Source organism: Pezoporus occidentalis, unplaced genomic scaffold, assembly GCF_034315485.1.
Source record: "Pezoporus occidentalis ecotype Australia unplaced genomic scaffold, CSIRO_AGI_Poc_V1 ctg212, whole genome shotgun sequence".
Classification (NCBI taxonomy): domain Eukaryota; kingdom Metazoa; phylum Chordata; class Aves; order Psittaciformes; family Psittacidae; genus Pezoporus; species Pezoporus occidentalis.
Window position 1 is genome coordinate 105,692 of NW_026913987.1, and position 134,858 is coordinate 240,549.

At 42.7% G+C, this 134,858-nt stretch overlaps 1 protein-coding gene across 3 annotated transcripts; it reads left to right on the forward strand.

Annotated features, from left to right (window-relative positions):
• Window positions 1–24,701: 24,701 nt before the first annotated feature.
• BICD2 (BICD cargo adaptor 2) lies at window positions 24,702–117,503 on the forward strand. Of its 3 annotated transcripts, XM_062619580.1 has the most exons (8): window positions 24,702–25,194; window positions 73,426–73,638; window positions 93,357–93,509; window positions 96,344–96,796; window positions 97,833–98,852; window positions 99,931–100,082; window positions 111,936–112,143; window positions 115,354–117,503. In XM_062619580.1, the coding sequence occupies exons 1-8, from the start codon at window positions 24,955–24,957 to the stop codon at window positions 115,357–115,359; spliced, it is 2,445 nt and encodes an 814-aa protein (XP_062475564.1). In that variant the 5' UTR covers window positions 24,702–24,954; the 3' UTR covers window positions 115,360–117,503. The 3 variants fall into 3 exon arrangements, with proteins under 3 accessions (XP_062475564.1, XP_062475563.1, XP_062475565.1); XM_062619579.1 differs by having other exon boundaries at window positions 111,936–117,503; XM_062619581.1 differs by lacking the exon at window positions 73,426–73,638.
• Window positions 117,504–134,858: the final 17,355 nt, after the last annotated feature.

The following is a 134,858-nucleotide window of genomic DNA, read 5'->3' on the forward strand; positions in this document are numbered from 1 at the left end:
CTTCAGGAGGTAATTCCTGAGGCTTGCTAATTCTTTTATTTTTTGAACACTCATTTGTCCAGTGTCCTTGCCCTTTGCAAATGGCACATTGATTGATTCCTTGGGATCTTATCATATTTCCACATGCTATTCCGCCGCCTCTTCTTCCTCTCCCCTAGGAAATCCTTTACCTCAAGCTGACACATGGGCTTGGGCAAATGCAGCTGCCAAGATTGCAGCTTTTTGTTTTCTGTTTTTTAACTTCTCTTTTTCTATCACCTTTTTCTCTTCTTTTTCTCAATTGTTAAAAATTTTATTTTCAATGTCAGTCAATTGTGGTATGGTGACAAGTATCTCCTCCTGGGACAGGGTTTTGTTGCTCTCAGGTTCCCCCTACTGTATAGGACTAAAATTATGGCTCACTCTGTCTTTCCCATTATGACTATTCCCAGTGTGTGGAGCTACTAACATTTGTACACCTTCATCACTCAATTTTAAACACCTTTTTTCAGTGCTACATGCTGAACAACAGCACGAATCTGTATCCCTATCATCACCTTCATCATTACATTAGAAACAGACCTTCACATTTTCTTCGAGTTTCACAATCATTTTTTACAGCAAAGAACAAATCAGCATAGGCTACTTCATCCTGTTTGTCTTGATGTTGACAAAACAACATTAATTGCAAAATACAGTTATACCTTAATGACCCTTTCTCAGGCCATTTTTTCCCCCATTTTCCAACTTGTATGTAAATAATGGCCACCATTTACTACAATATTAACAATTGCATTAACAAGCTGTTCCCTTGTTAATGCATCTCTTCCAAATTTTCCCCAGTGTTTCACAATACACCCAAGAGGAGAACAAGAATTCATTTTAGATGGCTGAGTTCCCATATTTTTACCCTCAAACAACATTTTGATACACAACTCCAGCTGTCACTGTCAAACGCACATGAATTTTATGTACTTTATCAACTGTTGTCCAAAAAGCAGATTTGTACCTGGTGTGCAGTAACCCTATTCCACATGCTCAGGAGATGCTGTGTTTATTCAGGCCTGGGTGATCAGTGGTCTGTTCACAAATCAAGCACACCAATAGGAAGTTTAGTCCTCTTTTATAGTCAAAACTCACACCCGCTACCTACAGGAGACAATTGAGCTTTGCTCTCCCTTTCTGCCTTTTCTCCAGCACAGGCACTGCTTGCAGGTGCTCCCAGGTTTCAGGACATGCCTCCCACATAGGGATCACGGCAAGACTGCTTGGCACATGGATTTGGTGGGAAAAAAAAAAAAAAAGGAAAAAATCCTGTATCACAGAATCATAGAATGATCCTGTATCACAGAATCATAGAATGGTTACAGTTGGAAAGGACCTTAAAGATCATCTACTGTCAATCCGCTCCCCCACTGTGTCACGTTGGGGTGTATCACCAGTTTTGGGATGGTGATTGTTCATGTAAAGGTTTGATAGGGTTTTTTAATGCTGTATTGACAGCCCTGCAGAGAAGAGAAATGACCAACCTGACGTGGAGAAAACTAGTAACTGTTTGCCCCGCCCTACCTTGTCTTCATGTTTGCACTGATTCTGTAACAAGACAGGAGGGATTTTAAGAAAACTGCAGTGAAAACAGAGGTGGAAGTGCTAATTTCACCCAAGAAATTGACATTCTAGAGTTGGCAAAATACCTGTTGTTTTGTTTTATGCATGGGAGGATTTATTTCTGGATTTAAAAACTCCAAAATGACATCTGAACAGTTTGTTTCTCTTTCCATATTTCTAAATAAATGGAAGTTTAGAATGAGCCACTGACTGAAAATAAAAACAAGCCTCTTATCTTTCTGTATCCTTAAATAGAAGGTGGGATGGACTGCATTAATCAAGCCTTGTTTGGAAGTCCTATGTAGTTTGGGTGTACTGGATAGGGAGACCTGATAAAGCTCTCCCTTCTTGAAAAATTTTCTGTTCCTCAGGAGTTCTTCAGCAAGAAACAGAAACTTTTGATAAAAAAACTGTCACAGGGAATTTCTTTGCTGGGCTCTTACTTTCTTTGTGCACATGAATCAAATTGTGATTTGCCAAGGCTTCCTCGAGACAGTTCCTAACCCCGTGGGTTCTTAGTGCACTGTAGTAAACAACAAAGTATTATGGCCCCTAAATATTTTCTGCCTTTGTCTGTATTTCACCATGAATGTGCTCTGATCTTGTATCTAAATTTTGTCCCATTAGAGTTAGACTTTTATTTTTTGGTCTTATTGGTCATGGCCTGCTGTCAACAGCTGCTAGATTTCACAGAAATTACAAAGGAGCAAAGAGGTTGCCAGAGCGTACATCATCTGCCCCACAACCTGCAAAGCACTGCACTTGTATACCATCTGCCAATTCAGCTCAGGGGTCCTGCTGTAAGGATTTTCCTGTACCATGGTTTATCACAGCAAGACTTCTAATTATTTGAGGAAACCAAGTATGAGCCCTGGTCATCTGTTGTTTTTTCTCCCTCTTCCCTCAATGCTGTGCCACTATAAACCACAGACGCAAGGCATCAAGAGTATACTAGCTTTGGGGAGAATCCTTCCTCAGTTCCTATGACTCTTCTTCCATATGGTTATATGTAGCAGATGTTCAGGCACTTGGAACCATTCAGCTGCATGCAGCAGCTTCTCTGTCATCAAGTATCCAAAACCATGCTGCTGAGATCAGTCTACTAAAACTGCCAAGAGATGCTCAGAAGTATGGTTTTCAAAAAATGCTTCCTGTGCTTGGCTTTACCAGCTGTCAGACTCACCTCATGCCTGGGAAGGCACATGAAGGACAGGGAGGTGATTTTAGACAGCCAGCATGACTTCACCAAGTCTCGCCTGACCAGCCTAGTGGCATTCTATGATGGAGTTACAACATCCGTGGACAAGGGAAAAGCTACAGATGTCATCTATCTGAACTTCTGTTAGGCTTCTCATATGGTCTCCCACAATATCACTCTCTCTAAATTGGAGAGATACGAATTGGATGGCTGGACTGTTCAGTGGATGAGGAATTGGTTGGATGGTCACATCTAGAGGGTAGTGGTCAACAGCTTAATATCCAGATGGAGAATGATGTCCCTCAGAGGTCCATACTAGGACCAGAACTGTTGAGTATCTTCATCAATGACATGCTGGGGTGAAGTGCACCCTCACCAAATCTGCAGATGACACCAAGCTGAGTGGTGCGTTTTACACACCTGAGGGATGGGACACCATCCAGATGGACCTGGACAAGCTTGAGAAGTTGGCCCATGTAATTCCCATGAGGTTCAATAAGGCTAAGTGCAAGGTCCTGCATTTGGGTTGGGGAAACACAAACAATATCAATGTATCAATATCAATCAAAACCTGATGCACCAATACAGGCTGAGGGATGAAGGGATTGAGAGCAGTCCTAAGGAGGGGGACTTGAGGGTCCTGGTGGATGAAAAGCTGGACGTGAGCTGTCAATGTGCACTCACATCCCAGAAAGCCAACTACATCCTGGGCTCTACCAAAGGAGCATGGCCAGCAGGTTGGAGGAGGTGATCCTGCTTCTTCTTAAAGAAGATAATGTTGAAAATAATGGTTTATTTGGTTTAACAAATTTGTAATTGATAACACAACAATGCTATCTGTGTTCAGCAGCCTCACAGAGAAATAAAGCATAAACATGTAGGGTTTTAGGACATACACTACACATTAAAAGAGACAATACTTAAATGTCCCTATGAACATACGCCAAACACTTGTTATCTAATAAAAAAACTTGTAACCAGCGTTTTGCTCCCCACCCCCCAAGCACAGCTTGATCACACATCAGTTTATCAGACACTGGGAATTACTGTGCAGAAGACAGCTGTGTTCAGCAATATTGTCAGTAGCCAGAATACTGAAAGGTCCTGGGTTTTAAACACAAAGTGATTTATTTTTGCTAAGTATTCAGAAAATAAGTTTTCAATGTCTAGAAAAATGCACTGGTGAAAACGGAAGAGGCAGAGTGAATAATGATGGGATAGGATGCTATCTGAAGGCACTGCTTGGGCTTAATGCCATACTTATCTGTACCTAGAGGCTGAAGCCAAATAATAGACAAATTCCATATTTGCTAAAATCTGGAGCTATCTAAAACTCAATTGATTATTTCTGCTGGGGAAAAAAAACAGGCTTAGGGGGTTTGCTTTTGATGTGAGCCACTATCAAACTTAAACTGCTAGTGCTTCTCATCAGGGAATGGGCTGTAAATGTTTCACACCACCCAGCTGCTTATAACTTGAGCAAAATTAAATTAAAACTTTTGGGGAGCATTATTATTCACCTTGCTCAGCCATATTTTATTCACTGGTATGGAAAGTGGGTTTATTCAACCTACACATGCAATGCTTGGCACGCACTAGCAGACAGGAGTTAATGGGGTTTAGCTGCTGACAACCCTCTTGGCAGCCGTCAAGTTTCTTACTCCTAGGTCAGGTATTCTTACTCCGAGTTCAGGCTTTCTTACTGGTTCAGGATTCTGCTGTGAAGTATGGAGGGCAATGTTCAATAGCAGGGCAACGTGAAACACTTCCAAAATAAAATTCGGAATAATAAAATTAATTAAGATTAATTAAGATAAAGGGCAAAGGAATATTATACATATTATATAGATATTATATGTCATATATATCATACATATCATATATATCATATATTAGTATTTTTATATATGCATAGGTTTGTGTATATATATATAAAAAAATCTGATTATCAAAATAATTTGGAAAATTGCCTGACTGGAACCAACTGAGGGACATAAAGTAGTCAAGTAAAAAGCAATTCCAGGTAATCTCTGGATGAATCAATTCAGTGTCTCAGCTAATGCAGCAGGCCATGAATGGAGGCAGCTGGAAAGCCAAAGCATATTGATTTCAGCTAATTCTATTATAAAAAAGGGAACAAGAGGCCTTAATCTCCAGCAGGACAGAACAGGCAGCTGTGGGAACTGATTTGCCCCCATAAGTGCCTCCAGAAGATTTTTGGGGCACCCTAATGAAGCAAAGGAGCTCAGAACCAGTGTCAGCATCTTTGTACCATGTGTCTGTATGTCAGAGCAGAGGTCCTCTCACACAAGTCAGTCAGGAGCTGAGGATGATATAAAACTGAGATTAGTTAAGAACGGAAAAGGTACGGAGCTATGTTAACCAAGCAGCTAGTGGCAGATGATTTCCATTTGGTGAACAGTTCTTAGTGTAGGTTGGAGTACTGACATGCATGCTATGAGTTTCTATGCCAAGAGGCACATAGTAAAAGACCTCAGCTTACACAGACCCATGAAACCTCTTGCTTCTTATTACCAGATGTATAGAAGACCTCCAGAGATGGAGAGGCACAATGATTTAAAGGTAAGTTTAGAAACACATGCATCAGAGAAAGAGGTAATATCAACTTCAGACAGGAAGTGGTGGAATGTTGTTTTCCTTAATTCAGATTTCAAGATAAGGCAAGGAATCAGAAGGATGATTTGTAATTGTCATGCCTATTTGAAAACACAGAGCCATGCTGCATCATCTGTCTTGGGAAGACATAGAGACATGATAACACAGTCTAACCATTTTACAAAGTACAGAATGATCAGACCTCTGTGGACTTCACTGTCATCATGTCATTTCCCTCTTCCGCTCTCTTTCTGTATGTGCATATATAGAAAAAATATGCATATAAAAATACTGAAAATATCAATCTTCCAATTTCATACCAAAGCAAGGAGATCTCCTGCTTTGGGTGGGATATCCTGCAATTTCAATATTTTTCTTTTTTTTTTTTTTTGTGAAATATCTTGTGCTGGCAGGCACGGCAGGCAGAACTCTTGAGAGACCATGGTACTGGCATGTTTGCACCAACAAAATAGAAGCTTATGAGCTCAAGGGAAAAACCTTTTTTGTAAAACAAATTAATCAGTGGATATTACAAACTGAAAAGATTCAAATGTACCAGGTCTGTGAACCCTTTACCCCTCATTCAGACAATAAGTCTCTGAATGCTTTTAAAACCTTCTCACCACTATCAGTGTATCAGCAGCTGGCTGCAAACCACAAGCTGCAGAGCCAGGCACAAACCCCATGGGAGTTGGAAGATCAAAGAATATTCAAAGAATAGGCATTTGGACTCTGATCCAGCCATGTCCTACAATCATACTAGTGACCTTGAGAAAGGACAAGCCCCAAACACTAATAATTAAGGTTTCCTAAGCCATCAGTTTCTCCCAGATGGTCATTAGTCCTCAGAAAAAGTGTGCTGTGCCTCAGCTGTTAATGCCTAATTAGCCCCATAATGGCAACACCTCTGCCACAGCTACAGGTTTGCTGTACCTCCTTAAATGTATAGAAGACCCTGATTCTTCTCTGTCAAGGCATATGCTTCCCAAGAGGTACAGCAGACTGTAGCCTATCAGCCACACTACTGGTAAAAAAAGATCCTTGTGGAATACAGATAGGTCAGATGAAACTTTTACAGCTTTAGGAAATGCATTAGCAGTAAAAACTTGCTGATCCTAAGACTGTAGAAGCATTCCAGATCCCTGTATGCAATGCTCCCTTGAAAGTTATAATACAGAGGAGGACTGCCAGCTTTAGTGACTTTTCTTGCAAAATATGCTTTCCCAGAACTTCCTTCAGCTGTTGCACATGATGTGGCTTTCCAGGATTCCTGAAAATGGTGCCTATCACTGAACTGATCACAGCAGCAACAAGCAACCATGACTAAGTAGTTAATAATGTATTTTCGCTTCACTAGCAGTGGGTGACCCAAGTCTTACCTCCTGCATCCATGATAACCGTTGATCCTTCTAGCTGTGACACACAGTAAAGGCACTGATAATTCACAACAGGGAGGGGATATTTTGACCCCCATTTTAGAGAGAAGGAGCTAAAGCAAAGAAGGAGCCCCCTCTCAGTTCATCCATGCTGGACAAATTTCTTTATTGCCTTCTCTATTTCATTATTTTCTGGTGCTCTAGAAACCTCTCTGAGAGAGATGCTGAGCTGATGCTCTGTGCTTGCATGGGTTGCCTGCAGCACAGTCCAGGAGCTGAAGTGCTGGGAAAGGTTGCAGGAGCTGTTTCAATCATGCTTTAAAATTACTTGTTCCAGATTTTTGCTTCTGTAAACAGCCTTAGAATTTTAATAACCAACTCCAAATTTGACAAGAGATATTTTTTCTCTAAAAGATAGAGATAAGCTAAATACACACTGTTCCTATTTCTCCCACCATTACAGAAATCATGATCAAAACACCTAGCAAGTTACTCCAGCAGGCTTGATCCCTAATTGTTCTCTCACGCTTTCCTGACTTACTTTGAAGGTAGAATTAGAAGGTCTTAAACTCTGTGCTCAAGGACACAGCACCTTTCAGAATAATCTTGATACATACCACGGAAAGAAGGGTCAGGAATCCACCTGGCACCTATTAATCCTTTGCCATTGCTATCTACCTCAGTTTAGCCCTTTTTTTGTTTTAATCCCTAGATGATTCCAGCCCACCATTCTGAAGCATCGGTATGTTTATTTTAGCTTGTAGCAATCTGGCAGCTGGAATCACTCAGCCCCATGCACCACATCACCTTCCAACAGCTCAGACCCATAAACATGACCTGTACAGCTTGCTTGGGATGTTTCCCTGTTTACATCTTATTTCAGCTTCACCTTTGCTACCTACTCACAACTGGCCTTAATTAGCATTGCAGTGTGGGTGTGCCTGCTATTTAAAAGGTATGGTCCCCCAGGCCTAAAGGCAGCATTGTGTGGACCACATGGGATGGTACTGTACAGGCAGAGTGATGGAGGGCAGCAGCTATGCTGTGGAAGCCTAGGATCAAGGTCTCTTCACTGTGGGTGGCAGCTTGACACCTGGAAGTTGCCTTATGTTGCCATAGCACTTTCTGGCTTTCAGAGTGCCAGAAAGAGCCATGATGTCTGCAAAAGAAAAAGCAGCATTTAAAGTGGCAGTAGTCAAAATGAAAGGGGGTTACAGCTCGAGCAACCATAATTTTGGGAGCTGCACAGATGGATTTGAGTAACAAAGTAAAGGTGAAATCTGAAGATCTGTCTTCCTTCTCTTTCTTCATCCCATCCTTCCTCTCCTAACTCCCCCAAGCCAGAGCAATCTGAGCATTTGTGCTAATTCATAAGCTGAATTTTCCTTGCAGATGACAGAGTTCACCTTAAGTCAACTATCAGATTCACTTCGATAAAAGGCTGTTTGGAAACGGAATGGAGGCATTACCACTTTTCAGGGTCTGGCATCTGGGTATTTGGTTTCCTTCGTGGACTGGGACATGTCTATTTACTTTTTCTTTTCTTTTTTTGGCTGTTTTTATTTCTTTAAAAGTTCTGTGTGTAAGGCCTGAAACATAAAAGGACTTCAGAAATATATACAGTAACAGCAATAATAGCAATAGCATGTTAAATTTTAATCCTCGCAGCTGTGATAAACAGAGAAAGAGCACCCAACTCGTTCTTTCAATTTGCATTAAGTGTATTGATGCTGACAGACTGTGTCTCTGGGTTGACTGTTTCTCTGTGGTTGTTGTGTAGAAAAGATGGCAGAAACTTCTCTTCTTCTGAAACCTCCTTTGCCTATTTTCAAAGCAATCAGGCAGTTTCTTTTTTCCCCAGAATGAGTTTTAACACTTTGAGAAAGAGTGGGTTTGGGTTGTTTTTTTTTTTCTCTGACATAGGCTTAATATACTGGATTTTAAAGAACATTTTAAGTTCATTTTTACCTAGCCTGTAGGGCATGATTTTTTTTTGGTCTACTTGTTCATCTAAACTTTTCATTAGCTTCAATGGAACTGGAATTAGGTTTGGAAATTATCTGTCTTACATTTAAAACCTATTCAAGCCTACCAACTTTACCCTAAACCCCACCTTCGCATTCCTTGGAGCAAACAGTCGAATCCCAAGACATCACATTCACAGCCACCTATGCTATCAAATGGAACTTTCTGAATTTGGACACCCAGGTAGAAACCTGGGAGCTTTTCACAGTATCACAGTATATTAGAGATTGGAAGGGACCTCAAAAGATCATCTAGTCCAATCCCCCTGCTGGAGCAGGAACACCTAGATAATGTTACACAGGAATGCGTCCAGGCGGGTTTTGAATGTCTCCAGGGAAGGAGACTCCACAACCTCCCTGGGCAGCCTGTTCCAGTGCTCTGTCACCCTCACTGAGAAGAAGTTTCTTCTCAAGTTTAAGTGGAACCTCTTGTGTTCCAGTTTGTACCCATTACCCCTTGTCCTATCATTGTTTGCCACTGAGTAGAGCCTGGCTCCATCCTCGTGACACTCCCCCTTTATATATTTATATACACTAATAAGGTCATCCCTCAGTCTCCTCTTCTCTAGAGACCCAGCTCCCTCAGTCTTTCCTCATAAGGGAGATGCTCCACTCCCTTAATCATCTTAGTTGCCCTGCGCTGGACTCTCTCCAGCAGGTCCCTGTCCTTCTTGAACTGAGGGGTCCAGAACTGGACACAATATTCCAGGTGCGGTCTCACCAGGGCAGAGTAGAGGGGAAGGAGGACCTCTCTCGACCTACTAACCACCCCCCTTCTAATACACCCTAGGATGCCATTGGCCTTCTTGGCCACAAGGGCACAGTGTTGGCTCATGGTCATCCTGTCCACTAGGACTCCCAGGTCCCTCTCCCCTACACTGCTCTCTAACAGGTCGTTCTCCAACCTATACTGGAACCTGGGGTTGTTCCTGCCCAGATGCAGGACTCTACACTTTCCCTTGTTATATTTCATCAAGTTATTCTCCAGCCTGCCCAGGTCTCGCTGGATGGCAGCACAGCCTTCTGGCGTGTCAGCCACTCCTCCCAGCTTAGTGTCATCAGCAAACTTGCTGATAGTACACTCAATTCCCTCATCTAAATCATTGATGAATATATTAAATAATACTGGTCCCAGTACTGACCCTTGAGGCACTCCACTGGTTACAGGCCTCCAACTAGACTCTGCCCCATAGACTACAACTCTCTGGCTTCTCTCCTTCAGCCAGTTCACAGTCCACCTCACTACCTGATCATCCAGACCACACTTCCTCAATTTAGCTGCAAGGATGCTGTGGGAGACTGTGTCAAATGCTTTGCTGAAGTCAAGGTAGACCACATCCACCGCTCTGCCATCATCCATCCACCGTGTTATATCTTCATAAAAGGCTAAGAGATTGGTCAAGCATGATTTCCCCTTGGAGAAGCCATGTTGACTGCCCCTCGTAACCCTCTTATCCTTGATATGCCTTAAGATGGCACCAAGGATAAGGTGCTCCATCACTTTCCCAGGGATGGAGGTGAGGCTGACCGGTCTATAGTTACCCGGGTCCTCCTTCTTGCCCTTTTTGAAGACTGGAGTGACATTTGCTTTCCTCCAGTCCTCAGGCACCTCTCCCGTTTCCCAAGACTTGGTAAAGATGATGGATAGTGGTCTAGCAATGACTTCCGCCAGTTCCCTCAGCATCCGTGGGTGCATCCCATCTGGACCCATGGATTTATGGATGTCCAGATTGCTCAACTGGTCTCTAACCCATTCCTCATCGACTAAGGCAAACAGCTCCGTTGACCTGACTTCATCTAAGGTCTCAGGGGTACAGGGCTCTTCAGGACTGCCTGCAGCAGAGTAGACAGAGACAAAGAAGGCATTCAGTAACTCTGCCATCTCTGTATCTTCTGTCCCCAGGGCACCCATCCTGTTCACCAGTGGGCCTACATTGCCTCTGGTGTTAGTTTTGTCTGCCATGTATTTGAAAAAGCTCTTTTTGCTGTCCTTGACCCTTCTCGCCAGGTTTAATTCTAAGGAGGCCTTAGTCATCCTAGCTGCCTTCCTACATCCTCTAGCAGCAGCCTTATATTCCTCCCAAGTGGCCAGCCCCTCCTTCCATGACCTGCAAACTGTCCTCTTCCACTTGAGCATACCCAGCAATTCCCTATTTAGCCACGCAGGTCTCCTGGCCCTCTTCCTTGACTTCCTACGTGTCGGGATGCTCCGATCTTGAGCTCGGAAAAAGCAATCCTTGAATGCCAACCAACTATCTTGGGCCCCTTTACCTTCAAACAGCCTTGCCCATGGGATTTCCCCTAGCAATCGCTTGAAAAGGCCAAAGTCTGCCCTGCTAAAGTCCAGGGTTGCAATTCTACTAGCTATTATACTAGTCCTACCACACAAGATCCTGAATTCCACCATCTCGTGATCGCTGCAACGAAGGCAGCCCTCAACCTTTACTGCTTCGACCAGACCCTCCTTGTTAGTGAGGATGAGATCCAGCAGCGCTCCTCTCCTGGTTGGCTCATCCACCATTTGCAGGAGGAAGTTATCATACATACACTGGAGGAACCTCCTGGACTGTGGCTGGGTTGCCGAGTGGTCCTTCCAGCAAACATCAGGGAAGTTAAAATCCCCCACGACGACCACAGCCTATGACTGTGAGGCCGCTCTCAGCTGCCTGTAGAAGGCCTCGTCAACTTCCTCACCCTGATCTGGTGGTCTGTAACAGACACCCACAACAGTATCGTCCCTGCCAGCCTGCCCCTTAATTCTCACCCACAGACTCTCAACTCGCTTGTCATCTGTCCCTGGACAGAACTCGGTGCATTGTAGTTGCTCCAGCACATATAGAGCAACCCCACCACCCCTCCTGGCTGGCCTGTCTTTCCTGAAAAGGACATAGCCCTCCATGACTATATTCCAGTCATGTGAGCTGTCCCACCACGTCTCTGTAATTGCCACCAGATCATAGTCTCCTGACTTAACATAGGTTTCCAACTCCTCCTGCTTATTTCCCATGCTGCGCGCATTGGTGTACAGACATTCCAGGGAGCGAGCTGAGCACACCGATTTCACCCTAGGATTATAGGAGGCCTCCCAGTCTTCATCAGTTCTGGAGTGCTGCCCCACTGGGGCAAGCCCAGCTACAACCCCATCCCCCTTCGAATCTAGTTTAAAGCTCTCCAAATGAGCCCTGCTAATTCATGCCCCAGCATCCTTTTGCCTCTGTGAGATAAACCTTTCCCACTTGTCATTGTCCAGGCTGGTGCCCTATAAAACCAGCTGTTATCGAAGAATCCAAAGCCCTGCCTGTAGCACCAGTCTCGAAGCCAATTGTTTATGAACTGAATCTTCCCATTCCTTCCCACATCATCAGTGGAAGACGGAAGGAGTGAGGAGAAGATCACTTGAGCCCCAGACTCTTTCACCATCCGCCCCAAGGCCCTGTAGTCTTTCTTCATCCCCCTCAGACTGCAGGAAGCAGCTTCCCCCTCACCTGTCTGGAAGATCAACAGCGGGTAGTAGTCTGTCGGGTGCACCAGGTTGGGGAGCGCCCTAGTGATATCCCTGATCCGGGCTCCAGGCAGACTACACACTTCCCTATGATGAGGGTCAACTCTGCATATCGGGCCCTCTGTTCCTCTCAGAAGGGAATCACCTACTACAATGACCCTTCTTTCTTTCTTATCAGAGGCAGTCTTGAGGTGCAAAGTCGACCCCCTTTTCCTATGTGGCCTTGTAGGCTGGCCTTGCCCCACATCCTCACCTACCTCTCCTTCAAGATCCAGGGCCTCGAACCTATTACAGAGGGACACCTGGGGAAGCAGGGCAGGAAGGGGGGGAGGGTTTCTCACGACACCAAACCGGAACTCTCTTCCAACCCTTGTTGTCTTTTTGGTCCCCTACCTCTGCGCAACAGCTACAGGGCAGGGGCTGTCTCGGGCCATCCCCCTCTGTGTGAGAAGGCAGGGGGTCCTTCCCCTTTCGGGGGGTATCTCCCTGGAACCGTTCCGACTGGCACGCCAGGGAGTTACTCCACCAGTCGATCTCCCTTTCACATTCCCTGATGGTCCTCAGCGTCTCAACCTCCTCCTTAAGTCTTGCCACCAGGCTAAGCAGATCTTCTACCTGCTCACACCTCCCGCAGGTGGAATGCTGTCCTCCCTCCCCCGGCAGCAGCAGGCTCCGGCACTCCCTGCACCCAGAGACCTGAACAGCCACGGTTTGGGACGGGGTCTCTGTCTGAGTTGCTGCAGTCATCTTACTGCAAGCTCTCTTTCTGGAGGCGACCATATTGGTCCCCAGTCGGACACCAGCAACAGGGTCAGCAACAGGGTCAGCAACAGGGTCAGCAACAGGGTCAGCAACAGGGTCAGCAACAGGGTCAGCAACAGGGTCAGCAACAGGGTCAGCAACAGGGTCAGCAACAGGGTCAGCAACAGGGTCAGCAACAGGGTCAGCAACACGACCTGCTCGTTCCTCCCTGCGCCGGCTGGGCAGCGACGTCGCCGCCCTCTCTGAGGCTTTTTCAAGGCAAGCGGCAGGGGCGTGGTCACCGTCACCGTGGGAACGCCCCCGCCACGTCAGCCTCTTTCTCGCAAGGGCTGCTGGGGCTTCGGGGATCGGGACATGTCGGGACTGGCGATGTCTCTGCGCTGTCCCCTCTGGTTTTCCTCATCTCCGTTGACCCTCGCGGTCGCTGAAGCGTGCCGGCTGTGGCTCTAGCTAGGCTAGCTCCGATCCGCTTTTCTCCGAGGTGAGCTGATCCCCACCACACTGATACAGAAGAATTGGATACCACCATTTCAAGGAACTCTTTATAAAAGGGTGAGAAGTCAAAGACAGCCTGTGGCCCAGACCTTAGGACAAAACAGCACAGATCTGCCAGACTGTCCACTAGATGGAAATGTTATACGGTCCCTGCGGAGGGGATGTACAGGATTGCCCCTTGGAAGACTTGAGAGGCCACAAAAATCCATCTCGAAGTCCCTTACTGTCCCATTTCCCCTGCCACCAGTTCCCTCAGCTTGAGCAGAGTGCAGCGAGGGGCACTTGCACTGCACTGAAGGCACTCACATGCCCACAGCTGGCACACTGCTGGACTGTCTATCCTGGTATGTTCCAGTGCCTGCACAGAGACTCAGGTACTGCTGCAGTGACAACAGTCAGTGAAAATGAAACAGAAGACTATATAATTTTTTTTTCAGCTTTTCCTGCTACAGTCATCACCTGAAATCCTAGACACAGCTTGTTCCCCTTATCTGTTTTGCCCATCCTCCTCCTGTTATTTCTTTATTCCTGGCCTCTTTTTTTTTTTTTTTTTCTTCTTGTCTTTCAAAAGATCAGGTACTGCATAAACATTGTCTTCATTATTACAGCCACCTCTGGGTCCTGCACAGTTGCTCCTTCTGCCAGAAATGCCCTGTGCTCTCCTGGCATGTTCTGTGTTCTATACTTCAATTATTTTTCGTTTTTGATAATCCTTCCAGAAAAACTTGGCTCTTTGAGAGACTGCTCTTACCTTTGTCTCCTTGTTACTAATCTCCACGCCCTCCTTTTCCTGCACTCTTGAGTCAGGTCTGGTCATGCTTACCTTCAATTGGAAACACCCTGAGGCTAGGGAGTATGTGTAATTATCAAAAGGATGATTAAATCTCATTTCTCTGAAGAAATTACAGTTAACAATGTTCTCAAGAAGCCAAGCAAATGTGTGATGCTATAGGGAGAAGGAAGAATTACTATATAACATTTTTGCCTTTTCAAAAAACAGTCTCAAAACTTATTTTTGTCCAGAATCTGGATAAACCCATTATAATCTTATGCTGTCTTTACTACTAAAAAAAAAAAAATCTGATTCCTGCTTGTGGCAAGGTGTCGCATCAGATTCTTTACATCAGAAGAACACTATGTGCTGCTAAAACTGTGCTTAAAACAATAGTGTCATATAAACAAATAAAACAAATAAGTGTCATATAACTGGAAAAAACATAGGATCAACAGCCATACCCATGTGCAATTGCAGCCATCATTGATCTAATGCTGTCTTCTTGTTATAGATACTATTTCCTTAGTTATTGGCAGGACAAATGCAACTGTCTGAGAGAGAAGCATTAAGCAATAGGTCGCAATGTTTAGACTCTGAAGCCTCACTGTGTACTAGTAAAAAGGCTTGTCCTCATCACAGTTAATGAGGACTAACTTCAGTGACTTTGCTCTGAAGTACCTTGCACCCACAAGCTTCTTTCCCTTGGGTTTGTTTTGTTTTTTAATAACTAAATATTTGGAGGAATCATTTGGCACTTGCATATATGATTAAACCCATTTATAGTGATGCAAGACCTACTGCCTTTCAACAAAGTAGGTGTGCAATCTTCTCTGTCACTCACTGATCAGGTCCTCCCATGTTGCCCTGCTGAACCCTGGCTTTTCACCTGTGTTCCCTCTGTGATGACAGGTCCTCCAGGCAGCTGCAGCTTCCCTTTCGTGGTGTGCAACAAGGTTTGTCCTCTCTGATGTTGGCTTTCCCACCTTCCAGTACTTTTGATTGCCTGACAGCTTCAGGGAGACCTGTCCTGGCAGCTGGGGCTGCAGGGAAGCGTGCCAGGGCAGGTGAGCTGCTTGCCCAGCTGCTCCTGCTGGTCCAGTGACAGGGAGACAGAACAAGTGTGCCCTGAGATATTTATTTAGCCTGAATATGTTCAAAAGCAAGGGTCATCCACTGAAGTGTTTGAAGTGGGAATACAAGGAATGTAAACATGCAGGAGAAAGAATTACGGCAGGAGCTGAGCTAAGGGCTTTGATGACATAGCTCTAGTAAAGGAGACTGTGGTCTGCTCCAGCTGCAATCTAAAGGTGGGGTTGAGCCTTTTAAAGGTTACTGGAAGGCAAATGGCATGAGGGAATGGCAGCAAAAAACCTGAATAAAACAGAAATTGAACCCTGCAAGTAAAGTTGTATGGGATCATTCTTAACAGAGACGTCATCTGTCTGCCAGGAGAAAAAGGAAAGGGCAACCTCAGCATCTATTTCTCAAAACACTCTGGTTCCACCCATTCTCAGTTCATGTAGAATGTAAACAGTTTAGTAGAATACAGACCCTTGAGGTAGGGGAATGATGAGGACATGGAATAAAATCTTCTTGAGATGACCCCAAGGGTATCTCACCAATCTCAGTTTTCTAAATAACTTTCTTAATTCTCACTCTCACCTCAGATCTCCTCACTGGGAAAGTACATTGCAACCAGAGCCTGAATAGCCATAATGACAGAAAATACAGTGAAATGACAAACATGTGGAGCATCTTTTCAAGTGTGACAGATCTGGGATGCATAAGGGATATCTGCATGGAAAGTATGCTGAAACGGAAACAGGAGAATGCTGGTTATGTCTTGGCATAGATGTAGGTTTTCATTTATGGTAGCACTTTTTCAGTGGACCTTTTTATTGTAATGATGGAGTATAATTACCATATAATTTTCACTCATTACTGACTATAAGAATTGCAAGTATTCCAGTCAAGAATAGGACCTTTAGCATTTCTTTATTTGTGCTACATGTTGAGTGATGTTACCTGTCTAATAGCATGAATTTCTTCATGACAGGATGATAGATGGTTGCGGTTCTTTGGACATGGTTTCACATCAGGCTACCTCTGGCTTCCAGTTCTCCCCCTCCAACTACAGGTCTTTTTCCAGATATGGTGATGAAAGGAGTAGCTTATACTTTGGCCAGCCTATAGTCTTCCCTGGAAGAAGAAGAAACAAAAATCTAATTCTATTTTTGTTCATATTTCTATTTTTGTTTGTATTTTTGCCATCAGTTTTCTTTTTTTTTTTTTTTTAATGTGTTACTGACAGTCCAACATCATATAGCAAGCCTTAGTCAGCTACCAGACAGGCAGGTGCTAAGAAGAATCATAGAATAGTTAGCGTTAGAAAGGACCTTAAGAGCAAGTTCCAACCCCTCTGCCATGGGCAGGGGCACCTCACCCTAGACCATATCACCCAAGGCTCTGTGCAGCCTGGCCTTGAACACTGCCAGGGATAGAGCATTTACGTCTTCTTTGGGTAACCTGTACCAGGGCCTCACCACCCTCACAGTAAAGAACTTCTTCCTTATATCTAACCTGAACTTCCCCTGTTTCAGTTTGAACCCGTCACCTCTTGTCCTATCACTACAGTCCCTGATGAAGAGTCCCTCTCCAGCATCCTTGTAGGCCCCTCTCAGATATTGGAAGCTGCCCGGAGGTCTCCACACAGCTTCTCTTCTCTAGGCAATTAAGTGCACCTATTCCCTTGCAAGGACCTAGTGGCCAGTCTGGTGGGTTGACAGTATGGATGCAGGCATCTAATCCCACAGGTAATGCTTATAAAAAGCTGTGACATGTCTGCTTTTATCTTTCTATGGAATGTAATGTTTATAGCAGCAAAGAATTTGACTGCTGGGTATAAGCATGTGCTTCTGAAGTACTGCACTTCTGGGTTTTTTTTTATCAGTGTAAATGTAGGCTCATCCTGAAATTTAACAAGGTGTGATTAACATGGAGGCTGTTCCTTCGTTTTCCTGAATCGACCAGTGAGGGCTCTGAACTGAGCAGTGAGGCATTTTATTGTATTTTAATTGTGGATTTTACCACATCCAGTGAAAACGCTACCCATATCAACAAGTTAGTTATCCCTTTTCATACATCTGTTATTTTTATAGTTGCCTGGGTTGCTTTCTTTTCGATTTGGGGTTTTGGCTGTTTGTTTTGTTGTTGTTGTTTGTTTTATAGCAAGTGTTTTTAATCAGTTCTGGAAAGGCAACATTATCTGAAAGCCAGAGCAGAGATCAATATCAAAGGACAAAGACTAAAGTATAAGTTTATTTATTCCTAACCAGATGTATAAAGCAGGATATGGTCTCAGTTACCAGCTGCTGACATTGACCGCAAGGATACATTTTGCTTTTATCAAACATTTTAACTAGGAATAATACGAATTTAATATGAATCCAAGTTATTAGTAATTAATACAGGAATTACGGCAGATGTCAGTAAGATCTGTGAATTCCCAAATGAGTAAATAGAATTAACATTCTTCCCAAAACAATACCTTTCTGTCCCATAACTCATTAGTTCAGTGCTAAAAGCACAGACCAATTCAGCTGGCTTCTGGGTCACACCCTGTCTCTTCTATGATACTGCTACCAGTGAGCTGGCTGCTTGACAGCTTCGTCCCCCTGTGCTGTGACCTCTCTGTGCTTCTTGCTTCTTGACCAGCCTACACAGCTACAACAGCCTTCTGAGTTTTCTTTTATAAACTTGATGCTCGTCATTGAGTGCCCTTACATATCTTGTCATTGAGTGTCTTTAATATAGCAGAAGAAAATAACAGTGAGCTCAGACCTACTGTGAATTCTTCAGTTGATTAGCTTTTAAATCGATGAAATTAATTCCACAGTTACTTTGGGGGATTTTTTAAGCTTTTCCTTAATCGAAAAAACTAGAAAACGCCTAAATCCCTAGGAAATGGGAATACTGTGTTCAAAACAGGGCTAAAAGAGTGGAAGACTAACAGCTATTTCTCACCTCGTTGAGGTACTTAACAGTGCAATGGACATGTGAACCGATCATCAAGAAATGTAATTTACAATAGGGCTTCCTTGATGTGGGGAAAATGCTCTATTTTTAATTTATGGGTCATCTGTTGAGTGACATTAAGTCATCCAAAATAGATCAAATTCTGTCCCAGATACGAGGTGCCACAGAAGTGTGCTTCCTTGGAAATAGACAGAAACTTTTGGAAGTGACTTTTACATGAGCCTTGTCTTAAATCAAAAGCAGATCTGATGCACTTCCCAGAGGCTTGCTTTGTATTAGGAAAACTGGCACTGTCAGGAAGTTGTTCTAGTGAGGAAATCATCTGACTGAGAAATGCTGCCTCATTTTTTCTTCAAAATTATTTCTTAAGCAAAAATGACAGAGAAGGAGATGCCAGCAGCATCCTGGGATTCTGGCAAGTTGCAGGGGGTTGCAGAGACACTCTTCAAAGACACCAAATCTGTTGTGTCCCATTGGTGTTATAAAAGCATCCTCTCTGGCACCAAAACTGACCCACTGACTTTACCCATGTCAGTCAACTGACTTCAGTAAAAATACCTGCTGGGTGTAAGGGTGCAGCCAAAAGCAGGTCAACCACTTGGGATGACCAGGCCCTTTCTGCAGACACACAGGAGAGGCTTCCTCTGGTGAATGACACCAAGGAAGAAAAATGCTGAAAAGCAGGGCACAGCATGGTCTAGAGAAGCTGTAGGTAGCTCTGAGGGAGGTGCTGGGCTTGCTGTGCAGGGGAGAGGAGGAGAAAGCAGGGAGAGGTCTGGGGTAGGTGTGGGAAAATACTCCCTTCCTCTCTGGCTTGTTTCCCCCCAGGGCAGAGCAAGGAAGTATCCTGAGCATCTGCCCTGTGCTGTGCCCAGCAGATGGTGTGCCAGACATACTGCTGCTTGGACCTTCCAGACATTCCTACTTTGTGGCTCCTGGCAGTGGGCCAAGTGCTTATCAGGTTGGATATCCAACTGCTCAGGTCAAGGAGAAATCCCTGCTCCCAAATCCAGCCCAGGCATTTCATCAAATGGCCAAAGCTAAGTTGCCTCTTTCTCCTGATGCTTAGACATCTGAAGACTTTGGTTTCATGACAAACACCTCGTAATTTCTCTGCTCTTTTCTGGCAGGCAAGTGCTCTCTCCAGCAGCTTTTTGCCAGGAACTTGACAGGCTCTTGAAAATCAGTATTTTCAAGCCACCTGGGCCTTTCAAGTTCTTATTTTGAAGCATGTTTTAAGAACAGTCATTTCCATACCTTATGCAAACATCTAGCCAGTCCTGAAGTGTCTTTACCCCTGAAGTTTGTTTTTCTTTTTTTTCTTAAATAGAAAATGAGAGCAGGATTTGGAGACTGCTTGCCAGGGTTTCTTACAGCTGTGTCAGGCCAGTTTAAAGATCTTTTCTTATTCTGATTTTGCTATAGCTGACCTGTACACAAATGCAGTGGATAAAAGAAGAATGAAGAAATGATGCTCTACCACCTTATTTTGGTACACTTGAACTGATCCAAATTAAGATACAAAAAGAAAGGCATTTTTAAGGATTCTCATGTCTGCACAGTTAAGGTTGGCCTTCCACATTCATTCAGCAGGGATTATCAGAAAATTCAGCTTGTTTGAAGCTGATCGTGCCTGCAGATACCTGAACATTTTGCAGCATTGGACTAAAGCACCTACCTGCTTGGGGTTTGGACTCAGGTTAAATAAAACTAGCATTGCAGGGCTTTGTCTTTGCTGTGATTTTTCCACTGGGGAAACATTTTTCTGAGGGTTAACTACCACAAGAAGAAAGACTATCCAGCTTTATTTTAGTATTCAAGATGGTTCTTGTGTAATTCTAGCACCTTGTGCTCAGTGGTTAGCCTTAAAATCACAATAGAAAGACTGACTGTCTGCCTTCTCTACCTATTGTGTAAGGTTTATAGCACCACTGTGATGCCTTGAATCAATGGGTAACAGCTAAACCTTTGCATTAATGGAGTCTGGGGATAGTGAACTGCACCAAAATGGGCAGTGGCCTCTGATTGTGCCCATGAAGAGGTGATGGCCACCAGCCAGGCTGCGCTAGTGCAGTCATCACAAACTTTTATTATGCTGCATCATTACGTTGAACAATTATGGGAAACTTAGCTTTGACAAGCCACTTCACTTTTCTAAAACTGCAGAAATGCTTTTGAAACAGTTATTACAATATTTATAATTGCTGGTGGATATTTGCCTTTGCATCTTGGGCAATTTATCAAAACAGCAAAGTGTTAGCAACACCATCTTAGTTTTAAGAATGACCTTGAAAACAAACCATTACACAGTGAAGACACTTGTGCTATGATGAGCTGACCAACTCATCTTTATTAATCCTCAAAGCTGGTCAGGTCTTACAATTTACTTGTAAACACAGCAATATTCAGGTTGTGAACTGAAGCTCCATGTCCTGAGAGCATGTCATTACGTGCAGATTTCAAGACTTCAGTTTCAGAAAGGGAGGAGCACAGAAGGGTAGCTGATTTGTTTGAGTCTGGAGTTGCAAAGAAAAACCTTAGCACAATTAAGGCTCAGAAAGTATGAGGTACAAGAGAACAAGGTAGTATTTATTATGTAAAAAAATCTTATTGATTAAACAGTTGTGCTACGTAGCAGGGGCAAACAAAAGAAAACATAAACAGCAAAAGATTTGAGAAGAAATCCTAATACTTCAGAACATAGTGGGGCAGAGAATCTGAGAGGCAATGTTTCTGTTTTTCTCACTTGGGTTTAAAAAAGAATCAGGATGTTTAAACCCCCTAGATACATTCTAGGTTGTACAGTGACCTGATGGCTGTGGGGGTACAGCAGCATAAATCCAGTATAAGAGAGTAAAGATACCTTTACGTAAGAATCTGGCTTTATGGAAATAACATTGAACTTTAATTTTCACATTAATTTCATCTGGAAATGGTGGGTTGCAGCTACTCCTATTTTAATATGGGCATTTCTTGATAAATGCACAAAGGAGGCAGTGTTGAAAACCACCAGAGCTTGAGCAGACCAGGAGCAGGAGATGGCATTGCCAGTTCAGCTGAGTGTGGCTGAGGCAGGATTTTAGGGGATGAGGTCGAGTGAAGGTCCCCTGTCAGGCCTGGATCTCTGCCTCCATGTCACTCTTCCCCTGGTGGGTTTCAAAATATTCAGAGCTGGTGCAAGATTCCCACCACAGAGCTGTAGTATGGTTTGAGTTGGAAGAAGAGAACTTTGTTTATTTATACATCCTTTATGATATATTTTTCTGCCTTCCTAGCGTGTTGGCTACTCCCAGGGACAGCTGAGTTAAGGGATTAAAAGGAACTCTGAGGAAATATTACTGATTTTAAATGACCCTCAGTCATTTTAAATGACCCTCTATCTCCACTCTGTTCTTCATGAGATGTACCTTCTCTCACTGAGGATACCTGTCAGAAGCGCTTCTCAATACCCAAATCCCAAACTGCACAATTCGTGATGAAGTAACTACCTCTCTTTGGGGTGTAATACTAGAATTTGCCCATGCAGCACATTCCCTGGGGAAAAAAAAAACAACAACCAACAACAAAACAACAAAACCCAAAACCAACCAACCAAAAAAACCTCAACCAAATAGTAAATAGTTGAAGTCTCAAGTTTCAGGTAGAAGTTAGAAATGAGAAAAGAAAGCTGTTGCAGCAATGTGAGGCAGGGTGCTCTCCTCCATGTCCTTAGCTGCTGTCAGCCTACCAGTTCTCATATGGAGTAATGGAGCAAAAGTGTATTTCAATAGTTTCACATGAATATGGGGTTGCCTGGAGGTTTTACAGTCCTGCTGCCTTATGGTCTGAATCTACTGAGGGCAATGTTATGTTCTGCACCAATCACAGGCAGCCCAGGTAGTGACTAAAAGTAACAGATAAAGATTTTAAGTGGGCTTCAACACATGCAGCTGACATGGCTTCAGAGGAACATAAAGACCTGACACTGTACCAATGCCGACATATTGATCACAGAGGGGGTGCATGACTTTTTTCTGGCTTAAGCCAACCGATATTTATTTGCTATTAACAAAAAACTTCCCTGAGGACTTCTGAAAATATAAAGCTAAAAGAATTTGACATACGTAACATAGGCTGAGAACATTGACTTGCTAGTTCTTCAATCCAGGTGACTGAGTGTTGCATTGGTGCTCATGAGACAAATACATCCCTGCATGTGAAGCACAGAGAGCTTCAGGCAGTTTCAGGGCCCTGAAGAAGAAAAATCGGCTGAGGCAGTTTCACAAATAAGAGGCAGTATCCAGCCATTACACAGTTTATGAAAGGCATAAGGGTTTATATGTACCAGGACAGAGGGTGAGGAACACAGAAGCTGAAAGTAGTTCAAAAAAACCCTGCGGCTGCAGACAAGTTGCTTTATGTTCTAGACCTTGTGGAGTGCTTGAACATGTAATTGCTTTTATTATTTTTGTCATGTGCTTACCAGTTTAGTGATGAGGGGGGTGGTGGTGTGTGTGAAGCAGTTCTCTCCCCCGCCTGGAAGTAAAGCAGAGGCACATTCACATGGCCTCTATAGAGCTGCTTATAAATTGCAATGGTCCAACTAAGAGAGGTGTTGGGCTCTGTTCAGCCTTCATTATGGTTTAGAAATTAATGTTACCTGTGGTGGAGAACTGAATATCCCACTTGCTGTTTGCTGCCATACTTGCCCAATAGTGTACCCTGTAGCAACAGCTGATCACATTGTCCTACTAGACTGGCAATTCTTTTTTCAAGAGTGTAATAAAGTTGCCCAGGTATTAGTCTCACAACTATTTATGCCAGTTGAACTTCTTGTGCCATTTCCCTCCTTCTATTGAGCAGTCCTGCAGTATGCAAGGATCTTGGCCCGTGGATGTGCTTCTCCTCAGGATGACACTGGGGAAGACAGTTTTTGTTCCCTGTTGGTGGATGGAGAACTACTTGAAGCAGGAACGGCACTGAATATATGAAACATGGGAATCAGGATGCTGACAGTCTTGCATCTGGAACTGGGGCTGACACCAGTACTTCTCATGTTAATTAACCTTTTATGCTTTTCACACTGGTATGGCCTACGATACCCTCTATTCTGGCAAATGGGAACCATCCCACCATAGCCATGATTTTATCCTCATGTGGGACTTGCTGTTGTATCTCCCTTGCACAGTATTCACCTTTTTACACTCAGCTGCTTCCAATACCTCCTGACTTTCAACCGTCATAGAATCATAGAATCCTAGACTGGTTTGGGTTGGAAAGGATCTTAAAGCTCGCCCAGTTCCAGCCCCCTGCCACAGACAGGGACCCCTTCCACTAGAGCAGCTTGCTCCAAGCCCCTGTGTCCAACCTGGCCTTGAACACTGCCAGGGATGGGGCAGCCACAGCTTCTCTGGGCACCCTGTGCCAGCGCCTCAGCACCCTCACAGGTGCTCTTCTGCCTAAGATCCCATCTCAGTCTCCCCTCGGGCAGGTTAAAGCCATTCCCCTTGGCCTGTCCCTACAGGCCCTTGTCCCAAGCCCCTCTCCAGGTTTCCTGTAGCCCCTTTAGGCACTGGAGCTGCTCTAAGGTCTCCCCTTCAGGAGCCTTCTCTTCTCCAGGCTGACCCAGCCCAGCTCTCTCAGCCTGGCTCCAGAGCAGAGCTGCTCCAGCCCTCGCAGCATCTCCATGGCCTCCTCTGGCCTCTCTCCAACAGCTCCACGTCCCTCTGGTGCTGCTGCCCCAGAGCTGGATCAGGGCTGCAGGGGGTTCTCCCCAGAGCACAGCAGAGGGGCAGGATCCCCTCCCTGAGCTGCTGCTCACTCTCTGGGGGTGCAGCCCAGCACACGGGGGGATTCTGGGCTCAAGCTCACACTGAAGCCGGGTCACGGGGAGCTTCTTGTCAATCAACACCCCGAAGTCCTTCTCAGGGCGGCTTTCTGCCCATTCTCGTCCATCCTGTGTTTGTGCTCGGGATGCCCGGCCCAGCCGCAGGCCCTCACATTGTACCATCCTGCAAGCAGTCGTTAGCGAGGAGCCCGCGCTGGGGATGTGTGCGGCGGGTACATTTTCTGCTGCACACTCTCCCTTGGGCTGCTTTAGGGTTTATTTTCGATGCCGTGGCTGACGGGTGAGCTCGTTCAGGACGATACGTCCTCCTCCCGGTACGACTTCTCCGGCCCCACTCAGCGTGCACAGCCGCCGACGCCCAGCAGGGGGCGCGCTCCTTCCCCGTTACCACCACCACCGCCCCTCGTCGTGCACGCTGGGAGTTGTAGTTCGTGCATACCGACTTCCCGCTGGACGCGCCGGCCGCCGGACTACAACTCCCAGCGTGCTGCGGGGCGCCGGGCCGGCCGTTCCTTTTGAATGATTTCACTGCGGTCGGCGCTTAGGGCGAGCATCGCAGCAGCGGCGCTCGGGGAGCGGCGGCTCAGAGGGCGTTTCGCCCGCGGATGGCAGCCCGAGGGGGCCGCGTCATGGCTGTGCGTGGGCTGCGGTGCTGCTAGGAGCCGCACACGGGCTGCGTGTTCGCCCCCTCGCTCGCTCGCTCGCCCGCCCGCCCGCCGGCCGAGCCGGCTGGGAGCCGGCGGGTGCTCCCGTCGACATGTCGTTGGCCATGGAGGAAGAAGAATACTCCAAGCTGCTGATGGAATCAGAGCCCGAGTGGCTGCGGAGCGAGATCAAACGGCTGTTCCAGGAACTGGGCGAGACCACCCGGGAGAAGATCCAAGCGGCGGAGTACGGGCTGGCCGTACTGGAGGAGAAGCAGCAGCTGAAGCAGCAGTACGAGGAGCTGGAGCTGGAGTACGAGACCATCCGCACCGAGATGGAGCAGCTAAAGGAGGTGAGGCGGCGCCGGGGGAAGGCGCCTTTTGGGAGGCGAAGGCGGCTAGGGGAAGGTGGGAGCGGGGCAGGTCACCGTCAGGGGAGCCCGGGGCGATGGGGCTGTGGTGGGGCACGCGGGGAGTCCGGGCTGCCGGAAGAATTCGGAGGCGGGCGAGCAGGCCTCAGTGTTGCTGCCTGCGGCGCGGTCAAACCGTTCTCCAAGATGACAGCTCTTAGAGACAATTGATTTTCAGACCAGGAAAGTGGAAAAATAAAGGGGGGGGGGGGGGGAGGGCGTGTATCTGCCTCTAACCCCCTGTGTTGTGCCGGGGGAATGTGCGAGGGAAGCGTGTAAATGCTTTTGTGTCTCTTCCCGTCCCCTCTTGTCTCAGGCTTTGGTGGCAGGTCGGCCTTGGGGCTGCAGCCAGGAAAAGAAGGCTGCTCTCGGCCGCCCCCAGCGAAGCGGTGTAGCGCTTCCCCGGCGGGGGCTGTCGGCCCCGACCGCTCCTCCGAGCGGGCGGGGCCAGGTTCGGGAGCATCTGGAGGCTTTTGTGTGGAGGGAGGAATCCTGCGTTGGTGTCAGTAACTTCCTTACCGCGGACCACCACAGAAATAACATAGCACAGAAAAAGGCTTGAAGACAACTTATTTTTGTTCTTATAGGGCAGCAACACTTAAGAAGATTGTAAAAGTTATTAAAAAAAAAGGGGGGGGGGGTAAGAAAATGGCAGGATCTGCAATGATTCACTCCTTTTTGCTTTTAATGTTTTGAAGGTTTTGCTTTGTGTATGCATGTCTTGTTGTAATTAAGTCGAAACCTGGGAGGCAAACAATTCTGGCAACAGCTTGGAGACCCTCCTAGGTAGCCTACACAGGGAAAAAGCATTGCTCCTCTAGTTTTTCTTGTGATGCTGTAGAAGAATCTGGTCTGCATTAGATCTTTTAAACCTTTAGCAGATGCATGAAGCGTGCTGTCAGAGGAGGAGTTTGTCTTCTTTGCTGCTTATTCAACTTCTTGCTTTTCCCAGGCACAGCTAGAGGAGTGTTGCATACAAGACTTGCCACATGTCAAGCTCCAACCTAAAGGGACTCCACCTTGGGTTACCTGAGGTTGTTCTTGGGGAGGCAGGGGATTAATGGGTAGCACGTCAGACTAGAACAGGAATGCTTTCCTTCTCTTGCTTCTTAACTGTGACTTCATGCAGGCTTTTAAAATGCAGCAGTTCTAGTCTCTATAGATTTATTCTTTTCTACTGTATCTGGAGCCCTCAATAGCACAAGGCCATGTTATGCCAAATGTTATGAAGGCATACAGAGAAGTTTCCTGCACTGCTTGGGTGTTGTAGGTTTGGTTAAACTTTAATGTTATAAAGCACCCCATATCATGGCACTGTTCATACTGTAGGCAAATGGGCTCCCAGTTTAGGAAATTTGTAATATAATTTGCAGAAAGTGCAGGCTGTTCTGCTACAGTCATCAGATCTTTCATAGCTTTCTGGTCAGGTTCTCCTACCTGTCTCCCATCCCTAACTTTGGCAGAATGTCATAACCTTAACCTCCACAGTTTTATCTCTTTGGTAAGTGCAGATGGCATCCTCAGAGCTGTACCCCATTTTATAAAGATGGCTGTGTGTATTTCCAGTGTTTGCAATTCAAGTCCTCCTGGTGAAGCTGGGGAGCTGTTCTGTCTTGCACTGAGGGTCCATACCAACCTCTCTTTAGTCATGGTCCTTGATAAATTGTCAGCTCTCCTCAGTTCGTCCCTTTATCTGCTTTGTGTGCATACTTGATCTCAGATCTTTTATGGTAATTTGTGCTGCATTTCTTCTATCGATTTGAGAGAACTAAATTTAAATACAAACTGTCTTCCTAAGTAAACTTATTATCTTGAGTCTCACCTTTGCTTTTGTAAAAGGGAACTGATTTCAAACTTTTATTAAACATTATACATGTGTTCCCTAACTCAAAGGAATAAGATACTGGCTTTCTTGGAGTGACATCGTCACACTGTATGCGTATAATTTTTACTGCTGTTTTTTTTCCGCTTCTAGGAGATGTAATAACGAAGAGTTGTTTCTGTAGGCTGTGTTCAACTAGTAAGTCATTTGGGAGCCTTTGTCTGCAGTCGTGCTGATCGTGTAAATTACAGGGCTTCTAACATGTCTGAGCTGTCAAAGACAGGTAGGGCCAGCTCTCTGCATGCTCCAGCCTACAAAATTGATTGACTGGGGGTTCTGTTATTTGTGTTCTTGATGATTTGTAGGGGAGGATGGCATAGAATGTTAACTTAAATAGGGTAGTGCTTCACTCAGTACTTTTGAGTTGCTTTTGAGATGTCAGTTAGATTGATAACTATGAGCTCAGTTATAAAACTGGCTGCTGTCCAAAGCTCCTTTCTGATTAGGTAGTTATGTTGCATTGGTGGTTATAGACTTGCATTTAAATCCTTTGGAAAACATGAGTGTTATGAATTACTTAGTTCTGTAATATAAAAGTATGCAAATAGACTGTGGCTGTCCTAAGAGTCTAAAAGCATGTGTCAGTGCATCACAGTTAATGTGATGTATATAGTTTATATATGGGGGGTAGGGGGATGCTTATAAGGAGGGCTGGTAGTGATCTGGAGGGTGACCTTATATCTGCTGGCTTTTATTTTATTTTTTTTTTTTTTTTTGCTTTTAAGGATTGTGTATTGACTTTATACCATGATTTGTATTGTCTAAAGGATTCCTGGTAGACTTGGAAGCTGTCTTTGACAGAAAACATTCAAATAACACATTCCTGCTTCGTTTCTGACTAGGCTAAAGTGGGGTGTCTTATGCAGCTGAGGTAACATGTTCCGGGCTGTAATATTTGTGCTGTTTATTTAAATGTGCTGCTCAGGTGGAGTGTACAGTATCTGTGATCACTGACAGAAGTTTTGATTTGCTTAATTCATTTAAATATGTAACAGTTACTTGGTTATGTGATACATCATCCAGATTGGTTTAGTGTTTTTACTGTGCACCTTCAAAAGTAGCGGTGATTTTTCCTTACTGTGTTAATCTAATTTCAAAACATTTTACCAATTGTACTACTGTATTGCTGTGCTCATCTTGTGTGTAGGAACATAAGGGCAAAGAAGGTAAAAATGGCTGGGCTAGAGTCACATAACAAGCCAGTGGCAGACTGGGATTAAATCCTCTGTGCTCATAGTTCGGTGCTGGATTGACTGTTTTTTCCATTCTGTCATAGTAAATAATGATGTTCAGTAGCTCTATGGCCTCAGGTACACCTCTGCAGCCTCCTTCTAATAAACATTCAGGTGTGATATTGATTCCTGCTGAAAGGGAAGGACCTTAATGACATTTGAGATTACCCCTAACCTTCCAGTGCTGTTAAAACAAAGGAAATGTGTTTGGTGGTGGTTTTTTTTTGTTGTTGTTGTTGTGTTTGTTTTTTTTTTGTGGTTTTCTTTCTTTTTGTGTATGTGGGTTGTTGTTTTTTTTTGTTGTTTGTTTGTTTGTTCTTTTTAATAGAATTTAATTCTGCTTATACACATGTAAATCTAGAATAAGTACAACTACAAATTGATATTGGGGAACTGATATAACTATTTTCCATTAGTATGTGAAAACTCATACTTCTGTGAACCTATTTTGTGGATTTAATGGCAATTTTTACTTGGACCCTAGCACCTGCAACAGCTCAAATGTTAAGAATAGAACAGAATTGCTGTGTCTAGTGTAGAAACAGACTGGAAACTGGTTGAGGTAAGTAAAATGCTCCCATGTAAACTAAGTTTCTTATATTTTGGTAAGTCATAATTGATGTACATTAAGAATACCTGTAATTAATCTGATGCCTGCAGTGGTAAAGACCCTTAGTACTGTATTTTGGAAAAGCTACTTTTCTTACATATCCGTATTTTGGGAAAAAGAAAATCTGGGAAATTAAACATTCCAGTTTTTCCTGCTGTACTAGAAATAGTAATCTGTCAGGCTTCATGTTGCTAACTTCATTCTCTTTGCCGCTGCTGCTTGAACTGCCTTTCTTAAAAATCTGCTTAATTATATTCTTAAAGTGATGATTTCAAATTATGTTCTTGTGAAATTGCTGAATTTTATTATTGGCCTTTTTCTGATAGAATTTCCTACACCTGAGGTAATATAACATCCATAGATATTTGGGTGACTTAAGTTGTTAGAAACACCCATGTTTCCAGAGTAGCGTTTTTCTCTAAGCTGCTGTAGTCTCAGTTGAGAGCTGGGTCTTGGTGAAACATCATGTTTTACTTCTGTTTTGTGATGCTTTTCTGTGCCTCAGCCCTCAATGAGGCTGTCCCTGACCCTCCAGCAAGTATTAGATAATGTGTTTCTAATTTTCTACATTAGATTAAACCCAAGGTTCAGGAAACAAAAGCTTGTGTTTGCTGTCCTGGTGGAGGGGATAAATGAACTGTGCTCTTTTTTTACTGTGGTTGTTTTTTTTGTTTGGTTTTTTTTTTTTGTTTCTTTGTGTTTTGTTTGTTTGTTTTTTGTTTGGTTTGGTTTGGTTTTGGTAGCAGATTTCTTCTTGCTTTTGAGTTACTTCAGTTCCCAGATTTGGGTTTCAGGTGTGTGCAGCTACCGCGTCTCAATGAACCTGTTGCAGTAGCAGCAAAGAGTTAATGAGAGGAGTATTTCAAGCTAGCCTTGCTGCTGAGCTTGACCATTAAACTGCTGCCTGAATAGTCCAAACCCCACAGCCTGTGCAGTGTGCGTGGGTCCATCTCATCGGGCTGCTGGGAATTAGCAGTCCTGGTGTGCTGCTGTGGCAGCAGCATTATTGTCAGGCTGGCAGTTATGGTAGTGGTCCCTACTGGGATGTAGTCTCTCTTGCAACGCTTTCTGTCTTTACCCAGATAAACTGTTCCTGTTAGAGACTTGCATTTGGCATCATTCAGTGCACAGTCCCAGATGGGGACAGCTGAGAGTTGAGGCTCTGCTTGTGGGCTGGAGGGCTGCTGTGGTGTTGAGAGACAAGGTGACAGGGTCAGCCCCAGGGGACAGACAGTCTAGGCAGAAGAAATACTGGATTAACTGCTTGAGGGATGGAACACCTCTCCTGTGACGAAAGGCTGAGATACTTGGGGTTGTTCAACCTGGTGAAAACTCTGTGGAGATGTTATTGCAGCCTTTCAGTAATTAAAATGAGAAAGATGGGGAAAGACTTTTTATCAGGGCCTGTTGTGATAGCATGAGAGGTGACTATTTTAAACTAAAATAGATTTAGGCTGGATGTGAGGAAAAAATTGTTTACAATGAGGGTGGTAAAATCCTGTCACAGGTTGCCCAGAGAAGTGGTGGATGCACCATCCCTGGGCACATTCAGGGCCAGGCTGGATGTGGTTCTGGGCAACCTGATCTAGTTGAAGCTGTCCCTGCTTCACTGCAGGGGGGTTGGACTGCATGAGCTTTGAGTGTCCCTTCCACTCTTAACTATTCTGTGGTTCTTCACACTGGCAGTCCCTCTCCACAGGTGCCACAGGGTAAGATTATTTCAAAGCGATATTCCTAAGGGCTTGTGTGAACCTAGAGGGGTTCTGACAGGCGCAGTTCTGCACGTGGCAACTGTGTGTTCGTACATCCCTGGAGTGGAAGTTTGTGCAGCCCTGATGTGCTAGACATGCTGCCTGGAAACTGAAAGTCTCAAACCTACAGTCATCTGTGTTTTGTCACGTGGGGTTTTTGTGTAGCTCTGCTGTGGTGATACCCACAGTTAAATCACAGTTCTTACTTGTCATTTCAACATCTGCTGGAACGCGCTTGCTAGTTTCTGGGCTGTTAATGCAGAATTTGTACTTTGAATTTCGGACCATTTTTCTTAGAATCTGAAAGAAAATTCTAGTTATTTGGAAAATTACCTGGTTTCCCTAGGAGGAGGGCGAGTGGGTAGGAATAGTAGTTTTGGTCTGTTTCCTGTCTGTCACTGTTGAACAGAACTGGTCCTGTAGTTCAGCTCTGGTTCCAAGGCAGAGAACTGTATTGACCTAATGCATGAATAAACTTATTTCTTCTTTCCTGTGTGCTACCCCAGAATTAACGGATTCACCATTTCCTCTTTTGCTCTACTGTGTGTGAGGTTGTGACTAATCTGTAGGAGCGTGGGGCCATAACATGATTTCCAGAGGGTGGTGCTTCCTTCAGGCATTAGTTTGCTTTCTTTCTCTCTTTTGGCAGGCTGCAGAGAATTGTTTGTTCAGTTCTGGTAACCCAGCAACAGAGGAATATAAGTGGGTTGGAAATATGATCTACAAAACCTTAGCAGGGGCAAGTGACATAAATAAACTGCAATCCAAATGAATGCAGTATCCTCCATTTTGGTGAACAGCTGAAGTTTTAAGTGTAGTAGCTGCAGAAATGTGACTTTCTCCATATTTTTCCCTTCTTCCACCTCCTGCTTTCCTTCCCCTTCTCTCTTCCCGTCACTGCTATGGCTGAAGTGGAGTCTGCTTCCACAAGCCAACATCCGTCTGCTTGCCTGCAGACAGGCATCACTTTGGAGTGGGTAGACGGGACCTATCTGAAGAGTCTGCTAAGTGCTGTGGTCTGTCTTGCCCATAAAACGGGATGGTTTGCCCCTGGGGCTGTAGGGAAGCAGGGATCCACACAGAAAACATCTTGGCTGTGGGATCTTGTGTGTGTGGACATGGGCCTAATTGGGAATGTTTGGCCCAAACTGAAGTGCAGTGTGGGGATGGTCTTGGTTTCTCTGCACTGCTGTGGCTGTGTTTGGCACTTGGGCTGGGGAGCAACTGTGCAGCACTGGGACCCATGCAGTTCTCAGTAAAACAAATGGTGTGCCTCGTGGTGTACTGCTCTCTGCTGTGGCATATGCCACACTGTTTTGTTTCTTTAAATCTTTTGTTTTCACCCCTTAATTGCTTCTAACATGCAGCCTGGATATTGGATATAGGCAGTGAAGCAGTATTATGATAAATTCATTATAATAGACTTCATTAGGAAGTCTCTCTGCATGTCCTGTCATTGTTGAACAGAACTGGTCCTGTAGTTCAGCTCTGATTCCAAGGCAGAGAACTGTATTGATCTAATGGATGAATAAACTTATTTCTTCAGTATTGCTACAAACTAAAAGGACACTTGAACTGCCATCTAACCTGCTGAAATCAAGCAAGTTTCACTGCTTCCTGTGTACAGAGATTTTGTTACATCCTATTTTAGTCTCTTTCCATGTTCAGAATCCTTTTGTTTTGAAATGATTGATGGATGATGTTTGTTTGGCACTCGTTCTGTTGCATGAACAGATGACTCTAAAGTTGAAGAAATTTTCTTGTACTCCCTGCCCACAAGGCTGGGTATGTTTTCTGGGAGGGATTTGGTTGGGATATCCATTGTGGCTAAATATTGTGACATGCATGCAACCCAGCCTGGCCCACTAGTTCTTGCTAGAGCTTGGCAGCGGGTGCACTGCCAGTAGCTGTGAATGAAAGCTTATAACAGTACGATGCTAGGAAGGAAACAGAGAATGCATTTTCAAGCATTTGGTATAGAATTATTTTGTGGGTTTCTCTGATCAGGTAATCATGTTTCACATAAATAATTTCTTGTGAAGTGAGGAACAGGGATTAAGCTATTAATTTCCAGTTCAAATTTTCATTTGTCCCTTTCAAATTTTATATAAATGTACATAATTTAACAGCTATAATGTGAGACTTGACCTATAACAAAAGTTGCCATTTTGCCCTTCATCAAATACCTATTCTTTCACACAATTTTTTTTTTCCTTCTCAAACTTTTGTGGCTTCAATCTCATATGTTTCTCATTGCAAAATCCAATTTACATGTTTGGCAATGGCTTTTATTCTGTCACTCAGCAGTACTGGGATGATGTTCATCATCTTACGACTGTGGTGGTACGCAGAGGGTTTTAAAGAAGAATCTGCATTGTGATGAAACATACAAGAAAATGCAAACCTTTGTGCACCCTCTGAAGTATTTGTACCCTTAAGAAGGCTTTGTCCCGGCCTTGTTCTCTAGAATAATATGCAGATTTTCTTTTATCCGAATTATAATTGAGTGCTAAGCTTTGTGATCTTAAATAAATCTGACTGCTGTAGCTTTTGTCTGCCAGCTTTGTCGTCTTTCATAACAATACAGATGGTTGTTTTTAAATTTGAATGGCTGGTTGGTTTTCGAGATGAATTAGATCCTGTCATGTAAAAATCTGCCTTGTGTGTACATAAGAAGTAGGCCCAATTTGAAAGTAGGATCTTTAGCATACTGTAGAGCTACAGAAAAATCTGCATTTAAATAGTGTAAATAAGTTAACTTCAAGTGCATGAAAACCAGAACATTTTGTTAAGTTGGAAAATCCCCTTACCATGGCAGGTTTATTAGGCCTTATCTGTGTGTTTGTGGAGGCTTTTTTTCCCCAATGGCAAGGAGAAATTTGCAATTTCAGGTATTACACTGGGCTTATTTTTAGTCTTGTTTTGCAATTTCTTTCCTTGTCTATCTTTAATAAGAATTTTACTTTAAATCCAAACTTCTATAATTTTCATGTCATTGGTTTTGGCAAACGGCTCTGATTTTCTCAGTCTGCTTGTGTTAGGATATAATGGTCTTTTCCTGCTGGTATTCTTGTGATCAAAACCATTTCGGGCAGGCAGGAAGGCACTACCTCTCTCATGTCAACTGCAGAGGTTACAGAGAGCTGACGAGCAGAGTAGTCACTTTCCCTCATTTCTAAGATTTCTCTAACAGCTAATGATTCAGTTGTGATGAGGTCCTCTGGGACTTCAGTGGGGACAGAGACCAGCCTCATATCACTTTGTTTCATATGTGAGTTGTGACAGGCTTGCCAGAAGAACTAATTGAAGTGAGAGGAACTTAGGAAAACATTAAATCCTCTTTTCTTCTGTGTGCTGGGCTCACACAGGATGTGGTGACATACGTGCCCTGGTGCAGCAGACCTGTTCAGGGGAGACAGATGTGAGAAAGCTGCCCCTCTAGCCTCAAATACAGCTTTTTGTAGACAAAATCTTGGCTTTGTGCATTGCCTTTTTATTGGCAGTGTTGCCAGTCTTGAATGCCAAGAATTGAGCCTTAAAAAAGAAAAATCATGCCTGTAGTTCTTTGAAGTAAGGCCTGAGGAAGGAGGAATTGAGAATTGGGTGACTTGTTTCTTTTGTGCACCCACAGAAGCTAGAAAGCACTTGAACTGCCCCTGTGTTTCCCCTCCTCCTCTCCTGAAGAGGACTGCAGTAGTTGTATTTTAAGTGCCAGATCATTTAAGACCTCTGATACTCGTGTATGTATGCACATACACATCTGAGATGTTAACTCAGTGTCTGACCTTGTACAGATGTTTGTACTCCTAATCCCCAATGTAAACAAAGGCATGCATAAAACCATACCCAGAACTCTGTAGCTGCTGTGAATTTAACGTGGGTTAGGGCTCATGTGTTCAAAGAACCTTAGTTGCAACTTTTCTAAAACCAGCACAAAAATGTATTCTGTTGTGCTCTAATTACTTACAAATGGGATGTGGACAGACCCTGAAACCTAAAGACCAGGACTGCTTCCCTAACAGGAAAATGATGTGCTAGCATTGCTTTGGAGAGCAGGCGCTGCAGTGGGGAAGTTCAGTGAGACAACCTTCATGAATACTTGGATTCAGTTCTGCAGTTGCAAGCACCAGACTTTTGTCTTGTTTTTCTCCCTCCTTTATTTTAAATGGGTTAGGAATGTTTTATGGGCAGGAAATGGGAATGGCTGTTTTGTGAGCACAGCTGTTTTAAATAAACTAGTGGAAGAAACCCTCCCCTTTTGGAAATGGCCAAAATTCCCTTGGAATTAGAGTAGCTATTTTCTTTTTGAAACAGCAGACTTAGCTTTTAAACAGTCCTTTTGTATCCTTGGTTTAAAGCATCCCAAGTTTCCTTACTGAGGCTACTAAGGATGTTTCCCTCATTAAAATCTGTGATAAACTGAAGGAAAGGGATTTTAGATTTTACTACTGAAGCTTAATCTAACATTCACTCTTCTTTAATTCTGAATTTTTAATCTTGTTACCCGTGTTGAGAAAGGAGCTACATCCTGAAATTCCACAAATGTGTTTTCAAGTAAAACTTAATGTACTTAAACAATTATTGATAAAATTACCTTATGTACAGTCCATGAGCTTAGCACTTCCTCATATGTGATACAGTACAATTAAACACTGAATGGATGGACTTGGCTAATTTAATGTGACCTTGGTGAACTGCTTTTAGAAATCTCTTTGAACATATCAAACCTAATTGTAAACAGAAATTTCCCCATGACACACAGCTAATACAATGCAGGTTTCTGTATTACATTGGAAGTTAATGAAGCCTAGATGTGTATCGAGTATCTTGCAGCAGGAGGCAGCTACTTCTATTTTTATTCCTTACTTTCTGTGTATACACATGCATGTCTGGCAATTTCCAGCATTATGAGAAGACTGAAAGAGCTGTTGTTTTTTTGCGTACAGTAGCTAAATACAAGAACGAAATATCTTCAACCTGCAGCTCTTTGTAAGAATGTATTTTGAAAAATGCTTATGATCATTCACTTACATATACATATAATGAAAGGGTGTGTAAATCATTGTCTTAAGTAGATCTTGGCAGCTGCTGTGGGGAAAGGGGTAAGGAGTACAAGTGTGCTATGAGCTAGGACTGAGCTTGCAACTTTCAATCTTTGTTTACATGCCTCAGGCTTGTCCAAGCACAGCGCTCCACAGAAACCTTCCTAGAGCTGTGGCTGTGGAGAATGTTGCAGCTTTGTCCCATACCTCGCAGTCCCCGTCCCCCGTCCCTCCCCCACCCGTGGGCACTGTGTTTGCTTTCCAAATAAACTTTCCTGGAGACTTTCATTGGATCTGTGACAGGATTTTTGAAGGCATCTTTCCCAACGGTGAGTTGTGAAGTTGTGGAGGTGCTTCTCCCATGTTCTGGCTCCTAGAAGCATTCCGTCTGTGAAGGTTTGTCCCTTTTGTTCAGATCCCTTCTGATGACAGTTGCTGAACTCAGTCTCCTAATTCAGTACGCATCAATTTGGTCTTAAAGTTTCTTCAGAAAGATCAAAAAAAACCCTGTCTTTTCATTTTAAATTCTTTTCCCAAAAGAGCTGTTTCTCACACCCTCCTGCCTGTCTTGTGCGCTCAAGAGTCACAGTCTTGATGGACTTGAAAGGGAGTCTCTGAGGCTGGGGGTAATGTGAACTGGGCAGGCTGGACAACTGGGAGGGTGGCAAGTGGGTCTGAGCTCCCCACAGGAGCCAGGAGAAACTGCAGTTGCTCGGTTCAATAGACCACAAGCTCCAGCCTCCTGCCTGTCTTGGGGCTGTATGTTTCTCTGTAGACCCACAGGGCTTTGGTTTTGTTGTGTCTCTGTTGCTGATTGTGAAAATCAGTGCAGTTGGGGAGCAGAGTACTTTACATAATCTTCATAAAATTTCTCCTTTTTCTGTTCAGGAAGGATTTCTACCAAAAGGTTGTCAAAAGTGGAGTCTCAGATAACATAAAAAATACTAGTTTTATTTGAAATTTAACATTACTAATCTGTTACAAGCCTGTAATTTTTCTCAAAATGTTAGCAATTACTGTATGTAACTTTTGCTTTCAGTTGTGCACATACGTCACATTTTGTCTTGCATGGTTTATATATGTAGGTAAACATTACATGGTAATTTCTGTATTCACTATGTAATATTCTAGCAATGGCAGGTGTACAAGTATTTGCACCATTGGCTTAAAAAGAAAATGGTAAGTCTTGGCCTTTGACTGAAGCATAGTTAAGCAGTGAAGGAATGTTATTTTGCCTTGGGACAAGTAATGTCCAGACAAACTGTCTCCCTCACTTGTGAAAATCCAAATACCAGCCAACTTCAAATGAAAGCTTATCTTTGCAAGACTGATAAAGTTTGTCAGTGGTGGAGAGCTGATCATGATCTTGCAGAAGACTTGCATGTTAATAGCTTGATGCTCATGTGTCTTTTCTTGATCAAGTGGTGGTTTATCTGGAGTGAGCATGCTGGGTGCTGTGATGATGAGCACTGCAAGAGAGAATAGTGCTCTGGGAGGCTGCCACACATAGTAGCCTGTAGCTGACTTACAAACTGCATTGAGAGACTACTTTCTGCATGAGAACAAGTGAGTTTGGCCTTGAAATAGTTTCAGGCTGGGATGCTGATTAGGAATTGTAGGAATGTGTGAGTGTGCACTAGATTCTTCCAGCTCTTAGGTGGAGTTTGATGGTTTGAACATAACATCTGCTAGCTTCCACCTTCAGCTATGTCAGTGGCTTCACTGTAGCCACATTTGACTGAGAAACAATAGGCAAAATATAAGGCAGCTATTTTTGTAAGTTTCTTCTTTTAGAATTACAGAATCCCAGACTGGTTTGTGTTGGAGTAGACCTTAAAGCTCACCCAGTCCCAGTCCCTGCCACGGGCAGGGACCCCTTCCACTAGAGCAGCTTGCTCCAAGCCCCTGTGTCCAACCTGGCCTTGAACACTGCCAGGGATGGGGCAGCCACAGCTTCTCTGGGCACCCTGTGCCAGCACCTCAGCACCCTCACAGGGAAGAGCTTCTGCCTAAGAGCTCATCTCAGTCTCCCCTCTGGCAGGTTAAAGCCATTCCCTGTGGCCTGTCCGTACAGGCCCTTGTCCCAAGCCCCTCTCCAGGTTTCCTGCAGCCCCTTTAAGCACTGGAGCTGCTCTCAGGTCTCCCCTTCAGGAGCCTTCTCTTCTCCAGGCTGACCCAGCCCAGCTCTCTCAGCCTGGCTCCAGAGCAGAGCTGCTCCAGCCCTCGCAGCATCTCCATGGCCTCCTCTGGCCTCTCTCCCAACAGCTCCACGACCCTCTTGTGGTGCTGCCCCAGAGCTGGACCAGGGCTGCAGGGGGGGTCTCCCCAGAGCACAGCAGAGGGGCAGGATCCCCTCCCTGAGCTGCTGCTCACTCTCTGGGGGTGCAGCCCAGCACACGGGGGGGTTCTGGGCTCAAGTGCACACTGAAGCTGGGTCACAGGGAGCTTCTTGTCAATCAACAGCCCCAAGTCCTTATTTGGGAGTAAGAAGTATGTTTTTTTCTTGCATGAGTGCAGGCTGTGATCTCTACTGTGAGTCCAATTCAGGAAGCTGTTTAAAGGTGGACTGAAGCCCAATCATCCAAAATAATCCCTGGGAAGTGAAGCACCTTGCACTTAACTGGCTAAATTAGAGCAGTGTTTGGGGAGTAGTGATGTTTTAAAACATTCTGCCCCTCCCCCACTGGTGACACTGAAGTCTTGTTCAAGATCTTTCAGTAATCATAGACAGTAAGAGCATGTTTGAGTTGCTTGGAACAAATCCAGATGTGGAGTTTTGTAGCTCCTGCGTCTAGTGTATTTGTGTTGCTTTGGAACAGTCCATAAAAACTAGAGAGTGAACCGTAGCACATACATAGGTAACCACCAGCACAATGTGCCATGTTAATTTATTTTCTCATTTTCTCTTCTTTGCTGACAGGTTATGGGGCCTCCATCTTTGGAGGCATTCAAAACCCAACTGGACAGTGTCCTGAACAACCTGCTGTAGGCAGCTGTGCTTTAAGCAGAAAAGTTGGACTAGGTGATCATCAGAGATCCCTTCCAGTCTCAACTGGAAGCAGATGCTATCTGCTGCTTACATGTGTGCTTTATAATATTCCTTGTAATTTGGGATACAGTTAGGGATACAGTTTGAACTCGGTTTTATGATTCCCCTCTTCCAGCTATGTTTAGGCAGTGAATTCTTGCTGAAAGACTGAGTAGCTGAATCTAGATTTTAGCAAGAGGAGTATGTGAGATATGTTAGCTGTTTGACTGGATTTCAGGAGGGCTGAAGGAAAATTGACTGCTGTAACACTTGCAGCATTACCTCTTGTGAAAGGAATGCTGAGATGGGTTGTCTTCTGTCACCATAGGCCTTTTGCAGGCTTTATAGTTTTATGCCCACACTTAGGTTTTTGCAGTGATCCTACTGAACACTCTCATGTTCAGTTTTGAAGCCCTCCTCTCACCCCTCCGTGTATTCTACATCAGTCTACCTCCTCTCCTTATGAACTGCTATTTAACTCCTAGAATGGTGTGCATGAATTATGGTCACCTTTAACTTCTCTAGGGTTCTGGGATGGGAAAAAATCCTGTATTTCAGGATTAGGTTTGACATGAGTGAGCCATTATACTTTTCCATCCTCTTGGATCCCCAGTGGAGATAAGTGTCATGGTGAATTAGAATCACAGAATAGTTAGGGTTGGAAAGGACCTTAAGATCATCTAGTTCCAACCCCCCTGCCATGGGCAGGGACACCTCACACTAAACCGTATCACCCAAGGCCTCGTCCAGCCTGGTCTTGAACACTGCCAGGGATGGAGCATTCACAACCTCCCTGGGCAACCCATTCCAGTGCCTCACCACTCTAACAAGAAAGAATTTCCTCCTTATATCCAATCTGAACTTCCCCTGTTTAAGTTTTAACCTGTTACCCCCTGTCCTGTCACTACAGTCCCTAATGAAGAGTCCCTCCCCAGCATCCCTATAGGCCCTCTTCCCCTAGGAGTTGGAGGGATACTGTACTTGGGACTGTCCATGGCCAGTAGGATGAGGCTTGACATATGTATCTTAGCCTGCTGTTAGCTCCTCTGTTGGGAGGTTTTTAGGAAGATGAGAGATCTTCTTAGTGTGTAGGGTTAGTGTCAGGGCTGCTGGCACAGCGGACTTGAACAGCATCTGGTCTGTAAATTTGGAGGAAAATTTTCCCATCAAAACGTTCTATATTTCAGCCTCTCATGCATATGTCTAGGGCAGGGAGAGCATAGCTTTCACAGCAGTTTTGTGTTTAAGACAAGCTTCATCCAAGGACTTACTTGCAAATCAGCTTGTTTTTATCCTCTCTGCGGAAGGAGACGAGAAATGTCTCAGTAGGTTCCTTGCTGCCTACTCACTGAATTTGGAAGCCAAACAACAGCAGTGCAGTAAGAAATATGTTGACAGGGAGCTGCTGATACCTGCAGGTACATCTGCATAAAACGGAAGCTGTGTGGATTTACATTAGCTACTGTAATGGTTTGTAGCTGTCTGTTCTAATCTAGCCTGTATAGGCAGGCACTTTAAAATACAAATGAGTTCTTGGGACTGAAGCAAATAGACCCTTTTAATGTGACACAAAGCCTGTTAACATCAAAATTGGTCTGATGTTCCTCTGACACCCCCATTGTTAAGGTTTGTGGGGAGTATAGTAGGGTATTCATTCCTTTCATGTTCCTCGGCCTGTGAGACTGCAGCTGGGAACCTCTCTTGGAATTTGGCTCATCCGGGGCTGGTGAAGCTCCTGCAAGGCATCTGTTCACTTCTAAGGTCTTGGCTCTGACAGTTGTGAGAACTGGTCTCAAAGACTATGGACCCCGTGGTTTACCAAGCTTCTACTTGATCAGTGTGGGGTTTGTTGCCTCACAACAGTCCTGTCCTGTACTTACAATAAGCCTGAAATAGCGTTAAAGTTAACACTGTATTTTTATGTGTGCTTCACAAGGAGTGTATTTTGTCATCTTACTATCATTGTTCTCTGTGGCAGGGTCATCTCCATAGAAAGTGATTAATTTGAAAATATTTCTCTTGCCCTGGGCTCCCCTTTTGCTGCCTGTGTTTGTCATGTGTTAGCTTTGTCTTACTGCACATAATACTAGGCTTTGTATGTAGAACGTGGCCTTAATCTTCAGTGGGCTCTGCTATACAAGGCAATGGAGCTTCCACAAGATGTGGAGTTTATGCAGATCTGAGTTTTGTTCCATTGCCTCTTGGTTTTATGAGGCTCTAAAGGTTTTACTTGTAAAAGATTGCCAGAGCTAACAAGAACAGCCCAGCACTTGGTTTTTTCATGCATATGAATGCTCTACATTACACAGGCTTGGATTTTTAACCTTCCTCTTGAGTTTTAAGATCGGTGTTAATGCTGCCTTTGGTACCGGTGTTGCAGCAGAGCCTAGTTAACAGTGTTTTCTGATTGGGCTTAGTGATCTAGTGTCTTGAAATTTCAGGACTGTAGATAATGTTTGTATTTCTGTTTCTCTTTCTTGGAGTGCAGAAAACTGCTGTAGTAATGGAAAAAGTTATGTTTGAGTAATTTGAATAACATCTGCGAGGACAGATCAGTTCCTTTTACTCCACTTCTTCAGTTTTTCTTCTTTGAGGCCTTTGTATGCCTGAAAACAGTGTCTATTTATGATGCAACAGACCACCTTGCCTAAATTCCATCTCTGGATGTAAAATGAGCTCTTGGAGAGACAGGGAATTCTTCCTTGTAGTCTTAAAATATAAAACCAATCTGCTTTAGTATGTCACCAAGTGCAAGATGGGGATCTCTGCTTCTCCTAGTTTTGTGTTGACATCATAGTCTGGTTTTGAATTAATCATGCTGTACAGGTTAGTCCATAGATGTTTCTTTGAGAATGAACAGCAAGAGTAGCAGTGGCAGTGAATGTAAAGTTATCCAGGGAAATGGTGGAATGGGTGCTTGCTGTTAAGTGTGCCTTTAAGAGCTGTGTGTCTGATTCAGGAAGGCTGGAGAATGTAGCCTTAAAACTTCCTTCAGTCCTGACTTTACTCTTTACTGCAGTCTCTTACTTACTGTTCTAAATCTGAGAAAATGTACTTTTAATGAATTACCTTCCTGTGACCAGAGTAGGGCAAACGTGAATGGAGAGGTGATACAGCAACTCATGAAGCTAAACACAGAGGTGTAGCTTAAGGCACTCTGTGGCACTGTACGCATCTCTGCACATCTGCTGTGTCCCTGCTGTGTGGCTGCATTAAATACATATTGCATATTTGGGGTCTGATTTCCTTCCAGGCCCATTCTCCGTCTACATATAATGCATGTCTCTTAGCACATTACATCTTAAATGTAGTTTGATGCTTTCAGTTGACAGCAACTTCAACATCCATACAGTTGCACCCTAGCATTCAGAATTGCTTTGCATTTGGTTCTGGGAAGAGCAGCAGAGCAACTTTTATCAGCATGCCAAGAACAGGGTTTATTGAGTGTGATAATATTAAATGAGCACTCTGAATATGTAACTGCAAAAATTATCCCTCATAAAAAAAAAAACAACCAAACCCAAGCAAGTCAGAATCCCTTTACTGTTTGATCCTTCAAGACAAGATCCGTCTTGAAGTCATTTTTGAGCGTCATGCCAGGCTACCGGTGTTGAAGGGAACTAGAGAAGAATGCTCTTGGCAAATGATGCAGTTATTCAAGTCAGGTATTGTTCTCAAATAACTAACAATGTTTTAAACTAGCGTATGCTTACATACTGAACCTGTGTTTTGGTTATCCACTTTGTTTACTTGAGCTTCTGCCACAACTTGAAGGGGGGCTTGCATGTGTGAACAGTAGTCAAAAAGACTAGTTCTTTCACACTGGTAAGTTTAAACTAGCACTGTTCCTTGTCCCAGCTAGGATAATTTCCCTGTCCTGTATGAAGGTTTAGACTGAAATAGTGTCTTGAATGGACTTGTGTCTCTGACAGTTGCTGGTTAGCTAGATTTGGTTAACGTGGGATGTTTTTAACAACTCTTGCACAGCTCTGTTGGAGATGATGCTTTTTGCATTTTACCTTGGGAGGCTAGAAGGGGAGACAAACTGTAGCCTTAGGCTAAGAAGTTGGAACCAGTTACTGCACAAAGGGGATAAAGACTGTTGGCTGCCCATTCATATCTGAAGGGCAGTGTGGTCAAGCAGCTACCTACAGACTTGCATCTCCCCATTCCTACTTCCCCTGCCCTTCCTTTCCCTCAGTTTCCTACTGAACTCTGTTGCGGTCTCTGCAGTGCAGGTTCCCTTGATCTGCCAGCTGTTGTTCTTACCCTGTGGCGCTATCTTGGCTGTCTTCTCTTAACCTTTTCCTACAGACAGGTGTTCTTTGCCTTATCCATTGACACTAGTGGTTCCCATGGCTTCTCATCTTATCAGTCTTTTCCTGACAGTTTTCTTTTTCAGTTCCCAGCCCACTTGCTGCAGAACCTTTCACCCCTCCCTGGTTTCAGGATGTTCTCATGGCTCAGCCAGATGGGCATCATCTTTCAGGCCTGAGGTCATCAGAAATGCCAGGGAATGCTAAGCTGAGTAGAAAGTGGAGGAGGAGGAGGTTTAATCTTGGTTTAAGGCTGTGCCTATGCATAGAAATCACTATTTTACACTAAACTTTTCAAAATAAAGCTGAGTTGAGTTAAACTGTGCTGTAGGCTCCGGGGTGTCTTGATTGAGCATGGATGTAAGACAGGCGTCACTGCAACAAAATCTGTTTGAACAAGAATTGCATTTTCCTGGGAGGATATTAGAATTGCTCCAAATTAGATGACATGTAATGGGCTCCTGAGCTACTGGCCCTTGATAGGGTTCCAACCACACTGCACCTAAGGCACACAATGTGTGTCCTCCAGCTGCCTGAGCACACAACGCAATGTCTCTTGCCCCATCACCCAGGAATAGCTGGGGAGGTTCCTCTGCTGACCTGGCCCAGCTGACACAGAAATGAAAGATACCAGCATCTCCCTTGTACCTGCACCAGCTGGGCCCTGACCTGAGGCCCAGTGTGTTATTAACATCTGAGCCTGTCAAAAGGCTGCAGCTCTTCCCTGTGTGTTGTGGCCAGTGTCTCTGCCCTTCAGCACCGCTGGCTCTTCAGGTTCTCCCTGATTTGCACACCAGTGGGGGCCTGGGGGTTTGTGTCCCCACTGGCTTCTTTGCCCAGACAGGGCTGCCTGGTTGGAAGCTTTGCAGGAGGAAGGCTTTTCACTACTGCCTCTGTCTGCCAACTTCTATTTGCAGTTAAAGGGTAATCTTTTCTAAATGGTGCTAAATTAAGGCTAAATCCCTCCCTCATGCCACATAAGAGGATGAATCTCCGGTTTTCTAAAAACAGCTTATTGTTTGGGCTACTGTCCAGCTGACCTGGACAACAATGGCCTGGGCAATTTGTCTGTTGAGAGGAATCAAACTTTTTGTTCAGTTTCTCTGTGTAGACCCTACTCAAAGGTCTGCTATGGGGGATATGGAGAAGCAGAGGAGTTATTTACCACTTTCTTGTATTGTATTAGATTTGAAACTTATGAGGAGGCGTTGTTTGCTGGAGTGCTCATCCAGGCTGCCGTGGCAGTGGGGAGAGGACTATCCTTGTGTGCTGGGTCTGTGCTGTCAGCTGCAGCTCATCAGCTGCTGGCTGTGCATGGTACGAGCGTTACGTTGAAGAAAAGAGTCCTGGCAGCTTGTGTTGGTTTGTTTTAATCAAGGCAACTGTGTACGTAAAACTTTAGCTTAAATTATTGTTGTTTGACACAAGGCTATTGCCACAACATAAACTGGTGAGGCGGGGAGTTAACTTTTGACCTCTCTTTTGAGATTGGTGGTCTGGATTAATACACATGATACGCAACAAATTTCACCTTTGGGGAAAGTCAGGGACTGCCTTCTGATCACTTGTTAACACTAGGCATTTATGCCTCCTTCTAGGTGAACTACTGTGTCCATAGGGCCAGCTGCAATCAAAAGTTGTATTTGCTTGAAAATATGTGGAGGTGTTTTTAAAAAGGTTCTTAAATAAGGAAATGAAGTTGAGTAGGAGGCAGGGGGCAGAATGTGGGAGCAAATTGATGCACAACTGATCAGTGAACGTGCTATTGTAAAATGTGTCCAGAAGCTTGCTTTTATTACGTGTTTTAACACACGTTCCTTGAATGGGGTGGGGTGGGTGGAATCCTGTAGTATTATAAAGTATTATGATATAAAATCCTCTGCTATACAAGATTTTTTTTTTCTTTGTGTTCGCTTATGACCAGATGCATACACATCTGTAACATTCCTATAAAGATCAGGCTTGGTTTTGGCTTTCTTGGTGTGCTACCAGGCTCCAGGAAGAGATGAATCCTATAATACTCTTGTCTCACTGAAGTGTCAGAGTTGCTGGTTCTCTGCTGGCAGGTGGCTTCAGATGCACAACCACCTCAAGGCAGGTGACCGTGGCTGAACCTTTATACAGGTCTTTGGGATATAATTAATGACAATGAAACCTGCATTATGCTCTTAACTAAATGTGAGGTCAGAACTTGAGTCAAGATGTTTGAAGATGTTTATCAATGAGCTACCATCTGTAGCAAGTATTCCGAAAGCAGGCAGCACCACGTGAAGGGCTTTGCCTGGAGATACATGTAAAATCTCTAACAGGCACTCCCTGTCTTGGAAAACAACATAAGCAAAACTGAAGAGCTGGATGAACAGCTGTGCCGATGGAAAGTGGCCTTTGAATTAGTTGTTGCAGCAGTTAAAAAGTGAAGTTTCCTCACATGTCTAAAATCCAAATTTTTTTTAAGTTGGTAATGACATTTGTTTCTTTTAGTGGGTATGGAAGTTGATGAGAGCGGGGTTGAGGAATGTAAACATCCTTGCTTCCTGCTGCTCTCTGCTGCAGGCTTCTACCCTGCTGAAATCAGGAGCATGATGAGCTTGTGAGCAGAAGACAATAAAATTATTCATTCTACTTCCTTCTTATTTTTAAACAATATTTGCTACCACTTCATTAGTATTGCTAAAAAGAGTTAGTCTGAGCTTAGCCCTTACATCTTTCTATTTTGTTTCTGTGTATGCAGCTCTGTCTTGTGGTGTTTAACAAGCAATTGGGGATCTGTGGGAGGATTTTACATTTATCATCCTGTCTGTGTTTGATGTCTGCCATGCTAACTACTGAATTCACACCTTTACACAAGGGATGTACATACTAGATCTACATATGTAGCACTTTAGTTACTCATGGAGCAAGGCAGCAAAAATGAGATTTTTATCTCCAGAAATGAAGGAGAATATTTAATTATTTTTAAATCTGTTTGGAAGGAGAGAAAATCAGTTCACTAGGTATACATATGAAGTCTCAGTCTTCTTAGTTGGAAATAAATTCTTTAATGAAATACAAGATGTATTTATGGTTTGACTTGGCAATGAACAGATGTATTACACCAGCTATTTTAGGAGCTCTAACTATGATCTGCTTTCAAAGACTCCAGAAGGCACAGACTTAATTTATTGCCTTTTATTTCTGAATGTCTGGGGCTTTGGAATAAAGTAACAACGTGTAGATTATTCAATTTTCTTGTCTTTGATAATCTTGGACAGATTGCTAAAGTTTGATCTACTTCTTTCTTTTGTAATGTTTCTTGCAGTTTCTCACTGTGTAAATCCATCATGCTGTTTGAACATCTTAATTGGTCTTCACTGGATCTTTGTAGCTGTAGTGTAGTTTCAGGTTTCAGACCTCGAATTTGGACTCGCAAGACAGATGTTTTCAGGACAGTCTTCTGGAACTTGTAATGATCTTTATTTCTGTTGATTTCTAACTGCAGTTAAGCTGCTCTTCGCATGTTTATTAAATGTCTGCTGAGCAATTCTCTGAAGAGTTTGGTAATTCCATCATTTCTGTGTTTGAACTTGCAAGCTTTGAGGCATCTTTTAACTTTAATTTTTTTTTCTTTCTTTTTTTAGTAACGGTTTTCTGTTCAGGTGCTTTAAAGTTCAGACAGTAAATTAGAAATGTACGTGAGTCTTCATAGTCTTTTAATAAAAAAAAAACAACAACCAAAAAACCCCTTTGGCATCACTAAGAATAATCAGGCCTTGTTCTGTTATCATTCAGTCCTTTATTTTAAATAATCATTCTGATCTCTTTTGAGTAGGCTGTGATTGTGTACAACTAATCTGTAGTTTGAAGCCAGACTTTTTCTTGTCTCTTTCCTGTTGCTTGTTTTCTGGTGCATTGCTGGCAAGGACAGGCTCCTGACTGCTGGGTTGTGTTATTTTATTTTTTGAAGACCCATTTTGGGTTTTAGTGTGGGGTTATTTTTGTTTTGTTTTGTTTTGTTTGTTTGTTTGGTTTTTAAATGACAGTTCCTCTGAAACTTTTTTAAGGCAGGAGTAGACCATGTTCACACATCATCTTGGCTTTCTCAGATTACATCCAGTTTAGAGAATTTTGATTTTTGAGATCTTCCCTGTGAGGGTGCTGAGGCGCTGGCATAGGGTGCCCAGAGAAGCTGTGGCTGCCCCATCCCTGGCAGTGTTCAAGGCCAGGTTGGACGCAGGGGCTTGGAGCAAGCTGCTCTAGTGGAAGGTGTCCCTGCCCGTGGCAGGGGTTGGAACTGGATGAGCTTTAAGGACCTTCCAACCCAAACCAGTCTGGGATTCTATAATTCTGAGTTTATTCTGCTTTCAGACAATGGGTATTGCTGTGGTAAGGTATCTAGACAAGGATTCTTCCATTGCACTTCACAGCTCTGTCTTGCAAGTGATGAGTCTTGCTCACTTTCTGTCTTCCTGTGGGCAAAGGTTAGATCTGTCCTGGTGGAACTGAGAACCTTCTGTATGAAAAAAATGTGTGTTTTACACTGCTTGTTTTGAAAATCTTGAAATATGTAACAGGCTTTCATTTTTCTTAGAGCTGTAATTGCTCTCACGTAGATCACGCCTCACTTGTTATAAAAGTACTGTAGCACTTGGTCCTTTTCCTGCTTTTCCGTAATCTGTTTGAACCCAGCTAATTCTGGGCATCCGCAAATGTGGATGTGAACATATAAGTCCTTGTCTGTGCCTGTCCTTAGATCGCCTTCTTCTAGTTAGCTACTCAGTAATGAAGATGAAAGTAGTGATATCACAGTGGGAACTGTGATGTCCTCACTCTTAAACCCAAAGGCGTGTTGTTTGCCATAGGAGCCCATCAGATGGAGGGTGTGCACTCTCTTACTATATAAAAAAGATGTGGACAGGCTGGAGAGGGTCCAGAGAAGGGCTACCAAGATGTTCCAGGGACTGGAAAGCTGAGTGAGGAAAGGCTGAGAGAGGTGGTCTTGTTCAGGCTGCAGAAAAGAAGGTTCAGGTGTGACCCTATCACCAAGTTCTAGTATTTAAGGGTGGGCTGCAAAGAAGATGGAAACTCTTTTGCAAGGAGTCCTGTGGAAAAGTGGAGGGCTGATGGACACAAGTTACTCCTTGGAAAATTCTGACTAGACACAAGAGGAAATTTTTTCACAATGAGAACAAGCAGCCACTGGAATAATCTCCATAGGGAAGTGGAGACTCCACAGCGTTGGGCACTGTTAAGATTCAGCTGGACAGGGTGCTGGAACATCTAGTCAGGTCATGCTCTGCTAAAGAATGTTGAACCAGATGATCCTTGAAGTCCCTTCCAACCTGGTATTCCTTGATTCTGTGCTTACATACACGATCTGGCATTTACTTGCACAAGGGCAAATCTGCAGTGTGTCTGGTATGATTAGTGGAATTGCATCCTATAAACTGTGCTGAGTAAACTCTGGGACTCAAGCTTTCAATGGATGATGCTGACTTGTCCGTCTTTTATTTTTAAAAATAAATAAATAGAAGGAATTTGGAAAGCCATTGAGAAGATGGAATTTTTTTATTTTTTTTTTTCCCACTGACATTTTGGTAGAAGTATCGAAGTGAACCAATTCTGCCATAAAACTCATGCAGATCTAACTTGTATTTGGCTGAAAAATTGGGCAGTTTGGAGGAATGAGATCTGTTTGGTTTTGTTTTTTGTTTTTTAATCAGCTTTAATTAATGTGTTTAGTGAATTTTGAGCAAAGACCATTATTTCCAGCTGAAGTGGCCGAAGTCACTTGTGTTATTTCTGTTTGTATTTATGGGGCTGAAATTTAGGGGACATGCCCCCCTTGGTACATAAGGGGAAGAGTAGCTCTGAGAAGTAGCTGCCACAAGTAACTATAGCTCTAGCGATCTTTGTGCTGGCATGCACTGCTTAATTCCTGAAATCCAGACTGTGTGGCCTCTGTCATGGAATTTCTATGAGTGTTGTTTTTAATTTACCTTCTCTTTGTTTCCTTGTTTCCATGCTAACTTGTCTGTCACTTCTTTTTCTGCCCACTTAGCAGGAGCAGGACTGATGTGCTTTTTGATGCTTGTCAGCTGTTGATTGATTCCTGGTGTAGCTATAATCTCTAAGTAAAAATCCAGTACCTACTAACAAACTCTTTAGTATTTTGTGCACTCTGCACCTGTCTATGTGGGTTTTTGTGTTTTGCATTCTGGCTTATAGTTTCCTTGGCTGTTCACCTGTATTCTTCTTACTCTTAACCTGTTTGTGTTTCCAGTAACTTGATTCTGTTGCAGTTCAGGCAGAATACATAGGATAATAAAAGCTTTAATGTCTTAATGCAATCCATTTGGATCAATGCTGTTCTGCCGCATTGTCAGGGAGGAGGACCTACAACAGCAGGGAGAGTGCCTTTGGGCTGTATCTGGCTGCTGATCTCACTGTGGTCAGTGTGGAATAGTGTTGCAGGCATCCTGTTTGCAGGGCACAAACTGGACACCGTAATGGGTGACTTCCCATTGCTTCAGCTTTGTTTCTGCAGCAGTTCTGTGCTAGCGAAGATTCCCTAGTGTTAACAATACCTTTTTGTTTTGTCTGTGCATGTGTTAGACTAAAGCCTTACGGGGAGACCTCTATACTTAATGGTAATAAATAAAGTGAAAAATTATAAGACTCTCTGTTAAATTTAAATCTATTTGAAGAAACATGAATTGGCCATAGGGGCTGCAAGACTATAAAGTGACATGGAGAGTTCTAATTTAAGGAATGCTTAGTGTTTTAAACAGAAGGGCCTTTCATAGCTGGAAGAGTGGCAAGCACTAAGGGATCGATGCTTTTAATGGGGATCTGTAATTCACAGCAGCAGGACTTCTGCATTCACAGCTTGGGAGTGGTAATTTTTTTTGTAGTTCTAAACAACACTTGATGCTTATTAACATCAATAAGAGCTGAAGAATTAAGACTTTGTTTTTATATTTTATTTTATTATTTTATTATAATTTTTTAGCACTGACCATGGAAAAAATTAGCATCTGTATTGAGTGAGGCTTCCTGGGTGCATTCAAGTTGTTTTACTAACATCAGCAATAGTACAAAAAAAGTGGCAAGAAATCACTACCAGAATGGCATAATTGCAATTCCAGGAAAATGTTGAATGTACCGAATGTTTTGTTTCTTTCTGTGATACAAACAGAATCTAACTGTGTAGCATGTATAAAGACTTAGATGTCTCTTCTGATGTGGTCTGTTTTCCATACTTCTTTCTATGAGTCTAAGTCTTTACCATCTTCCACTTTCATTCCTGTAAATGAACACAGAAGTGAAGCCCTTGGTGTAAAATTTAGGGTAGGTAGTGGGAACAGGAAAAACTTTGTACTAAAGTTGCCTTTTTGAGCCAGCAATTAATTATGGCTGGAGATAGCAAGAATAGTTAACTACAGAGGTCTTTAAACTGCTCCTGTGATGCTTTGGAGTTACTCAGGAGGCAGAGGAAAAATGCCTTTCTCTCATACCATGACACAACTTGTTAATATGTAGCTCTGACGAGCATTAGGAATTCACAGGGAATGAAGGCAGACTATCCATGCTTTAAAGAAAGGTCTTAGGTTTTATTTGGGATTGTCAAGATGTTTAATGTTATGGATGTCTTTTGTTCTGACTTCATGCTGAACTTTGTGACTCCTCTTGATGCCGTTATATGTCAAGGTGCTGCAGCCTTGATGTCAAGGAAATAAAAAAAACGGGCTTATGTTAATGTTGATTTCATCAATGTATTAATTGGTGTTCATAAGCAATTCTTTAAAATTCTACAGAATTGTAGGTCATAGTTGAAGAGCCTAACATTAATGAGCAGTGCCCAGTGCTGGAGAGCTGGATGGTTTGTCTTTGCCTGTGTGATAACAGGAATTAAACCACCTCTTACTTGGTGCCAAACATGGACATCTTTTATTATTAAAGTGGAGTCTGTGATAAATTCTGAGGTTTGTACACAAGGTAGGTGGGTATCTGACTCATTCCTCAGGAAGCTGGAAAATGAGTGTATGGAATATTGTGTATCTACAAAATATTGGGATGCTGGAGAGGGACTCTTCATTAGAGACTGTAGTGATAGGACAAGGGGTAACGGGTTAAAACTTAAACAGGGGAAGTTTAGATTGGATATAAGGAGGAAATTCTTTCCTGTTAGGGTGGTGAGGCACTGGAATGGGTTGCCCAGGGAGGTTGTGAATGCTCCATCCCTGGCAGTGTTCAAGACCAGGTTGGACGAGGGCTTGGGTGATACGATTTAGCGTAAGGTGTCCCTGCCCACGGCAGGGGGGTTGGAACTAAATGATCTTAAGGACCTTTCCAACCCTAACTATTCTATGATTCTATTCTATGATTCTATGATTCTATCTAAAAATTGGAGGAAAATGAATGTGAAACTGAGATTTTACTTTTTTAATTTTCTTTTTGAATTTATAGTGTAGAACAAGTATGTACTTCCTAGCTACGCTATGGGTATAAAATGCAAGCAGGAAGCTTTCTAATAATATCAATTGCCAATGTGCTCTAATTATTAAAACAATATGCCACTTGAAATAATCTAGAAAAGAGGTGCCAAAGCAGCTTGTGGTACTGTCAAGTCTGTGCTTTGGAGACTGGGTTTGCTTGTAAGGCGGAAAACAAAAATGGACTTAAATCATGAGAAGTACAAGGAATAATATGGGCCCTCTCTGGAAGCTTAAGGGAACACTGGCTACCCTAGATTTGAACAAGGCTGAGGTTCTCAGTGACTTCTTTGCCTCAGTCTTCACCAGCAAGTGCTCTGACCACACCACCCAAGTCTTGGAAGGCAGATGCAGGGGGTTTGAGAATGAAGGCTTTAGACCCACTGCAGGAGACGATCTGGTTCAAGACCATCTTAAGAACCTGAATGTGCACAAGTCCATGGGACCTGATGAAATCCATCCATGGGTCCTGAAGGAGCTGGCCAGTGAAGTTGCTAAGCTACTGGCCATCATATTTGAAAAATCATGGCAGCCAGGTAAAGTTCCCGACAACTGGAAAAAGGGAAATATAACCCCCATTTTCAAGAAGGGGAAAATGGATGACCGGGGAATTACAGACCAGTCAGTCTCACCTCTGTGCCTGGCAAAATCTTGGAGCACATTCTCCTGGAAGGCATGCTAAGGCACATGAAAAACAATGAGGTGGTTGGTAACAGCCAGCATGGCTTCACTAAGGGGAAATCCTGCCTGACCAATTTGATGGCCTTCTATGATGGGGATACAGATCTGATGGACAGGGGTAGAGCAGTTGATGTCATCTACCTGAACTTGTGCAAAGCGTTCAACACTGTCCCACACAACATCCTTGTCTCTAAATCGGAGAGACATCAATTTGATGGATGGACCACTGGGTGGATAAAGAACTGGCTGGATGGCCACACGCAAAGAGTTGTGGTCAATGGCTCAATGTCCAGCTGGAGACCAGTAACGAGTGGTGTCCCTCAGGGGTTGGTGTTGGGACTGGTCTTGTTCAACATCTTTGTCAGTGACATGGGCAATGGGATTGAGTGCGCCCTCAGCAAGTTTGCCGATGACACCGAGCTGTGTGGTTCAGTTGATACCCTGGAGGGAAGGAATGCCATCCAGAGGGACCTCGACACGCTTGTGAGGTGGGCTGATGCCAACCTCATGAGGTTTAACCATGCCAAGTGCAAGGTCCTACACCTGGGTGGGAGCAATCCCAGGCACAGCTACAGGTTGGGCAAAGAAGAGATTCAGAGCAGCCCTGGGGAGAAGGACTTGGGGGTGTTGGTTGATGAGAAAATGAACATGAGCCGGCTTCAGTGTGTGCTGGAGTCCAGAAACCAACTGTATCCTGGGCTGTATCAAAAGGAGCGTGACTAGAAAGTCAAAGGAGGTGATCCTGCCCCTTTGCTCTCATGAGACCCCACTTGGAGCACTGTGTACAGTTCTGGTGTCTTCAACATAAGAAGGCCATGGAGCAAGCCCAGAGGAGGCCATGAGGATGATCAGGGGACTGGAACACCTCCCATATGAAGACAGGCTGAGAAAGCTGGGGCTGTTCAGCCTGGAGCAGAGAATCTGCGTGCAGACCTCATAGCAGCTTTCCAGTATCTGAAGGGGTACCTACAAGGATGCTGGGGAGGGACTCTTCATCAGGGACTGTAGTGATAGGACAAGGGGTAATGGGTCCAAACTGAAGCAGGGGAAGTTTAGATTAGATATAAGGAAGAGATTCTTTACTGTGAGGGTGGTGACACACTGGCATGGGCTGCCCAGGGAAGTGGTAAATGCTCCATCCCTGACAGTGCTCAAGGCCAGGGTGGACGAGGTCTTGTGTGACATGGTTTTGTGAGTGTCATCCCTGCCCATGGCAGGGGGCTTGGAACTAGATGATGTTAAGGTCCTTTCCAACCCTAGCTATTCCATGATTCTGTGATTCTAAGTATGAGAAATATTTGAATGTTTGGAGAGAAAGAGGCACTTGCTTTGCTGCTGATAGAGTTATGAGGATTTGGTGATTTAGGACCGTTCAGATGGCTACAGAGCAGTAACACATCCCAGTATAACTGGACCTGGGTGCAGTCTCTTTGGGTACCATGGCTGCTGCTTAGTGTGGGCTGGAGCAGAGGAATAGGATCCATAATCACTTCAACATGTGTGTGGTTGTCTGACAGTCTGTGTTTTGTACTACAATTTTAACAAAACCTCTTTCTCCTTCTGGCTGCCAACAAGAACAGTGTACGTTATTTCTTTATTTTGACAGGCATTCTGCTCTGAAATAAGCAGTGAGGGCTGTAAGCCTGACCAGGCTATGTAAAAATAGCTACCAGCCTATTTGGGGATGTCATGTGGTGGGCCTGCTTCCTTACAGCCTGCACAGCTTGCTGGTGGGAACCCGTGGGGAGGGGTGTGCCTATAAAGGAAGCCTTTGCTTCCTGTTTGCTGGTGTTTACCAGCAGTTCATTTTCACCTGTATTTTGTAGATCTCTTTTCCCTAATCCTCCTCTTTCCTTCAGAAGGTGTTATGGGGAGTTGTGTGGATTTAAATGCATTTGTCCTCCCTTTTTTTTGATGGTGGAAAAAGCCTGTTCTTGAATCGTTTCTTAGGGTGGTATGGTATCACAGCTAGGCATTGGAGCATGCGGCTAGCGCCCTAACATCGCTGCCTCTGACTGTACCTCCCAACAGCCCTGCTGAACGTCAGCTCAGCAGCATGTTTCAGATGAAATGGTGCACACCAGTGATTTGGCTGTGTGTGCTGTCACAGCTGCTCTCTACTGTCTGATTGTAGAAGCTCTGTTATGAGGAGAAGGCTGCTTTGCTTTGGTTTTGATTTTGTTTTGTTAGGTTTGTCATTGTTTTTTTTTCCTTTACCCTTCTTTCTTGCTTTTTAACTCAAACCGTAAAACAAAGGCACAAACGTGTGTCCAGTGTTTTGTTTAGTTTTGTGGGTTTTTTAAGCAATACCCAACCATAATGGGCAATGCTAAGTGGGTATGCTGTGGTTCAGTGTGAAGCCTGGAGGTAGGCTGCAAGCAAGAAATGTGAAATGGAATGAAGAGTCTCGTCTGGAGTTCATTGTAAATACTGCCCTAGCTGATTATGAAGTTGTAGTTGGATTAAATTCTCTGGGCCTTTCTGTAGCCTTGAAGTGGAAAATAAATTTACTACTCGGGTGTGAGGAGATTTTAATAAAAAATCTATTAAAATTGCAAGAAAATGTCTGCTTTTGCAGTGCAGAAATTGCTACTAATTGTATGTTTGATAATATACTTTGTGCAGTCTTCTGTGTGGGTGTGGAGATGATTGAGGACCACTAAGACCAAAAAGCCTTACTGGTAGGTTTGATTTTTATGAAGCTATCTGTGTACAGGGTGAGCAGCTGAGCTCACGTGAGGACATGTAACTTCAGCATATGCAGTAATGATTCCACAGTTACCATTTAGTCTCCTTTGCTATTTCAGTGAGTGAAAGTGTGCTTAGGTATTTTAAATACTTTGATCTGAGATTACTTTTTTTAATTTTCCCCTAAGGTGCCTCTTATCTTTGTGCATTCTGATACTAACAACTTGCAGGTATTTACATGTGCTGGACTGTGTTTACGCAACTGTGTTTCTTGCTCCTTGTGGAGCAGGGTTTGTTCACGAAAGCCTTATTAGTGCCACACAAACTTAAGAAGCCACTATCCTGTTCAACAAGCAGCAGAGTAATGAGCTTTACATTAAATATGTTTTGCAGGATGCAACTTGCTTCCTCTTGTTTCTTGAGTGTGTGTGTGCACACCAGCAAGCAAGCAGTGTTCTTTTGTCAGGAGATTCCTCATGCTGTGAGATGCCAGTGTCCATTAAGTACTATATAATGGAAAGAAAATTACATATTACTGCAGAATTTTATGCTCACTGTTAGCCATGGAGATAAAAGATCATTTGTTGGGGTGTAAAACCTTCCATAGTGCACTAAGTCTCAGTGCTCAAGAGAGTGCTGCACTGTGTGTTTATAGGTGATTCTTTGGTTAGCAGTGATTAAAGAGTGAGTGGAAGCTGTGTTTGTGTGCCTCAATGCTCAGACTTGCACTTAGTTAAAGCACTAGTCTTCTCAGTTCTCTAACTGAAAATGCTGTGTTGAGATATTGCAGCAACATCTCTGAATTGTTAAAGTTAACCCATGCTGTTGAAGGACATTCAGCAGGCTTTTATAAGAGCCTGGTACACTGAATTTGTGCAATGTCATTTGATTTCCTCAATTACATTCTATTACTTAACAGGCAGCTAACAGTAAGCGAGCTCTGCCGCGGGGTTGTACCACAGGACTATCCTGCTTCAGCTAATACCACATGTTCTAGAAAGGCAATCTATAGAGGTTTGTGTTTTGTTTTTTTTTTTTATTAATTGGGCTTTCACCAAAGAAAGCATAAACCATCATTTTAACAAAATCAAAGGCAGCTGAAGGGCTGGACTCCTTCATGGAGTGCACCCAAATCTTTATCATTGCATCACCTCTTGGAAGATGAGTTTGGTGACTGTGTGTAGGGAAGTGATGTATTGTTTTGGAAAGCCATATTACTTCCTTGTAGGTACTGGGTGAACAGTGAGCTGATACTTGTGAATCTACTACTGCTTAGCTAAGGTTTATGTTTGGGCCCTGGGGATATTTGAGTGTGTGGCCTGCTCCCAGAGTTGTGGCAATATGAGAGCTTTTGCAGTGGCGAGGAGCAAGTGAGAAGGTCTGTGGGCTTGCACTACATGGTGTCTGGCCACAGCGTGGCCATGGGCCAGGGCTCTGAAGGAAACGTGGTGGTGCTGGGTGCTGGGCTGAAAGGCTGCCATGAGGGCATTCTGCCACATCTGCTTCAGTCAAGGCCACACATGTTCTCACTGCGCGTTCCCCAGCAGTAAAACTGTTTGCATATATTCAAATATAAACAAAAATCTTTTTGTCAGGGGTGTCTGTGGGGGTCCATTTTGGTCTAATTTGAAGGACATAAAGCATCTCCTTGCTTTGTCAGCTAAGTATAATTCCTTCTACCTTTAAATATGGTCACATGTGTATTTGGATTGCAAAGATCTCATTTGATTTTTCTTTCATTCTCTTGCAGAAATCTTTAGTGGTAACAAAAGTTCAACTGGCTCTGTGGAAAAAGCCTCATGATGTGATACATAAGGCTAAATGTAAAAGAGCAAAATAGCACGCACATTGGGGGAAAATGGTGGTGTTAATGGTATTGAATATTAAGTTAATTGATAAGTATTAACTTACCAATTCCTAATTATCTTGCTGTCAAGTTATCTTCATAGGTTAAAGGTAGAGACAAGAAGGAATGCCATACTGTCAGCAGAGGTACCTTTCCAGGGTTTTATTGATCAGGTACTTGCTAAGCAGCAATGGATAGCAGTGTTTAATAGCATTAGATAGGAGTTTTATCTTCTATGATTTTTTATAACAAAGTATTATTTATCATTTTTATATATTTTATAACAAAGGCTGTGTGAGGCACGTACTTAAGGTCACCCTACATTGTCCTTCATGGAGTGTGTAATTTCAGTATGATCTTCCTGAGTTTTAAATAAAGAGCTAACATTTAAAGAAGGAACAGGCTTTTGCTAACATTACAAGTGTCCAGTGAGAAGAGCCTCACTTCATTGCATACTTCTTAGGACTGCTGATGGCCTTTGGTTACTTATGCTTTATGGTCAGCTACTGGAGTCTACTGCTCACTGATCTTTGTTTTCAAGTTTTAAAAATTATTCCAGTGTAGGTAATACCTACATCAAAGTTTCCTTGTTTTTTGTTTTTTGTTTTTTTTTTAATGCTAGTCCAATGCTCAGCTCTAGTGCCTGCAGAAGAGTGACAATCTTAACAGGACACCATTGTTCCTAATCTATGCAGTCACTTCTTGATTCATACGCAGGAGAAGATGAAGACTGGATAGGCTACTTAAACATGATCAAACTGATGTTGTGAACTGGCCTGTATAAATAAAGCATTTATCAAATTTAGCAGAAGGGTTTAGAAGTCAGAAGTTAGAATTGGCAATTAAAATTTCTGTGATACGATTTTGGAAAGAGTGAGTTTTAGCTGTGCTTTGATACGCCAGTGTGCGGGCATCCTGTGCATGAGTGAGTAGAATTCCATAGTCTCTTCAGCTCTCGAGCTACAGAATAGAGCTGATGTTCAGCAGCATTAACTCCTTATCCTGCGCATTTCCATCTATTGCAGAATCTGTCTTTACTCTGAGGGCTGGGTTGGAGCTGAGGCCTGGTTTGGAGCTGTGGAGATGCTCCTTCACCCTGCAGGCTTGAAAGGAGGACTTCTTTGTGTTGATTCCTGTGTTGCTTCCCTTCACCTTCCTGCTCCCGCATGCTCTCCTTTATTCTTTATTTTTAAGAAAGCACGAATGTATGCACACTGGAACCCCATTCCTCTCTAATTTAAGCTCAGCAAAGTGCATTCAGGGCCTTCTAATTTTCCTTTCCTGCTATATGGTTACAGCTTTTTTTTTCTTTAAAACAAGCAGAAAAACCCAAACAAACAAAACAAAAGGAAGAAAGAACCCCAAAACCTCAGCTTTATGTCCATTCTGGTCGTTGAGAACAGCTAGAGCAGCTGCTGGTGAGCCACTTAGTTGCAGGCAGCTTTGAAGCTGGCTGCTCTCCGGCTGGCATTTCCAGGAGGATGAGTAATGGTGGAAGCAGCAGCAGGTTCTGATGTCATCAAAGGGGCACTGTCCTGATGGTTCTCCCCAGGGCAGGATACTGAGGGCTGAGGAAATGTTCTGTGCTGTCAATAAATGTATTTTAGATGTCAGTAGTCTCATGTGAGTGACAGAGAACACATTTTGTGAAGATACGAATGCTGGTTTAAAGCACAGACTGTAGTACAAAACTAGCATTGGCTTCCTCAGGGGCAGGGTGTCTGAAGGTGATGCTTACCTTCCCTGAACAGTAATGAGTGAAATACCTTGTGACTGATGTCCTTTGGCTTTTAACTCTAAGCTTCCCTTGGAAGTCAGAAGGGATAGTAATGAGTACTGGTGGGGCTGGCTTTGCTCACCCACACCAAAAGGAGAGGATCTGCGCTCTGACCACATTGCAGTTGAAGGATGTGTAGTGTGCTCCGTTAATGCAAAGCTGAAATGCATCTACTTGAGTGCTCCCAAAGTGCAAACAAGCCCTCTGCTATATGCTTATTCCACTGATGGTATGTATGTGACACTGCTCCCTGGGTGTATGCACACACAGAGACGTTGCTGTGCTTTCCAAACTTTGAGAAAGGCAAGGGATTATTTTCAGACAAGCTCTCTTATATCACCTTTCTCCCATATCTCTCCCTGTTTTTCTGTTAATTGAGCTTGAAACTAATTCCTCTTCTTTTTAACATGCGTCTTGGAGGAACACATTATGGTTTTTCCAGTCTGCTTGTGGTGCATGATAATGTGACTGATAATAAGAAGGCCTGAAGCAACCCCTGAACATCTTGAAATGAATGAAAGCAAGGGTTAATGCTTCAGCATCGACTCATCTGTTGAGAACAGCTAGCGTCATATAGCAGTATTTCACTGGAGAGAAAAGGGCAGCATGGCATTTATTAAAAACAGCACCTCACAGCTTGGCATTTCAGCATTAATTGGGGCTGGATGCACAGCCTGGAAATGGGGAGAAATGGGCAGAAATGGGCTTTTTGGCTGGGTCAGCGCTGCTGGGGACAAGCACAGACCATGTGGGTGCCACTTGAGCAGAAATGAGCATGAGAAATGCTGGTGTCCTGTTTTCTTGATCTATTCCTTTATGAAAAGGCTAAAGGAAAGGAATATGCACACTTAGGTGTGTAGACTGTAGGCAGTCATTGATGCCTTGTCTCTCACTTCAGCTGAGTACTTCAGTAGAGCCTGCTGTGATGAAGCCTTCTGACTCCAGCGTCTCTGCAGTTGGGCAGGAGTTGTGTAGTTTGCTGCCAGCATGCTTTATGGTATTGCACTGAACCTGTCTTCATTATGTTCTTCAAACCTTTCTTTTGTTTTTGAAGGTTACCTTATAATCTTAGAAAGTAGATTACTGAAGTAATTGAGGGAGCGGGAAGGCCAGTGAATAGCAGAAATGCATTGGTTTTCATGAGCATCCTGGTGCTCTGTACGGGACAGAATCATAGAATGGTTTGGACTAGAAAGGACCCAACCCCCCTCCCATGGGCAGGGACACCTCACCCTAGACCATGTCCCCAAGGATCTGTCCAGCCTGGGCTTGAACACTGTCAGGGATGGAGCATTTACCAGTCTTTTGGGCAACCCGTGACAGTGCCTCATCACCCTCACAGTAAAGAACTTCTTCCTTATATCTAATCTAAACTTCCCCTGCTTCAGTTTGGACCTGTTGCCGCTTGTCCTGTCACTATAGTCCCTAATGAAGAGTCCCTCTCCAGCATCCTCTGAGGTCTCCACACAGCCTTCTCTTCTCCAGGCTGAAACAGCCCCAACTTTCTCATCCTGTCTTCATATGGGAGGTGCTCCAGTCCCCTCATCATCCTCATGGCCTCCTCTGGGCTTGATCCAAGAGCTCCATGTCCTTCTTACGTTGAGGACACCAGAACTGTACACACTGCTCCAATGTGGGGTCTCACGAGAGCAGAGTAGAGGGGCAGGATCACCTCCTTTGACTTTCTGGTCACACTCCTTTTGATGCAGCCCAGGACACAGTTGATTTTTGGACTCCAGGACATGCTGAAGCCGGCTCATGTTCATTTTCTCATCAACCAACACCCCCAAGTCCTCCTTGGGCTGCTCTGAATCTTTTCTCTGCCCAACCTGTAGCTGTGCCTTGGATTGCCCCAACACAGGTATAGGACCTTGCACTTGGCTTGGTTGAACTTCATGAGGTTGACATTGGCCGTCTCTCAAGCCTGTCAAGGTCCCTTTGGATTCTGTCCCTTCCCAGAATATCAGTAAGAATGGAAAAAAATATTGTGTAATTGCTTTCCATTCTGTCATCTGATTCAGGGTATAAAAATGCAAATATGCTCCTTCTGGAGACTATGCTTCTGGAGGGATGGCTCTAGGCCAGTGGTGTGATCATATGGAAACACATGGGAAATACTAGTCATGACTTGGGGTGCAAGCAGGGAGTAAGCACAAGCGTCTTGTGTTCAGTATGACGTCCACAAGTAATTGCTCTCCTTGCAACCTGAGTTTGTAACAAAGTTAAATGAAGAAAACTTACTAATTCAAGGACTGTGAAAACGACTGCAAAATATAGAAGTGCTGGGGTGTTACCAAGGCTGAAGTTTGTCCTTCTTCCTGGCTGTATAAATCGCTTCTGGAGATAACCGTATTTTTGGACTAGTGCTTAGGTTGGTTTCACCTGCTGCTTCATATAATGGAAGAATGCAGTAGGTGAAACATAAACCCAAAACTTGTTTATTGTGTTCCTGTCCTCCTTTTCTCGTAGACTTACTGCTGTCTTGTACTTCAGAGGGCACTGGGACTCTTGTTTCCCTACAGTAGGTCAGGAAACTGAAGCAGAAAGGGATAAAACAGTTGTCCAAAAAGTTGGCTGAGAAATGTACTGAAGAGCTGGGAATAAAACCAGCTTACTGAAGACTTACAACTATTAATACTTTACTTTCTTACTTAACAGTCTATCTGAAGGGAAGCTCTTGCAAAAATTAGATTCTACTTTAATACTAGCAAGCAGTTTTGTGAGCAAGGGCAGGTTTTTTGTTGTTCTTATTGGTTTCTTGACTGTTTTGGTGTTTTCTTTTCCCCTGCGGCATGTTTCCTTTAACCTTTGGGAGGGATGAAATTTGGATGAGGACAGGAAAATTCTGGTCTTTTTAGGCAGTGGAAGGTTGTGAGTTTCCCCTATGTCAGCAGTTTGCTAGGTTGGGAAAAGGCAGTACCTAACAACAGTGTCACCAGCATAGGGGGATTTTTCTCTGTTTTTTTTGGCCCACTCTTTCCTTTCCTAGCATAGATCTTTGTGCCTGTGCTAAACTTCGGCTAGATTTGCATTGGTGATCTTGTTTTATGCAAGTTGGTGGTGTTACATTATTGACCAGCCTTTTGACCTTGGAGGTGAAATTGTTCTCCTGGTGTCATTCTCCAATTCATTCTCTGTTCTTCAGCATAAGATTGGGTGAACAAGGAAGAAAAAAAAGGACCCTACAAGGAAATGGGACAGATGTAGGTCACGCAGATGGAGGGCGTGTGGCACGAAACCTCTTCACCTCTCCCTGGAGCTCTTGAAGTTGTTTTGAAAAGGACTTCTTTTGTGTGTATCCAAATTTGGTTTGCCGCATACACGGTGTGTTATTTTATTGTCTGCTCAGGTGGCCCCTTGCCCCCTGCATTTCTCCAGAGATGAGGTGTTTGGTTTTGTTGTTTTGTTTTTGTTTTTTTTTTTCCTTAAGTATATTGATTTAGATTTGAAGAAACCTGTTGGATATTTATGTCTGCCCCATCCCTGGCAGTGTTCAAGGCCAGTCTGGACAGAGATTGGAGCAACCTGCTCCAAGGGAAGGTGTCCCTGTGCCCGTAGCAGGGGTTGGAACTGGGTGAGCGTTGGAACTGGGTGAGTTTTAAGGTCCCTTCCAAGCCAAACGAGGCTGGGATTCTGTGATTTTTCTCACAGGTACCTTGATGGATCACCTTTTCTGCATGTTGCATGCTTGTTTGTTCAGTGCTGTAGTGACCAGGCACAGGCTGGATAGCTGGATACTACTGTTTGAGAAAGTGTGCAAGCAGAAATAAATTCTCAGTGTAAGTATTTGTAGGGAGGCAGAGAAATGAAGCTGAAGGTTGCCTGGTTAGGAGACTCTGCAGGCTTTGGGTTTGTTCTTTCTCTCAAGTTGATTGATGTTTATCCTTGAGTAAGGCCTTCAACCTGTTTGTCTCATTTTCTCTCATAAAGAAGTAACACTTCTTCCTTTCTGTGAGAGTTAAATTTTCAGGATGAGAGAGACTGTAAAAATGTGCCCGGCTTCAGTAAATAGCTTGTCGGTTCCCTTGTTCCAGCATCTTCTAAGAGCAGCAGGAATCAAAGATGTAAGTGTAAATCCTTACCTAGTGTTATGTGTGTGTTACAGTAAATTGAGACCCTTCTGTAGCTTAATGCAAGTGTTGATCATGTAGGTCTTCTCTCAGAAAAAGAGACCTGAGGTACTGAAGTCTGCAGCATGAATTCGCTACCTTAAGCTGCCGTCTTCCCTGTGCAGTCTGAGAGACACACAATACAAGTCTTTTACTTTCCATCAAATCCAAAAGCCTTTTCATAAAATGTGTTTCATTACTTTTACACTGCTGTTCAGTGTAGCATTACACCTGACACAACCCTTGCAGTCTGTGTAAGGGTGTGTGTTCCAGGTGGATGGGAAGACTGTGACTCATCTGTGACCGGCTTTTGATTTTGCTTTTAGTAATAGCACAGAGCTATTGGCTTAATCATAACAACTCATGGGGAGGCTCCTGTGAATTATGTGTGACAGCCTGACCCATTTGCAGGCCCATCTGTTTGCAGTGCAGGGGAGGTCACTGCAGTCAGAGGGATTGCCTTTGCCACAAAGGCTGGTGGCTGCTCCCCATGGTGCTCCTCCGTGGCTCCTCCCTTCCCATTCTGCCTTTTGTGTCTCTGTGATGCTCATGGGGCCATTTTGTGGGATGACATGTTAAGCAGATGTTTTAAATGAACAAAAGCAAACTTTGCCCCTCCTAGCTGTGTTTTATCTGCATACCATGAGGAAAATAGGAGCTGCCTCAAAATGTAATTTGGTAGTAGGGCAGGATGGGACAGCCCAAGAAGTTTCACCTTGTGTCAGGAGTGTCCAGCAATAATGGCTGCTTGCATTCCTGGTGTGTGGCCTTCGTAAAACAAAGGGGTGGTTTTGATATGGGCAGGTGTCCGTGTTATGACAACTTTGAAATTAAGAAAGCTGTTTGAATGTGTGAGATGAGTGGGGAATTGCTGTGGAAGGTGCACAGCTACATTGTCCAAAGAGATTTCTAGTTTCTCTGGGAAATTCTCAAAATAGCACTTTTCTAGTCTTGAAGTATGTAGCTCTTGCCCTATTTGCATGCAGGTCACAGAAGAAGTCTGGCTGGGTTGTTTTGCAGTACAATCTTCACACTGTTGGTTTTGCTATAATTTTTGCCTTGTGGGTTTGTGTGGGTTTTGTTGTTCTGTGTTGGGGTTTTTTTTTTTTTGTTTGTTTGTTTGTTTGTTTTTTTCCCAAGCAGTTGTCAAATCGAACTTCTGCGCCTGGGGAAGAGTGGTTTATGGAAATCTTGTGCCTTCACTGCTGCTGCTGCCCTTGCTCAGCTCATGCTGTCTGATCTGCCTGCACTTAGTAAGTCAGGCAGGATTATAACGCTTTGCTTGCTAATGACCCAAACCTTTATTGCAGAATGAGGGAGCAGAAGGGCAAGAATTGTAATGTGTAGGAATAGCTTCCAGGTGACTGGCCAAGTAGAAAGCAGGCAGGGAAGCAGCTCTGCGTCTGCAAGGGCAGGTAAGGTAGGGCCAGGAAGGGAAGAACTGACGCTATTGATTCTCCTCATGCTGGATCTTGTGTGTGCTTCTAAATCTCGTGACTCAAGGCCTGTCATGTTAATGCCTTTTCACATGAATTCAGTCTGGAAGCATACTGATTTTTAGCTGTTTGAGCGATTTCCAACCTGCAGTCAAACTCTGTACTTCAGTAATCTCTTCAAACCTTTAGATCCCTTGGTTCAGCCTGGAAGAGGATCCTACATACCAAATCAGAAAAGTGATGGAAACGGAGCACTCATGCCTTGAACAAAAGCAGTCAAGTGCTGGTGATTTTAAGTGGAGTGGCTCCTGCATTACTCTGAGCCATTTCCGCTGCTTTCAGTTGCCTGTGATTTATCCCTCAGATTTACATACTATTTTTGGTGGGTGATATCAAAGGAGTATATATTGAAGGATGTGAGAGGAGGCTACAGCCCCCTTCCCAGCTGTGTCCAACATCTGGCCACTAGCTCTTGTAACAAGATGTAGAGTTGCTGCTTAGCTATGGATTTAGGCACAGTTGCCTTTAGCCCTCTGGACTATGCAAGTTAATAAGGTTAAATGTCTAGATAACTAAGCTGACAGGCTAAATTAGACTCCTGTCATCAAATCTTTTCATCCCAGTGGCAGTGCACTGAAGCAATATATTCTAAATATAGGCCTCTGTGTGTTTTTACCATTAAAAAAAAAAAACACAACCAAACAATCCCTCTAAATCATCTCTGAAATGTTCCTGTAATCTGTGAAGGGAGAGCACTGTGATCTTATAAGGCATTTGCATTTCTTCCTGCTGAATTTGAAACCTTGTCAAATCTTGGGGAAGTTTGATCACACTAGCACAGCTTGAATGGATACAAAGGAGCACCAGAGCTTGACCACTCTGCTGCCATCCTGACCTTCCTGGCTCATTCTTCTCTGGCATTGCCAAAACTTCCCTTCTGGGCTACTGGGGCAGGTGCGTTGGGGCAGGGAGACTGTGCTGCTGGCTTTTCCTCTGCCATGCTGCCCTCCTGTCTCTGAGGGGAACAAATAGGAGCCTGCATGGGAATAATTCATGCAGCACAAGACCCAGAAATCATCTTAACCTTCAATTGTGGTATCAAAAAAAACTCATGTTTGGTTTTGGGAGGTTTTATTTTCTTTTTGACTCTCAAATTTCGGTCTCTTAAAAGCATTAGCTCCTGTAGTGCACTTTCTTCTAGTATTGTTATGGCACAAAATGCCAGTTCTGTTACAGCTGTAGCTTCCCTAGTGCCTGTGTGTCATGGCTTAAGCCCAGCTGGTAACTCAGAACCACAAAGCCGTACCCTTACTACCCACTGCCCCCACACCCTCCCCCTGGGTGGGATGGGGAGGAAAATGGAAAGAATGTAAATCTCATGGGTTCAGATAAGAACATTCCAGTAACTAAGGTATAACATAAAACCACTGCTGCTACCACCATGAATAATAATAACGATATGGGAAATGAGGGGAGAATATAAAACTAAAAGGGAAAAGGAAAAGAAAACAATGAACACAAGTGATGCACAATGCAATTGCTCACCACCTGCTGACTGATACCCAGCACGACTCAAGCTGTGATCTGGGCCTTCTGGGTAACTCCCCCCATTTTCTGTACTGGGCATGATGTGCTGTGGTATGGAATATCCCTTTGGCTATTTTGGGTCAGGTGTCCTGTCTCTTCTTCCTCCCTTCTTCCCGTGCCCCTCCTTCCTGGCAGAGCATGAGACTCCGAAAGTCCTTGGTCAGGGTAAGCGCTACTAAGCAGCAACTAAAACATCAATGTGTTATCAGTATTATTCCCAAACTAAAGCCCAAACCCAGCACTGCACCATCTACTAGGAAGGAGAAAAAACCCAAAACCAACTGTTACTGCTGAATAAAGGACACTGAGATGAAGCAAAGCTCCAGTTGAAGGTCTTTCAGCAATTTAGAAGTGTGAAGGAGCTCAGTAGCCTTGCTGGTATTAAGGACTTTGGTCTCAGTGGGCCATCTAAGCAGGCTGTTGCTGGAAGGAGGTGTGTCGTCTGGCCCCAGTCTGGGCCCCTCCATCATGCCAGTACTACCATCAGCTCTGGTCACCCAGTGGAGGGATGTGGGAGCTGAGTGGAACTGCTCAAGGTTAGGTCGTACTCAGAGGATTATGATCTTTCTGGGAGCATATGAAAATGCTTGTGTTGATACCGCTTCAGGCTTTGATACAAGTCTGGTGTATTCAGTTAAGGACTCTGCTGAGAAACTGTTAGTCAAAGCGCTGGTCTAGTAAGTGAAGAATGCACCACGAACCATGTAAGAAAATGAAAAATGAAAGCATATGAATGCAGTGCACAAGAGGAATATGACCCCTTCTATTAAATTCCTTGCTCTCTGTAAAGAGGCATCAGTCCTTTCAGAACTGTGTTTTTGCACTCTGCTATTGCTATTTTAGTTCATTATGGTCATAATGATTTTTTTTTTTTATTAATGAAAAATGCGCAATGCTTGCTGAAGCCATGGAAAGCATCTTTTAATTTGAATCTGATAAGCAGAAGGAATTAGGTTATGAACTGGTGCTAAAATTTGTGATGAAATTCAGACTGACAGTGTAAAAATATGAAAAAAAACCCTGAGTGGCTTTTAGTGCTAATTAATCTTCTGATGCATCTTAATATACCATGATTGATAATAATGCTAATGAGACATATTGATAATTAACATGAAGTTGCTAGGAGCAAAATATGAAAATGTGGGATCTTCTCATAGAGAGGGGAGAATACCAGAATTGCATGGTAACCCAATGACAGTATCGTGGAATGGTTTGGGTTGGAAGCTCATCCAGCTCCAACTCCCTGCCACAGGCAGGGACACCTTCCACTAGAGCAGCTTGCTCAAAACGTGTGAAAACTGTTTGCAAAGGTGGTTGTAGCTTGTCTGTTGCCTGGCCAGCTCTCCTGATGAGAAATGCTTTTCACAGTAAGATCAAGAGGCCTATTTAAACTCATTTGCAAGTTGGGTTTCCACACAGCAGTTCAGAAAAGCCACAGTCTGCAGTTCTGAAGGTAAAATTGCCCTGAGCAGATTAAATTCCCCAGAATCCCAAACTGGGGGAGAAAGGACGGGAGGTGAGAGACTGGGGAGAGGTGGGAGCTGGGGGAGAGACTTCTTGTGCAGGTATGCCCTTCAGTGCCCATTGTCAGCCTGGGCCTGTTTGCAGGATGGGTGGCTTGATTTAAAGCATTTCTCCTCTCATGCTCGTTTGCCTGTTTTTGTGTTGGGTTTTGTGTGTTGGTTTTGTTTTCTCATGGCACTTGAGTGTGAGGTTTTAAGAGCAGCTGGTCACTGACAGCAAAAGCCAAGGTGCTGCTCTCGATGTGGGAAGGGGGTACAGGTGCACGAATGAATCACCATATTGAATCAGATTTCTCATCTCTTCAGTCCAGCATGTTTCTGCCAATGACCAACATCTGAAAAAAGGCATTTAGAAGGTGCAGAATGATGCTACCAGCACAGGGTAGTGATCCCTAACGGCAAGAGACCAGCTTAAGTCCTAGTGCCTGACCTTAAACAACTCTTCCAGAATGTGTTGACCTTTGCTTCTATACTCGTATGTTGTTTCTGGGGTTTATGTGCAAAATGGCCAATGTCTTGCTGGTATTTTCATCCCAGTAATTTGATTCGATGTCCTGTAGCAACCTACTATGGTTTATTCTTTATATTTTTATTGAAATAGTTTTTTTGTTTGGTTTTTTTTTGCTAGGCATTAGATGAAAACAAATTTGAAGTCACTTCAGAAACGCACGTAACTTCCTTCCAAGGTGGATATAAAATGTTAATTGCTTTACTGCAAATACATGACTAACATCTTGACTCTCCTTCAGCTGAAGGATTTGTGGTTGAAGCTAGGATTAATTTTTCTTTTCCATTGCAGTGGTAGTTGTGTTTTCCTTGGTTCATTTTCAGTTACAGATAACTGGCAGGATTTTAGAATTGGTCTTTGATTTTATTTCTTTTTATTTTTTATTTTTTTTTAAGACTCTCTTTGCTTTTTTGCTCTTGTACCAAGTTTGTGGAATAAGCAGAGAAACATTCTCAAATTTCAATATCAGTGGCAAGAAGTATCTGCAAGAGACCTGTGATTTTTATATGCTGTTTATTCAGAGCTTGTTCACCAAATGTGAATGCTGTCTGGAAATCTGTGATAAGCAGAGACCATGTAACTACAGCTTCTCCTAGCTCTGTATTTATGTGAATCAAGTAGTCTGACCCCTCAAGATAGCAAAATAACCTACCATACAAAGAAGGTGTCTCAAATACAGTGGCTTGGGGAAACAAAGGAAGGTTGGCACCTCTGGGTTTAGGCTCTCTGTAGTGGGGAAAATTAAGTCATGGCCTCTAAAGTATGTAAGCTTTTGAAACCTGCAATACTGAATTTTTTTCATGCCTAAATCAAGCTGGAGCTTGTATGTGCTTCATGGTTTGTAATCTGGGTGTTGTTTGTAATGCATGTCCATGAAGGTTTTTTGGAAAACCAGGACTGCTGGAGGTAGCACTCTACTGTCAGCAGGGGAGTATGGGGGCCATGCATTCAGCACTATTATGCATTATGAGAGAAAGGAAATTGGAACTTTTAAGCTGCTATTAGTAAAGGCATCCAGTTACCCAACATTTTGAAAAATGGTATGAATCTTGAAAGGGCAGTGCTTTTATGTTTGTTACGTCCCCAGCAGTTTCAGGTGGTTCATTTGTGTGGCTCCAAGTCCCTGATCCTGATCAGTATGTGAAGGCTTAGGGTTAGATTCCCCGCTCCCTATCTGCGATACCTTGGGGACAGTGCTGGCAGCTTTTGGCACAGTCTTGTTTTCTTACTGACTACCGCTTATGTTTCCACCTTGGAGCATTGCAGCTGTAAAGCTGGTGTCTGTCCTCTGCTCTCAGCATTCTGCTCAGAATCTTATTTTCCCCTTTGTTCCATATTTCTACAGATACTTAAGCAGCTGCATCCCATGACTCCTTAAAAGGAGTCCTGTATTTGTAATCAATATTAGTGATCAGTATTAGTGAACCCTTCAGCCCTGGCAACTGTACCTCAGGATGGGGAATGCCAGAGGCTTATTGCTTTTGGCAGCAAATTGTTAGGAGGCGCAAAGTGGAACATAGATGTCTCTTCCCTTTATTCCTTATGCAAGATGGGTTATGTACCCTCACTTCTAAGCAACTTTGGAATTGACTGATTGATGTACAGGTCAAAGACTAGCTGGATGGCCATCATTTACCTTCTGGTAGTGCTTCTTACTTGCTCCCTCCATTGTAATGCTCTTGCATGCAATATCACCTTGGTGACTTTTTGTAGGTAAATCCCACTGAAACATGTATTTGTAAAACAGTGAAGTTTTTTGAAATGCAAGGTTTTGCATGGTTTTCTGATTTTCTTCATGACATTACCTTATGATTCCCCTTTGTAACTGGGATGCAGGGTCACTTGCTTGAAATTCACCTCTGTCTTGGGAATTTGTACTGGGAGCCCCGAGGTGTCCCTGCCTCCAGAGCCCAGGACTCAGACCTCAGCTGAACTTCATTCTGTGTCTGCCCACCTGCTAATGGCATTAAGCTTGACTATTGCCACTTCGCCCTTTCTGATGTTCTTGGTTCAAAATTTAAGTGATACTTTGTGTTGGTATTTTTCAAGCTTTCTTTATCCTTGTTTGGAAACAGCAGCTTGATTTTTAGGTCTGTGAAGCATTAGGAACAAAACTGCACTGTGTTTGGTCATCTTTTTCCCTTGCTGCCCCTTGATAGATGTGTACAGCTTGGTTGCTGGGAGTGTCCTGCTTCTCAACAGTGAATATGTCCTCTGTCTAGTAGTACAACATCTGTGTATGTGATTGTGGAGCAACTGAGGATTTTATAAATGTCATGCAAAAAAAAAAAAAAAAAAAAAAACACCAAAAAACACCAATCCCCATCGTTTGTACTCTGCTCAATGTCTGTTTTGGCAGTCTCTGTGCTCTAAGGACTACAAGCAAGCGGGAACTGTGTGCAGGGGAAAAATGGATGATTTACTTGAATTTTATCTTATCCTCTTTTTCCTTTGCTCTTGAACTGTTTTTCTTTAGGGAAACAGAACTGGTGCACAATAGCAAGAATTTATTCCCTCCGAGAAGCTGTTTCTCAGTCAGGTGATGCAACCTGGACAGTGTTAAAGCCACCTAGAGGCTGCAAATATCCTTGGCTACCTTTCAGTTAAAGGTGGTAAAAGCAATTTACTGTTATACATGGGGTTTCTTATGCATCCTTGATAGGACTTCTGTAGACCAAGAAGGATGTGTTCAAGTTTGCGGTGCTTTCACTTCATGAGTATATGTAAATGCGTATTTCAAGCGATATTAAAGCAATATTAAAATCACTAACAAACAGCTTTAATGCTTTTTTCTCCCTGCTGCTCGTGAGAGCAGCGTTTAGTAACCCATGACCAGCTGGGATGAGCAATCAGTACGTGAGAACAAGCTGTGTACTGCAGTGGTGGGATGAAGTTGCACATGGCTAGTTGGAAAAAGGACAGCATGATCCATTGTTTGTCCCCTGTGTGAAGGGGCATGAGCAAGCTTGGTGACATTCTCTGCAAATGGTAACCAGTGTGCAGTACTTGACTCTAGGTTGTGTATGAACTGGTTAAGCAAGTATCTGCATCTCCGAAAATCTGACCTTGGTTTCTGATGCATGATTGAGAGTATGTTGTGGTTTTCTTTTGTTAATTCTCAACTGTTTCTATGATAGCAACCAAAGTATGTGAGATAAGCTGACCAAAGGATTTTTCTTTAAAAAGATTATTTTGGCTTATGTTGAGGCTGGAGAATTACACCAGTTACACTTTTTTTTTGGGGGGGGGGGTGGGGGGGGAGAAGAAGAGGGGAAGCTTTTCATGTTTGCTACAGGCTGAAGTTTGGGGTTTGTTTCTTGTGGGTGGTGGGTTTTTTTATTTCCCCCTTTTGTTTTTTGTTCGTTTTAAACCTGAACGAATCAGATTGTAGCTACTGCTGGGATGACATGAGAGGAGCCCTAAGCCCCCTTCCAAGAACTCCCTCCCTCTTTCTTAGGCCTTCTAATCATGTATAAGCAGTTATTTTACCCTGCCGCTAGGTCTAAGTGGAGAACATTTTAATTCTGTTTGATATGACAAATGAATTCGTAAGCAACTTACCTGACAAAACTCCTTCACTGAAACAGTTTTTTGTTGATTTCTTGTTTCTTGGGTGTGTTCTTTCACGGCACAGGAACCTCCCCATCATTTTGACTGGCTAAGAGGGAGAGATCCTATTTCTGCTGTTTGCTTCAATGTGATGGAAGGGGAGGGGGGTGGTGTGACTATTCCCTTGCCTGTGTGTCTGTTTTAAGCAGCACTGAGGCTTTTTCGTCACCTTTCAATTCTTGCTCTGGTTCAGCATGTGCTTCAACTTGCACACTAGGTACAAGCATTGTGCACAGTGAGGCAGCACAGGGCAGCTTCCAAAGCCTTTAGGAGTCCCTGTGCAGCATGTGGGCTACTGTCAGATCTCAGCAGACCTTTAGGGATGCCAGCTCTTTGCAAATGTTGGCAGAGGATACTATGCTGGTCTCTTGCTCAGAAACAGCTCTTCCCTCTATCACCTTTTTTTTGGCGGTTTTGGTCTTGGTTCATTCCATAACTTTCCCTAGGCACTGAGGTAAGACTAGTGCCATCTACTAGATGGGGGTGATTTTAACCTTCTTCCAGTTTTTTGGGATGTCCCCCTATCTCCACAGTCTCTCAGGGATTATGGAGAGTAACCTCACGATGTTGTGATGTTGTCAGCCAGCTCTCTTAACACCCTCGGGTGGATATTGTCAGGGTCCATCATTCTGAGGGGTCAAACTTCTGAAGTATTTCACACACCAACTCTTCTTTCACTGATTGTGGGTCTGTGTTTGCATCAACCTGCATTTTTGTTCCTAAGGCGTGGGGCTCAACAGTGCTGGTAATGACAGAGGTGTGAAGGAAGTGTTGAGAACCTCTGCCTTTTCAGCGTTCTTTGTGACCAGTTCTCTCTTGCTGAACAGTGGGCCAGTATTTTCTTTCTGTTTTGCTTGTTGTTGATGTACCTGAATAACCCTTTCTTGTAGTTTTTGATGTCTCAGGCCATTTTCAATTTGAGCTGAGCTTCTGCATTTCTAACTGCATCTCTGCATACCTTGGCAGTGACCTTGTAGTTCTCAATGGGTATTTATGTGCTTTTTCATCTCCTGTATGCTTCTCTTTTGGTTTTGAGCAGACTCAGAAGCTCACAGTTAAGTTAAGGGGATCTCTTTCTCCATCTACTTCCCTTACCTTTAAAGGGGATAAACTGGTTTTGTGTTTCCAGGAGAGTGTTCTTGAAAATCTCTCATTAGTTCCTGTATCTTCTGTGGAAGCTTCCCGTGGAATCCCTCCCAGTTGAGTGAGTGAACTGAAGTTTGCTCTTGTAGAATCTAAAACCTTTGTCTTGGCACTAACCTTCAGCATGCTCAGCTGGATGCCCAACTTCACAATAGTATGATTGCTGCTGCCAGGGCTGTCTCTAACCAAGATACTTCAAAGCAGGTGTTTGGTTTTTTTTTTTGTTTGTAAGGAGCAAGTCCTGTTTGGCACATCTAATGTGTACAGGGAAGCAGTCCTCTGCGTGTTCCAGGAACTTGATGGGTGGCAGGTGGGCTGCTGTGTTGTTTTTCTAACAAATGTCTGGGTGGTTGAAGTCATCCATAAGAACTAGGTTCTGGTGACCCAAATATTGCTTCATTGACCTTATTGTCTTGGTTTGGAGGTTGTTAGCAGATACCTACTCCAAGGTCCCCCTTGGAGGTGACTCATCTGATCTTGAGCCAGAGACATTCAGTAGGGCTTCCACAATTGCTGTAGTTGACTTACATACATTCAAGGCTCTCCTTAACATAGGGAGCAACTCCTCTTTCTTCTCTCCTCTGCCTAAGAGAGCCTATAGCCATCCATCGCAATCCTCCCATCATGTGAGTTGTCCCACCATGTTTCAGTTATTATAATGATAGGATATAACTTTCTGACTTGGTGCAGAGTTCCAGTTCCTCCTGTTTGTTCCTCAGGCTGCATGCATTGGTATACACTTCAGGTGGTTCGTCTTCTGGCTCTCATCTTGGGAGGTACATTTAAAGGAGCATTTGCCTCTCCTCTGGTTGGCCTGGCCTATCCCAAAGTTTGCATCAAAGAAATAGGAGCATAAATATTTTCAACTCTTTAAAATAGAAGTTACATAAAATTCTAGGTTTACTAATAAAAGGTGTATTTTCTGACTGTCCTAGGCTTTTGGGCAGGCCCATACCAACCACAAGAAGGTAGCAGCAGATGGAGAGAGCAGAGAGGAGACCTTGATTCAGGAATCTGCTACCAAGGAAGAGTACTACATGAAGAAGGTTATGGAGTTGCAGACTGAACTGAAGCAGCTCAGAAATGTCCTTGCCAACACTCAGTCTGAAAATGAACGCCTTAATTCTGTTGCACAGGAGCTGAAAGAGGTGAGTGAAGGTGTGCAGTGCGTACCACAGCTTGTATTGTAGTTATGTGCCCTTGTCCTGGGTAACAAAAATAAGGAAAATTCTTGAGCTGATCAGTAATACTGGCAACTGATAATATGTGTTGTCTATTTAGTGAAATACTACATCCAGATGAAGCTCTAATTCAGCAGTGCAGTAAATACAGCTTTGTGGATCCATCCACTGAGCCAGCCTGTGGTGGCCACAGTGCTTCTGATCCAGTACACATTCACTCCACCTTGTTCAAATACCTGCTAGTTCTGCACAAACCACTGCACTGTCTCAGAGGTGATTTGACTGACAGATGATTGCCTGTCTGGGCCACACTGATGCTGTGGGCGTACCCCACATCAGTTCCTGCTGCATTAAAAAGCAGAGGAATTTGTTTAGTCCAAGCATAGTGGTGTTGTGGATGTACTTTTTCTGCCTTGCTCCCAATTCTTGCTGCAAAATACCTGGGACATACTTTCCCCTTTTATCTCTTTTCCAACCCTAACTTTTAGGATGCGGGAGCATAACATAAAAAAGGAGTAGCAGTAAAGTTTATAGTCTTGTGTTTTCTCTCATGAAAGTGATGGGTTTTATTTTTTCATAGGTTGCTCATCTTGCTAACTCAAAGTACCTTTAACCTTTTATTGTTTAATATTGAAACTGCCTGTTTCTGAGAGGAAATAGTTGCTGAGAAATTGACATAAAGTATAATTACTTATGAAATCTGTAGCTCAGCAAGAGTTCTGTGGCACTGATGAAGAAAAGATTGTTTTGAGAGCTCAAGCCATTGCTTAAATTTAGACAGCAAAAGTTAGAGAGATTGCAAACCATAGATGGATGTGGTAAACAGCTAGCAATTACTACTCATGCGCTTTCTTGCATTTTCCTTTGAAGCGCTGGGTACTAGTCTCATCTAGACCTGGGATAATAGAGTGGCCTTCCTTGCCAGGAGAGGAGGTTACCTAAGAGCCCACGTCTTAATCTCCATGTACAATGCACAACCACAGCCAAAAATCAGAAACGTCTTATTTAATTTCTTTATGTCATAGTAACAAATATGTGGATAATATTTGGTGGTAAAATTAATGAGGAAATGTGGATTACTTCAGTGGAGATTTGGGGGTTCACTACTACCTCTCTTTGGGTATGACAGAGAAGGAGATTTGTGGGGCAAACTGTCACAGGTGATCAAACAGGCCAGTCAAGCTCCCCTTGCGGTCCTGGCTGTGGGAGAACAGAGCTCAAATCAGGCCATATGCTCTTCTTAGGCAAGGAATCAGTCCCTGCAAGCACACACACAACTCTTCTCTGTATTTCCTAACCTTTAAGGACAGTTTAAAAGAAAAGCTCCTCACTCTGGAGGCAGCGTCATGTCCATAATGGGTTCCAGACTCTGTCAAAAGCATGTGGTTGGCAGATTTCAATCCTGCTCCCTGCATCACAGCAGCTGAAGGTGATTTTTTTGTTCTAGATACTGCTGCATTTCAGCCACCTCTGCTTTGAGCTGTGTTTTGCTTTATACAACACTTGAATGAGCTGTCAGTTTGCATGGATTTAAGGTGTGTTTTTTTTCTTGTGCTTTGCCTTTCTACCTCACTCACACCCCCTTTTAAACAAACACACTTGTGTGAGTTGGACTCCAGGGAGAGCTGGAGAGTGCAGGAAGAGGGGAGGTTGGGGATGTCAGGATTCTTGTGAAAATTTTAATTTGGTTTAAATACTTTTTTTTTTTTTTTCTTTTAAATGCTCTCATATACTGAACAGGGGAAGATGCAGTTAGTTACTTGACTGGAAATAAAGGCTCATGATAATTACTGGATGTGTCTGATGTTGAACTTTGAATGGAAACCTAATTCAGTTAAAGAAAAATAAAAATTAAAGCCTAATTTGGTAAATAACTGGAGTTTTGAAGTTAGGGGATTTCCTGCCTGTCACTTCGTGTCATCTCAGTGTGTGTGTTCTCCCTTGCCTTTTTTTAGCCTAGCTGTTTCTTCTCCTGCTGGTAAATTCTGGTGAGGTGAAGAAAGGAGAAAAAGAAACGGCATGAAAGCTGTAGTGTTAAAGTAAAAACACCTGTGCCAGTTGATAGTGTGTGGTTTGGGATTCTTCTGAAGATGAGAAGACAAAAATCACAGGCTGGTTTGGTTTGGAAGTGACCTTAAAGCTCATCTAGCTCAAACCCCCTGCCATGGGCAGGGACACCTTCCACTAGAGCAGGTTGCTCCAAACTGGCCTTGAACAATTCTGAAGATGCCTATTTGTGTGTTTCATTTTGGTTTGAATTGCCTTGTAGTTACTGGTAGGAAACAGTGACACACGGTGTGTGAACAGAGATATCGGCCTTCTCCTGGCCCACCAAAAAAACAAGGCAACATGACCATCTTGAGGGACATGGCTTTTCTCTCAAAAGGTGCATCTGAATGTGGCAGAATTTCAAATAGTTGCTATTTCTCCATTGCTGTCCAGGTATGTAGAATCAGGGCGATATGCACAGGCCTCCTGTGGTGATTTACAGCTCTAATAGCAAATTTAATTTGTTGTGTAAGAGGAATCAGGGAGGAGGTGTTGTGGTTGTTGTAAGGTAGTGAGCAAGATGAGCAGTGGGGTTTTCTCCAGTCCCTGTTGCCAAGCTTAGCTTTAGCCCATTTCGTAGTTAAAGTTTTATGTTGATACGTGTCCAGGGAAATTCTGTGCTATAGAGTTCTGCTGTAGTCTGGAAGTGTTGGGGAAGAAGGCAGAATATGATCTACTCCTTTATATACCGTGGAGATGGTTGAAATTACTACCTTCATTTCTTCTGATTGGTGATGAAAGAAAAAATGCTGTGGCCATTTTCTACAAGATGGAGTAGACTTGCAGGCAGATCTGTTCTTTATAGTGTGTATTTTGGAAGTCCAGTATTGCCTGACTTGCAAGTTGTCTGGGGGAATAGGAAACTCTGCTTCCATTGCAACTGTTCTGGATTTGCTCCAGATAGGAGGAAGGATGTGGAAAATGTGTGTCTGTGTCCTCTGGCCAGGCAGAGGGGCTTCTCCTGTCAAAACAAAAAGGAAGTTTAAGAGCAAAAGAACCCACCACCAAAACTCAGGAAATTAACTGAGGCTGAATCTCTGCCTTATTTTTAAGGGAGATTTGCTTGGCAGGGCTGGTTGCAAAAGTTTTTGCAGCTATCTGAGAGGACACAGAGGTTTACTGTTACTGAAGCTTTTAGTAGCATCCCAAGGAAGATGATTGAGTGCATCAGGCAGCAGCTCCTCTTGAGATGCTGCTGGCAGTAGCAGTGGTGGTGGGTTGAAACCAGAGGTTGACCCACATGGGTTGGAGGTGCGTTCATGACTGTGCGTTTGAGATGCTATCATTCCTTTTTTGTCTTCTCAGGACACTTGCACAGAAGCAATGAGTTGTTGGAAGAAGACATTCAGTACACCTGGGGTTACTGGAGCAGGCACAAGTGGTTTTGATGCTTTCTTTTGAATTACCTAACTTTGGCCTGTTGAGACAGGCTGGCAGAGTGATTACTGATTATGAGTTTTACTGCTGTCATTAGCTAGCTCAGCAGCTCCTCTGTCCTGGAAGAGTCACTGGAAGGAGTAATTGCTCCTGAGTAATTGCTAATTGCTGTTCCTTTTTAATATTCTTCATCTCTCCAGTGTTTTAGTGGCACCAAAAGAGATTTTGGAGGGTGATTTGGCTGTGAAGTCATGAGGTAGCCGTGCCCAGAAAAGCTGAAAACTAAATGAGCAGTTCTTTCCCAGGAAAGTAAAGGGTGTTCTGATTATGTAAACTAAAGAAGGAAATATAGTTTAATGAGTATATTTAATTCTCATAAAATGTATATCTAATAGGTTTTATCAGGAAAGTGTGTGTCAGTCTGAAGGTTAATGAACAGCGTGTGGTTTCCAGGCCCTGCTATGTGCAGGGGGACTCTCTTATGCTTTAGTTGATAATGCTGGGATTCTCAGGTCTGTGTCAAACACAGACATACAACTGTTTATCCTGGTTTGGTTTGGGGTTTTTTTAATTGTTTTTAACCCTCAAGAAAAAGAATACCCAGCACATAAACCTCTATAAAATTGTCAGGTTTATCCTTCCATTCTATCCCCTTGCCTCACACTGGAGGAATTGGTCATGAGTTTGTTTAACCAGAGTCTCATGCTGTCAGGGTCCGATTAGAGAAAACCCCAGTGCCAGACCCTGTTTCAGTTCCTGACCCCAAGAGTGAAATCAAGACACAGATAAGGTCAAGGACCATAATTGGACAGTTTGTTTATTAGAAATTACAAAAAGACAGTTATTATAAAAAAAGGAAATTATTGCAATGAAGGTGATAGCGATAGGACAGATTGGAAAAAAGGCAGAAAATGAAGCAAGTATTCGGGGTGCAGAGAGTGAGAGAGAGAGTCACCACCATGGATCCAGCAGTGTCCCAGGGTTGCATTGTCATCATCGTCAGTGGTGGGAGTTCTTCAGGGTTCGTAGTTGGTATTGGAGCAGAGTGTCCCCCAAGTGTCTGTTGGAGGTGGTGTCCTTGTGTAGGTGCCCTTCTGGAGTCCCTTTGAAGGTACCCCATGGAGCGGGTCTTGTGGAGTTGCCCTCACGGCGATGTCTCATGGAGGGTGTCCCTCAGGGTCCATAGTAGTCATTCGTGGAGTGTCCTCACGGAGGTCTTTCTGGAGTCATCTTCATGGCCATGGCTCCCTGGCAATGTCTGTCTTGGTGATTACCTTTTTCCCTTTTTGCGAAGACCTGGGAGGAGTACCTCTGCTCTTCATGTCACGTATTACACGTTCCTGGTGGCCCACTTTCCCTGGTCTTGCAACCAGCTCTTTGACTGCACGCATCTGCGCACACATGTGTCTGCAGCAATTCTTGGGATAATGGGTTGCAGTTCCTCACACCAGTCCTCAAGGTAATGGACTTAAGAGTCTTAGCTCTTTCCTGCTCATCCCTCAGGCAATGGACAGTGGAAGAGTCTTACCTCAACTCCTCCCACCCATCTCTAAGACAAAAGATATGTGGTATCCCATCTCAGCTTCTCATACCAGTCTTTGAGACAGTGGACAGTGGAGTCTGATTTCAGATCAGTCTCTCACACATGCTCTAGTCAAATCCTGTAAATAATTCTTTTAACTGAGTTTACGGCTTATGAAGCTCACACAAGCTCTTTAGTAAACCTAAAACAAATAACCAGCCAGCACTGGCATCTTTATTCTTCATTGAAGACCTAGAATTCGGTCTCTGGTTGTGGGCAGCCAAACACTTCACTGAAGGACACAGTTGCCAGCACTCTGATTAGAAAAGCTTTGAGTGGAAGCTGATCTTCAGTCACTGGATACAAGACATGTTCTGTTAGATCCCTTTGACCATGACTGCCTTACATGTTCAGTAATGCAATTGCCTGCAGTCATCTCTCCATATCCTCGGATGCAGCAACACTGCAGGTGCTTGTGTCAGCTTTCTTGGCCTTACAGTTAGAACAGTGAACATACTGTGAACTGGGCTTCCCAGCAATGTCTCTCCCACCTCTGTTCACATTTCTTCATCAGGAACTGTAGTGATAGGACAAAGGTAAAGGGTTCAAACAGGCAAAGTTCAGATCAGATACAAGGAAGATGAGCTTCCCTGTGAGGGTGGTGAGGCCCTGCAACACAGAAACTCTGGCTGCCCTGTCACTGGCAGTGTTCAAGGCCAAGTTGGATGGGGCTTGGAGCAGTCTGGTCTAGTGAAAGCTGTCTGTGCCTGTGGCCAGGGGATGGAGTTGGATGAACTCTAAGGTTTCTTCCAGCCCAAACCATTCCGTGACTCTGATTCTGATATTTGACTGTTTTAATTGCTAAGAAGCATTTATTTTTTGGAGCTTTCACAATGGTAAGCCATTAAGTTGTTATATGTGACCCTGTCTGCTCAGATTGATGGTGGCTGACAAGTCTTTTGTAAATACACAGTAATCTGATTGCTGAAGTTCGTCAGGTTTCTTTAACATCATCAGTGAAGGAAGGGTATTCCTAAGGTTATAGTTATTGTCCTGGGTTCAGCAGGAGCAGTTATTTTTCTCCTTAGTAGCTGGCACAGTGCTGTGTTTTTTACTTTAGCCTGAGAATAGCACTGATAACACCGATGTTTTTAGTTGTTTGCTAAGTAATGTTTACTCCGATCAAGGACTTCTCAGTCTCATGCTCTGCCAGGGAGGTGGGGCAGAGGAAGGCAGGAGGAAGCAGAGACAGGACACCTGACCCAAACTAACCAAGGAGGAATTTCATACCCAGCACGTCATGTCCACTATAGAAACTGTGGGGAGTTACGCCGAAAGCCCAGATTTCTGTTCAGGTCAGGCTGGGTATCGGTTAGTGGGTGCTGAGCAATTTGTATTGTGCATCGCTGGTGTTCATTGTTTTCTTTTCCTTTTGCCTTTTTAGCTTTATATTCTGTTCCCTTGTTATTTCCCTTATCATTATTACTATTGATGGTAGCAGTAGTGGTTTGTGTTATACCTTAGTTACTGGAGTGCTCTTATCTCAACCCATGGGAGTTACATTATTGCGATTCTTCTCCCCATCCCTCCCGGAGCAGAGGAGGAAGAAGTGGGGGAGTGAGAGAACAGCTGCATGGTTATGTTACGGGCCACGACAGGTATACATCTCTTTCCCACTAGGATTTATAACTAAGATGATGAATAATCCTTTGGGTTGCTTTCTGTTTATCCCTCTTGAACATGCTGGTGACTCATACAGAAAAAAAGCACAACAGATTTCCCCTGAAGCCAAGGAAGCAGAGCTTCCATCTCCTGTGTGCCCTAAGAACTGTATCAGGAGTCATGATTGAAGAAGGCATTGCTTTCATTATAGCAGAGAATAAGCGGAAACAACATTTTATTGTGTTCTCAGTTATAGACTCTGCACTACTGGTAAGTGGCCAGAAGTGTGTTAGAGTCGTTTATTACAATGTATTCTAGATTTAAAGTCCTATGGTTCATGTAGTCAGACGTGTTTCTGCATCAAACAAGAGGTCTCTTTCTTCCTTTTTTTAAATAAACAGGAAGGGGGGGATACATTTTTGATGCAACTAAATCATATTAAATTCCCAACATTATTGCTGTAATATTTTTGGATATATTGCAAAGGTCAAAGAAACTTGAGGTAATGTTAATCATATAGCAAAAATATGCTTACAGGACACTTCTGTACCTGTATGCATAGTGTGAAGTAAACTATTTTCCCCATTCTGAATAGTATCTACTATGTAATGCTGCTTGTATAGGTGAACAGCTTAAAGAAGTGAAAGTGCTGAAAGATTTATTGTCTTTCATGATAAGAATCTTGAGGAGGCAAGGAAGAAAAAACTACTTGATCTCTAGAATTTTTTCCAAGCAGGAAGGACAGTGGCAGAGGAGGATTTGCAGCTCTTGGAAGCGTGAGTGTTGAAGAATGGAAAAAGAGGTCTGAATGGCATTAGTGTCAAATGGAGAAAGCAGGAGAAAAGGACATTTTTGATGGAGAATATGACTTAGAGCAAGGGAAAAGAAGATGTCTGTAGTGGTAATATTTGGATTAATTGGAGTGAGGAAGGCTGGAAAGTTCTGGAAGTTGATGGTAGACTTGGTTGCTGTGGAGCACTGGAGCTTGGAGTTTTGGCAGTGCAAGAGTTTTGGTTACGCTGAAGGAAGGTATAAATAAAAACTTCTGCCTTGCCTCTAGGAGGTACAGAGGGTTGGAGAGCCCATGGAGGCAGGGTGAATTGGGAGAGAAAAAGAAACAGAAGCAGGATGGTTAATGTAGATAAAAAGGCGAGAAGAAAATGGAGAGTTGGGGTTGAAAGTTGACGAAGAGCGAGGAGTGAGCTCCTTTCGCTTAAGGAGCTAAACCAAAAGGGTAATGGCTTAGTTGAAGAATATGGTGAGCCTTGCTAGAAAGCCTCTGTAGCAGGGCTTTGAGGGTGGCTTTATGCTTCAGCTTTGTATACCATATGAAGTTGCCTGAGTGCTGATGTAACCACCAGCAACCCAAAGTTAGAGTGGAAGAGTTGGACACGGAGGGTGGTGGGCCAGTTCTACAGCCAAGGTGCTGACAAAAACCATACAAGCGAACAGAACTGTGTGAGAGAGCTGAGAGCTTTGCATGAACTTCTATAGAACCAGGTTGCAGGCTGGTGAGTTGTGGAGAAAAGGGTATTTTGGTTAAAAAAGAAAAGAAAAAGCACGGTGTTTGTCCTGCTCTGCCTGGTGGGCTACAGTGAGATCTTCTGAGGGTTGCTCTGCTTGGTCTTGATGTGGTTGCCCGGCCTGCAGGAGAGGCTGCAGGGTTGATATCCCACATCATTGTGTGCTGCCATTCCCTACATGGTACGGAAGAGGCTGCAGGAGAGCTCCTAGAAACTGGTCTGTTCATCAGCACCGAATCTCGGAGCAAAGCAGCTGTGTGGCATGGCTTTCAATGTAGTGCTGTGGGGATGAAGATGATTCTTCCCTACTTCTTCTTCAAGAATTCCATGGCAACGCTTAACTTCTAATGGAAGAGCCTCTGAGCACAAAGGTTCTGGCAGAGCTGATTACCTATGGTTTATTAGGTCCCTTCTGGATTCCAGTGTGATGCTCAAATAATACCCCACAGCAGTGTATAGCAGATCCTCATTGATTCATTACTATTTTTTTAAACTGTGTGGACAGGATTGCATTCAAATGGTGCTAAAATACGCTGAAGGAGTCACATCTGATGTGAGCAGTGCGGCTGGGGATCAGATAAGCTTTTTTTTTTTTTTTTGGTGTTTGTTTTTAAGAATGATGAGAGCTGAGTGTTTTTACAAGGAGGAAGCACTGCATGTAGTTGGTAACCATTTGAAACATAATAAAAATACATTCCAAAGAAGATGAATTGTCACGGAAATTCAGTTGGCTTGCTTTGCACAGACTCAAGGAGGCATCTGCTTGTGGTTTCTCTGTTGTTGTGCACTGATATATTCAAAGGGAAGATGTTAACCGTGGTTTGTCTTGCTGTAATGGCTGCTGCCTAGTCACTATTTGAACACTGTATTGAACAGTGTATTTTCAGATTTTAAAGAAATATTAAAATAAATAACTGTTCTTCTGACATGATAAAACTACATGATTCTCAAAGTCTTAATTCAGATTCCACAATCCTCCATTGTGTGGGGAATCGTAGGTAGCGTGCTTACCGTGCCAGGTGATCTTTTCATTGTTCTGTTCTGATTAAATTGCTAGGTGCCTATCAGAGCTGCAGGAAGAGCAGGATGAGTCTTTCTTGTTAGTCACAGCTCCTGGTAACCTTCATCACAACCTTTAGCCTGCCCAGGGTGTCTTGACTAGCATGAGTAGTGGAGGGAGGAAGTCTCTCGTATGCAGCTATGATCTTATAAAAAATGTGAAATCGATATGCACTGTTGCAGGGGTAGCTGGAAATGCTCTAATCAGTGAAATCATGGCTTGAAGTTACTTTACAAACTTTATTCAAGAGGTTTGTTCTTTCCCTCCCTCTCCTCAGTGAAAACTTCTGCTGTGCTGGCAGCACTGTGTTAGGATGCAGAAGCAGATTTGCCTTTTTGCACCTGGGCTTGGCACTGCTTCCATTGAAGTAGATGATCCTTGGCCATCCAAGCAAGATTTGTTTAGGTCAGAGTGGAATTCTTTTGAAAATAAGAAAGAGCATGTAGTACGGTATGCCACAAAGCAGTACTGGGATACGCTTGGGGAAGAGATTTGCTTTGTCTCACCTAGCAGTTCTGTGCTGATGGACTGGCTTAGAACAGCTCCTGAGATTTGTGTTAGAGTCACATTCTGTAGGTTTTAAGAACATGGCTTGTGACAAAACACCACTTGGGCAGAAACATAAGAAGCCAGTGAGGGGCTGTGCCTGTACTGTCAGAAATAACATTGGGCTGTTGCCACACTTGGGACCGTATCAAAATCTGTTCTTTTTTTTTACCCTGTGTTTTGGCTTTGAAGTTTAGTTTTGATATACTTTACTGGTATTCCTCTTGATCTGTTTTTAGGGGAAGTAAGTTTGGAGTGATAATGTATGAAGTATTCCTCCGTAGCTCTCCATATATGCCCACTGGATCATCTGTAGATGGAGGGGGTCCAGATTCTTTTAATCGACATTGCTCAGTATTCTTTCCCTCTAGTGAAATTGGCGATTGACTCATTAACCCTGCTGCTTTCAAGCATTTGATTGCCCAGAGGAAGGTGTCTGCTCCTGTGAGAGTTGAGCAGGTGAGAGAAACCCCACATAGCTGGCATTGCCATGAACCAAAGCTGCCTCTCCGTTGTATGTTAGACTGACAGGGGAAACACTGAACAGACTAAGCAGGTATTCAGTAATCGCATGCAGTGAAATCCAGTCTGCTTATGCACGGGGTAGCTTAGGCCTGGAAGCAAAGAGGTATCCTTGGGTTTCCTTAACTGGGTTATTCTGACCCTCCAGTGTTGCAGAGATTGAAAAAATGACTGATTTCATCCTCATAAGTAACAGATTAGACAGCAGTACTAGGAGCAGTACTGGGACTATTTACGGCTAGCTGGCAATGTAGATGGGTGTAGCAGAGGCACTGACAGCTGCTTCCAAAAATGGGGTGCCACTGCTTCTGCTGTCGTGGTATTTTGCCCCAAAATGAAGAATCTAGAATTAATACTTGCCCCTTCTGTGTTTTAATGTTGGTGATGTATGTTCTGGTGGTTATTCTAACAGAGCTGTTTGATCTTCACAGTGTCTCAGCCATTTGAGTTCATAGGAACTTGGACAAAAGCTCTTTTAGGAGGAAAAGCTAGCATGGGGTCAATGAACATAGCTTTTCATGACGAAGGGACTCTTCTGTTTTGCTGCAAATTTGCCTACATGTAGATTTTTATACAGTATAATTTTAATCAAATCAATTAAATTCAGTTTAATCAAAAGAGTTCTTAGAAAAATAATGGCCAAAGATGGATTTTTTTTTTTTCTTCCTTTATGGAAATATAGGTCAGTGGCATAATAACAGAGTGTGCACTTTGAGTGGAGAAAGCAGGATCTTACTAATTACTGGTACACAGCTTCAGTGCACCAGGTTCTGCATGTACGACTTGCCTGCTCCCTCCACGGTGTGTCCTGCAAGGAAAAGGCTACTGTGGTGTAAGTATATTCAGAGCAACTGACCCTGTGGTACTTTTGGCTTTTCAAAGCCTCTTGTAGCTCTAAGATAATAGTTGAGAAACAGAGGAAATCTCTGGAAGCAGCTTCTGGTCATTGCTTGATGAAGATCCAATTGCTGTGTCCCCACATTGTTTGTTTCTGAAGAATTCAAGCTTGATGTAACACACTGTCTGAAATACAGCTGTGAAAAGGGAAGGAGGTTTCATAAGACGGATGAAGTAATTGTATTAAGTCATCAGAAAGTTACTAAAGTCTGTCCTGCAAAGTGGTAAACAAGGCTACTGAAAGATTGGTAAGATTGGGTAGTGTAAACTAAGCACTCTCCACATCCAGGAGGTGTGGCTCCTTGTGAAAACAGGCCACTAATGCTGGGAGTGCAAATTTAGCCAAAGCTTTTTTCTCATGCTTTGCATAGAAATTAGTTATGGCCAAATTAAGTCAATAGGAGACCTCTAATTTTTGGTACTGTACTAACTTCTACTTTTTTTGTTAATATTGTTTTAGTTATAAATTTTGTTAAGTCTGTTGTATTTATGGTATCTAGTGCTGCAGACCCATAAACTTGCTGCTGGCCTGCTGCTACACTGCCAGTGTTAAATCTGCCTGAGAAGGACTGTCACCAGTGTGAATGGATTATAACCTTTAAAATAGGCCTTTAATATTAAAGCAAGAGATAAGAGTAGGAAAATAAATGAGCCTCCAACAGACCTTGGGACAGGGGATGGCAGTTTTAATTAACAAGAGAATCTTGTACTTATGATTATTGAAAATATGTGGTTTGTGGATATTCCTGGTGGGACAAACTTAACGTGGATTTGCAAAGGGACAACAGCAGAGTGCAACTGCAGTTTTAGACTATAGAGCACAGCACAGAGTAGTTCTTCTGTAATGTCATTAAGTGGGAGGGTTTTGGTCAGTAATTCTCACAGATTAACAGATGTTAAAATCAGAAAACCAAGGTAACAACGAAAAAAAACATTGACCAGGGAGAAGAGCATTTAGAAGCTATCAGTGGGCTAGAAAAAGAGGTTTATGGAAATAACTGAAACATTAGACTTGCTTTGGCTTGGTTATGAACAAGCAAGACTATTCAGGATATCAGCTGCCATGTCAAGGAGAGGTCTGGTGGTGGTGAAGGGATTCCCTGCCACATCCTCACCATTACTGCCAGCTCATCACTGCGTCTGTCCTGAGGCTGTTCTGTACCAAATTATCACAGTAGGTTTCATGGTTTTGACTTTCCTAAGACACCTGGTGCATTAGAGGAGTCTAAATTATATGCTTCAGTTGGGAAATGAAACCCTGAGAGCTTTCAAGGTTTGAAATCAGTTTCATCAAATTACTGTTCTTTAGAGCCACCACTGCTTCTCCAGGCAGAGCAGTTATCTCGCTTGTAGGTTTTATGGCTCTTTTCTCTGGAGTGCAGATATAGGGGAGACCAACTTTGGTTATTAGCTTTTGAAAAGCAGTCTCAATCTGAAATATATAAAAAAAGTATGTTTGATGTCACAATGTGTGTGTATATATATGTGTGTCACTATATATATTTAGTTAAATGTGACTTAGAGCTACTGTTGGAAATACATATTTATTACTAATTTATTCCCCTAATTGTGGGCTGTAGACTAAACTGAGAAGAGACAGCAAAGGCTCTTTATGCTTCTGATGTAAATCTAGCTAGTCGACTGTTCATTCTGTTTGCCCGGAAGCATGCTTCATCTAGACAGTGTCTTGCTAGTTTGCGGCCACAGGGAGAACTATTGCAGTCAGAACTTGAGTTCAGCTATTCCTGAGGTGTATCTGAGTTCAGCTGTCCTCCAGGGAAGGACATCCCTGTGCCCTACCCAAACCTGGCAGAATGATGGGCAAGCCTTGAATGCAGAGGGCTGTTAGCTACTGAGCTCTTCCTTTTCCTTTCAGCTTGAGGGAAGACCTCAAGCTTGTTTCGTTAGCATCTGAAAATGCAAACACAGCACATGGAAAACCCTTCAAAACCTACTTTGGGTCACGTTGTGTAGCAGTGACCCTTCTTAGAGCTGGTTTGGCTCAGCCAGCCCTTCTGGAGTCAAAAGATGACAGCTACCTAAAAGTTTATTGTCAGGCTTTGGAAGGGTTAAATCTTTTCTATGTGGCAGTAAAGGACACAGAAAGCTGCTAAGCGTTTAGATTTGAAATTTGAAAAGCAGCTGTAGATGGATTCAAGAAGTCATCCTCTGATCTCAGAGATTTATCAGTGCCCCCACTTCTGATCACAAGGCTCATTCCAGTCCTCCCAGATTCTTCTACAGCACTGATCTGTTTGTTTCTGTGAAGACATTGCACCACTGCTGCTGTGTCTGTGGGCTTTCACCTATGCCACTGTTTAGTGCCCAGTGGACTTCTAGACAAAGACCACCCGTTAGGGGTCAAGGGGGGCATGTTTTTATCCTCACGTGGGTTGTAAGCTTGCAGTTGGAGAGCATCGCTAGAGCAAGGCTTCATCCTTATACAAAGAACTTAGTCAGAAGTGAGGGGTGTATTACTACAAGTGTTCAGATGTTAACCCTCCCCATGAAAATGAAAGGGTTTGAGAATGTGCTTTGGATTTTACTCTGTACTGGATCAAATGTTTGAACAGATACCAAGCAACACATTAAGTAATAGGATATACATACCGTAGTAAGACTTAATGCTGACTAAGCAGTTGTCAGTTTTAAGTGGATCCAGAATATGCTATGCAAACTGAGTCTCAGCTCAAGTCTCTTAATATTGTGCAGAAAAGAAATTCATGACAGTGCATTTTTTTGTTCTCCAGTGTTGTGATAACCATTCTTAATGTCACAGCTTCACAGCTTTCTATTTAATGGTTTAAAAAAAAAAAAATCAATAAATGTTGAGCTGAGTACATCAGTAGGTGGTGACACAGCATTAATCACAACTAAAGAAAACCCTGAGGTGTATGTATCCATGCTAAGAGGCTTTGCCACAGATTCATAGACTGGTTAGGCTTGGAAAGGACCTTAAGGTCATCTAGTTCAAATGCTTTGCACAAGTCCAGGTAGATGATGTCAACTGCTTTGCCCCTATCCATCATTTCTGTGGCCCCATCATAAAAGGCCACTGAATTGGTCAGGTAGGATTTCCTCTTAGTGAAGCCATGCTAGCTGTTACCAACCACTTTGTTGTTTTTCCTGTGCTTCAGCATGGTTTTGAGGAGAATCTGTTCCATGATCCTGCCAGGCACAGAGGGGAGACTGACTGGTCTGTAATTCCCTGGGTCCTCCATTTTCCCCTTCTTGAAAATGGGGGTTGTATTTCCCTTATTCCAGTTGTCGGGAGCTTCACCTGACTGCCATGAGTTTTCAAATGTAATGGGCAGTGGCTTAGCAACTTCATTAGCCAGCTCCTTCAGGACCTGCGGATGGATTTCATCAGGTCCCATGGACTTGTCATGGGGCAAGTGTTTGGGTAGCCACAGAATCCCAGAACCCAGTTTGGGTTGGAAGGGCCCTTAAAGCTCATCCAGTCTCAACCTCTGCCACAGGCAGGGACACCTTCCACTAGAGCAGGGTGCTCCAAGCCCCTGTGTCCAACCTGGCCTTGAACACTGCCAGGGATGGGGCAGCCACAGCTTCTCTGGGCACCCTGTGCCAGCACCTCAGCACCCTCACAGGGAAGAGCTTCTGCCTAAGAGCTCATCTCAGTCTCCCCTTGGGCAGGTTAAAGCCATTCCCCTTAACCTGTCCCTACAGGCCCTTGTCCAAAGCCCTTCTCCAGGTTTCCTGCAGCCCCTTTAGGCACTGGAGCTGCTCTAAGGTCTCCCCTTCAGGAGCCTTCTCTTCTCCAGGCTGCCCCAGCCCAGCTCTCTCAGCCTGGCTCCAGAGCACAGCTTCTCCAGCCCTCACATCACTAATAATGAGAGGACAGGTAAATAAAAAAACCCTGAAAAAACTCCAAACAAATAAATAAAACAGTATGAAAATAAATACGTTAAAATACCCCCAAACCTAGCCACCCCACAACCAGAACGAAGGCCATTTGTGTGCATTTGCGATCAAAGTTTCAGTGCAGCTGCTTGTTTTCCATTAAAACTTCAGAGCTTTTTTTGAGCATTATCCCAAAACACCCTCAGTGAGATCATAAAGCATGTGCAAGAAAACAGAGGGATCAGGCCCAGTCAGCATGGATTCATGAAGGGCAGCTTGTGCTTGACCAACCTGATCTCCTTCTATGATTAAGTGACCTACCTGTTAATGAGGAAAAGGCTGTGGACATTGTTTGGACTTAAGTAAAGTATTTGACACTGTCTCCTACAGTTTTCTCCTGGGCAGATTGGCTGTTCATGACCTTGACAGGAAGATTCTTCACTGGATTGGAAACTGGCTGAATGGCAGATCCCAAAGAGCGGTGGTGAATGGCAGCACATCTAGTTGGAGACCAGTCGCTAGTGGTGTCCCTCAGGGCTCAGTGTGAGGGCCAGTGTTTTCTAATATCTTCACTGATGATCTGGATGAGGGGATCAAGGGCACCCTCTGTATATTTGGAGACGACACCAAACTGGGTGGAAGTGTTGATCTGCTAGAGGGTAGGAAGCTCTGCAGAGGGATCTAGACAGGCTGGCTTGATGGGCTGTGGCCAGTGGGATGAGGTTCAACAAGACAAAGTGCCGGGTCCTGCACTTGGGCCACAACAATCCTGTGGAACACTCTAGGCTTGGGAAGAGTGGCTGGAAACTGCTCATGGAAAAGGACCTGGGGGTGCCGATTGACAGAGCCAAACATGAGCAGCTTGTGCCCAGGCAGCCAAGAAGCCAATGGTGTCCTGGCCTGTATCGGAAATAGCATGGCCAGGAGGGCCAGGGCAGTGATTGTCACCCTGTACTGGGCACTGGTGAGGCCACACCTCGAACCCTGTGTTCAGTTCTGGGCCCCTCACTTCAGGAGAGACATTGAGGTGCTGGAGTGGGTCCAGAGAAGGGCAGTGGGAGCTGGTGAAGGTTCTGGAGAATAAGTACGATGAAGAATGGCTGAAGGTGCTGGGGAGTTTAATTCTAGGTTGTTTAGAAGGGAGGGCTCAAGGGGACCCTTATCGCTCTCTACAACTACCTGACAGGAGGTTGTAGTGAGGTGGGGGTCATTCTCTTCTCCCAAGTAACAAGCGAGACCCCTGGAAGTGTTCAGAACCCATGTAGATGAGGCCCTCAGTGATATGGTTTAGCGGTGGTCTTCATAGTCCTGGGATAATGGTTGGGAGTGATCTTAAAGGTCTTTTCCACCCTGGTCGATTCTATAATTATGTATAAACTATAGGAGAGAAAAAAAAACTACTGTAAGTTCCATTAGGTCAAACTGTTTCTAAGCTGTCAGAACTGTTCTAATTATTGGAAGCCTCAGCTTTTGCACAGCAGTGGAGATCACCTGCATGACAAGTCTGTTCGCAGCCCCTGGCAGTGGGCAAATGCTTTTGGGGCAGAGGCAGACCAGCAACCATGTGTAGCCAGCAGCACCTTCTTATGATGGCTTTCTCTCCCTCATCTTCCTCTGAGCCAACCTGACCTGATTTCTTTTTCCTAACAGAAGTTGCAGTATTCTTGGACCAGGAGACAAGATCTGAAGATCTCCAGTTCACATGGCACATACCCACTGTTTCTGAGCACAGTCAGGTTGATACCCGCAACAGATATCCTGCAGGGAATTAAAATCAGATGAGGAGGTGGAGTATGTGCAATTCACAGCACATTTATTCTCCTGCAGAAAGTGTGGAAAATAGCATCCTAGCTGTTTATCATAGTTTACATGCAAGCAAGGGTGGATTCAAACTGGTCCCTGTGATTTCTAGCACTGTGCAGCCCAGAGGGGTTGTTCAGCCTGGAGAAGAGAAGGCTGCGTGGAGACCTCATAGCAGCCTTCCAGTGTCTGAAAGGGGGCTATAGGGATGCTGGGGAGGGACTCTTCATTAGGGACTCTAGTGACAGGACAAGGGGTAACGGGTTAAAACTGAAACAGGGGAAGTTTAGATTGGATATAAGGAGGAAATTCTTTCCTGTTAGGGTGGTGAGGCACTGGAATAGGTTGCCCAGGGAGGTTGTGAATGTACCATACCTGTCAGTGTTCAAGACAAGGTTGGACGAGGGCTTGGGTGATGTGGTTTAGTGTGAGGTGTCCCTGCCCATGGCAGGGGGGTTGGAACTAGATGATCTTATGGTCCTTTCCAGCCCTAATTATTCTGTGATCCTATTCTATGACAAGAAAATGTTAAGAGCAAGCTGAATGCACAGCTTGCTAAACAGCCAATAAATCTGGGTTATATCTTCCTTCCCCAGTCAGGAAGCAAGGGAGCTATTTTTAAATCTGGGCTTTCTGCACGCACTGAAATGGAATGATTTATCTAGTGGCAGTCTGAACATGGCAGTACTTTCACATTAAGTAACGAGCTCTTACTGTTGCTCTGAATTAAATGGGCACAATTAGGCAGAAATCATTCCTTCTTCAGAAAAGACAGGCTCCAGTGATTTTTCCAGGCATTGACCTCTGCAAAGATTATATCATCAAGAGAGGAAGAGGAGCAATGCAACCTGAATGGTGGGGAGAGCAGCGCACCAGTAGCTTTGTGGAAAGTCTTCCATTTCACTTCAGAACTGGGTGAAACTTCGGAACATTTTACTGAGGAACAGGGAAAATTATGGATAAGGTCTCCTAATTTGTACAAAACTCTTTTTGATACCCACAGCAGGCTATCCTGCGGGGTACAAAAATCAAAAGAGGAGGTGGAATGTGTGCAACTCACAGCACATTTATTCTCCTGCAGGTAGCTGTTTATCATAGCTTACATGCAAGCAAGGATGGATTCTAACTGGTCCCTGTGATTTCTAGCACTGTGCAGGCCAGAGGGACTCCTTGCAGAACTCTGCTGAGGCAAAGCTGAGAGGATGACTAACTGTTAAACAGTTTGGATTCTCTGGCTGAAGGCTCTTTCTGCCAAAGGCAAGAGGTCTTCATTGCAGTTGTTAAGGAGGAAGAAGTCAGGATGTGAATTTGTGTCAGCCTGTAGCCTTCAGATACCTGCAGGTACCTTTCCCTTTGAGCCCTGAGTCTGTGCAAAGGTAGAGCCAACAGTTGCCTAGGCCTGGAATATGGAATGTAGCAACTTTTCATTTGCATTGCTGTGCTGTAGTGTCTGGTTTCAGCAATTAATGTTGATTTTTAGCTTCTTAGTGTGCTGGGAAGCAGTGGTCTTCATTGCTAAAAATAAGCAGGCATGTTTCTAGCATATAATCTTTCTGTACCTGACTTGTGGGGAGCTACAATTTACATGTATTGGTCTTAACAGTTGCAGGTGATTCTGTGTTTGTGTTCAGAACGTATCAGATTCAAGTTTGCTCCTGCTGTGAATATTTTCTTTAACTCTTAGTGTTCTGTAGGGGTCTGTTGATACTTCTGTTGTATTTCTTCTGTGTATTCCTGCTGCACGCTTGCAAAGGGACTGAGATGGGATTTTATTCATTGGTGGCATTCCTGTTTCTAACCAGAAGTGGAGAATGCTAAGGGAAGCTGAGTTTGTATACCAGAGGATGTGGCTTTCCCAGCTAGGCTGCTAGATAGATGGAACCAGAAACAAAATACGTAACCTGTGTAGCTGAATTGGTAGGCAGCTTCTTTCATGAGCTCACCTTTGTTTTGCACTGATTTAGAACTGTTTGGAAAGCCATCCTGTCACTTCACAGGTACAGCTGCTAAAATATCTGGACGCTATTTTCATGTGCAACTATACTGCCTATTTTCCCATCTCTGAAGAAATTTCTGCTAATGTTTCAGGACATATTTTCCCCTTTGTTTTTATTGAGGATTTAAAATGTGGCTTGAAGGAAAATAATGTTGAAAAAATAAGTACAGTGAGCCATTCACACAACTAGATAGTGCTAGCTCAATTTATTTAGGTGTCTTTGTATAGTCACAAAAGATCTAAAGATCATCCTCCATCAGTATATTAATTTTTTAATTTTTTTTTTTTTTTAGGTCTTTCTTTGAGGTCTTGCAAGTCTTGAGGCTGAGGGGAGGGAACATTTTATAAGTCAACCACAGTTGCTATTTCTTTCTACCTGGGTCTTGGATTTCATTTGAAGTTTAACTCAGTCTCTCTCTCCAAAGGGTTTCATTAGAACATATTTCCAAATTATTGTATTGGGCATAAAGGGAAGGTCTGTTGAAAAACAGCAGCAAATACATGTCCAAATGTCTGGAGTCATCTGCATCTGGCTGTCTCTTGTGAAAAGGTCTGTCTTGTTTAAGCGTTAACAGATTCAGGCATTGACTTCTGATCTGGAAAGCCAGTGAGACACAGGTGTGAATGTTGCTTTCCCTGCTTGCTCATTGACTTTTCTCTGAGGCAGGGGTGAGAATTTGTAAGAGAAGGCAGAAAACAAAATCTAATTATTGTGTATAAATGACTTGGGTTTCTGTACATCATTTGGGAGAGTGGAGGAGGTGGGAGGAAAAATTTATTTGAATAGAATCTAATTGATTAGTGCACATAAGAAAAAATAATTATATCTGTCCAAATCACCATCATTGTGGGGTTCATTTGTTTTTCCAGGTCAATCAGAATGTGGAGATCCAAAGGGCCCGTCTACGAGATGATATTAAGGAATATAAATTCAGAGAAGCACGTCTGCTGCAAGACTACACTGAGCTTGAAGAGGAAAACATCTGTCTCCAGAAACAAGTGTCTGTTCTGAAGCAAAACCAGGCAAGTTTTTCAAAATAGTGAGCATTGCTTTGGTAGCAACAGTTAATTCCTGTGTTACAGCATGGTTCTGTTTCATTTCAGCATCCAACCACTTATTTTTTGTACTGCTTTTGAGACTATAATCTCTATCTTTTAGTACCAACAGTTGCCCCAAAACGTTTAAGTCCTTTCTGTCTCTATTTATACACTGTCTTAAGACTCTATTGCTTCTGCTTTGACCTCCAAGTGTTGTGGTTTAAACCCAGCCAGACAGCTTGTTCACTCACTTCCCTGCCTTCTTTCCCTCCCCCTACTCCCGGAGGGACGGAGAGGAGAATCAAAAAGAATGCAACTCCCTGGGGTTGAGATAAGAACAGTTTAGTAACTAAGGTATAACACAAATCACAACTGCTGCCACCAATAATAATAATGATAAAGGGAATAACAAGGGAAGAGAATACAACACCTCACCACCAGCCAACCAATAACTTGCTTCCCCCAGCCTGACCAAGCTCTGACCGACATCTCCTCCAACCCCGCAGTCTCAGCCCTTCTGGGCCCCTCCCCGTTACCTTCTGGGCATGACGTGCTGTGGTATGGAATACCTCTTTGGTCAGTTTGGGTCAGGTGTCCTGTTTCTGCTTCCTCCTGGCTTTCCCTCCTCCCTGGCAGAGCATGAGGCTCACAAAGTCCTTGGCCAAACCAAAACATCATTGTTATCAACTATGTTCCCCGGCCGAAAGTCAAAACACAGCACTGCACCCGCTACCAAGAAGGAGAAAAATGACTGCTACTGCTGAACCCAGGACACCAAGTCATTCCACTGCCTTCTCTGTCTTTGATGGAAGTGAAGTTTCTACCAGTCTGCTTTGTTACTTGGTTTAGTCTTTGCTACACTAGTTTTTCAATGTCTCTTTGCAGTACTCTCCCATCCACCCATCCGTCTGTCCTCTTCTACAGTATCTGTAAGCGGATATATTTCTGAACGTATGTTTTTAATGTTACTTATTTCTTACTTTGTCTCTCCAGTTGTGTGCTCTTCTTCTCTTGCAGCTACTTTCATTAAACATGAGCTACTGTTACATTTGCTTTATAATGTCAGACCTGGATGACTGTTCATCCAAAAGGTCACACTTTTAATTACACAGTTCCAGCTGTTTTCAGAATTTTAGAAACCTGCATTTTTTTGAACAACTGAAGAATTTTCCTGAGTCACCATTAGCAGAGGTAGTTAGCTTAGATGTGGTGTTAGATGTGGCCTTTGGCATGATTTGTTTATCTTTACCTGTCAGATGGGGCCTTGTTATTTTTATTCTTCAGATACCCATCATCCTCATTATATAAATTAAAACTTGAGATTCCATTGAGGAAATGGTATAATATTCCCAAAATACAAGCTCCTGAAAAAAAAAAAAAATAGTGTTAATACCACCTGTTGTAATGAGCACATAGCAAAAACCTAATAGGATTTGCTTCAGAACTCCTTCAGGGTTCTGAATGAAAGCTGCCTGCCAAGCAAGGTATTTGGGATATTGAATATATTTCATTTATCTCCAGGTGAAATTCCATGTTAATGTTTTTTTCACTTTTGCCTTGCTCAAATGTCCCCCAAAATAGGGACATTTTTATTTTAGTCATTATACTTGGAGGAGCAAGTGGAAGCTCCATGTTCACATTCTAAAATACCAATGTTCAAGAGTGCTGTCATTCTGGGTTGAGCTAACTTTCGCTCACATGCTATCTTGCTTGTCAGTTACTGGTAATTATTGGCTACCTGTTTGTATTCTGCAACCTTTGGAAACAGACTGCAGTCTTGAATATTTGAGCTCATATATAGACATATATAGAACAAAGAGCTAATTCTGTTCATGGCAGTGGATTATTGCTAATCTTACTTGATGAATTTCAGTAAGCTTTCATTATCCTACTGACAAACTAGAAGAAGCCATCAAGTTTTCCCAGGCATAACTTGCAAAACTGAATTAGCATAATTGGTTCCTGGTTTTTAAATCATGTGTGGTTCAGCACCACCAGGTTGGTATATGTTGGCATCTAAAACTCCTTTAGCAGCTGGTAAAAATGTGTCATGTGTCATGTTTTCCTTTCAAGGTTAAGATAAAGTACTCTTTAGGGATTTTTTTTTTGTCCAAGGGATTCAAAATTTTACCCCAGCTGTTGGTGTTCATAACTTCAGTGTAAGAGAGGTTTAAAAAAAGGTGATTTTATACATAAAACTTAGACATGACATCAAATTTCGTGTAGCAGCATTGGGAGTCTAAAGTGTAGAGTCTATGTATTGTAGCTCTCTCAAAATGTGCTGAAATGATGATGGTGACAGAGATGATAAAATGTTTTATTTTGAATATCTAAAGCAGAGTTCGCTGCATCCCAACAGTTTTAAGCCTGGTGGGATATTCTATCAGCAGTGCAGCAGAGTGTCAGAAGCATAACTTTGTAATGCTGGATTTTGAAAATGTTGAGCTTGAATTTGTGTTAAGGTTGGACAGGGAATTTGTTAATCAAACAGAGAAGGAGTTTTCATAATGTGCTAAGAAAGCCTGTTTTGTGATTCCTTTATCACATCCTATATCTCCCATGTATTTCAATTAAGCTGGAATAGATCAGCTTGTTTATGGTTTGCTTAGAAATTTTCTTCCATCCTCTTTGTGAAGGTAAGTAGTGCAAGCAGCTTAGAGTGAAAGTGCCAAAACTAGACTCTAGTACTGAAAAAAATGAATCTATTCTCACCATATTTGCTGAACCAAACATTCAAAAGTAAAATTATTTGGTGCCTTGCAAGGCAGACATTTTCATTACTGTTCCCCTGTGCCCCCCTGTGTTTGTATAATCTCCAGGTGGAGTTTGAAGGCCTGAAACATGAAATCAAAAGGCTTGAAGAGGAAACAGAATTTCTCAACAGCCAGCTAGAAGATGCCATACGGCTGAAGGAGATCTCCGAACGTCAGCTTGAGGAAGCCTTAGAGACACTGAAGACAGAGCGGGAACAGAAGAACACCCTTCGTAAGGAGCTCTCTCACTACATGAACATCAATGACTCCATGTACAACAGCCACCTAAATATTTCTTTAGATGGTCTTAAGTTCAGTGATGAGGCCACAGAGCCCAATAATGATGAAATCATGAATGGATTCGAACAAAACTGCCTCAGCAAACTCAGCAATGGCAAGAATAGTACATCAACACCCAAGAAAAATGAAAGCTTCCCACCAGCCCCAAGTCTGGTTTCAGATCTTCTAAGTGAATTAAACATTTCTGAAATCCAGAAGCTGAAACAACAGCTTGTACAGGTATATGGGCTTCCTAAACAACTGTGTACTTCCAGATAGCTGCTAGAGTTTACTGGGGTTGTTATTTCAGTCTTTTCAGTGTCTCACATGGACTGCATACAGTATGAACTATGTTTGTAAAGGCTCTGATTGATTTAGAACTTGAGGATGTTAAAAATTTGCCAGAGAAAAAATGCAGCATGCTGCTGTTTGTATGTGCAGAAAAACTAGCAGTCTTGTCCTATGTTTGAAGGACAATCGTAGTGCATCTTCTGTGCAGTACGTGGTGTGTCTACTTCATTGTGTCCCTAGCGAGAAAGACAATACTTTGTTTGAAAACTGATAGTTACCCCAGTCATCTTCCTCAAAAGTTTTATACATCAGAACTCCTTTCTCTAATTAGTTCAAAGAACATGAAATTTTTATCAGGACCAAGCATTTCTATGATACATTTGTGCTTTTGGGAGGTTGGAGAGTTTGAAACACAGTGTATATTTATGTTGCCCAGAAATGTTATAAAGTTTTGTCAAGCACTTTTTAAGTTTTCCATAGAAAAAGCCTTTGTGGAAAAAATAAATGGATTTTTTTAAAATGAGACCTTTCAGAGGAGAAAGTTTCAGTATTTCTGAGTCTTTTCATGAAACTCCAAGTTTCCACCATAGGCTAGCTGCAAGTTTTCTAATTGTTTTTTTCTAATGCTATTTCTCATAACTTGATAATTTGAAAGATAAAAGTAAACTTTTGCTTATCTTCAGTTGGAAGAATATTTTCCCACTGAGACCATTGGCTATGGAAGAATGTATAATATGGATTTTGAAGTGAAAATGAGAAGGAATTGTCAAGGAACACTGTGCTCGAGATAGCTTTAGAATAAATGAAATAGCTTTTTAATAAATTAAAAATAAATAACCTTTAGAATAAATTAAATAGCACATGTAATGTTCAAGTGGTTGGGTTTCTGTAACCATGTGGATCTTGGCTAAATTGCTGTCTTTTGTAATAAAACCATTAAAGTGATAGTTTCCTTTATGTATGTGTTTGTGTTCATGCATTTCAGATGGAAAGAGAAAAGGTGAACTTGTTAACAACACTACAGGAATTGCAGAAGCAGTTGGAAAATACACGGGGGGCCCTCTCAGAGCAGCATGAAAAGGTTGGCAGACTCACAGAAAACCTAAACGCAATGAAGAAACTCCAGGTTAGCAAGGAACATCAGTCTGCCCTTGACAATGAGAAGGACAGAGACAGCCATGAAGATGGAGACTATTATGAAGTTGATATCAATGGGCCGGAGATCCTGGAATGCAAGTACAAAGTGGCTGTGGCAGAAATTACTGACCTAAAAGAAGAGCTCAAAAATCTTAAGGCCAAATACAAAGAATGTGAGTCTAAGTATGAGGAAGAGAAGAGCAGATACGAGACCGAGAGCCAAGCTCTCACTGAAAAGATCACCTCCCTAGAAAAATCCAGTAGGTATGACAGAGAACAGGTGGCCAGGCTGGAGAAGGAGCTGAAGAAAGTCAGTGATGTTGCTGGAGAAACACAGGGCAGCCTCAGCGTGGCCCAAGATGAGCTAGTCACCTTCAGTGAAGAACTGGCCAATTTATATCACCATGTCTGCATGTGCAACAATGAAACTCCAAACAGAGTGATGCTGGATTACTACAAGGAAGGTAAAGGTGGACGCAGTAGTCCAGAGGCCAAGGGAAGAAGGTCTCCCATTCTCCTTTCTAAAGGGCTGTTAACTATAGAGCTAGGAAAAGCAGAGAATGGAAGTGGTGACAGCAGTCCATCTCCAGTGTCATTGCTGCCATCACCTGTGTCAGATCCTCAGAAGGAACCAATGAATATTTACAATTTGATTGCTATAATCCGGGATCAGATCAAACACCTGCAAGCTGCTGTAGACAGAACCACCGAGTTGTCCAGGCAGCGTGTTGCCACTCAAGAACTTGGGCCAGTGGTGGACAAAGACAAAGAAGCACTCATGGAAGAAATCCTGAAGTTGAAGTCCCTGCTGAGCACCAAGAGAGAACAGATAGCAACTCTGAGAACCGTACTGAAGGCCAACAAACAGGTAGCTAGGTCTAAGAGATGTGAAGATTATAGTGTCAGGGAGTTAAGTCATAAACACAAGAGAATGAATCACTGCCATACCCTCAGCTCAGTAGGGCTTTTGTTGCTGGTACTTGTTTGGTACCAGACTGAAGCAGGCTGTTTCATTAGAGGCACACTGCTGTCCTACTGTAAAGCTCAGGATAGTGGCTTTAACTGATTTTTGCTTGTCACATACTCATGAGGTTATTTATTAATCTTACTGCCTGTCTGAATTTTATCAGATTATATTTCATGTAAGACACCTAAAATGAAGAGGTAAATCTTACTTTCTACTTGAAAGAATCCTAGGAGTAACCTAATTCTAGTATTAATTTTGAGTAGTAACTCAAAATAATTAAGTACTCTTCTCTCTCAAACTGCAAAATAAAAGCCTGCTAAGACGAGGATGTGATATAAGAGCATGGTCCAAATAACAGGGGTGGAAAGGTTAAAAGTAGGGCTTGGGGATTGGTCTGTGCCATTTGATACACCTTAGTGCAGTAGATGAAAATAACTGCCATTAAGACACATGTGACATGCTTCATTGTCTCCTCTGAAGTTAAAGTAATACAAATTAAAGTTGTCTTTAAAAAAAGCATAGTGTTGTTTAAGAAATATATACATTCTTTCAGGGTGTTTTTGCACATTTTAATAAAGGTGTCTCAAAATGAAAGGCAAAATGCTGTAGGGGTTAGGAATTGTGCAAGTGATTGATGAATGCATTTAAATATAGAGATACTAGATAGACTATTTTGTATTTGAAGTATGTGAAGTTTAACTTCTTTTAGTGGTTGGAGATGGGAGTCACTTAATGTATATTCTGTAACTTCCCTAGATGCTGCAGGGTTAATGGGAGTAGGAGACCCCTATGTCCAATCTGTTTCCAGTGTTCAAAAATGAGATCTTACTTAATCTGTACAAGAAAAGTTGACCAAAATTTTAACATTCCAGTACAGAGTAAATGTTTCATCATGTGAATAGTGATTACAGATGCCTTAGCCAGCCACTTTGTGAAGAGTTTCATTAACTAGCACGTTTCTGTTCTTTTTGGTAAACAGACTGCAGAGGTAGCCCTTGCCAACCTAAAAAGCAAGTATGAAAATGAGAAAGCTATGGTTACAGAGACCATGATGAAGCTACGAAATGAGCTGAAGGCTTTGAAAGAAGATGCTGCTACCTTCTCTTCCCTGAGAGCAATGTTTGCTACAAGGTAAAGAACATAAGAACTCTGCAAAATGTCATTTTCTTGCTTGTGTGGGGGAAGAGCTTAACACCCACTTCCCCATGCAGAGGAGAAAAATGCCTTTTTCCAGGTGCGTTGCTTACGGTGTTTGTCTGTGATATGTTCTGATTGATGAGAGAAATGCCAGGGATATAGTATGTTGATACAAACCAAGAACCTGTGGTGGTGGTATTTAATTTGGGTGCAAGATTATCCCAGGTTCTTGAAGCCATTAACTCTGAGAAGGAGTGACGTTTAACAGGACAAATAGAGTGTTTATTACACAATAAAGATGTGACTCTGCATGACCTGTAATAATCCAGAAAAAGTAAAGATTTTGCAAGCATCTTACTATTCTTAGTTTGTCCATCCTGCTTTTGCCATCTCTGACATTTCATTTACCTGCATGAGCTGATTTGGGTTGCACATGTCTTTGGAACTTTCTTCTGTTTATTTGTGCTTGCTGACATACCACATGCTGTAGATGTGATAAATGCTACTTTGATCTGCATGTTGCTTATTGCTACTATCACTGATTTCTTCCTTAAGTCTACATGTTTCTTTTGATGAATGTGGAGGCAACAACATCACATTACAAAATCCAGATCTGCTTCACAGCTAAGGAGCATTCAGTTGCTCCTGTGTGGAGATGATCCTGAAAGATGGGAAAAGAAAAATCTTTATCTAAAGGTTGCCAGTCCCAGCTCGGTGGGGTTTACAGGGACACCCTTGGTAATATTCATATGCCTGCATATTCCGTGCATTGCCTAAAGAAGATAGAGAAGAGAGACTGCAAAGGATGCTGTTTAATGTAACCTAGACACTTGCTTTTAAGCTAACCCAAGGAGATGGGGGAGTCTGTGTGCACTGTATGCTGCTGCCTTCTGTGGGCATGTTTAAAAAAAAACAAAAAAAAAAAGCCAACATCACAGAAAAGATTTTTTTTCTGTCATCTGCTAAAAAGTACCATAGAAAGGAATCAGAAGAGTGCTTCTGAGGATTCCTGAGGCTTTTCAGTATGGGTCTTTTGTGGGGCTGGTTCTGCAGCTCCTTGGCTAATCTTAGGCTTCCTGATGATACAGCCTTTCTCAGCAATATCAATGCATGTGGGTAAGCATAGAAAGGAAAAATGGATACCAAGGAATGCTAAAGGTTGAATTGCAGCAGCTCATTATGCCAGAGAAAAGAATGCCCCTGTACAGTCTGGATTTGTCCTGCTTGCTTTCCCCTCTCTCTCCTCCTCTGCAGTGTACTTAACATGCAGAAATTGCAGTCTCTTTGTTAGCTGTAGATCAGCGTGAAGCTGAGAGGAAGGAGAGGAAGCATGCTCTTAACTTTCAGTTCTTTTTCCTAGATGCAGAGAGCTAGCTGTCTGAATTACACATAACTGCAGTATGTTTTCCCTACATATTTATTTTTCTGCCTCAGTGTGAAATCAAGTGACTGTGAACGGTTTGGAGAGGAGCTATCAGAGACATGCTGGAGGGTAATGCTCTCTCTGCCTTTCTCTTGATGCATTATCTAGAGGTCAGTTTTGTCCTTTTACTGGGAAGACAATCAGAATTCCTTGATGTGGGGAAACTGGAAGCAGAATAATGTTTTTTCTGAAAGCGACAGACTTAAGAGCTCTGTCCTGGAGCTCTCACAGATGACGAGAGGCAGGAGTGAACTCTGCCTGGGGATGCGCAACCGATCCTCTGCCTAAACGAGCAACTGCAGTATCTGTAGTTAAGCTTTACTTAGTAAGAGCAGTGAAAAAAAACAAGGGGCCAAGAGCAAAGGAAGGCTATAAAAAGTGAGGGTGGAGTGAGTGGAGATGTAGTCTTCTGAGCTGCAAGTCTTATGGGCATCTGCATTCCCAGTGGAGGCATGGCAGGGAAGCAGCCAGGCCTCATATTTTGCCTGGGACAGCGGCAGTTGCACCGATCATGAGGAACTGCTGCTTTCTGCCACTGTGCCCAGTATTTCAGATGCCACAATAGCTATCAGGAGCTATTACTGCAGGTAGGGTACTGCTACCCCTTCCTCCCCAGTCTCTGGTCAGAGACTGGTAGTAGCTTGGTGGTTGGCTGAGTGCCTTCGTCTGTCAGTGGCTGTTTCATCCAAGTCTCTTTCAGGTAAGGTAAGTTTGGAAGGGGTATTCTTAAGTGCTTTGTCAAAGACAGCCTCAAAAGCCACTTGGAATCTGGTGTTCAGGTCTGTTTCATATACCAGAAGTATGTCTTCACCGTCACAAACCTGTGAATTGAGTCACTTAAAAGTGCTCAGTAAGTTGTGTTTTTTCTCTGGCCAAGATGTTTGTGTCACCAGAGCCTAATCACAAGTGATGGGTTCTTTACCCCAATGTGTTTGTTTTGCTGTTATGTTCAAGTGTGGGATAACAGACTGCTGCTGCCCTCAGATAGGTATTTTCACAGGAAAATGCCCATTTTGTAAGATGCAAGAGAGCTGTAACAGTACATGAGAGTTGAAGGCTGAGAATGAATATAGTAACTGACCTAATTTCCTTTTCAAAGTAGGTTAATCCCACTGATTTGACAATACTACAGCTATTTTTAATAAGTAATGAAAATACAGAAAGACCTCAGCCTGATAAAAAGGAAAGTTTACAAAACACAGATAAACACGTCAGCACTGAGGGTCTGCTCCAGCACTCTAGATAACACTGTATGGCTAAAATCAGGTTGTTGGACAAAGGAGTAAATCAGGGATTGTGTAAAGTACTATAGATATACATGCAATAGCTGTGTTGTTAAAATCCATAGTTTCTTAATTGAAACAAATATCCCTGTTATATATACAAACAGACTGGAAGCCGGGTGAAAATCTGACCTGTAGAACTGAAAATGGAAATATCTGCTTAATTAGACTGCAGTAGGTATTTATGTGTCATTGTATTGCAATGAAATATTTGATGTTTCATTAGTAAACTTCATAATCTCCTGAAAAATAAAAAGAAAAGAATGCAGTCACTTCTCAATTTAAGATCCAAAGGAAAGCTGAACATCTCATTTGTTTTACTGTGTCAAGTAAGCTTACACTTGCTGCAAAATGTAAATCAACAGCAAACAATATAGCAAATGTTCATTAGGGTGCAGCCTTCAGCTTTATTACAAGATGTGAAGTGGTGCTTCTTTTTCTCTACAGATACCAACTGGCTCCTGTACTTTACCAGCTCTTTGGAGCAGCTGTTTGAAAAGAGAATTTCCCAAAATAATCTTTCTCAAAATTCATTGTACAAAATACACTAGTGTGGTTACTGGCTTTTAGAGGGTTATAAAAGTATTTACTTAGTCATTTAAAACAGAACAGCTTGTCTTTATAAAATTGAACATTGTTCAGAAGGCAGTTTTACACTACACTTGCAACATTGAATTACAGTAATACCTGAGTATGTTCTGTATTTTAAAGACTAAATTCTTGCAAATTGGTGAAAGAAAATAAGGCTTTATACAAACCACTCATGTTAGAATTTTTACCATCATAGAATCATAGAACAGTTAGGGCTGGAAAGGACCTTAAGATCATCCAGTTCCAACCCCCCTGACATGGGCAGGGACACCTCACACTAAACCATGCCACTCAAGGCTCTGTTCAACCAGGCCTTGAACACTGACAGGGATAGAGCATTCACAGCTTCCTTAGGCAACCCATTCCAGTGCCTCACCACCCTAACAGGAAAGAATTTCCTCCTTATATCCAATCTAAACTTCCCCTGTTTCAGTTTTAACCCGTTACCCCTTGTCCTGTCACTAGAGTCCTTAACGAAGAATCTCTCCCCAGCATCCCTATAGACCCCCTTCAGACACTGGAAGGCTGCTCTGAGGTCTCCATGCAGCCTCCTCTTCTCCAGGCTGAACAGCCCCAGCTTTCTCAGCCTGTCTTCATACAGGTGGTGCTCCAGTCCCTGAACATCCTCATGGCCTCCTCTGGACTTGTTCCAACAGTTCCATGTCCTTTTTATGTTGAGGCCACCAGAACTGCACACAGTGCTCCAGGTGAGGTCTCACAAGAGCAGAGTAGAGGGGCAGGATCACCTCCTTCGACCTGCTGGTCACGCTCCTTTTGATGCAGCCCGGGATATGGTTGGTTTCTGGGCTGCGAGCGCACACTGAAGCCGGCTCATGTTCATTTTCTCATCGACCAGCACCCCCAAGTCCTTCTCCACAGGGCTGCTCTGAATCTCTTCTCTGCCCAACCTGTAGCTGTGCCTGGGATTGCTCCAACCCAGGTGTAGGACCTTACACAGTATAACCTAAGAACTAATTTGTTTCAAATAAAATCTTCAAAAAGGCAGAATGAGTTTTTAAAATGCAGTTTGCGCTAAGAGTTTGAACTGCTTCTGAGTGTTAACTACACTATAACAAAACAGTGTAAAGACCACATATTTGCAGTTAACTCGTCTTACTCAGGTCTTTGTTCAGGTATATATGAATCAGAGGGCTACTTTCAAAGTGTTTGTTGAGTATTCATTGAGTTTAGTGTGACCAGCACCCTATGTTGAAAGCCCCATAGAAGGAGAAAGCAATGAATGAGAATTTCCCAGACTAGTAGTAGATCCTATGCTGCTATTCAGGTTACTTCAGAGTGGTGTGTGGGGAGCACAGAGCTAGGAGCTGCTGCTGTTTCCTTTCTGGCAAAAATTTGTAACTTCCAAAAACATAATATGGTAGGCCTATATTATTTTTTAAACTTTTATCTAACAGCTTAAAAAAATAGGAAGATTTTTTTTTTAATGCACAAAATAATATAAATCCCTACAAGGAGGGAGTTTAGTAGCAAATTTGAGATTAATTAATTCATCTTCCTTTAAAATATTGTCAGAAGAAAGACTGATTCCTGTCTTTGTTATACAAAGTGCTTTTCCCAAGGGCTTTGAGGGAACATGAAGTGTGTATGTCCTGTTTTCCAATGACTTGGGGTGGGAGTGAAGCAGTTTCCTTGTCTTGTAGGTCAAAGTATGTTTCTAGATTGCCTGTAAGCCATTTGTCATTCAAACTTGCAAGCACATTAGAGTTTAGGTTTCTTAAAATGGATTTTGGAGGAAACAAATACTGTATCACCACAGAGGAGAAAAACCTAGCTTGGAATTTAAGTTTGAGTCTTGTTTCACTTAACTTTGCATTAAGCAGGGAAAGGGTAAGAAGGCTGTAGGGTTCTGCTAGTTGTTTGGAGAACACCTCTGAGCCTGCAGTTTCCACAGTACACTGTCATGAATAATGAAGCACAGGTGTGTAGATGCACCAACTCACGATTCAGGTTAAAGTCCTTAAAGGATGGTTAGATGAAAAACAGGAGGCCAGTATGGCCGTCACTTCACAGCCAAGAAAAGAATTCATTGAGAAAAGCTTGTAATGGATTGGACAAGAGAGCAGTTTAAACACAAATCTGCATGTTAAAAAGCAAAGGGTATTTATTTTGCTATGCTAGTCTTTTCCTTGAGTTTGAATTAGTAGAATTTGAGTAAGCATCCTTATAAAATTTCTACTAAATCTAGGAAATGGCAGAAACCATACACAATGGAAGTACAGCATGGTTTTTCAGCTTTCTCTTCCCTGTGTCATTTTACTGCTGGTTTTCTGTCATTTGATATAGCCTGCAAGTTTCTTGTCTCTTTAACCTACATGTTGAGTACTCGTGCACTCATGGGAGGACACCATAATCTCTTTTCTCTAGAAGTACCTCCTGTGTGACAGGTCACAGCCAAACTGTTGCAGTGGATGGAGTAAAGCAGGCTAAACCCAGCCAAGCTGGCTCCTTCTTGGCTTATGTGGTCAAGGAAGGCAACAAACCCAAACAATTATATTCATATGAAGTTGCATTTGTCCTAATAAACCTTGACAGACTTAAAATGTTTCTGAGAAGTGACTTGGGACACATCTTCACTCCTCTGATTAAAGATGCAGGTTTCTCAACTTTGCTAGTCATGTGTTCTCTGTTTCTTTTCCAGAGCCTGAGAAGAAGCAGAGATAGTAAGAGGACAGACATGTCTCATCCCTATAAAATGAACATAGAACAGTAATCAAGAACTCTAGCAGAAGGAGAAGTTTTCAAAAGCAGAGAACAAATGTGCCTGCTTGTAATTAATGGCTGTTCCCATGTTCCAGTGTTTCATAAATTATAAGTAAAGGGAGATACAAACAATTGCAACAGTCAGGAAGGGGACAAGTGGTTAAACAGTTAGGTCATACTGGAAAGACCAACAGCGCTTAACATGAGCTTAAAATTACAAGAGAGGGCTTGTGATAAAGAAACAAAGCCATGATTACACATAAGGAACAGCAGCTAGCTTTTGTTGATTAATAGAGAAAGGTGTTTCAAATGAATGCATACAAACGTTAAGAGTAATACAAGCTCTGTCAGTTTTCCAAGTATCCAAAGCATGTGGGAAAACATTCTTGTTCGTGGACAGCAAAGGCCTGCAGAATATAAAGGAGTTTAAACTAATGCAGAGAACAGTGCAGAACTGAGAACGGTTGCTAAAGGGTCTCCATCCTGGACTCCACACAGTAGAAGAACTATTCAACTTCTCTAACAATGTCCTGTAGAGTAAATGCTCAGAGGTCCCAGACACAGAAAATACAACTTTGAAGATTTCCAGAATGGGATTCCCAGATGGAAGTAACAGCATTTGCCTCCTATTCTTGATGCTAGATATAGAGGTGATGAATGATGTCTGAAGAGAAAAATGCCTGGGCTGCCAGCACACACATGAAAGCAAGGAGACATCCAGGCTGAACAAAGGCATTCAACTATCTTATATACAGGCTACAAAAGCCCATGAGATATGTCTTGCACATACTCATGGTTAGTACACTAATGGGCCTGCTCTAGACTGTAAATGTGTCTGGCAGTTAAAATATGTACTGCAAGTAATGCTGCATATATTGAAACTCAACCTTGGTGATTGTGCCCCTTGTAGGTAGACCCTGGACCTGGGTTGCAAGGATGAGTTCCCACTCTTCTTTTCCCAGATATTTTTTAAGCGGCTGTGTCCACACCACTGATTCCTCTGTGTGTGGTGCTTTGTTTGTATGCCTGCTGTTAAGGAGAGTGAAACATAGGAGGTGCCTTAGAAATATTCAGAGTAGTGACAATACCAACTCTTGTTGCCTATTTGCTCTTTTGCTTTTAATGAAAATGGAAAGCAAGTTACCTTACCTGATACGGGAGACTACTGCAGCAGCAGTTATTTGTATCCACAGTGTTTTAGATAGGCAAGTCTTGGTTTCATTTGGCAATTAATGTGAAGTGTCAGTGCTCATAGCCTGTAAAAAACAAAGCACTTGCACATCTTCAGTGGTCTTGGGTAGAAAGGGATGGGAAATTCAGGATTAGTTCCTCCAGGCCTTGCTACCTCCTTCAGTGAAGAACTGGGAAAAATGCCTTGCCTGTGTGATAGCTTTAACTTCATTATAATGTAGTTAATAGGGTTGTTAATTTCAACCTTGAAATATACAAAAGCAGCCTTTTTTTTAAATTCTAGGAGGAGGGAATTTGCCATAAAGTTTATGATTACTCCTTGAGAGTTTTTATCGGTGGACATTTAGAAGAGCGGCAGCGTCCAGCAGCGTTGAGCTGATTGTTCCCTTTCAGTGCTGGAGATAATTCTTCCCATATGCTTCAAACTACAAGAGAGATTTGTGGTCTGATTACTTTAATAGTTTTTAGTAATGGGCATGATTATACATGGCTTATTAGCAACATTCTGGAAAACTATCGCTGGTTATAAGCCATTCTCTGTTCTTAGTGAAAATCACAATGATTTATACAAATAGAGGCCAAAGGATTTATTCCCTTCAAATACAGAACTCAGACAAGATCAAGGTATTGAGGAAAATTAGTAATTAGCTAAGGTTTCCATAGATATTCCCTTAAACTTGCTTATCTGTAATCCTGAACTGCCTAAATCTGGGATTTCTTTCTTCTGCCTTCTTCAGGATTTGTGCTTTATTTTGTTCTTCAGGGATTCTTGAACACCACATTACTGAAGCTGGGATGTGCATGGCTTACAACTGTGCAAGCCTAAAAATGTCTAAAAGATGCTTACTCAGTAGTGGGCCTTGTTTCTGCAGTCAGGTGGGGGAAGGTGGTAAAATTCAGCCATTAATATTAATTTCTAATATAAAAATTCAGTTTGAAATAGCAGCTGGCTAATAGCCCTTATAGCAGAATGCAGGCGGTGCTCATTTACATCATTTTAACTGCTTCTCTGCTAATATGTTTCCCAGTGGGTTTTTTGTTTTTTGTTTTTTTTAAATTATCCCTGTTTTAATTTCTTATGTAGGTCTTGTGATCTCTTGAGCTAAAAGTTAAAGGTTTCCTTCAGTCACATCTGCTTTGCTTTCTTGGAAGTTGTCACGGGGTACTATATTGATTGCAGAGGAGGGGGAAAAGTTGTAATTATGTCCAGGTGCATTTGGTTACATCCCTTTTTTCTTTCTGAAACAGATCTTGATTCAATACAAAATTAAGCTATAAATGTTATTGAATATAGTACAAACTAAAGCTTAAGTAAAATGGCATGTAGAAATAAGACACAACTGGCATTTGTGGGAAGCAGTGGTATGCAGCTTTTGAAAACGAGACAACTCTTCTAGTTTTCAGTAATTTGGCTTCAGATAGTGTTTTAGAGGATTTAGTTTTTATTTTGTATCATTACATTTATCATTCAGGATATTTCCTCTGTGTAGATATTTGCTTCGGCTGTTGTTTTTAAAAATCCAGTTGATGTCTCCTTAAGATCCCTTTTTGTTGTTAATTACCAGTCATAAGAAAACAGGCAACATCAAAGCCTTCTATCCAGTTAAAACTGTGAATGTGTAAATGTACAGCAGGTTTATAGTAATTTCATATTCTTTAAAGCATGAAAGCTCAATTATTTTCTGTCAAAGATGGTTTTAAAACGACAACATTTTCCGTCGTTGGCTTTTGTATTGAATATACAGCTGGGAAGTAGCTCAGCACATGGCAAGTGAAACTGGAAAAGGGAAGGATCTTTTATCATTGTATCTGCAAAGCCACAGGAATAGATACACATACCATAAAAATATGTAGCAACTACCACTAGGTAGAGCAGTGTTAGCGGCTGCGTCCTCTTCAGTGCTTAGGGAGGCTAGCTTTTTGGAGAAAATTAAATTGGGAGTCAGTGAACAGAAGGCAGATCCCTCTCCACATGCAATGTCTACATCCACTTCTAGGAAACTTTTCAATCCCCACTTGTTCTGATCAAGTGAGCAGTTGCTGTGTTTTGCTAGTGTAGTGTTCCTCTGACCTTGACAGGTCTTGAGGCTGTATCACTTCATTTGACTTAAAGATCAGGACAACAGGTTTAGGATGTATGACTCTGTGTGTAGTCATAGTAGTTAACAGTCCTGCCTCTCCCTGATCCTCCTCTGTATAGGAGAGAACACTTATTAGAATACAGTAAAAAAATGCAGCTGCAGGAATGCTACTGGTAACACTTCTTTTTTGTTGAAAAGGAAGGCAGAACTCGTTGAATTGAGTTTTATGGGAGGGAGGGATGGGGAATCTAACTAATTTAGGTATTTGAAATAGTGAATGCCTTGTAATTTCTAAGGAGAGTCATTTGATGTTATAATTTTAAACCTCTGTGCTAACAGAAAGCTTGATGAGATAATGACTTTCTACAATAACCTTTTGGAATCAAAATCAGGACTTTAATTATAGCTTGGCTCACGTCTGAACGACTGTATTGCCTTCTAGACTCTTGACAAGCTTTGTCTGTGTTACCAGTGAGCTCTCAGGTTTGGCACTGTGTTAGATCGAGAGGCATTTGAACACCAGAAACATTTAGAGAAGAGGATGAAGGGACGTAAGCAAGACTATGTGGCATTCCCTACTCTTGTTTTACTGCAGTGGTTTTGTTTTCTTTTTATTTCCTCTTTTATTTCTAAATGGGGCAGGGAGTCAGGGAGAAACCTGCCACCTGCCTTGGCTGGCTTTGATTAGCGCCTCTAAGTAGACAGCCTGCAGTAATCTTGACACTGCTTCACTGCACTGGAAACCCCAGGGCTAATTTAACATCCTGTTCTGTACACAAAAAAAGTGGATACATTTTGATTCACAAGAAAGGAGCTAGGAAAGGGGGAGCATGGAAACTCCCCATAATTTCACCTTTCCCTTATCTCTTGGGAGAGTAATACTGAGAGTGAAACAAGGGTAATGGGGACAGGTCACTCCAGTGTCAGATCATATTTTGCTGAGGCAATCACTTTACATTCCTCAAGGAATTTGTAACACTTTCTGGACATTCTCCTGGTTTGCAGGAGGGGAGCTTTGAAGGAATCAGGTTTGAGGTGTGGGTAGAAGAAAGGTAACTCATGATATAACCAGACTTGTGCTTTTCACCTCAAATGTCAGGAGTGTTTGAAAACTGGAGAGAAACCCCTCAGACCTCCCAGTGATCTTCAGTCTGTGCCTTGCTCCCCACCGAGTGAAGAAAATACATCTCTGCCAATGCAGAGCAGCAGGCTGCATGGTTAGTGGTCATGTTGTGAGCTTCTTATTTCTGTAGCCATGCCCTCATCCTTCACTGAGAGGGGAGGATGTTGTGCCCGCAAGATCTATTGTTGCCTTTCAGAGCTCCTGGGGCCATTTCAGACTGTGTTCTTCTTTAGTGCTCATGGCAAATGGGATAAGGTTTGGCCCTTAATGAATGATGATAAATGTCCCATTAAGTCAGAGGGTTTTCCACTTTGATGTTAAAAGAGGCTTGTTTGTGATTGTTTTTGCTTTTACGAAGAAGTTTTATTTTACAGATGTGGTCACTGTAAATTCCAGCTGGTACCTGTGTGTACTTATTTTTCTATCATATATGTAATTGGTCTTCTATGTGTGCAGTAAATATGCATCTACATGTAAAGACACAAGTTTTGCCATGACGCACTGTGCAATTAAAGTCGTAGCTCCCAAGCTCAGTGAAAATGACCATAGACTAAACAGCTTGCAGGCATCTATACAGCTTCCCCACACACATGCACACAGCATTCCCAGTAACACTCAGTTCCTTTTTTTAGCTGTTTTAAAATTAATTTTGAAGGTGAAAACAATTATATAAAGGCCACTTGCTGTAGAGATAACAGTAATAAACCAATATTTATAGATTTTTTAGGAATCTGAATAGGTTAAAGTAGAATTATGAAGGATGCTTGCTTGTAACATTGCTGCTCAGTCACCAGTGGAAATCTGTTGTTTGTTCTTTACTGTGAGGGTGGTGAGGCACTGGCATGGGTTGCCCAAAGAAGTAGTAAGTGAGCCATACCTGGCACTGTTCAAGCCTTGGGCGACATAGTCAAGGGTGAGGCGTCCCTCCCCTGATGGGTTAAACTAAATGATCTTAAGGTTCTTTCCAACCCAAAGTGTGAAGTAACAAACTATGAATTTCAGGTGCTCATCAAATGATAAAATAGCAATGGTCATTTACAGAACTCCTCAGACTCCAGCCTAAAGGTTAAAACTATAGTGGTCTCTGTATAAGTGGACAGAAAAGTGACTTGACTGCATTGTGTCTGCTCACTGTGGAAGGACATCTGACAAATCTTTAGACATGAGTACTTCTACATCAGGTCCCACACTTTCATAGTTTAAGGTTGCTGTTAATTCTGCCACGTCCTGAAAGGCGTGAACGTGTGGTATGTGGAATTGTAAGAACCCCAGTGAAAGTAATTGTGATTTTCTACAGTGTGGTTGAAGTTTCTATGTAAAAGAGTGTGTATGAGACAACTGCAAAGCTATCCCTGCTAATATTGGCCAGACACAAGGGATTCATGTGTTACAGATGGAAACAGGATTGCTAAAGATTGATATATTTCATTGCAGATGTGACGAATATGTCACACAGTTGGATGAAATGCAGCGGCAGCTTGCAGCAGCTGAGGATGAGAAGAAGACTCTGAACTCCTTGCTTCGGATGGCTATCCAGCAGAAACTGGCACTGACCCAGCGGCTGGAGCATTTGGAGCTTGACCATGAGCAGTCCAAAAGGGCACGTACAAAATCTTCCAAAGCCAAGAGCAGTAACCCAGGCGTAAGTCATATTCAGTCCTGCGGAGACAGGTCTGAAGGATCTGTCCTTAACAACCAGGTTTTTTGTAATGAGAAATATAAAATCTATTGTGACTAGGACAGGTATGTAGAAAAATCACATTATGCATCTTATCTTATGCTGTAACTGTCAGCGTAAATCCCCACTATCTAATGTCACAGTGAGTTGGCTTGTACTAGTATGTTGTTGAACCAGGTAATACAAATTGTATTATGGTGGTCTTAACTGTAACTAATTCGTAAGTATGGGGATGCTATTAACAAGTTAATAGTGGAAAGGAATTAGCTTTTTTCCACAGTTAACATGTATGGGTTTTGCTGTTTATGGTGAGTGTTAAAAGAGTACACCTGATATAGCATATCTGGTGCTACTAATTGTAGTTTGTGTAGTACAAATGTGATCCTTTCTCCAGGGTTGCAGCATACTTCAGGAAAAGCATTTACAGGCAGAAACAAACAGAAAACCTTCCTTGTTATTGTGGCTTAAGAAGTGATGAAAAGCAAATGTTAAAATGCAGAGCATTTTGAAACTGGAACCAAACTTAATTTGCCTGTTGTGGCAGATATTAAGAACTTGCTGTCAGATCATCACTGTCCAAAGTCCTAAAGCTTTTATAGGCTATAAAAGCTACAAGGAATATTGGTAGGGTATGTTATTTACACTCTGCTTCCCTCTCTTCAGAGGGTTAACAGAATAAACTTGCACATTTATATTAAAAATACACAATATTTACCCCATCTGATATAAAACTTTAAATTTGAAGAATTGGGATCCTATGTGGTAGACAGTTCCACTTTAAGAAGTTATGCTGTGGAAAAGTGTCATGTCCTGAAAGGATCTTTGTGGTCTGATATTGCTCCTTGCAAAGATAACGCTTTGAAAAGAATCTGTTTTATGTATTACTGTAGCCACACAACATGTATGTGTAGAATTAATGTGACTATGGTCTAGTATTGTCAGTCACAAAACAGGTTTTCTCAGCTTTCAGTATTAACCTAAATAGGGTTAGTATTTCAGAGCTCTGATCATTATTTATTTTTTAAATGCACAAAAGATACTGCATTCCTTATGCAAGCACATGTTTCATAGGGCTCTACATTATAGGCACAGGAAATTGAACCAGATCATTCTGCTAATAATTATTTATGAAGTAGCTTAGTATACATGTTAATCTTTAAAAACAAGTAAACCTTTGTCTGCTGTTAAACTTCTAAGAGGCCTTTTTAGCCACTTAATTACAGTATATTTGATAATATAGAAGTGTACTTCATAATTGGTGCCTACATAAGAGAAAAAGATTGAAAATGTTGCTTCTAAAATTGTGGAAAACTTGTGGAGCACAGGAAGGCACGCTTCTCTAAACCAGAGTTTTAAAGTGCCTCGAACTTTATTTTAGTGTAAAGCCCTGTTCATTTTGTACTCTTTCAAATAATTTTGTATGCCTCTAGTATTACTAAAAGCAGTGTGAGACTGCAAGTTGTCTGCTTCGTTGTGCTGTTTTATAATGCCATTCTAATACTCCTGGTGTGGTACTGCCTCATCTCACTACCATTTCTTATAGATGATCAGCAGCTTGCTTCCTGCACATTGCCACTCTGCTTATAAGTAGTCAGGAGATATCACAGTACTAATACAAGGTAATAAGGAGCACAGCTTGTTTTTCTAGTGAGGGGAAACCAGAGGGGATTTTGGCTTCCCAGATATTGGGGGATGGAGAAGAGGAAGACTTCTAAATTCATGCAGGGAGACTTTAAACAAATGGAATATTAGAAACCTTGCTACAAAGCTGGGAACATTGGAACACCACAGCTCAGTGCCAGAATTGCATTTATCATTATTGAGAGGAGGAAAAAGTGATTTAACTGTAATATGTTAACTTCATTAGTACTCATATATTCTCAAACTTCACTGCTTGATAAGTTTAAAGAAATAGCAATTCTGGCTTTAGGAAACCAGGCCCTGTGCATCTAGTATTACTTTCTTTTTAGAAAACATTGAGTTCTCCTGAATTTGAGCTTTAATATTGCTAAGTAGCAGGTCTGATATTTTAGAAGCGAGACATCTTTTAACAATTTTCAATCCTGCTTTTCGTGTTACTGCACAATCTTCCAAAAGGCCTTTATTCTTCTCATTGTTGCATTAAGAATAATTTAAAAATACTTTGTAAAAGCCACATTTGAATGCTAACTTTCTCTGCTTCTATAGAAACAGTTACAATTTTGTTTCCACTACTAAAGGTAGGAATTTTTAATACGCTTTTCACTGCTTCCATGTCTCTAACGGCAGTAATTTTGCAAAATACTAATGGCAAAAAGGTAAATTGGAAACCATAATTGGATGCATTGTTAGTTTATTTCAAATTAATTGGAACTTTCTTGAAAGATTTCAGTGTTACCACCACAGTGGTACCAGACAGTAGTACCCCAGACTATTACTATCAGTCTTGACTCATGCTTTTAGTTCCAAGTAGGAACAATTTTGCTGTTATGCCAGTAGTCTCAGTAGTCATTTTCATCTTCATTAATTTCTGTGAATCATCAAAAAAACAAGCAAAAAAGCCAACCTGACTGCTGTTTGAGCTTGTCAAGTTTATGGGTTGACTTCTTGGAGCACGTGTTACAAAAAGAAGTGAAGAATGGTGATAAGGTGACTTGATCCTGCTATTTGTATTTTTAGATAATATTTAAGATTGAGTCTTGTCATTCTTGATTAACAGTTTCTTGAAAGGTACATTTTCTGTAAGTCCTTCATATCACTTCCAAGGGGTTGGGATAAAGCATGGAAAATTCCTTAAGCTGTCACCTACCTCTGCAAGCAGGCTCTTCTTCTGAATTATATTCTCTGCATTGGCCTGAATGATATAACTGACCTGCATGTCTCTGGAGAACCTGAAGCTTCACTGAAAATGTTTCTTGCACGTTCATCGCTATTAAGTTGTGCTTGAACAGCAAAGCTTTATTCAGTACTTGTAAGAAATGTTCTTTCTGCAAAGCTGTTCCTTCCAGGCTAAACTCCTACAGCATTGTTTGACTGGTGAGCTAAGGTAGCTGCTTCTACCCCAATAAGCTAACAGACACCCTCAGCCAACTAACCTGCTTTTGCAGCACGTTGTTTTCAGTTCTTTGAGAAATAAACAGATTCTGATATTTATTTTTTTTTTCCCTAACGCTATTTTATTTTTCCATTTTCCAGCTGTAGAATAGTCCCTGGAGAAGGCCTTTCCATCAGTGCAACAACATTTCTTAGCCTCTTTCATTATGGTAGCCCATTGCACAAAGAATGAAAACCACTGACCTGATCCTAAATTTTGAAAACACCTTTTCCTCTATATACTACCTGAAACTTCCTTTTTATGTCTGAAGCTATAAAACAAACAAGCTTTACCTAAAAGTGCTGCTGCAGTAAGAAAACTTACAAGTGCTGAAGAAACCTACTTCAAATATAATGATCACCATATTAGTTTATGGTCTACTAGAAATGTTCAGATGGAGGAATTTCTTATTGCAGATGCTCATTTTTGTCTGATTGTTAAACCTCTGCACTTTTGATATTTTGATATTTTTCTTTAGCTTCTTTAATTCCTTTTGTAGAATGATTTATATAAATGCAGTGGTTTGTGCTCATAGTCTCTCTCCAATTTGGGCTTGTGATATTTGACTTCTGCATCAGCATGTGGCAGAGATTTTTTGAGGACTCTAGGTTGTAGTTAGAAAAGAGTTTCAACAAAAAGCAGGAGCTCTGCTAAACTGTGCTGTGCTTCAGCAGCTTTTTATTATAAAATATTAAGCTTTATATGTCTAAATTACTGATTTTTTTTTTTTAACTGCCATGTTAATTAAGAAATCCAGGGTATTCAAATTCTGGGGTTTTTTTCATATTGTATTATTATTCTTAGGAATAGTTCAATGTAACAAGAAGAAAACTTGACTCTGCTCTGGTTAAAACAGTAATAGGCACTTGAAAAATATTAAAGTAGTATTACCTATAAATTCCAGAATTCCTGGGTTCTAGGAAGTTGAAGTATTATTGATTAACAGAATTTTATACAACTATACCAGTTAAATTCCAAATTGGAATTGTTTTGTTACTTTTTCATTTTATTGTGCCAAATTATGGTACATCTAGAAAGTAAAATTCTAAAGTTGTCAATGATAGGGTGTTATATATCAGCGCCTTTCTGTCATTAATTATTGCCAGTAGTGCCTTTAATCGTTTTAAGGGAGACTCTTAGAATAGCTTAGTCCAAGTCCTGTAACTTAGAATAAATGGAAAAGCTGTTTTGGAATTTATTGAAGACATGGAGCAATAAGTGAAACTGTGTGAACTCCCCCTTCGCACGTTTTAATGGGTAGTCTTACATAGAGATTATATATTCAAGGAATTGTAACAAATTCTGTTAGTCAGTGATATTTCATCAGGCAAATCCTTGCAAATTCAGGGCTGTAGAGGAAAAAAAAACAAAAACAAACAACAAAACAAAACCATCAAACTAAACAAACCCAAATACACTGTGGGAACCAAACAGACTCATGTTGAACAAAGAAGCAAGATATATTAACACATCTGTGATAACAGTACAGAAAGCATATTGGGATTGCTGGTATTACGTTAGCTTTGTTGGTGGTGGATGCATTTAACTATAGTATTGTTTGCGAATGTGAACAGCAAAGCATTGATATCTTCTCTTGCATGTTGTATCTAATTGTAATTTCAGGAAACAGAAACAGAGAAGTGCATCAACAAGCTGTGCCTATTGCTCAGCTGTTTGTTGAGGCTCACATGAATGATTAAATTGGTACTTGCTGAGGGGGAGCATTCCCACTACTCAAAAAAAGTTCAAATTGAAATAATATTGACAGTGGGGAAAAGATTTCTGTTTGCTGGAAAGAACATTATTATTCCTAGACGTGGGGACTTGTACTTCCATTTCTGTTACAGTATTGATTCATAAGAAATATTGTTACATTTAAAATAACTACATTTGTATGTGGGTATTTATTTGGAATGATGTCCAAGTACTGTATTATGTTTTATGTGCATTACCTTTTAGTGGTGGATTGGTCTCCATTTAACATCATATGCATGTATTCCTGCCAAGTAACCTTTACACAGATCTGGAAAAAAAAGTAAATAAAAAAAAAAACGACCAACAAAAAAACACAAAAAAAAAAGAGAATGTGGAAACTTCTGTGAAGTGTAACTGTGTGTCCATGGGTGACCTGAGGGGTAAAGAGGGCAAAACCTTACTTCCAAATTAATAGAAATATGTTTAATGTAGGAAAGATCTGCCTGCGTAAAGGTAGTCACATCGGCAGTATCAATAAAAGAAAACAGGAATTGCATTTTCTGCTTGGTGTTTTTGCTTTGAGGCAGCATCATTTCAATTAGTCTTCCTGAGCCATTTTCAGTGTGGGGCTAAAGAAATGTTAATTTTTATCTGAGAGAAACTAAAAACATAAACCTCACTTTTCTGCAGGTCTAGAAAACTGATTACTTCTGCTCATATTTACCCTGTGTGCTGTTCCATGAGATTCTCGGGGACTAGCTTTGGCCCTGATCAGACTGGTTTAATCTGTTTCACTGAACAAGCATGCAAACACTCGTATACTAGTACACAAACTAGTACAGGGGAGAGTAGGACTAACGCTTTTGGTGGCAGTGGTGACAAGTCTTCCTGAAGTTACATCTTAATTTCTCATATACTCACCAAAATGTATTAAGATGTTGTTTGTCCAGTAGAATTGACAAACAACCCTGAAGGAGTATGCTTACAGTCTTGAGGGTGAGGCTGAGGTTTGCCCCATCAATACAAGGATATTCCTTGATTGATGGAATATGGTTCTATACTATAGTTTAACAACTCTTCAATCCCCACGTGGGATTCCTAGAACTGTTTTGTTTATTGTTTATATTCCTGGTAGCAGTGAGTTGCATTAAACCAGCTAATCTGGGACTCTTCATCAGGGACTGCAGTGGTAGGACAAGGGTGAATGTCTTTAAACTGCCAGAGGGGAGCAGGAGCTCTTCCCTGTGAGGGTGCTGAGGCGCTGGCCCAGGGTGCCCAGAGAAGCTGTGGCTGCCCCATCCCTGGCAGCGTTCAAGGCCAGGTTGGACACAGGGGCTTGGAGCAAGCTGCTCTAGTGGAAGGTGTCCCTGCCCGTGGCAGTGGTTGGAACTGGTTGAGCTTTAAGGTCCCTTCCAACCCCTTCTGTGATTCTAATAAACATGATTTATATTGTTACTGGAGAGCAATGTGACAGTTTTTACTTAGGCATTGAGAATATTTTTTGAATTGTGTGCAATAAATTATCTGAACGTATTTGCTAGGATACTTGCCCTGGTTGTGCAGTTCTGCATTTGCTGTAGTGGAAGCTTTATCTGCAGAGTGATCTAAGGGAGAAGTATCTTGTAAGTATCTATATGCATACAAATGACAGAAGAACAAGAACAGACCTGCTGAAATAGTACAACAGTGTGATTCAAAAATGCTTTATTAAGAAAATGAGAAAAGAGAAGGAGAATATTTAGTTTAAAAGCTTGTTTAGTGAATGGCTCCATTAAAACATTAATGTCTTTGACTCTTTCTGTTTAGGGAAAAAATGCAGTACCTGGAGGGAATGTCACCTGTGCTGAGTGGGGCGGGTGGGTCACCAGCTGCATTCCAGGCTGCAGATGTTGCTGGATTTAGTCTCCAGGAAAGGAATCTGCCTGTGAATGTAACACTCCTGGGTTCTGTGGCTTCAGTAATTCATTAGTGGTTGGTTGTTTCATGCAAGTAAGGCTTGAAAACAAACTCGTAACTTCCCAGAGGAGGAACAGGGCAGAATTCAGATGGGCTTAAGAGGCCTAAAGATGAAGAGAAGCAGACCTGAAAGTCCCCATGTAGCTAGTTTCATGAGATTAAGGCAAAGAAAATTAGACATAGGTGCTTTTTGGAGATGCCACTGGAAAAGATGGTAAGATGCACAGATATTTACAGAAGTTAGTTTCAAAAATAATTCATATACTTATGGGTTTTTTTTAAGGCTGATGGTGTAGATTGACCTACAGAACAAGGAAAAGGTATTTTTCTACCCAAAGACAAAGCAAAACCAAAGTAAAACTGTGAAGATCACTTCTGTGAGCACAAAACCAAGCAAAGCAGCTAATTAATATGATTATTTTGAGTATATTATCATTATGTTGAATGTTTATCTACAAAAGCTTCAAGTGCAAACATTCATTAGTGGTTGCTGGGAAAATCACTCAGGTACAAACTACTCAAAAGATTACTTCATCCTGTGCCTTTCTTTTCTTCCAAGAGGCGCTGACCTTTCCCACTAAAGGAAATTTCACTGCTTCTCGGTGAAAGGGCAAATTTCCACAAGAAGGGGCTATCGGAACTGCAGAGTGAACTTTCTTTCCTGGGATACTGAGCATGGTATCTCCAAGGAAATCTGAGCCCTCAAGTCATGCACTGGAACTGCATCAGCCAGCCTCACCACATTTGACCCTGTGACTCTGGGACACACTGTTCTTAAATCATCAGATTTGATAATTATTAAGTGAAGTGGTTGTAAAATGTCTTGGATCCAGTAACCGTGTTAACAACAACAAAAGTCAGCAAACAAGCTGTATCCAGTTCTAGGTATTAAAGTAGACTCTTTCTGAGGCCTCCAACACAAGAGGGACGTGGAGCTGTTGGAGAGAGGCCAGAGGAGGCCATGGAGATGCTGCGAGGGCTGGAGCAGCTCTGCTCTGGAGCCAGGCTGAGAGAGCTGGGCTGGGGCAGCCTGGACAAGAGAAGGCTCCTGAAGGGGAGACCTGAGAGCAGCTCCAGTGCCTGAAGGGGCTGCAGGAAACCTGGAGAGGGGCTTGGGACAAGTGCCTGTAGGGACAGGCCAAGGGGAATGGCTTTAACCTGCCCGAGGGGAGACTGAGATGAGCTCTTAGGCAGAAGCTCTTCCCTGTGAGGGTGCTGAGGCGCTGGCGCAGGGTGCCCAGAGAAGCTGTGGCTGCCCCATCCCTGGCAGTGTTCAAGGCCAGGTTGGACACAGGGGCTTGGAGCAAGCTGCTCTAGTGGAAGGTGTCCCTGCCCGTGGCAGGGGTTGGAGCTGGATGAGCTTTAAGGACCTTCCAACCCAAACCAGTCTGGGATTCTATGAAGTAAAGAGAATACACCAAGTGGCAGCAGTATAGGGAAACCTGATTTTTGTGGTAATGCTGGAGAAAACCTAGAGAATTTTTAAAAAATATTTAAAACCTCCTATATACTTAACTAGAACGGTGTATGTGATGCAGATCAAAGCTACAGACGTATGCAAAGTTTGAGTTAGCCACATATAGAAGTGAATTTAAGCTAGGCTGAGCTAGAAGTATGTACACTCAGATTTCCACTAGCTTAGCAAGTAAGAGTCAAAGTTGCTTAGCTAATTTGAAAATTACTTTCTGGGCAGAACCCACAAATACTATGGCATTCTCTGAATCAAATGTTGGGTTAGAAGGACACCCTGGGAGGCTAAACCTGTACCTGCCCAATTCTCCTCGTTGCAAGAATTTTGAGCAACTTTTTATTTTTAACATAATTCTGAAGTTTTACTTGCAAAATTGTCAGCAGGTGGATACGTGAATTGTCACTGTCCTGTGCTAAAAACATCGCCACATGTTTTAACAGGCAGGAGAAACTTCAAAACTGACATGTAGTACATGGCTTTAAAAGAGATCACACGTATTGAGCAGGTTTTTATAAAATAAATACTTGCTAGCATGTGTATAGTTGGTTATTGTCAATAATCTCAAATGTTACTTAGTTTTTCCTGTAGTCCTTCTACCCTGGATTTCAAATTAATGCAGCTCAAGGCTTTATCAGGGGATAAAGAGTAAAGTATTTGATCCAGCAGTAGAACATTACCTTCCTGTTGCTGCCAAATGAACAATGAGCCTTTATTAAGCCAATCATCGAAGTCTTGGAGAACAGGAATTAATATCTCTCTGTTTAGAAGACTGATGTCTCTGTCGGGGTGAAGACTGTTGTAACTATGCCTATTGACACCTTTGGGCAGAAGGATTTTAAGTGTGATCTTACCTGGGTCTAAAGAATAGCCTAAACTTGGGCCTTATTAGGATGGGGAAAGCATTAATTCTTTTTAGCTGGCAGTCATGCGGTTAGTAACAGCTGTCAAACCCAAGATCTGATTTGTACAAAGAAGTTCCTTGTGTGTTTGACTTTCTCCATAGGGACAGAATTCCTAGCTATCAGCTATGACCAGTATATATCGCCTAAGTATGCTCTTCATACTTAGGGTGGCAAGGTTTTATTTGGTCAGTGCAAATACTTGAGCACAGGGCCAGGACCCTGCTGGCAGGGAGTCACCTACGTGGTTTTAGCTGCAGGTACTGCTCGTTAGTTTATCTTGGGTACTCACCACTACAGCCTGACGTGACTGAGGTCTGATGTTCTTCACATCTGTTGGCAAAAAGTTAGTGTTTGCTCTTTCCTCACTCCAAATGCTTTAATCTGAATAACAAATCATGTAACTGATTCAAAATAGTGTGCAATAGTCAGCCTATAAAGATGCTATCATATTGGAGGATGAAGCAGTTACCCAGCGGAACTGGTAATGAAGTTGCACATCTGACCATGCTCGAAGAGCTGGGACAAAAGAAAGCTGACTGCACTGTATCACTGCTGTGAAGCATCACACCAAGCACCCAGTCTTCTGTCTGTTCTCCCTGTCTTTGGCCTTCAGATCTTGCTGCAAACGTGAGCAGTGCTTTTCTCTTGCATGTTTGTGTCCTGCTGTTGTGTTTGTGTGAGCAACTGTTAGGTACCAGTTTTGGTCTTTGCTGACATTAGGAACAAGCTAGAACAAGAACGAATCCAATTCTCAGGCACCATGTACTTTGTTTTTTAGTTGCAGGAGCAAAGCCATCTTGCTCTGTAAGACCTACTGGCTCTTTTACAGGACACTTCATTGTGGCTGGCACCTTCCATTCTGCTGCTGGTAATTCATTAGAATGATGGTACCTTGTAAATGTCTCTAAATTGCACCTTTCTATAGGCTGCCAATGAAATTACATGCCTGATGTTGCACCACCACTAGTGGGTTTTAGGGTTTGTGGTTTTCTTAAGTTGCTGCTTTTAGGTATGATGCTAGAATGGGCAGCGAAGAGAAACAGTCTGCTCCTCATCTTGGCCTTTTACCTTTTATTCTTTTGTGCTCTATGGATAAAAGCCTGGGTGGTTGTTTGGGTTCTTTCCCTTCTTTGAATAACACGAACCTGTCCCTCCCCCTAGCCCTTCCCTCCATGCCCTGATTGGATCTTGATTTTCTGTAAAAAAAAAAAAAAAAAAAATTTTGCTAAAAGCTTGTTCAGCCTCTAATTGGAACAATGAGGGCAGGGAATAGCTGAGAACGCTTCTCCCAAGAGCTGCCCTGCAGAGACTGATGTGTCTTTCATCTGCTCCGTGCAGTTAGCCTCTCAGTGATGTTCACAACCTCCCTAAGTTAACAACAGTCTACAGCAGAACTGGAATTACAGCCCACAGAAGGGCTGAGAGCTAAAGATGATGCTTGTGTTCTGCCTTTCTAAGTTGCTGGTTGGGCAGTGGAAGATATGGTAAGAAGACATGCCATTCTTCCCCTTTTTTTCTTACTAGTCGTAGAGTCATAGTTATCATAAGTTGTCCTGATTCCTTGTCTGATTTGAGTTAGGCTCTTCTTTCTCATCTGGAAGGCTCTTTCAGAGAGAAACCATCACTTTTGCTGCTTCTTCATACCTATGGATCTCAGGGCTCTTCTAAGAAATCTAAAAGAACATCTGCTAGCAAAGGGGCAACAAATAGATCTTCCTCTGTCTCTGTGCCATTTGTAGGAGGCAAAATTGTCATTGTTGCTCCTCCCACTCCTCTGAAGCCAGTTTTCACCAGTGTCCTGTTTCAGAACATTTTTCCTACCAGCAGCAGCCACTGATGCAATCCCAAATATCTATTTGTAGAAAATCTGATGTGTTTTGGGGGGGGGGGGGGGGGGGGTGCGGTGAGGAGAAGGAAAGTGTCAGGAGGAGAAATGAGAAAGTGGGGGGCAGGAGTGTAAGCATGAGGCAGATCTAAAAGGAAAGTACACAAGAACATGGAAGAGGCAGCAAAGGAAAAAATGGCAGTGGATTAGGATGGACTGTTGAGCAGCATGGAGCAGCTGGATCTGCCTGCTGTGGGCAGGGACTGTTTGGCATAAAGCCTAGGAACAGCTCAATTCCAAAAAGGCAGCTGGCATTTTCATGTAGCCTGGTAGTACAGACTGCCTAGTGTGCATTTCTCCATCTGAAAGGGATCAGCCAGCACATTTATTATTTCCTAGCCATCAGGGGCTAGGAAGAGGCACATGAGAACACAGAAAAAAGAAACAGTGCAAGAAAATGAGGAGAATGTGGAAGAGGAGCATGTTCCCTGCCATGTTTGAATGCTTTATGCATGGTTTCGCAATGTCTCCTGCAAGTCTTCTGGGTTGCAGCAATCCTCTTTCTTTAAGCTTCAGTTCTTTGATTTCTTATCAAAGTATATTTCTTCTAATTACTGTGAGTCAATCTAAATGAAGCTACGCTTATCTGACTGTCATATCAAGTGTAAGCAGATGCATTTGACTACGCTTAAGTTGGACTGCTTTTAAACATGATTTTAACTAGATCAGTTTCTATGTTGTTACATTTTGAGAGCTAAGTTTGCTCCCCCAGCTGCCTATGGAAAGCTGTGAGCCAAGTCTGTGTCAGTCCCAGCTTCCAAAGCTAAAGCAGGCCACATGCTCATCCCAGTGATGGACACGGTCCTGGGAGAGCTGGGGGATCTGTGACCCCAGGACCCTCTGAAAACTGTGCAGAAAGTAATAGAGAGAAACCGAAGGGTGATTGGGCAGAGGCAGGACAGCAGGACAGGTCCACAGAGGGGGAGCCACGAGATTGGCACAGGTAATGTGGTGGCCAGCCCCTGACTGGTTTAGAACTTAGTATTCACAGCTGTGGTATCGCTGTGATGACCACAGTGTCCAGCTCTCCCTTACTCATTTAGAGCCTGCAGCTCTGCAATGTTCTTACTAGAAGTCCCTCCGTTAGCCTGCATTTGGTGCACACAGCCAAACTGTGGAAGTGCAGATGCTGTTGTAAGTCTGCTGCTGTGGTTTGTTCCTGAAAAAGGGCTGCAGGGTTTGTTCAGTTACAGACTACCAGGGCTCCTGACACAAAATACAACTGTTCTTATGTGTAGGTGTTAGACTGGGTGGTCTAAAACTGGTTTAAGTAATGTGAAGGACATTTTTCCAAATGAGCTTTGTGACTAGAGGGGAGGCAAGAGTGCACATCCTGGCAGGGCACAATGCCAGCACCAACGGCAGGACAGGTCTTTGGCCTTGCTGACTGTGGATTTTATTCTTGGTATCCAGTAAATCAAGGCATGGATTTGGACAGAGGGATTAAAATTTGTACTTTAGCAGATCAGTTTATGCAGAGTGCCTGGAGTATCTGGCCAATGTGTGAAGGTGACTATTAAGTCCTATTCTTTACAAGTCTAGCCATCACTGAAGATTCAACTCTTCTACCATGGCATTTGTGATGAAAGTGCCAAATTTCCCACTCAGCCCCCTCCTGCTTTTTCAATTACAGAACTTCTCATAGTTTGGAGCTATGCTCTTTGTAATCGGCCCTGTGAAATAAGGTTGATTGTGGCCTAGGAGAAGGCTGGAGAATCCAGAATGGGAGATAAATCTTCTTCCTATCTTACCAAAAACTCTTTTTCCAGATATCAGGATACAGCAAAAAATTCCAGCAAAACAAACAAAACCCCCGAACACTACCACAAAAAAAATAAAACAACCTATAGAAGGCCAAATGCCAAAGTTTAAACATAGTGCTAGTGGCTGCTTTTGAGGTCTTGCTTATAGAATGTTAAGATATTTTAAAAGGCAAACCCTATGAATAAGTTCACTGAAGCTCGCTGGAAAAAGACAGGATGTCCTGGCAGTTACTTCTTTGTCTGTGTTCCCCCAGTCTTGTATAGGGTTGTTTCATCTTGTTCCCTCTTTGATTCCAGGTTAAGGGTAGGTTCCTGCAAGAAGCACTGTAAAGTTGTAACCAGTTCTCAGCTCTGTGCATTTACCATTCATAACTAAATGGTAAAAAAATGTTAAAGGGATGTGTGCATTATGCTGGAATCCGGCCTTCCAACTCCCTGGCTGTGGGATTTGCAGCGCTTCTGCCCGGCAAGCAGGAGATGGCAGCGCACTGCAGAGCAGCTCCTCATACAGCCTGGACTCAGCATCCCCGGTTAGAGAAAAGGAGCTGAGAGCAGAGCGGACGTTGTCATGTTTCTTCCACTCTAAAAGACTTTTGTCCCAAGAATTCTTCTTCCCCGCCCCCTTCTTCTTCTGTTTAGCTTTGCCAGTTTTCCCCTTGGGTTTTTGCAGCTCATCTTGAGTGTATTTCTCGCTCTTCTGACAAGTCGCTGGCTTGGGTGGTCTGGAACATTTTATGAACAGTTACCATTACTGCAGCTGATTACTTTTTGAACCATGGGATAGGCAATAAATGGAACCACAAGCGTGAAGAAATTTTCATAGAATCATCACAGAATCCCAGACTGGTTTGGGCTGAAGGGACCTTAAAGCTCCTCCAGCTCCAACCCCTGCTGCGGGCAAGGACCCCTTCCACTAGAGCAGCTTGCTCCAAGCCCCTGTGTCCAACCTGGCCTTGAACACTGCCAGGGATGGGGCAGCCACAGCTTCTCTGGGCACCCTGTGCCAGCGCCTCAGCACCCTCCGGTAACTTGGCTTGGTTCCCCAGCATATGCCATTTGGCAGCGTGCCACATCATCAACTCTTTTGGGCTTGTGCTGTACCTGCCATGACCACAAACCTGCCTGCTAAATTTAATGCCTATTAGGAACAATTTGTGGGTCAGCAAAAGCTGTGTTTCCAGCTGCACATTAGGTCAATTGGCTTGAGAGTGGTTGTCAACCAAGAAGAGCACAACCTGTATCTTCCATTTTGCCTGTCCTAATCCAGAACTTGAGAGTATTGTTTCAAACCAGCATGGCCAAGCTGCCATGATGGGTGAGCACAGCAGCCTGTGGCTGGTCCTGGGGAGGCGGTTGCAAATAAATGAATACTTCTTTGTAGTCTCAGCTCACCATTTAGTGGCATTACCAGTCTGTGCAGGGTCTTTGTGAAAGGTAATCAGCTAGGCAAGCACTACAGACATTGAGTCCCATTGTACAGAGAGAAACAAAGCTAAAACTGTTGAAATAAATCATAAATCCCATTAGCCAATGGATAGCGCATCCACACATGCATTGCCAAGAAACTTCAATATGGCATTTTATAAAAGATGTTGTGCTTTGGCTTTCTTCACTGTCATGCCATCACTGTTTAGGATCTCACACTATTTTTAGAAGTCAGAGAACCAGGAATCTGCTCTTGCTTTGCAGCTGATCAGGAAAAGATTTAGAACTGATGGGCAAAGCACACTGGGCTTCCTGCTATCCCAAGCTACTTTCCATTAAGGAGGGATGTTGAATTCCTGCATCTCTGATTTCCTCATTGGTTGTTTCTTGCTGGTTTCTGTTCTAGCTTGCTTCGACATATATTTTGGGAAAGGTGAGCTTGTCAGGTCAGGGCTCTGCCATGCACTGAATCACTCAGAGACAGGATAGCTTTGCTCATGGAACGTTATGTGCTTGGGGATTTGTGTGTCCCCTACTCATTATGCCTTCAATGGCAATTTTCTTCAGTCACTGCAGGAAAATCCAGTGCCTAGTCACAACATGATGAACTAGTCTGAAAAGTTATGAAGAAAGATGTGTCTATCTGGTTACTCTCTTCTGCACTGGACCTGAACCCATGGTGTACTTTTTTGGTTACTGTTGCTCTTCACAAAAGAGAAGTAATGCTATAGATACTTTTACCATCTGGTAAAAAACAAACCTCAGTGCCTAGCAGCCTGTCTCTGTGCTAAGACTGAATGAAAACCTTGCCTTCAGTGGTGAGCTCAAGTACTAAGGCAAGAAAAAGAGGATGGAACTCTGCCACTGAATCATGGTAAGATGTGGGAAAAAAATGGACCAAGAATGTTTCAAGGGAATTTGATAATTACACAGAAATTACCTGAATTTAATGGCTTGCACTGATGCTGCCACTTTCTTCTTTTTTAACGGCTCAGTCTTCACAGAAGTGGGGTCTTCCTCTCTTTTGCAGAATGGATTTACAAGCAGATGTGTTTTGTTCCTTTCTGGATGCGGGTGGAGAACCGCCTGAGACAGATTACAACACTGAGCAAGTTGAGGTCTAGGTGACCCATTTCTAAGCACCAAAATGAAAAGCAGGTTTCATTAGTTTATGAAGTTTTGCTGCCTATTGCTAATGTAGAAACTACAGTAATTAATTCCAATGGCTTACCTGCTAAAATTGGTGTAGTTTCTCAATAGTTAAACCTGCTATATCAAAAGTCATAAATAATTCTATTATTTAAAAATTAAAGGGTAATAGTGCTCCAGGAAAGACTTGATTTCTCTCAGAGATTTAAACAAACTAAACCAGAAACTCTGCTCTTGGGTCTGTAGTTCATCTTCAGTTATATTCTATAATGGGGCTACAGATCTGATAGACAGGGGCAAAGCAGTTGATGTCACCTACCTGAACATGTGCAAAGCGTTCAACACTGTCCCACACAACATCCTTGTCTCTAAATTGGAGAGACATCAATTTGATGGATGGACCACTTGGTGGATAAAGAACTGGCTGGATGGCCGCATGCAAAGAGTTATGGTCAATGGTTCAGTGTCCAGCTGGAGACAGTAACGAGTGGTGTCCCTCAGGGATCGGTGTTGGGACCGGTCTTGTTCAACATCTTTGTCGCTGACATGGACAGTGGGATTGAGTGCGCCCTCAGCAAGTTTGCCGATGACACCAAGCTCTGTGGTTCGGTTGATACGCTGGAGGGAAGGAATGCCATCCAGAGGGACCTCGACACGCTTGTGAGGTGGGCTGATGCCAACCTCATGAAGTTTAACCATGACAAGTGCAAGGTCCTACACCTAGGTCGGAGCAATCCCAGGCACAGCTACAGGTTGGGCAGAGAAGAGATTCAGAGCAGCCCTGCGGAGAAGGACTTGGGGGTGTTGGTTGATGAGAAAAAGCATGAGCTGCTTCAGTGTCTGCTTGAGCCCAGAAGCCAACTGTATCCTGGGCTGCATCAAAAGGAGCGTGACCAGCAGGTCAAAGGAGGTGATCCTGCCCCTCTACTCTGCTCTTGTGAGACCTCACTTGGAGTATTGTGTGCAGTTCTGGTGACTCAAGAGGGATGTAGAGCTGTTGGAGCAAGTCCAGAGGAGGCCATGAGGATGATCAGGGGACTGGAGCACCTCCTGTATCAAGATGAGAAAGTTGGGGCTGTTCAGCCTGGAGAAGGCTGCGTGGAGACCTCAGAGCAGCCTTCCAGTATCTGAAGGGGGGCTATAAGGATGCTGGGGAGGGACTCTTCATCAGGGACTGTAGTGATAGGACAAGGGGTAATGGGTTTAGAGTGAAATAGGGGAAGTTCAGGTTAGATATAGGAAGTTCTTTACTGTGAGGGTGGTGAGGTGCTGACACAGGGTGCCCAGAGAAGTCGTAAATGCTCCATCCCTGGCAGTGTTCAAGGCCAGGTTAGACAGTCTTGGGTGACATGGTCTAGTGTGTGGCAGGAGTTGGAACTAGATGATCTTAAGGTCCCTTCCAACTGTCGTGGTTTAAACCCAGTCAGGCAACTCGTTCACTCACTCCCCCCCTTCTTTCCCTCCCTCTACTCCCGGAGGGACGGAGAGGAGAATCGAAAAGAATGCAACTACCCCGGGTTGAGATAAGAACAGTTTAGTAACTAAGGTATAACACAAATCGCTACCGCTACCACCAATAATAATAATGATAAAGGAAATAACAAGGGAAGAGAATACAACACCTCAGCACCAGCTGACCGATAACTCACCCCCCCAGCCTGACCAAGCACCCACCGATACCTCCTCCAACCCTGCAGTCTCAGCCCTTCTGGGTAACTCTCAGTTACATCCTGGCCATGATGTGCTGTGGTATGGAATACCTCTTTGGTCAGTTTGTGTCAGGTGTCCTGTCTCTGCTTCCTCCCAGCTTCCCCTCCTCCCTGGCAGAGCATGAGGCTCACAAAGTCCTTGGCCAAACCAAAACATCCTTGTTATCAGCTCTGTTCCCAGGCCAAAAGTCAAAACACTGCACTGCACCAGCTACCAAGAAGGAGAAAAATGACTGCTACTGCTGAACCCAGGACAGCAACCCAAGCCAACCATATCCTGGGCTGCATCAAAAGGAGCGTGACCAGCAGGTTGAAGGAGGTGATCCTGGCCCTCTACTCTGCTCTTGTGAGACCTCACCTGGAGCATTGTGTGCAGTTCTGGTGTCCTCAACATAAAAAGTAACAAGTTGGAACAACTCCAGAGAAGGGCTACGAGGATGATCAGGGGATTGGAGCACCTCCCATATGAAGACAGGCTGAGGAAGTTGGGGCTGTTCAGCCTGGAGAAGGCTGCATGGAGACCTCATAGCAGCCTTGAAGTATCTGAAGGGGGCCTATAGGGATGCTGGGGAGGGACTCTTCATTAGAGACTGTAGTGACAGGACAAGGGGTAACGGGTTAAAACTTAAACAGGGGAAGTTTAGATTGGATATAAGGAGGAAATTCTTTCCTGATAGCATGGTGAGGCACTGGAATGGGTTGCCCAGGGAGGTTGTGAATGCTCCATCCCTGGCAGTGTTCAAGACAAGGTTGGACGAGGCCTTGGGTGATATGATTTAGCATAAGGTGTCCCTGCCCATGGCAGGGGGGTTGGAACTCGATGATCTTAAGGTCCTTTCCAACCCTAATTATTCTATGATTCTATGATTCTATTTTTAATCTTACAAGTAAAGTCATGTGGTAGAATAGTTGGTGCATTGAAGCTTCACAAACCAGTCCCTGGTTAAGACCATGTTATCTAGAGCCTGCCTTTCCTCATTACAGTGACCTTTAAGAAATATAGGTATAAAGAAAACCAGATAGTCCAAAATCTCTTGTATATATCTTGTCTGTTATGTTTATACAAAATACATGCACAAGGTAAAAAATATGTCTACTACATAATTCAGTAGATCAAGTTTTTCCATCTGTCTTGATTGTCAGAGATTGCAGGTTTAGTAACTCTCTCATTAAAGCAACCAACTGACAGAACCTCAGTTTGGCCAATTTTAGGGTACTGAAAACTTTGGGATAAAATCTACAATGCCCTTTAGATTATTTAAATATTAAAGTAATAATTTCTGAAACGGCTTAACCTAAATCCTGTTCAATCTAAGAGCAATTAGGCAGCTCTCTCCTTTCCCCTTTGAATAATAGAGTTAATGTTCCTGAAAGACACTGCTTTTGAAAAATTTCACCTTCAATGCATCTGTGTCAGATGACTCAATTCATACAGCATATCTTGTTTTTGAGGGTAGTATGAAAGTGTTGTTTGAAAATGTTTAATTGGTGGGTGACAAGCTGTAATTGTTCATTTACTTTATAATGTGATACAAAGTAGATTTTGAACATGAGAGTTGAAAGGAGCTTCTGGGTCACTGAGTTCATCCCCAGTTCTGCAGTGGAACACACACATTTGACAAGCCTACAGCTTTCAGAAATCTAAAAATAAAAATGCAAACTCAAAGTGAGCAAACTAATGTATGCATGGAGGTGTCTGCAGCCCTGCTGCATTCCACTGTAAGTTTAACCTCGGTATTCTGGTCGCTGAGCTAGAGAGGCCCTCGCTATGAGACCAAGAGTCTGCTGGCTGCCACACATGTTGCTTTTTAGCTAAAGAGGTCACAAGCACCACCTCATTCTCATCATCCTTTCCTGTGAGTGTGGATAGTCACACATTAAATGTAGCTTTTTTGGTCAGGATATTAGGAGTCCCCTAATGACCCAGGGTACTACCCTCATTTTACACCAGAGACAAAAGAACCAAGTGGATCCACCACCCCTGTAGTTCATTGTTATTTGTCAAGTAAGGGCAACAGGATTATTGTTTTCCCCAGCCCAGTATTTACAAGATGAAGAATGGCTCTGTTACCCTCCTTGGGGACTCCAAGAAGAACATTTTTAGTTGTGAAGATCAAGCTCTGGAGAGAGGTGACACACCGATGATGCATCATCTGCTATATGAACCTTTTTTTCTATTTTCAGAGAGTTCAGATATCAATTCTGATGTATATTACCTTTAAAAATTCTGAATCAATTTATATGGAAAACAACTGTTAAGCTGGTGTATAAAAAATATCAGTGAAATTAGAAAGCCCAGGATCTGAAATGCCTTAGTGTTAAGGCATACAACATTAACATTGAGTCAAAATACAAGCCCTAGTAAATATTTAAGTTCAACTCCTTTAAGTAGTGGAGATAAAATACAGCCTATTCCACTCTGCTATAAAAATCTAATGCCAGAGCATAAAAGCTGCTACAGGACATGTGTCCTGAATAGAAGACTGCTGTACTTTTATCTGCAGTTTCTTGGTTTTGCATTTCTGTTTTTCTGTGGGTTTTTTCCCCTCTGGATTCCTGGCTGCTCTGGTAACTGCTGTTGGTGAATGTGGAATAAACTTCTTTTTGCTTAAGGTATCATTAAAAAAGAAAACCAAAATCCTGCCTCAGAAGGGTTTCAGCTTCAAAATATTTCCCTAGAATGCTACCTTTGATGAGCCATTTTTTCCCGCTTTTTTTTTTCAAATTTAAAGTGAAAGCAATCAAATTAGTTTCAGTGCTGCCATCAATGTCAATTCTTTTTTTGTTGCAATTGGTGGTTTAATCTCATTCTGAATGAGAAATAAAGCAGAACTTCTCTCTCTGCGATTGAAAAGATTCAGTTTCAAATTCACAAAAATGAGATTGCATAAATACTCAAAAGACATATTAGAGTAATCTTCAAAACTTCATCTTCAAAAGAAAAGTAGTCTCTTTAGAAAGGGAGGAAAAAAAAGCTATGATCAAAATTCTGGGAGTCATAAATAAGGACTCTGTACACAAAAGAACTTTGTAGACTCAGTAGAGTGTCATATGATGGCAAAAGCACATGAGGGTCACCCTGAGGTTTACATCATCCAGAAGAGAACACAACATGTACCTCTTACATGAAAAGCATGTCAGATAAACCCCGTGTATTTGCAAAGCCTTACCTTCTTGGTCTCCAGTGTCTCATTAATTCTATAAGAGGTTATTTTTACCCTCTTGGGGTTTATCTTCCCTGGGCATGAAATGGTAATCCTTATTTAACTGCAAAGCCTACCATGAGGGAGAATTAATTTGTGTTGAGAGAGCTCTTCCTGTAAAAGAATTTTAATGTGATATGACAATTTTTTTTTCATTTTGGGGGAGAAAGAATGAGTATTTCTGTGAACTTTACTAACTGCTTACACTTATTCATTGACCCTCTTTTCTTACCTTTGTGCATTAGAAATCAAGGGTTTGAAAACAATAAAAAGTATTCCATGATAAAGACCACATTCAATGGAACTGTTGGAACAAGTCCAGAGGAGGCCACGAGGATGATCAGGGGACTGGAGCACCTCCCGTATGAAGATAGGCTGAGGAAGTTGGGGCTGTTCAGCCTGGAGAAGGCTGCATGGAGACCTCATAGCAGCCTTCCAGTATCTGAAGGGGGCCTATAGGGATGCTGGGGAGGGACTCTTCATTAGGGACTGTAGTGACAAGACAAGGGGTAACGGGTTCAAACTGAAACAGCAGAAGTTTAGGTTAGATATAAGGAAGAAGTTCTTTACTGTGAGGGTGGTGAGGCACTGGAATGTGTTGCCCAAGGAACTTGCGAATGCTCTGTCTCTGGCAGTGTTCAAGGCCAGGCTGGATGTAGTCTTGGATGACATGGTTTAGTGCAAGGCGTCACTGCGCATGGCATGGGATTAGAACTAGATGATTTTAAGGTCCTTTCCAACCCTTCCTATTCTATGATTCTTTGACATTGTCCAATGCTTCAAAGCTTAAAGGAAAGAAGTAAAATGTACTGGATACAAACTGCAATTTGCATTTGCAAATAAGATTTAATAAAACTAAGGCCTTAAGGTGCTCAGCAAGATCCATTTCAATGCAGAAAATTCAGTTTCTATTCAATGCCTATTCAGTTTCTATTCTATTTAATAGAAGCTTCGATTTCTTTGAGATTAAGCCTAGGAATGACAGAGTGAAAGAAATGTTGACAAGAGGGACAGACTTGTTCCCATTAGGACTTCCTGCATGAGACATTGAAGGGAAGCAGCTTGGGTACCTGAAATAGCACAGTCAGGAAGACTATCCTTTTTGGATACCCATCTACAGCCTGCTACTCAATAAAAGGTTGAATCATATGCTTTTGATCAGGAGTCATTAACTGTGCTGCAAAGCACAATCCCAGGTTTTGTTCCTCAAGCTTTTAAAAGACTGGATGCCTCTTGATTCAGAGGGAAAACAAGATTCCGATATTCAGAGGAAGTGTCCCAGCAAACCCCTTCCTGTTCTAAAACCAGATCTGTACAGGTTTTCGTTTTTGCTGGTAGTGTCAGCCCACCTTCTACTATTCCTTCAACTCTCTGACAGAGGTGCAAAAAAAGAGCTCTTCTTTTCTTCACGGCTTATCTGCTGCAACTGCTCCCTGAGACTCAGCGCTACTCACTCTGGCTGAAGAAATGGCTGATTCTTAGATGTGAAAAAATTTAAACAGGCCTTTGTTGCAATCTTAGCTGGACAAAAGTAATGGTCGCAATTTAATGTTTGCTTCAATTGCAAACTCCCTCCAGAATTATTCCACTGATTCTGGTCAGATACAAATGAGACACTGTAAATACCAGACTCTGAGAGTTGAAAAAAGCACCTACAATGAATATAATGCTCTGTTTCCATGGGGGGTGGGGGGGTGGATCAAACCAAAATGCTGGTTTGTGTGGGGAAAGAATTGGTCAGGAAATAAAAAAAAATCATTTTAAAGAATGCGGATTATTTGGTGCTCTGATTCTATATCAAATACGCTTAAAGTTGTTTTGTGTCAGCTTTATACTTTATAGCATTGACAATGCTGGCTTGGAGTTTGTTTCTTCTGCTGAACACTCCTTATATCTGATAAGCGTGCAGCACTAGTTGGTAAGATAAGATCTGCTCTGGTGAAAGTACTTTAGAGATTATTGGCCTCACTATCTTGAAGGACAGGACTGATTCCAGGGAGCTAGAACTACTTCATACAGCAATAAATGTGGGGAGTCTCACCACTGAAATCATTAGCATCTGTATGTTAATGCTTTGAGTAGATTTTTGAAAGTAACAGGTACATTTCAAAAGTAACCTGAAGAAACCCAGGTTGGTTTATTCATGATAAAGCAGACTAAGAGTTACTCTAGAACTGTTACTCCTTTTTTATCCTGGAATAATTAGTTCAAATTAATAAATTTTAAGAACTTCACTACAGAACTATTTTTTCATTTTACGATGCTTCTGAAATTACTCAAAAGTGTATTTCCATAAGGGGGCCTACATCAAAGTTGGACATTTCAGGGGAAAGATAACGTGCAATGACCAATTACTGGGTAATAAAAAGTAGACTGAAGTCCAGTGTAGTTAACTTCTGAAATTACTGGGGTTTGGGGTTTTCTTTTTCCCTGAAGGTAAGTGCCATT

Coding starts and splice junctions, on each gene's coding strand:
- BICD2 (XM_062619579.1), top strand. CDS start 24,955: ATGTCGTTGGCCATGGAGGAAGAAGAATACTCCAAGCTGCTGATGGAA. Junction 25,195..73,425: donor AGATGGAGCAGCTAAAGGAG/GTGAGGCGGCGC, acceptor TGACTGTCCTAG/GCTTTTGGGCAGGCCCATAC. Junction 93,510..96,343: donor CTGTTCTGAAGCAAAACCAG/GCAAGTTTTTCA, acceptor TATAATCTCCAG/GTGGAGTTTGAAGGCCTGAA.